Genomic DNA, 144,179 nt, shown 5'->3' on the forward strand with positions numbered 1-144,179 from the left:
GAAAGAGGCGCTGGCTGTCTACTCTATCTATTCCTCTGAATATTTTGTACACCTCTATCATGTCTCCTCTCATCCTCCCTCTCTCCAAAGAGTAAAGCCCTGGCTCCCTTAGTCTGTCCTCATAATGCATACTTTCTAAACCAGGCAGCATCCTGGTAAATCTCCTCTGCACCCTTTCCAACACCTCCACATCCTTCCTATAATGAGGCAACCAGAACTGGACACAGTGCTCCAAGTGTGGTCCAACCAGTGTTTTGTTGAGCTGCATCGCTACCTCATGGCTCTTAAACTCGATCCCACGACTTATGAAAGCTGACACCCCATAAGCTTTCTTAACTACCCTATCCACCTGTGAGGCAACTTTCAGGGATCTGTGGATATGAACCCCCAGATCCCTCTGCTCCTCCACAGTACCAAGAATCCTGCCATTAACTTTGTACTCTGCCTTGTCCTTCCAAAGTGTACCACCTCACACTTCTCCGGATTGAACTCCATCCGCCACTTCTCAGCCCAGCTCTGCATCTACTTTGGTTGCCATCCTGGCATCTCCGGCACAGGAGACGGGCCTTTTGCACTACATCCATCAGGATATTTAGATTACAGTCTGTGAAATGGGGGCATTTTTGCTCCTCCCCAACACTATTTTTGCAGCTATTTAATACCTGACAAAACAGCCCAGGCAGCAAGTTCACTTCCAGCGACACCATAGCTTAGCGGCGGTTCTCTTCAAGGGCTGGAGCCCAGATATTAATTAGTTCAGGAGTGTGCCCAACAGGTGCACCAAACTGAAGTAGTTCCTGTTGGGACCAGAGCAGATGGGAACTCCAAGCACACTTGCATATCAGCACAAAGTTTGCAATCGAGTCTTGTATCCAGGGTACACTGACATGGATACGCCGGAGTTAATCACACAGCACAGGATTAGCTCCCTGAATTAGCAGTAGTCCAATTTCTGGCCACTTGTTTCTCCCGACATCAAGTCAGAAGTAGATGGGATTGACATTGTCTGTACAAATTGGTGATCCTGTGCACCAGAAAACAGAACTTTGGCCAGAAGAATAATTGAAACAATCAAAACATGTATTTGCAAGTTTCAAAGAAACATCACAACTTTGAATTTATTGTCCAGATTATATGTACCTCTCTTGAAAAGAAGCCATTGGGCTTGCTCATCAGCGAGTTCATGAAAATCATTCTTTGTGATTAGGGTAAGCCATTATGGTGGAGGGGAGGGAGAATAAGGTGAGACTGTTAATTTGTGAATGAATAAAGCATTCATTGACGGTTGAATATTAACGTGGAATATCTTAATATTTAGAACCAACTTGACAACAGAGAAAATAATCATAATAGTGGCCGCTGCCATGTGTTCAATAGTGCTGGGACAAACCACAGAGGGTTAATAAGGTATTGGGCCAGTGCGTTGGAGCTAACACAGCATAAATGAGATATCTGCTTCAATTCGTCAAACCTCAACAAATGTCTTATAAAAATGCACTGACCTGTGAAAATGGGGTATTTGAACAGATTAATGAAATCCCACAGTCGATATATGCAAACAAGGTTGGAAAAGAAGAGCAAACGTGGCTTTAACCATGTGCCATTCCCAGGGTCCAAGTCTGTGGGCTTTGCTCCTTTTTTTGTCATAGCTAGAGAAAGCTAAACCACAGTCCTTTTCCCCAGCTCTAATCACTTTAATAAAAAGCCTGTATGCTCTTTTATCAGACTGATATCTTATGAATTCAATACCAGGCAACAGCTTTGTTTCCAACCTGTCTGATATGCACATTAAAACACAGCCTCTCTTTATCCTGCCCATCAGTGTTGACATTTGTGCTACAGTTTCCATGGACAAGGTCAGAGTTCATAAAAACACTGAGGATATGCCAAAAAGGAGACATAAAGACTCTTTTTTTGTCGATAAATCTGTGTAAAGGTTATTTTTTGCAGAGTAAATGTTGTTTAGACTTTAGTTTCTGGCATGGGGAGGATTAGAAATGAAAGAAGCTAGTTTAAGCTGATTTTTGAAAGTCTTTGCATGGGAACGCTTTCCTCCCCATCTGCACATTAGTAATGCCCTTGTGTGTCATGTTTTTTTTCTCAGCAGTACATGCTAATACATTGTCACACAATCTGTAGGCAGTCACAGCTAGCATGAGTGATTACTGGGGAACTTGATGGTTTATAATGGGTGTTTACTGCATTAATACTTACTGCTTAATGAACCTACGTCCATTTTTAACCCTGTAACTAGCCTTTGCAAATAGGAAGGTTGGAGATGCCCCTTGTGGGAGCATCCTTAATGCCATAAACTGCCTGACTGACATACAGGAAACAATCCTCCTCCTCTGGTTTCACCTCTCTTCTAAACAGGTTGACTGTTGCCTGGGATTTGTTTTCACGTGCGCCAGTTCACTTACAGTTACTTACGTTAGTGTAGTTAGACTGAGTGTTAACTGTTTACTCCAGCACGAAGACTATCACAGCAAAGGATGACTCCTATTTCACCTGATATCCACCACTGTTCGCAAGAGTCACTGAGAAGAATTTGCATCTAGAAAGTGCCTTATTCCATCCACAGGATTTCCAGAAATGCTTCGCAGTGCAGCCCTGTTAGTAAATGGATAACGGTGGCAAGCAAGCTCCACCAGTGATCTGATTGTTTGCTGGAACATAGTACAGCACAGGAACAGGCCCTTCGGCCCACCATGTCTGTGCCGACCACAATGCCCATCTAACCCAATCCCATCTGCCTGCACATGGTCCGTATCCCTCCATTCCCGGCCTGATGATGTAAATGTCTAAACACCTCTTGTAGCTGATGTATCTGCCTCTACCACCTCCCCTGGCAGTGTGTTCCAGGCACCCACCACTCTCTGTGTGTATAAAAAACTTGCCTCGCACATCTCCTTTAAACTTTCCTCTTCTCACCTTGAACCTGTGCCTTCTCGTATTTGACATTTCCACCCTGGGAAAAAGGCCCTGACCACCTACCCTATCTGTGCGTCTCATCATTTGATAAAGTTCCGCCAGGTCAGCCCCTACCTCCGATGCTCGAGAGAAAGCAATTCAAGTCTGTCCAACCTCTCCTCATAGCACATGCCCTCTAATCCAGGCAGCATCCTGGTGATGCTCTTCTGCACCCTCCCCAAAGCCTCCACATCCTTCCTGTAATGGGGCGACCTGAACTGCACACAATACCCCATGTGCAGCCTAACCAACAACTTGTACAACTGTTACATGACATCCCAACTCCTGTACCCAACGCCTCGGCTGATGAAGACAAGGATACCACTCTGTTTACCTGTGTTGCTACTTTCAGGGAACTACTTGTACCCCAAGATCCCACTGGTCGATAGCACTCTCCAGCACCCTGCCATTCACTGTCTATGCTCTGGCCTGGTTTAATTTTCCAAAATGCATCACTTTGCACTTGTCTGGATTAAACTCCATCTGCCATTTCCTTGCCCACTTTCCTCTCTTTCTTTTTCAATATTTTTATTAATTCCAAATAAAAAAATACAAAGTACATGAAACAAAGGAAAAAACAAAATGTTACAAAATTCACTGTGTTGAATCACGCAAAATCACAATACTTCATATTAATAAACAAAAATGATAACTAATTAATATTAATAAATTGGAATAAATTGGAATAAGCCCACTTTCCCAGTTGATCTAGATTTTGGCGTCTTCTGCAAACTTACAAATTATGCCACCTAATTCTCTTCCTAATTATTAATATATATGACAAGCAGTAAAGAACCCGTGTTGATTGCTGCTGAACACCACTGGTTGGAGGTCTCCAATCTAAAAAGCAACCTTCCACTACCACCCTCAGCCTCTGACCACCAATTCTTATTCTACCCAATTTGCTATCTCACCCTGGATCCCACGTATTCTAACCTCCTGGACCCACCTACCATGCGTGACCTTGTCAAAGGCCTTGCTAAGGTCCTGGTAGACAATGTCCACCGCCCTGCCCTCATCAATTCTCAGGACAATCTCAGAAAGTGGTGCAGGTAAATGTGTTTCAATGCTCTTTGCACAGTGTTGATCTTCAGTTCTAAATCTTCTAACTAAACACATTTTTTTCTTAGAATCCTAAGATAATTTTGTGAAACTTCTTTAGATATACAGTGATAAAATTGTATCAGCACAGCTAGCTGTACTATATTTAAAATCTTGCATATGCTGTACTCTTCCTCTGTGTCACACCTAAGCCACCACATTTCGGATGTCACACTTCAGCCTCTCCTCTGTGTTTGTCTGAGGTTTCACTGAGCGTCTTCTTGCTTGAACTGTGGCACAATCTAACACAGCTCCTTTGGCTGAGTCTACGAGTGTGCTTAAAGAACTGTCCACCACAAACACGCTGGGGGAGATGGGCTCCAAAATCTGCATGGAGTGCTGAGCAGGCTTGGTGCCAGCCTCCTCCACCCTCCATGACTCTGTCCACAGGCTTTCTGGCAGGGCTGTCAGTGCACAAAATGCTTTGCTGCGTCATTACACCCATCAGTTTTCTTCTTCCGTTGAAGTTCTCAACTCTGTACCCTTCAACAGGGTGAATGTATAGACTTGGCCTCTCGGGGCCAGCAACTGCACCATCTGAACCTGCTGCCTTGCTTGTGGACCACCTGACCTTGTTGCCTTGGCTGTGGACCACTTGTCCTTGTTGCCTTGGTTGTGGACCACCTGACCTTGTTGCCTTGGTTGTGGACCACCTGACCTTGTTGCCTTGATTGTGGAGCACTTGTCCTTGTTGCCTTGGTTGTGGACCACCTGACCTTGTTGCCTTGGTTGTGGACCACCTGACCTTGTTGCCTTGATTGTGGACCACTTGTCCTTGTTGCCTTGGTTGTGGACCACCTGACCTTGTTGCCTTGGCTGTGGACCACTTGACCTTGTTGCCTTGGCTGTGGACCACTTGACCTTGTTGCCTTGGCTGTGGACCACTTGACCTTGTTGCCTTGGCTGTGGACCACCTGACCTTGTTGCCTTGGCTGTGGACCACCTGACCTTGTTGCCTTGATTGTGGACCACTTGTCCTTGTTGCCTTGGTTGTGGACCACCTGACCTTGTTGCCTTGATTGTGGACCACCTGACCTTGTTGCCTTGGCTGTGGACCACCTGACCTTGTTGCCTTGGTTGTGGACCACCTGACCTTGTTGCCTTGGCTGTGGACCACTTGACCTTGTTGCCTTGGCTGTGGACTAACCTCAACATTAGATGCAGTGTCAGTACCTGAACTGGTGGCTGCAGGTACTAGGTTGAGCGACAGTGTTCGTTCTCCCTGTCTTCCATGACTGCCTGACCAATTTCCAGTTTTTAATCACTTGGAAAGTGAGAGGCAGGGGGATGGGGGTGAAGGTGAGGGAAGTAGAGGCTTCCTTTCTCCACTGACACCTCCTGAACCAGAAGAAACTGTGGGTTGAGGGAGAAGTGGGATGTGAGAAGGGGATCAGGGAGCAGATCATTTCAGTCCAGTCTCTGGTAATGGTGACCATGGTGATGTCTGCGTCACCTCCACTAGGGTGAGGTATTGTAGCCACCTGATGCTGCCCTATCCTATAGGAGGGGTGGGACATTGTCATCAAGCAGAGCGCAATGTGTGAGGGTAATGCAAAGCTGGGTGGCAGTGTGGATTGTGAGGAGAATGCAGAGAGACAACAGGGGAGACAGACAGGCTGAGTGACAGGCTGAGAGACAGCTGATGGAGTATAATGTGGAAAAACATCAGGCTCTCTGCCTCAGTAGAGAAAAACGAAAAGCAGAGTGTTTTTTAAATGCTGAGAGATTGAAGGGTGTTCAAAGAGACCTTGTCAAAGACTGACTGACGATTGACATGCAGATACAGCAAGCAATTAGGACGGCAGACAGTGTATTGGCCTTTGTTGCAATAGGATTTAAGTATGACAGTAAATGTCCCTCACTGAAACTAGGTAGGGAGCAGGGCAGTGCCCACCTGGAATGTTATAGACAGGTCTTGTCTGCCAGAGAAACGAAGGACTACGGATGCTGGAATCTAGATGAAAAACACAATGATGCTAGAGGAATGCTGCAGGCCAGGCAGCATCCGTGGAGAAAAGCAGGCGGTCAATGTTCTGGGTCAGGGCCCTTCTTCAGGACTGAAGATAGGAAAAGGGGAAGCCCAATGTATAGGAGGGAAAAGCAGAGCAGTGATAGGTGGACAGAAGAGGGGAGGCGGGGTGGGCACAGGGTGGTGATGGGTAGATGCAGGTAAGAGATGGTGATAGGCAGATGCTGGGGAGGAGGGGAGAGCAGATCCACCGGGGGAGGGGTCACAGGTAAGGAGAGAGAGGAAAAAAAGGTGGAAAAAAAAGAGGCTGGGAAAGGGAAGAGAAGAGGCAAGGTTGTGGGGGGGGGTTGGGGAGGGGTTGGGGGGGAGTGGGTGTGGGGATTACCTAAAGTGGGAGAATTCAATGTTCCTGCCGTCAAGCTGCAAGGTTCCAAGACGGAAAATGAGGAGTGTTCCTCCAGTTTGCGCTTGGAACTCTCCCGGCAGTGGAGGAGGCTTCGTCTGCCAGCCGAAGTTACAGCTGTGAGGGAAGGGCTGCAGTCAAGGTTCCTCGGACTGATTCCTGGGACGGGCAGTGAGGAATCAGTGAGCAGACTGGGCTAATACCGTCCACAGTGTAGATCACATCGGAACGTACAAGGTTCTTCTGGCTTCACAGGTGTGTTGCAGAAGTAACGTTGTCCCAGGCCTGGGGTGTTTGGAACCATGGCAGGAGGCACAGTCTCCAAATAACAGGTCAGCCGTTCAGGACCGAGAAGGGAAAATAATCCTGAGGTCAGTGAATCTTTGGAATTCTCTACCCGAGGAGGTTGCAGAGGCTCGGTCAGTGTGTTCAAGGCGGAGAACAACAGAATATTTCACAGGAAGGGAATCGAGGGCTATGGGCTTGGCATAGCAGGTGGCGCTGAGATAAAGCCTCAGCCGTGGCGTTACCGAGTGGCAGAGCGGACACGGGGTCGACTGCCCTCCTCCCATTTTGTATGCGATGCATTTGCCGTGTTTGAATATCCGTGCAGGCTATCCGAAAGGAGCCTGAGGCTTATTGCGGTGTCGACTGGGTGAGGTGAGCCCTTAAACGTTGGGTCCGATTGCTGGAGCTTTGTTGGTAGTTGAGTGATAGATGTTTGGCTAATGGTGCAGTTGGTGCAATGTATTTATATGAAGGTACGTCCACTGACGATGAGTATCCTGTGAAACCGCTGTACGTCCAGTGACACTGAATTTAGATCCTGGTATTGACTGTCACATCTCATCACTTCTCCAGGACTCGGAGGCCTCTACATGTCCTTCACCAAGCCTTCCGTTGAGACATTGGACGGCTCTGGGGCTTGATTGCTTCTAACATCTCTAACACTTCCCAGGTTGGTACAGTGGTGCAGCTGGTCGAGTTGTGGCCTCCTCACCCCGGTGACCTGGGTGCAATCCCAGTGCTGTCCCTGTGGAGTCTGTACATCTGCCGTGTGACCGCACGGGTGTGGGGAGAAGAAGGTAGAATTGGTGGAGTTGGGTTCCCGATGGTTAGTGCTGACTCAATGAGCAAAGCTCTTGTTTCCAGGCTTTGTGACTAGGTTAATGTTCCAGCATCTTCTCGAGCCAGCATGCTGTTTCTCCTTAAGGGCTGCACATTGGCTTAAAGTAAGAGCTCGGTGTTTAACACCATCATCCCCTCAAAACTTATCGTCAAGCTCCAAGATCTGGGCCTCTGTACCTCCCTCCGCAATTGGATCCTCGATCTCCTCACTGGGAGGCCACAGTCAGTGCGGATCAGAAACCTCATTTCCTCACTGACCATCAACACAGGTGCACCTCAGGGCTGTGTGCTTAGCCCCCTGCTCTACTCTCTCTATACCTACGACTGTGTGGCTAAGCATAGCTCCAACGCCTCCAAATTGCTCATGATGCCAAATTGCTCATGATGCCTCTGTTGTTGGCAGAACCACAGATGGTGACGAGGAGGCAGACAAGAGTGAGATGGGTCGGCTGGTTGAGCGGTGTCACAACAACAACCTTGTGCTCAACGTCAGCAAGACCAAGGAAGTGATTGTGGACTTTAGGAAGGGAAGTCAGGAACGCACACCAGTCCTCGCTGAAGGGTCTGCAGTGGAAAGGGTGAGCAGCTTCAAGTTCATGGGTGCCAATGGCTCAGATGATCTATCCTGGTCCCAGCACATAGATGCAACCATGAAGAAGGTGCGCCAGTGTTTCTGTTTTCTTAGAAGTTTAAGGAGGTTCGGCATGTCATTGAAAACTTTGATAAACTTCTACAGATGTACGGTGGAAAGCATTCTGACTGGTTATATCACGGCCTGGTGTGGGAACTCTGGTGTACAGGAATGTAAGAGGCTACAGAGAGTGGTGGGACTCAGCCAGCTCCATCACAGATACAGCCCTCCCCACTGCCGAGGACATCTATGAGAGGTGATGTCTCAGGGAAGGTGACATCCATCATCAGGGACCCCCACTATCCGGGCCGTGCCCTCTTCTCGATGCTGCTATCAGGCAGGAGGTACAGGATCCTGAAGACCCACACCTCAAGGTTCAACAACAGCTTCTTCCCCACTGCTGTCAGGTTCTTGAACCGACCTGAGGAACCCCAACACCACCTCAAACTAGATTTCTTTCTCTCTCTCTCTCTCTCTCAACTTGCACTGGTGTCATTATGTTTATTTTGTCGTGTAAGTTATGTATAATTCACGTTAATTGATCTTGGACAGTCAGAGACTTTTCCACGGGGTAATGACGGAGGAAGGTATAAGGGGGATGTCAGGGGTAAGTCTTTTACACAGAGAGTGGTGGGTGTGTGGAACGCACTGCCGGCAGAGGTTGTGGGGGCAGATACATTAGGGACATTTAAGAGACTCTTAGATGACACATGAATGATAGAAAAATGGAGGGCTATGTGGGAGGGCAGGGTTAGATAGATCTTAGAGCAGGATAAAATGTCGGCACAGCATCAGGGGAATCTAATTTAGTCCTTAGGGCTCTCCTTCTTATTCCCTGAACTCTCCTAACTTCACTGAGACTCTCACAGCTCAACAGCTTTCCAGCATCACTGAAGTGAGAAATGCCAGCAATGGGGAAGCAGTCCTTTGTATCCGTGTGCACGTCACCCTCAGTAACACTGGAATCCCTCTGTGTCCGTATGATCGTTCCCTGTTAGGAACAGAACAATAGGCTAATGCTTTACCTCAACATGCTCCTGCCTCTAGCCTGGTCCAGGGATTTGTTTGCAAAACTCCAAAAACATTGTTGCTGCAGACTTAACTCAGTGTAGAGCAACTTTGCTCCAATTTTTGGGTGTCAGGAAATTTATCCGTGGGAATTTTGTTTTCACTGCTGTCATTTCTCTGGAATAAGCTCCCCCAGATGATCAGCATTGGTGCCCAGAGCAGTTGTCTGCAGTGAAACTTCCCACCTCACATCTGTAAAATAAACTATTTCTAATTACTCACAGAACAACCAGCTTTTACTAACCCTGCTTCCCCTGAAGGCAGGTGGGTTGGACTGGGGTGGTCTCTGCCCTGCCACTGGCCGTGGATTTGGACAGGATGGATTACTGGGACCACCCATCCTTTGACGGGGAGTAAGATGGTGCAGCTGTTGATGTAAGATGGTTGATGCTGTTGGCAGCAGCTCAGTTCCACCTTGTCTCACAAGGGTGAGAGCCTGTGTTAGTGAGAGCTGCAAATTGTGTTGTACTGTTGTGGTTGAATAGCTTGATTCACAGAGTCATAGAGCCACACAGCACGGAAACAGGCCCTTCGGCCCAACTCGTCCGTGCCGACTGTGTTGCCCAGCGAGCTGGTCCCATCTGCCTGCGTTTGGCCCACAGCCCTCGAAACCTTTCCTATCCATAGACTTATCTAGATGGCTTTTAAATGTTGCTGATGTGCCCGCCTCAACCACTATTTCTGGCAGCTCATTCCAAATACGCACCACCCTTTGTGTGAAGAAGCTGCCCCTGATGGCCCTTTTAAATCTCTCGCCTCCGACCTTAAATCTGTGCCCTCTTGTTTTTAGCTCCCCCTCCCTGGGGGAAAGACTGTGTGCTTTCACTCTGTCTATGCCCCTCATGATCTTATACACCTCTATCAGGTCACCCCTCAATCTCTTACGTTCCAGGCAATAAAGTCCTAGTCTACACAACCTCTCCTTGTAACTCAGGCCCCCAAGTCCAGGCAACATCCTGGTAACTCTTTTCTGCGCTCTTTCTAGTTTAATAACATCTTTCCTATAACAGGAAACTGTACACAGTGCTCCAAGTGTGGCCTCACCAATGTCTTATATAACTGCAACATAACTTCCCAACTCCTACACTCAGTGCCCTGACCAATGATGGCCAGCGTGCCAAATTCTTCACCACCCTGTCTACCTGTGATGATACTTCCAGCGAACTATGCACTTGCACTCTTAGCTGCCTCTGTTCCATAACACTCCCCAGGGCCCGACCATGCACTGTACAAGTTCTACCCTGGTTTGATCTCCCAAAATGCAAAACCTCACATTTATCTGAATTGAAAGCCATTTGCCAATCCTCAGCCCACATCCCCAGCTGATCAGGATCCCCCTGTAATTTTTCATAAACTTCTACACTATCTACAACACCAACTATTTTAGTACCATCTGCAAACTTACTAACCATTGCCTTGTACATTCCCATTCAGATTGTTTATATAAATTACAAACAACAAAGGTCCCAGCACCGACCCCTATGGCACACCACTAGTCACAGGTCTCCAGTCCGAGAAACAACCCTCGACCATCACCCTCTGCTTCCTACCACTGAGACAATAATGCATCCAATCTGCTGGCTCCTCCCCACCCGGATCCCATGCGATCTAACCTTCCAGACTCGCCTGCCATGAGGGACCTTGTCAAAGGCCTTGCTGAAGTCCATGGAGAGAACATCCACTGCCCTACCCTCATTCAACAACTTATTTGTGCTCGAATCATTAAATAGTGATGATCAGATTCCACATATATTGGTGAACAAGGATATATTGTCTAGAAAGCAATGGTTGAATAGACCATACTTCTATACATCCAGGAGGTGGAAGGTGTGTGTGTGTGTGTGTGTGTGTGTGTGTGTGTGTGTGTGTGTGTGTGTGTGTGTGTGTGTGTCTGTCTGTCTGTCTGAATAAGTGAATATTTGGCAGACGTCCTGATTGACAGAGCGTGCTGGTGTGTGGATGGCAGCTCATTCAGCAGTGTGTGAGCCCAGCTGTGCAGTTGTTGGGACCCGGCAGCTGTAGATAGCTCTTCTCTCTGGAGCAGCGGAGACTGAGGGGTGATTTGTTGGAAGTGTATAAAATTATGAGGGGCATAGATAGGGTGGACAAGCAATATCTTCTTCCAATTATTGAGCGATCCAATACCAGAGGGCATGCATTTAAGGTGAGAGGGTGTAGGTTCAGAAGAGACACTGGGGGTACGTTTTTTACTGAGAGAGTGGTGCATGCCTGGAATGTGTTGCCTGATAGGGTGGTGGAGGCAGTTTCATTGGGGGCTTTTAAGGGGGGCTTGGATGGGCACATGAATGAGAGGAAAATGGAGGGATGTGGGCATTCTGTAGGTGGGAGGGAACATCCCTGACATTCCCCACTGTTGCATTAAGGTAATGTAGAGGTTGTCAGCTGGCACTCAGAGCAACAATGAACTTCACAAACTTACCTCTGGATCAAACCGGTGCAGGTTATCACACGGTGCATCCTCCCAGCCCGTTTACTGCTGCCATCTGATCAGGTATCGGAATATTGAAAGGCCTGGATAGAGTGGACGTGGAGAGGATGTTTCCAGTAGTGGGAGAGTCCAGGACCAGAGGGCACAACCTCAGAAAGGACGTTCCTTTACAACAGAGATGAGGAGGAATTTCTTCAGCCAGAGGGTGGTGAATCTGTGGAATTCATTGCCACAGACGGCTGTGGAGGCCAAGTCACTGAGTGTATTTAAAGCGGAGGTTGATAGGTTCTTGATTAGTGAGGGTGTCAAGGATTATGGGGAGAAGGCAGGAGAATGGAGTGAATCAGCCATGATCGAATGGCATAGCAGACTCAATGGGCCAAATGGCCTAATTCTGCTCCATGGTCTTGTGGTCTTATAGGTAATAGCAATTGGCCCGATGTGTCTGGTGGGCCTTTTATGGTAAGAGTATGCTCAGTCTGGTCAACCCTCACCACACTGTGACCAGGGCATCCTACAGAGGTGAATCGTAGAATCCTAGTCAAAAGAAAAAAAAACCTTTAGTGTCACGTTATCACAATAACTTTTATTTGGTTAACATAATCAGCACTCCTCATTACAGAGAACAAAACTAAAGTTTGGAGAAGCTGGATCAATCCTCAGCGACGACATCGAAGGACAGGGTTAAAGAAAGAACTGGAGGGAACCACAGGCCGAGGTATTTGAACATGCAGAAGAGATCAGTGAAATGCAAATACCAGTCAGATTACAATGTTAACACTGATTAAAACCTGCACGGTGCAGATGTGCTCATCAGTTGGGTTTCTGAGCCACGGATTGTCTCGGAATCACGAAAGCTTCCGTTCACACAATCCGAATGTGTGTAATATTGTAATTATCTGTTACACTTAGACACTAAGCTTACCAATGAAGGGAGATTCTGTTTTAGTTGAGCATTGAAAGCAACAGCTTGTATCGGTGTTTGCGACCTGAGAGCCACATTATTAAATCTACTTAACATTTCACAGACTAAATGCTGGTTTCATCAAAACCGGCTTTTGTGTAGTCATAGGAATAATCCAGAGTTGTGGATATAGTTGAGATATTGTGTTTCCCTCTGAATCATACTCATAATTACATGGTGCTCCTAAGAAGGGGAGGATGGGCTGCATTTTTTTTTATCATTTAGGCCTCAAACGTGGTCCGAGATACCCGCTGTTCGTTTCCCTCCACTCACAATATCAGATCAGGTCCAGGAGCATCCGGCCCGCTGTGGAACACAGGTTCCCGCATCTCAGATCTGGTGGCTCACTGCTTTTGTTGTGTTTGAGCAATTAAATGTTATTCTAAGTGTCAACAGGCTTTTGTACGTTAGGCTTACAGACTAATGGTGAGGCAAATGGAAATACTTAGGCTCCTGAATTAGCTAATTCTAGGCCCAATTGTTACGTTATACACACTACTTGGAAATGTATGTTTTTTAAAAAAAGTTTACAGTTTAACTGACTCGGGTCTTTATACTTTTCTAACCTCTTTCCACGTATGATTCTCATCTACCTGCTCTCTTTGGCTTCCATTGAAAATATTTGTCCAGATTTTTGGGGGGGGGGCGGCAGGCGGTTCACCCTTTTCTCTTGCACTGCGTACACAGCAAGAGCCTGCTCTCATCCCCGGAGACAAAGTCCCTCATTAAAAGTTGGGCACACAATGAAAACCGCAGACGCTGGGAATCGGGAGCAGCACACAAAGTGCTGGAGGAACTCAGCGGGTCAGGCAGCATCTGTGGAGGGAGATGGACAGTCGACGGTTCGGGCCGAGACAGAGGGGAGATAGCCGGTGTAACAAGGTGGGGGGAAGGGGGGGAGCAAGAGCTGGGGGGTGACGGGTGGATCCAGGTGAGGGGGGGGTGATAGGCAGGTGGGGGGGGAGAGTGGGAGTGATGTCGGAAGCTGGGAGGTGATCGGTGGAAGTGACAAAGGGCTGAAGATGGAATCTGATAGGAGGGGACAGTGGACCCTGGGATAAAGGGAAGGAGGTGGGGAGGGGAACCGGAGGGAGGGACGTGTGGGTGATGGGCAGGTGGAGGGGGGGAAAACAGAGTTCTTGCTGGAAATTAGAGAAATCGATGTTGGTGCCGTCAGGTTGGAGACTGCCCAGGCAGAATATGAGGTGTTGTTCCTCTGATCTGTGTCTACTTTCAATGTGGCAGTGGAGGAGGCCGTGGACAGACGTGTCGGTGTGGGAATGGGCAGTGGAATTGATGTGGCCGGCTACTGGGACATCCCGGCTGGTGTGGCAGACAGGGCGAAGGTGCCTGATGAAGTGATCCCCCAATCTGTGTCAGGTCTCAGTGATGTAGAGGAGGCTGCATCTGCAGTCTCTCGAGTCACCAGCTGGAGCAGCCTTGCTAAAACTTGAGCTCAACATAAAATAATCCTTGAAGGAACTTTCTTGTTTAAATCAACCTCTTTTCCATCTTAATCAACTGATCAAACTCAGAAAACTTGAAACATGTGTTCAATAGTTTTGACACCTTCACTTTGATCTGTTCTGCCTTGTTATCAGGCCTTGAACACACACCTTTTGCACTTCTCTGCAGCAACAGTTGTACGGTATCAGATGGATAATGTGGTGACCTACTGCACCACCTAGTGGCGCAGAGAGAAGTTTCAGAGAGTTTTTGCCTGAAATTGAGTGAAGTGTCGGCACACAAAATCATGGTGCTGTCTTGATCCAGTTTTGAGGCACTGGGGATTAGGATGGGGATTCCAGAAATTAGGGCCAGCATAATCAAGGACCCCTCCCACCCCGGCCATTCTCTCTTCTCCCCCCTCCCATCGGGCAGAAGATACAAAAGTTTGAAAGCACGTACCACCAGGCTCAAGGACAGCTTCTATCCTGCTGTTATAAGACTGTTGAATGGTCTCCTAGTACGATAAGATGGACTCTACCTCGTTATGACCTTGTACCTTATTGTCTACCTTCACTGCACTTTCTCTGTGACACTTTACTCTGCATTCTGTTATTGTTTTACCCTGTACTACCTCGATGTGCTGTGTAATGAATTGATCTGTATGAACAGTATGCAAGACAGGTTTTTCACTGTACCTTGGTACATGTGACAATAATAAACCAATTTACTTTACTAGCCATTGGCCTGACATTACTGTGAATGAATCAGAGGATCCATTACAACTGGGAATGCTCGCGAGGTGAGAACGTGAGGAGTGGCAATAGCTGGAGATTACAAGCGGAGGACAGAGGAAGTAGAGGGATTTGAAAACAAAGATGGGGATTTTAATTTGAGATGTTTCTTAACCAGGAGTCGGTGAGAATGGGAACAATGGGCAAATTTGAATTTGAGTTTGGAAATGGACAGCGTAGAGATGTTGGAGAAGGGAAGGGAAGATCAGGAATGGAATAGTCAGAGATAAAGGTATAGATCAGATATTAGCTGTAAATGAGTTGGTGTTGGGTGGTCAGACCACTTTAAGGAGACCACAAGTGATGTTCATGGCCATACAGGTAATCAGAAGATCAACTACAGCCAGGATGCAAACAGTCTGGTTCATCTTTGGATGGTGCAGCTCCCCCTCAGTAGTGCAATGAAGTCACAAACTGGATTGTATTCCAAGGGGGAGCTGAGCTTGCGCTGGAAGTGCCTGCAGGTTTTTGGGGCTCCTGCTGACTAAGGCAAGGGACAGAACTACCACCAGAACACCATTTATTGAAGACAGTTAACTCCTAATCCACAGCAGTGGCCAGTACGACAAAGTATCAAACGTGAACCATGAGGTAAAGTTTATTCACATTCAGGTACATCACATCCCCTTAAAATAAATGATAAACCCATTTATATCAACTCTATGTAAACCCTCAGAGAGAGAAATGTGGTGGACTTGAATGTGAATATACCTTTAAGAATAAGTTTTACCTCATGGGTCATTCTTGAGGTATTTAGGATTAAAAAAATAACAGTATACTGTATATTTAATCATTTTAATTTTAGTTATTATAAATTTGGTCAATCTACTGCTCTTAGTTCCCAAGATCTGTTTATCTGCAAAAGGTGCAGGACTCATGTTGGTGTCCTCTCCAGATGCCCCAATCTGATGGATCAGCTCCCGTCTCCTGTTCAGCAATGGCTGCATCAAAGCACTTCAAGTTCATGAAGGCCAGGCCAGGAATGCAGTGGAATAGGCAGAGATAACAGCAGCAAATGAGATCTTTAACGCAAATCCATGCTCATCCTGCATGACCACCATCTTCTTGGGGTTGTGTGCATCTGCCCATTGATCCACATGGACCTTTTCACGTTGACTGGCTATCTTTTCCCTGTTCCTGACTCCCAGTGCTTCCAGAGTCTCCTATTGCTCTCCCTCCACAACCTTCCACAGACTGGTAGTCGAAGTACTCTTTCGTCATAACACAACTCACCCATCGGAGGTTCATTAAACCTTCTCTGAAGTGCTTCCAAAGTATTATCACTAATAAGGAGACCAGTACTGTATGCAGTACTCCAGCTACAGTCTCGGTTGGTTGACCATACAGTATGACCATGTTATTTGTGCAGTCTTTGTTCACAAGCCCAAGTGTGGTTGGCAGGATTGGACCGGAGGTGCACACCAATGTCCTCTAGAACCGAAGCATAACCCCCACTACGTTTGTATTCAATTCCCATAGCTTTAAAATGAGGACATTCACTTAGCTTTCCTAATTACCTGAATGCAAGCTGCAGGGAGTAGTGGACTCTGCCCAGTACATCACAGGCACATCCCTCCCCACCATTGGAAGTATCTATAGGAGGCGCTGCTTCAAGGCGGCAAAATCTGTCAAAGATCCCCACCATCCGGGCCGAGCCGTCTTCTCACAGCTCCCATCGGGCAGGAGGTACAGAAGGCTGAAGTCCCCACACCACCAGGTTCAGGAACAGCTACTTCCCCTCAACCATTCGGTTCTTGAACCAACCAGCACAACCCTAATCACTACAGTTTAGCAACACTATGACCACTTTGCACTAAAATTGACTTTGTTTTTTTGTTCTAATTGTGTTTTCTTGTAAAAATTGTTTTTTTGTTTTCCAAGAGTAAAAGCTTACCTGTGTATTTTTAAAATGCAACTTCTACCAGACCAGAACACACGAGCTGTAATGACCACAGAAATGGTTTCATGGCCTCTCACTTCAGCATTTGTTGGAATGATAACACCAGGAATAAAACTACTTCATGTCAATGTACAAACACCAGTATACTGGTAGCGGAAATGTACACATGGAATCATTTTCTGAAAAAAAACACTGAAAGGGGAGGTCACCCTCATGCAAAATGAATACAGTGTATTAAAAAGAATCATGTTTGAGAAAACAGACAGTAACCAAATCAGAGAGGTAGCAAGTGAGGTAATACACTACTGAGGCAGTCCACATTTGTGAGGCAAGATCAATACTAGGACATCGGGTGAAAAGTGGCAAGCCGCACCTGGAGGGCAGAAGTGGCAGGGAGTGACCATCTCCAATGACAGAATCTAATCACATTCAATGCATTCCCCACCAGACAACACCCATGTTCACCAGTGACCAGAAAGCTACACAAGTACAGTGGCAACAAGCGCAGGTCAGAGATTGTGTATCCTGTGAGCGACTCACCTCCCGACAGCCCAAGGCCTTTGAGCCATCTACATGGGGCATGCCAGCAGTGTAATGGAACATTCTCCATTTGCTTGGATAATTTCAGCTCCAGCAGTTCGACACCAAGCAGGGTAAAGCAGCCTTTGGGACTGCCACGCCATCAACCACCCCGTTCATTTCCTCTGGCATCAGCGTACGGTTACTGCAGCATGCACCATCTACACAATGCTTTGCTGTCACTCACGCAAGTTCTCGGTAAGCACCTCCCAAACCCACAATCTTTACCACACAAAAAAAATGCAAGGAAAGTAGGTGCACAGGAATACTACCAGCCAAATTTTGTTTGATTTCCACACACCATTCTGATTTGGAGATGTTTCCCAGTTCTTCATCGCTGGACCTAAATTTCAGAACTCCCCATCCATCAGCACTGTGGGAGTGCTTTCACCAGACTGCAGCAGCTCAAGGAAGTTCACCACCACTTTGCCAGCGAGACTAGGTCTGAAAGTGAATCGGTGAGTTAACTGTGATAGCTCAGGCCTGTTGCAAAGCAATAAATCCTTTGTATATTACCATAGAAACAGTTTAGGTTTGCAGAATTAGTGCAAGCATCCCTGGGAAACCATGGTTAATGAAATTGCTTTCATCATGCTTGGGGCCAACAATGCCATGTGTTGGGATGTTGACTCCCAAGCACAATGAAAATAATGAAGTGAACGGTATAATAAACTGGGCTGAATGTGATATTATGAAATAATAATTAGCTCTTCCTGAGATGCAAATATAATCCTGAATATAGTCAGCATACTGGTTTTGCTATTCCTTTCTATTCACTTTGGTTTCACCAAAATGGCACAAACTATGGGTCATGTTTCAACAGATAAATTTTTCAGCAGTGTATCTTGTATACAGGGGGGAGAAAAAAAAAGGAATGGCTCTGCTTCAATTACTGCCCCGTTGAAATCAACCAAGTCAGCACCGAGCTGTTTGAAGCTGCCTGTTTATGGCCAATGCACCTTGCAGACTTCCAGAGATCACCCGTGAGGGGCAGTTTCCCCACCACCCCAAGACAAACATTGGATCATGTGACCACATCTGTACAATTACAAGTTCCTGCAAATAAAACAAGAGACAAAATAGCAAAGAACACTTTTGTCCTTTCCATCTTGAAAACGATATCCACATCAGAATAGACTGCTACAATGGCAAGTTCTTTTTAAATTCAGCATCTGTTATATATTAAAATGGAAAACAAGAAGCAATGACAAATAATACAATGATCAAGCAACTGGATTCCTCAACTAGATCTTTGCCTTGTCATTCACCTGCAGGCATTCAATAATCTGTACATAATATTTTTGTATATATTCTTTATACACATACATTAAATACAAGTCATGTATAGATCTGTGTGATTTCTCAAAAAGGTGGAAGCTTGTAATTTTTTTTTTCTTTTAAAAACACACAGGTTCATCGGTCCATCTTAAACATTGTGCTAAACCTTTTAATAAACTTCAAAAAAAAAGATCTGCAGTTCAGGCTTTTTGCAAAGATTTAGTACCAAGTTTACACATTGGTCTAATCATTGACCAATCTGCAAAGGCCCTGTTGATAAGGAAAGGTTGAGGTGGATAGCTGGAAGCAAGGTGTACAAATCAGCTTTTCATTTGTTCACTACATGCAAGAGGTGGTGAGGAGAATTTGAGGAGCAAACCAAGTTATTGATATGAGGCAGTGAAGGGGCAAGTTATTTTTTTGTCTCATCTCCTGGCCTCACTGTCTTCCATCTCTTGCTGGAAAAAAAGTGCTCAAGTCTTCATTTCCTCCTCCTGCATTGCATCAGTCTTCTGAATACGTAATGACCTCAGCGTGAGCCATCTCATACTGTAGCTGCTGGATTTGTTCCTCCGTAGCTTCCGTGGTGTAGATCCCTTGGACCTGAGCCATGGCAGCATCTGCTACAGCTGAGGAGGAAAAGGAACATTTGACAAAAAGTCTTCGGGGAAAAGACAACTTTAAACACTAATTCCAAGTCACCTTATCCTTTTTTAGATGCTGCTATGCAAAGCTGTTAAGATCTAATCTTCAGGACAATTAAAATACAGTTTTGACAGGAGACCTTTGGAAATGCTGTAATAAGTGGATGTACCCAAATCAGCTTGATTTCAAAGAGGCTTACTGTTAGTAATTCTGATGAGGTTTTTTGATGCTTTTAACAAGTTTTTGTAGCTGTAGGTTAGTTACTTGCATATCCTGAACTTGGAGCCATTTAAATATTAATTGTATGTATTATATCTGAGAAAAAAAAGCATCAATGCCTTAAAAATAACCCAGGAAGAAATGCTGAACGAGTATTTTTTTCACTTTGTATTTAAGAGGATCAGAAAGAAAGTCACATCAGGGAGGGGTGAAAAATGAGCTAAAGATGTGAGAATGTTTACCTTCCATCAGTTAATGTGAAGTGTAGCCATTGCTATAGTACAAGACGAGCAGCAATTTCTGAATGGCAAGGTTTCACATGTATCAATGAGATTAATAACCAAGTTATCTGATTTTGGTGATAATGTTATAGGGATAAATATTGGTTAAAAGACTAGAATTCTGTTTTTTAAAAAAATATATACAACACGGAATCTTATTTCTGCTTGGTAGAGCAAATGGAGTCTTGATTTAACATCTTCTTATTTAATAAATGGTGCCTTGGGCAGTGTAATTTTCATTCAGTGCTATCAGCCCAGACTGAATGCTTAAATCCTAGCATGGTTGTACCGAGCCCAGCATTAAAAATGAACAGAACCAGAATACATACTTTATTGCAGGTTTCAATTATTTGCTGGAATGGAATTCTAATGTCAGAAAATCTAGTGAAGATTGATAAAATAGGCCCTCATTAAGGGTTTTTAAGTACCAGGGTGCAGAGAATAAATGTCAAAGAGTTAGTAGTAAATACGAGAGACACAAGAGGTTCTGCAGATACTTGAATCTGGAGCAACACACAAAATGCTGGAGGAACTCAGGAGGTCAGGCAGCATCTGTGGAGGGAAATGAACAGTCGACATTTCAGGTCGAGACCCTTCATCAGGACCAAGAGGGAAGAGGAACAATTGCCAGTGTAGGAGTGTGTATGGAGGGCGGCAGTGGTGGGGGGGGGGGGGCGGGGGGAACAGAAGCTGGAAAGTGATGGGTGGAACCACATGGGGAGGGGAATGATGGAACCAGGTAGGATGGTGGGGGGGGAGACTGGAGGTGAACAAGAAGGGAGAAGAAAACTTGATTGAGTTTTTGAGGAGGCGACAAAGGTGCCTGATGAGGGGAAGGCAGTGGATGTTATCTACAGGACTTTAGTAAGGCGTTTGTTAAGGTCCCTTATGGTTGGTCGATTCAGAAGATAAAGATTCATGGGATCCAGGGTGAATTGCAGGTTTGGATTCAGAACTTGTTTGCCCGTAGACAACAGTAGGGGTGGAAGGTTGTTATTCTGGCTGGAGGTCTGTGACCAGTGGTGTTCCACAAGGATCAGTGTTGATACACAGGAGGACATTTAGAATAAATTGGCATCAAGATCAGTACAGCATCATAGGCCGAATGGCCTGTCCAACGCTGTATTAAGTAAGAATCTATGTAAAACTAGGTGGACAGGCGAGCGTCGGAGGAGAGCACTTGGGAGGGTGGGTTACCTGAACTCAGACCTTCTCCACAAACAATGGGCTCAGGACTGAAGCCAGCAGAAAAAGCGTTAAACATTATGTCGGGTGCAGAATTCATTGCACGGGGGATGAAGGGGTGCGGGCAGCGCGGGAGGGAAGAGAATGCACATGCTCGTTTGTGGGATGAAACGTGGATCTTGGGCACAAATGCTAGAAATACTCAGCAGATCGATGGCCTGCAAACAGAACGGGCCACAACTTTCCCTTCACACCGGGAGGTGAGAAGAAGTTGCTTACCTGTCACTGCTGAGTGTGCAGCAGCCTCCAGCTCTGCTTGTGTCACTACCTGTCGGTCGGTGATCGGCACATACTGGATCTGTCCATCATGGCTCACTGCAATCTTTAACAAAAAGACACCATGTGAAGGTACTGGACTGACCAAGCAAACATAGAAACCATCTGCCTCAACATGAAGGGACTGGGATAAAAGATACAGAAGTGAGGTATGCTCCTCCTGCAGGATGCCGATCAGGGATATTTCTAATGTCCCCGCTAACTACACCAGCAGGGAGTGTGTCCAGCTGCAGCTCCTGGCAGACTAGAGCAGATGGACTCCTTATGGAGTATCTGGGATGCAGATGATCGGGTAGGCGGCATGTTCAGTGAGTTGGTCACTCCACAGACACAGAAAGACGAGATCAATGACTACCAGGAAGGGCAGTCAGTGCAGGAGTCCTGTGGTTACCTCTCTCTCACCATGGAACACCAGTGTGTCAGAGCAATACAGCATGGATACAGGCCATTCAGCCCAACCAGTCCATGCCAACCATGGTGCCCACCCAGCTAGTCCCAATTTCCTGCATTCGGCCCATATCCCTCCAAGCCCCGCCCCTCCATATACCTATCCAAATGCTTCTTAAATGACACTGTTATACTTGCCTCACCCACTTCCTCTGGCAGCTCGTTCCATATACTCACCATCCTCTGCGTGAAAAAGTTGCCCCTCAGGTCCCTTTTAAATCTTCCCCCTCTCACCCTCAAAGCAGTGCAAATGCTGCCTGAGAAAAGCCCAGAATTGTACTGATTGCAAAGCTGGAAATAGAGCCTTGCCTCCTGTCAGAAGGACCAAGCAATTCTCTGCTATTTCGACACATTTTATCACCTTGTGCTGAAAATGGACTTTTTTGTTCATATTGTGTTCTCTCTTGTAAAAATTGTGTACAATTTATGTTTAATTTGGTAAATTAATAAATTGCTTTATTAATGTCACTTGTACTGAGGTACAGTGAAAAAATCTCATCTTCCATACAGATCGAGGTAGTACAAGGGAAAACAATAACAGAATGCAGAATAAAGTGTTAGTTACAGAGAAAGTGCAGTGCAGGCAGACAATAAACTGGAAGGTCATAGTGAGGTAGATTGAGGTCAAAAGTCCATCTTATCGTACTAGGGGACCGTTCAATAGTTTTATAACAGCGGGATAGAAGCTGTCCTTGAGCCTGGTGGTACGTGCTTTCAGGCTTTTGTATCTTCTGCCTGATGGGAGGGGGAGAAGAGAGAATGTCCAGGGTGGGTGGGTGGGTGGGTGGGATCTTTGATTATGTTGGCTGCTTTACCGAGGTAGCAAGAGTGTAGACAGAGTCCATGGAGGGGAGGCTGGTTTCTGTGATGTGCTGAGCTGTGTCCACAACTCTCTGCAGTTTCTTGTGGTCACAGGCAGAGCAGTTGCCGTACCAAGCTGTGATGCATCCAGATAGGATACTTTCTATGGTGCATTGATGAAAATTGGTGAGGGTCAAAGGGGACATGCTGAATTTCTTTAGTCTCCCAAGGAAGTAGAAGTGCTGATGAGCTTTCTTGGCTGTGGCATCTACATGATTGGGCCAGGACAGGCTATTAGTATTGTTCACTCCTAGGAACGTGAAACTTTCAACCTCAGCACTGTTGATGGAAACAGGAGCATATCCACCCCCCCCCCCCCCCCCCCCACCCCCCTTCCTGAAGTCAATGACCAGCTCTTGTGTTTTGCTGACATTGAGGAAAAAGTTGTTCTCATGACACCATGTTACTATGTTCTCATTCTCCTGGTGAACGCTGCTTATCTGACGCTGTGTGCCTGTGATGCTGCTGCAAGTAAGTTTTTCATTGCACCTGTGCATATGACAATAAACTTGACTTTGATCATATTAAATTGATGTAAATAATTTAAAAAATAATTAATGACATTATCACTTAAAGTAAAGTATCGCTGTTCTGTGGGAAAAGCGAATGGGGTCTCTGGTCAGGTGCCAGCTCTGTGTAGGATCAGAGGGACACACATCCAGCAAGGATGAACTTCACTGCTATCTCCACAGGGAGTCCAGCAGTGCCAGAAATATTCCAGGATCTGCTTCGGTGAGAAAGGTAGAATGTTAGTGGTTTCCCTTCTGACTCGCTAGCTACGGTCAACATGATCTGGTCCTTCGGCTACATAGGCAGCAACACCAGGATAGACTTTCACCTTCTCAGTGTGGTGTTGACTAACTGCAGTTAGTGGAGAATTTTTCCTGGAGGTTAGCACTTTCAGTGCATGTTAACCACATCTTACGCTGGACAAGTACTTGGTAACTGCAAGAACTATTACTCATTGAATCACCAATACATGGTTCTGCAACATGATCCTTGACAACAGGCAATGCACTTTCCTGCTGTCAGGAGTAACAAATTATGAACAGTTTAGGCAACCTTTAAATTTAAAATCATTGTAAACACCTTTATACAATAGTTCAATTTCTAAATGTCAGTTGCTTCTCACAACAGAACAGTACCTGCTGTCCCTCTAAGACCTGGTGTATCTGTGGATCCGATTCATATTGTATGTGGTGGATTTGACCATCTTGAACCTGCAGAGAAAGTCAATAAATTAATGAGGTGCTATTTTACCTATAGACTAAAACATTAATATTTACAATGCTCATAGATTAGTAAAATTCTACAAGTCACAGGTTTGAAGAAATGACAAGATAATAGATGGCCAAATGCTAGATCAAAGCAGTAGGCTTTACACAGCACCTTGAAAGGCAAAAGAGACAAAAGTTATAACAATCCAAGATCTTGACTACTGCAGCATGGCTATCAAAAATGTGTAACTTGCCCATAATTAGGGGAGCTCAATAATCTTGTGCTGTGGAGCTAGAGGTGTTGATGAAGTCAAGATGTGATTGTAGCCAAATGTAGAAATACATGATACATTTACATAAGCAAAAGCACTGGTATACAATGATAATACTGCCTGTAGCATCCCCATAGCAAGGACTTGCATTTCCAAAGTATTCTTTCAATGCAACAGGGTTGTCTATGTACTTTACAAGGAGGTATACAAAATCAAATGGAGCTAACAGAAGAAACATGGGGCAAATACACTACTGCAACAGGAGGAGGAGCTGACGAAGGCAGGACTGCAGATGTTGTCGACATAGACTTTAGTTAAAGATTTGACATGGTCTCACATGGTAGGCTGAGACCTTGAGTTAAGGCACATGGGATCCAAGGCGAGCTGCCTGCTGGGATCCAGAATCGGTTTGGTGATAGGAGGTAGAGAATAGAAGGATGCTTTTTTGATTGGCGTTCGCGATATATACTAATGACTTGGATGTGAATGGAGGAGGTATGATTCGCAAGTTTGTGGATGACACGGAAGTTGGCGGTGCTATGGATAGCAAGGAAGGTTGTCTAAGGCTACAGCGGGATATAATTAGGTGGAAAGTTGAGCAGAGTGTCAACAGATGGAATTTAATCCTGGCAAGTGCGAGAAGATGCATTTTGGGAAGTCAAATAGGAGGCAAGACATACACAGTAGTAACTGCTGGGAAGTGAAAGAGTACACATTTACATTCCATTCCTATGGGGAAGGAAAGATATCAGCACAACCACAAAACTGGGAATAATAAATACAACTTTAGTAAAATAAAACTATAACAAATTAATAAAGTTGCGAATGGCATTTATTTAAGTGCTTCACAGCCAATGGATTACTGCTGAAGCGTGGTAAGTATGCCCATGTCCCATTCTTGCATACATTTTGGTGCTCTTCCTGTATGCTAGTTTCTGACAGTTCTGCATTGCAAGTCAGAATAGGTTTCTTTTCCAATCTTTTTATTGAATTTCAAGTTAATTCAAATTAATGTATGTAACATTAATGATTCTACATATGGTACAAAGATCGGGGTAACATTAATAACAGTTAATATTTATACTCAAGTAAAATATGTAATCTGGACCTCCCGCTCTCTAACTATACATGATGGGAAACAATAATTGAAAAGAAATTTAATTATATAAAGAGAAAACCCCCAGATCAAAAAAAAAGTATAATATTAAACAAAAACAAACCAAAAACTTCAAAGAAAAAAAACTGGACTGATATTTCTTTGATTAAAAAAAACATTCTTATGTCGTCAGTCAGAATAGGTTGGCACCCACCTGAATATGGTGACCATCAGGGACAACCACGTACTCCTGTGGAACAAGATGCTGTACACCTTCCTGTGAAATTATGTATTGCACCTTCAGAAAGGAAAAGAACATTAAGAGGTTTAGGAGCAAAGCATATATCAATGAAAACTATATCCCTTTATCTCAGAGAAATATACATTACCCTGAACTTTAATGAATGCAAATTTCAACTCTGAACCCTACTTTTAAATAGAGTTTGTAACGATGAAAATTTGCAGCACAGAATAGCTGAAGGTTACATTTATTTATGACCTTCCCAACAATAAATTTAGGATTTTAATTCCAGAGCTGTTGTAAATGAGTATTTTGAGCATCCAACAGAACTAAAGTAATGCACCAATATCTTCCCTTCTACAGCTGGTTCATGCAGGATTGAGTAGGGGTCATGTTTACAAAACAAGCAGCAATAGTGAGTTTCTATTCCAAATATTTTCTATTCCAAATATAACCCCACTATTTTTAATCACAAAAACACGTTGCAATCTTCCCTCAATTTCCCTTTCTACACCTGTACAGGTCACCCCAGGTTCAACTAATCACCCTCCCAGATCAAATGACTGAATCTCTAATCAGGTTCTCAATAATATCCTTTGCCAGATGAGCAATGCAGGTCATCACTAACCATCTATGAACACACAACTTTTCAGAGAGTGGATCGGCCAGGTTTCCACGGCACACAAGCTACTTCTAAAATCCTGCCCGACACATCACGTGAATGTTCATGGAAAAACTCTGCAGGGATCGATTGAACTTATCACCCCAACATACAGATTAAAGGCCACTCACTCCTCAAGCCTGCTCCACCATTCAATCACATGGCTGATCTGATTGTTACAATTCTGTATTCCTACTACCTGTCAGTATCTTTCACCCCCTTCCCATCAACGTCTACCTCTGCCTTAAAAACATTCAAAAACTCTGCTTCCCTTTGAGAAGACAAACCATAGACACTCCACCCTCAGAATTTTATTTTAAAAAAGCTTATCTGCCTTAAATGAGCCATCCCTTAATTTTAAGGAATGACCCTTTCCTCTAGATTTTCCAACAGTAGAAACATGCTCTCCACAACAACCTGATGAAGAGTTGGGTTTATAGGTTTCATTCAAGTTCTTTTTGTTTTTTTTTTACTTACAGTGTGGTAACAGGCCCTTCCGGCCCAATGAGTCCGCGCCGCCCAATTTTTTTTTTTAAAAACCCAAATTAACCTACCCGTACGTCTTTGGAATGTGGGAGGAAACCGGAGCACCCGGAGGAAACCCACGCAGACACGGGGAGAACGTACAAACTCCTTACAGACAGCGACGGGAATCAAACCCCGATCGCTGGCGCTGTAATAGCATCGCACTAACCGCTAAGCTACCGTGCCGCCCACTCCTTCCAAACTCCAGCCTAGCCTGCCCACCTTTCCCTATGAGGTAACTCAGTCATTCAAGGTAGAAGCCCATTAAACCACTTCTGACCTGCTACTGATGATTTACATTCTTTCTTAGTGAAGAGACCAGTACTGTACACAGTACTCCAGATGCAGTCTCACCAAATCTCCTGTGTAACTGAAACCTTCAATTCCTCCAGCAATAAACAAAAACATTCCGTTAGCTTTCCTAATTACTTGCTCTGGCTGCATTCTTGTCTCACGCAATCCATGCAGCAGGGCACCCATATCACCCTGCCTCTGAGTTCTGCAATCTCTCACCATTTGGTCATAAGCTTCTTGTTTAATTTTCCTGCTAAAATAGATAATTTGGTATTTTCCAACATTGTACATTTGCTAGATCCTTGCCCATTCACTTAACCCATCACCTGTATCCCTCCATAATCCTCATGTCCTTTATAAAACATACATTCCCATCTGTCGTCGTGTCATCAGCAAGACCCAATAATAATGAACAGCAAGTATCATAGAACCATAGAACTATACAGCACAATACAGGCCCTTCGGCCCACCATGTTGTGCCGACCTTTAAACCTTGCCTAAGACCATCTAACCCCTTCCTCCCACATATCCCTCTATTTTAAATTCCTCCATATGCTTATCTAGTAATCTCTCGAATTTGACCAATGTACCTGCCTCCACCACTGACCCAGGCAGCGCATTCCATGCACCAACCACTCTCTGGGTAAAAAACCTCCCTCTGATATCTCCCTTGAACTTCCCACCTATTACTTTAAAGCCATGCCCTCTTGTATTGAGCATTGGTGCCCTGAGAAAGAGGCGCTGGCTGTCCACTCTATCTATTCCTCTTAATATTTTGTACACCTCTATCATGTCTCCTCTCATCCTCCTTCTCTCCAATGAGTAAAGCCCCGGCTCCCTTAGTCTCCCCTCATAATCCATACTCTCTAAACCAGGCAGCGTCCTGGTAAATCTCCTCTGCATCCTTTCCAACACCTCCACATCCTTCCTATAATGAGGCGACCAGAACTGGACACAGTACTCCAAGTGTGGTCTAACCAGAGTTTTGTAAAGCTGCATCATTACCTCGCGGCTCTTAAACTCGATCCCACGACTTATGAAAGCTAACACCCCATAAGCTTTCTTAACTACCCTATCCACCTGTGTGGCAACTTTCAGGGATCTGTGGATAGGAACCCCCAGATCCCTCTGCTCCTCCACACTGCCCAGAATCCTGCTATTAACTTTGTACTCCGCCTTGGAATTTGTCCTTCCAAAGTGTACCACCTCACACTTCTCCGGATTGAAGTAGTATAATTATTTCCAGGACATTAAATGAGACAAATTCCCAGTTTGCTGACCCACACCCTACCATTCATGGAGCATCAGATACACTACCAAAATAAATTCCATTGACATACAAACATATTAAATCCGGATTACAGTCATTTAAGTTTTATTTGTAAAATTAAGATTCTTATTACTGGTCAACATTATTACAATGTTTCAATACCAATATTTAGAGACCCTTTAAGTAGGATTTAATCCAAGCGCAACCAGATGAAAAATTGACAATTACCTGGTTATCTCCCGTTACCAAATGTTGAACAGTCTGTCCGTCAGACGTTATGTGTTGGATGTACGTTGTCTCATCCTAAGTTTGTGGTTGAGAGCAGGGGATGATAGAGGAGGAAAGAAGATAACGATAACAAACGTTGTAGAAAAACCTTGGAGCGGTTCGATGGCGAGTTTACCTCAGCCTGTTCACACAAGCCTCAGAATAATAAACAGCGCAGTACCTACCTGGTCAGAAATGGACTGTTCTTGGGCAACAATGATGTGGTCCTGGGCCAAGGCCTGGAATCGATCAGAGGAAATGACAGCATCGTCTGTCTGCAGAGCTGCACAGTGGACACGAACAATTTTCCTCAGTTAGCAGAGGACACTGAGTCAGCTCAGCCCCTTTAAACAATATCCAAGCTTCTAAAAATCAAAACTGAAAACCCAGAACAATATCTGGAAGAGAGCAGAGCAGGATGGCTCACAGTGAGAAGCAACAACAACATTACATTCAGACATGTGTACGAGGTAGCTGATCTCAGCCAGGTCTGTCAGGATGTGCAGAATTTGACTCTGCTCCCAAGATTAGGAATACATGCCGCAATGTCATCAAAAATCCAACATAGGTCACTTGTATAAGGTACCAGAGGGTTTTTTTTTGCTGTTGCATGAACCACACAATAGAATCAAGAGACTGAGAGGAAGGGAGTTTGAGTTTGATGAATAACCATGATCTTACTGCGTGGCTGAGCAGCCTCTAGGAGCCACCTTCTCCTCTTATGTCCTTATAATAGGAAAAGGTGGAGCGTGATGAGAAAGAACTAAAAGAGAAGCGATTGCTTCAGGTGGATATACACCGTACCAGTGGGTACCTACTCGAATCAGTAAACCACATACAGATACCGACAAATTGCCAGAGGTTTTTTTTCCAGCATTTTGAACTTTTGTCTCTTCCATCTGCCTGTTGCAGATAGTGGTTTGTCACCAGTTAGTTTATCCTCTAGAGAGAATATTAACAGTGAACACAGAAAAAGATTTGGTCTGCACACATATCCCACAGCACTTTTGATGGCATTTTTCCTTCATCTATCAAGTAGCAGGAAAGCCCAAACTGCAGCAGCAGGCACACGGGTGGGCAACCATGCTCAGGGGAAGTAGTCTGGTGGGGTAGAGGTGTGATGTTCTGATGATCTTGGCCTTGGCCACCATGTGCCCAATGACCAGATGATCTAAGATAATGGAGGATGACAGTACATTCATATCCCACCGTCCTCAGAACTTAGCTCCCCTTCATCCCTTGACCTCTTCTCATGTACAAGATCCTAGTGGTTTATAAGTGCCCCCCTTCTGCTTTTCACACTCAACACGGCCACATCCTTGAACTTTTTCCTCATTTCCTTCCGCACAAGCAACACCACGGCATCAGAACCACTCCATTCAGATGAACGAGACAATGATAAGAATGTCACTGCATCTGCCATTAACATCCACCAATGCCGATTCTCGCTCGCCAACCGTAGAGGGCAGCTCAGAGTCAGGTCACGAGTCACGAGCACTGTGCTCAGTAGGTCAATTGACCCTCTTTGCTGCGACTTATTGTCCAAGCAAAACATCTTTGAGTAATTCTGTTCGCCAAGTTCTCAAGGAGGCCGCCCAGCTGCTTTGTTACTCACCGATTGTTTCGTCATCACTGTTCAGGATGACATGCTGCTGCCGAGGCTTCTTCTGATGAGAGTCCGAGCTGTGCAGTCGCTCGATGTGAAACTTCAGGTGGCCATTTCGATTAAACCTTCATTTTTTAAAAATTAAATATAGGGAAATAAGATGGCAACCACTTAATTGAAGACAAATTTTGGGGGTAATTATACAGTGGTATTCAGTAGTATTATATTGGTGTTTTAGAACATTGTATCCATATCCATGTCACTGGATGCTAATCTCTTATCGACTGATTCCCTGACATGAGCATCCTATCAATGCATTAGGGTGCACAGTGCAAAGCAAGAAATGCCTGGACACCCCCAACACCACGTGTGCTGATTGCTCAGGATAAATAGAGTAGAAATCTTAACTGACAGAGAAACAATGCTAGAAGGGGCAAAAGGTAAAGCCTTTGAGGTGGGATGTTAAGGCAAATGAACCAAGATATGAAAGCTAGGGGGGAAAAAATGATTAACGTTGCAAACAAAAGATAAATATCATTTATTAAGTATACCTTACTAGATTACATTAAGTCTGCATTTATCAAGTTCATAAAGAGAAGGAGGGCAGAGATTGGGAATCAAGGACAATTTTTCCCAAGTCATCCACAGGGCAACATCTTAGTCCACAGGAACCTTCTGAGGACCTACCTCACACATGATTGGCCATAATGTTTGAAATAGTGTTGTCCAAAAATAGGAAGTGCAATGGGGAAAGAGGGGAAATGGGGAATACGGTAAAGACGGCAGATTGAAATAGATGGGATACAATACCTATAATTGTGAAATGGTAGATTTTTATATTAAAAGATTATAGTTTAAATGAGAGCAAGTTGGTTAATGGAAGAAAAGGGAATCAGCTAGAAGTTCACATTCACAAGGCATGAGGTGCATCAATCCATGGTTAATCCCTTAAAAAAAAAAGGCAGAAATCCTAGATTTTAAGAACTTTTTGTCAATAATTTTGCAATAAATATTCTGTTGATTTATACCAATAAGCCAAGTGTTCACTATAATGAAAGTCAACTGCATGCCTAACCTCCTATGGAATCTAGACAAAGGCTTACAGACTCTGCAGAAACTTTAAAGAATGAATTCTTGGTTTGAAAGGTGCGAAATTCAAAAATTAAAGGTTTACCTTTGTCCACAAATATCACAGGCGAAAGGCTTCTCATTTGTGTGTGTGAGTAGATGCCGCCGAAGATCCTTCTTGTTCTTGGATGCAAAACTACACTGGTTACATTTGTGAGGTCTTAAGTTGGAATGCTGCAACATATGATCCTGCAGGCAAGACAGGTTCTTATCTTACTGGGGGATACATTCTGAAGATAATCAGTTTACACTGTTGCATGAATAGATCACGGGCAAGTCATCTATACAGTACCACTCACAAACCTTGGGCATGTGTTTAAATGAAGGAGGAAACAAAAAGGTAGAAGCCAGAAAAGGTGCACGTCCTACATGTTGACTTTCCTCATCACTGTACGTTGGTGCACCAGTGGGCAGTGCTACCTCTGATCAGGTCTACAGCTACAGGCACGTTAAAACCATGATTCATTGTCACACAAGTTAGCAAATCATGGTCAGAATAAAGGGATGTCCCTTTAGAACAGATGAGGAGGAATTTCTTCAGCTAGAGGGCAGTGAATCTGTGGAATTCATTGCCATTGATGGCTGTGGAGGCCAGTCATTGGGTGCATTTAAAGCAGAGGTTGATAGGTTCTTGATTAGTAAGGATGTCAAAGGTTACAGGAAGAATGGGGTTGAGAGGGAAAAAATAAATCAGCCATGATCGAATGGCAGAGCAGATTCGATGGGCCGAGTTGCCATGTCTTAACTCCAATGTCTTATGGTCTTATAAAGGGGCCAAGCAAGGTGCTGAAATCATTTACTAACAGTCCCAGAAACAAGCCACTTCAATAATGTGGATTGGATTTGAAAAGCCGGTTGTGCTCTTTAGAGCAGAGGAGATTGAGATGCAGTTTGTTAACGGTACTCAAAATCATGAATGTCAAAGTGAGAGGCATTTCCATTGGTGGAATGGTTCAGAAACAGAGTGTGGAGCATTAAGGCAGTTAGCTAAAGAACCACAAGGAAATCACCTTCATACAAGTTGTCATAATATAGAATTCATGGTCTGAATGGACGGCAAACAGAGGTGCAACTGAGGTTTTCATGAAGCGATTAGAAAAAGTACTTGACAGGCAAAAATAAATGGGGAAAGGGTTAGGGTACGAGGTCAACAGGATTGGTCTTAGAAAAAGCCAGCTGGCATCTTATGCTGCTTTGATTCAATGATTCTGTTTAATTCTGAATTAACAGAAGTTTGAGAAATTTATAAATGAGGCCAAAGCATAAAATAAAAAAAAGTGGTGAAATGCTGACCAAGTGCCATCTTACAGCCAACTGATGAAAGCCCAAGTGCTGATACTAAAAATAATCTGGACGGGGCAGGAATACTTACTCGTACTTCTGGCCATGTGTTGGCTGCAAAGTTGCAATCAAGACATTTGAAGCCGTGTTCACCTGCGTGTGCCCTCTTGTGACTCTCCATCTCTGCTCGGCCATGAAATGACGCAGTACATATCTTGCAGGAGAACTTCTTCATTGACGACTGCAGGCTTGAATCAACTGGCGGAGATGTGATGTCCCCTGCAAACTGGGAAATTAAGGAAAACGAGAACTTTTAAACTTGGTGTCCTCTCAGGCAGGTCCGAGATCACCAGCCTTACTGCAGTGAATGGAACTAGATGAGACGAGACAAGCACTGTGGTAGAAAGTCACTGCAGTAACACAACCAAGTGTAGCAGGTCTCCTTGCCAAATAAATTGTTTCAACAATAAGACTGTCAAGGAATACTTCGCTAAATTTAAAACAAAATTACAAATATTCCTCTCAAACACAACTCACACCATAAAAGGTAGTTTTAGTTAAAAATTATGTTCTTGGGACAGGGACATTACTGAGAAAGCAGTGGTCGGCATTCTTCCTGGAACAGCTACAGTATGTGTTGTGTTGAGATTTTACGTCAGTGGGGCCTGCTCAGATATTCTCAAGAATGTCGATGGCCTGGTCAAGAAAGGACAGCAGATTTCCTTCCCAGGCATCAATGAACAAATTAGGTAGTTATGACAAATTGACAGCTTTAAGGCCCCTTTTAGATGATATTTCAGGTTTGTAGAGCTCATATCCTCGTGTTCATTAGTCCAGTAACATGACCAGTGCACCATCAATTCCTGGAGCAGTGAACACAGGAGAACAGAGAACTTTTTAACCACACTCAACTGACTGTAGACTTCAGGAAGCAGAAGTCGGGGGAACACACACCAGTCCTCATTGAGGGATCAGCGGTGGAAAGGGTGAGCAGCTTCAAGTTCCTGGGAGTCAGCATCTCAGAGGGTCTATCCTGGTGCCAACACACTGATGCAATCACAAAGGCGGCACGCCAGTGGCTCTACTTCGTTAGGAGTTTGAGGAGATTTGGTACATCACCAAAGACTTTTGCAAATTTCTATAGATGTACGGTGGAGAGCATTCTGACTGGTTGCATCACAGCCTGGTATGGAGGCTCCAATGCAGAGGATCACAAGAGGCTGCAGAGGGTTGTAGATTTAGCCAGCTCCATCACGGGCACAACCCTCCCCACCATCAAGGACATCTTCAAGAGGCGGTGGCATCCATCACTAAGGACCCTCACCATCCAGGACATGCCCTCTTCTCGTTACTACCATCAGGGAGGAGGTACAGGAGCCTGAAGACCGACACTGAATGATTCAGGAACAGCTTCTTCCCCTCCACCATCAGATTTCTGAATGGTCTGTGAACACTACTTCATTATTCCTTTCTTTTGCACTATTTATTTTGTAATAGTAATTTTACGTCTTTGCACTGTACTGCAATCACAAAACAACAAATTTTACGACACAAGTCAGTGATAATAAACCTGATTCTGATGTACCTCAATCTGCTGGAACTGGTTCCCCTGCAAGTTTGTCATGATAAAGCGACCCTGGTGTTGCTTTAACTCATCACCACTGACTAACACGGTGTGAGCCACGTCCCCACTGCCACTGGAGCCACTGATGAGAAAATAAATTAGAATAGCTAAGTAGGATTCACAAAGGAAATATACCACAGAAGCATTTCATCACCATTAAATTCACAATAATCATTGAGATTTTGCAGTTTCAACCCCCAGTTTCTAGCACAGGATGAATCACGAAAAGAACTGCTTTACTTTACAGAAAGAAAATTCATCATAGCATCTCCAGTAGGCATTCCACTTATACAGTATAAAATGGGAATCAAGTTACTCACTGTCACCTGAAAAGGATCTTGAACCCACCAGCAAAACCATAATCACTACAGTTTAGCAACACTATGACCAATTTGATCACTTTGCACTAAAATGGATGTTTTTTTTGTTCTAATTGTGTTCTTTCTTGTAAAAAAATTGTGTGTAATATGTTGAATTTGTTTTTCTTGTGAATGCTGCTTATCTGATGCTGTGTGCCTGTGATGCTGCTGCAAGTAAGTTTTTCATTGCACCTGTGCACACATGGACTTGTGCAGATGGCAATAAACCCAACTCTGACTTTGGGATAGCAGGGACAGTGCAAGATGTTATTTTTCAATGAACCCAATTAACTCAAGAAAAGCAGGTCATTAGATGAAATGAAACCAAAGTGTGCTATACTCAGTGGCCTGAAAACATTTAATTTTAAATGAAACATTGAATACAGGATGGTTTCTTTAAAAGAAGGAACACTTACCTGTACACTGTGGCGGTGTGCTGCATCTCCTCACTTCCCGGTGTGACAATATTGTATTCTGTGCCATTGGTGTATGGGCTAATGGTAACCTGGGGGATTCCAGAGCTATCTATGGTGGTAGTTTCATACATCTCCTGGACCACAGTCTCACCGTGTTCACCCACATGAAGTGCAACGATTTTGTGTTGGGGTGACATGGTCAACTGCTCCTCCTCATGGTCTTGAGATTCTTGTGAGGACTGGTCTTGGACTGTACTGTCTGACTTTAGTACTGCTACCTGAGTAAAGCACATGAACAAGAAACAAAGCAAAGGTGCTGTAACTATACCCCAGCATGGCTTGACAACAACATCTTAATTCAGAGCAATGTAATAATTGAACACTCTGGGGCAAAGGATTTCAGGTCCATTAGTAATCAAGCTTCTGCTCCAGTTTCATGTTGAGGGCACACTGGGGCTGAGCAGACAGTGTCACAGGAACTCCTCTCACTCTGATGGAAAGATCTTGAAAAAGTGGTGGAGGCTTATTTCACCATGCAAAAATTAGAGCACTTTACAAAAAAATTTTCAAATCAGACAATCTTTGAAATGGTCCATCTTCCAACATTTTTCTCTTTTGTTGTTTAATTACCAAGTAGAGTAGGCACTTATAATCCCCACAAACAATAAAGAAACCATAAAGGCACGTTAAGATTAATCTGAAGTGATGAAACAGGTGATGGAAGTCCAAGGCTTATGCAGAGATGCACATCTTGGGATGTGAAATTTTTCAATGACCAACACTCAAACAAAAAAAATATTAAAAATAATAACAAATTCTGAAAATACTGGGCAGGTCAGGCAACATCTTTGGAGAGAGAAACAAATGTAACCTTTCACATCAATAACTTTTCATCAGAATGAAATATTTGCCCAGTGCATAGCTACTGCTTGATGTGCCTAAACAAGATAAGTGGAGGAGTAGGGAGCATAGAGGAAATAGAAAGGATGCAGAGGGACCTAGACAGTTTAGGAGAATGGGCAAGGAAATGGCAGATGAGATTCAATGTTGAGAAATGTGCAGTTGTACACTTTGGAAGCAGAAATAAGTGGGTAGATTATTATCTAGAAGGAGAGAAGATTGATAGTGCGGTAGTACAAAGGGACTTGGGGGTACTCGTACAAGATACCTTAAAAGTTAACCACCAGGTTGGATCGGTGGTTAAGAAAGCGAATGCTATGTTGGCATTCATCTCGAGAGGTATAGTGTATAAAAGTAAGGAAGTGTTGATGAGGCTCTACGGGGCACTAGTGAGGCCTCATTTGGAATACTGTGCGCAGTTTTGGGCCCCACATCTTAGGAAGGATGTGCTGACGTTGGAGAGGGTTCAGAGGAGATTTACGAGAATGATTCCGGGAATGAAAGGGCTTAAGTATGATGAGCGTTTGTCGGCTCTTGGACTGTACTCACTGGAGTACAGAAGGATGAGAGGGGACCTCGTAGCGACATTTAAAATGTTGACAGGTAAGGATAGAGTAGATGTGGCTCAGCTGTTTCCCTTGGTGGGCGAGTCCAGGACCAGAGGGCACAATATTAGAATTAGAGGGTACAGTTTCAGGACAGATGAGGAGAAATTTCTTTACCCAGAGGGTGGTGAAATTGTGGAACTCCTTGCCACGCACAGCAGTGGAGGCCAGATCAGTGGGGGTGTTCAAGGAGGAGATAGACAGATATCTAAATAGTCAGGGTATCAAGGGATATGGGGATAAGGCTGGAAAATGGGATTAGAATAGTTTTTTTCCCCACCCCATTTCTTTTTCCCTTTTCCTTGGAGCAGACTCGATGGGCCGAATGGCCTGCTTCTGCTCCCTTGTCTTGTGATCTTGTGATGAATGCTTCTGAATGCCAGAAATATTTTAAAAATGCTTTAAAGTTAAAATGCTAAATTTTAAAGCAGTATTGAAAATAAAACAGCAAAATCTAAACTGACACACATTGTAATCCCTCACTATCATTCCCTTCCACTGGAGTCAACAGAGAACCAACCCTTGTGCCCGATCCAACGTGGCACACAATACTGCACAGACCAGTAATGGTGGAAAACTACTGCAACTTTGTTCTTCTGAACTGGACTCCAAGGTGGGAAAACATGAAAACAACCAACAGCAAGTTCAGGACATTTGCACAGAAATTTCAGTTGCTGACAGCAATATGGGAAAAAGTCTGCAGCTGCACTGGCAAATATAGTATTTCCCCATTGGTCTCATCCACTACCAGCTGACAACAGTGTGGGATCCAGGTAATTCTAGTGCCACATACAAATTTGCCAACAACACCACTGTTGCTGGACAAATCACGGGTGGCAATGAATCAGCGTACAGGAGCGAGACAGGACACCGGGTCAAGTGGTGCTGCAACAACAACCTCTCACTCAACGTCAGTAAAACTAAAGAGCTGATTGTTGACTTCAGGAAGGGGAAGGAGGGTGAACATGTGCCAGTCTACATTGGGGGATCGACAGTGGAAAGAGTCAGCAGCTTTAAATTCCTGGGTGTTAACATATTGGATGACTTGTCCTGTGCCCAGCACATAGATGCAATCGTAAGGAAAGTGTATCAGTGTCTTTACTTTCTTAGGAGATTGAGGAGGTTTGGCTTGTCACTGAACACTATGAATGTACTATTGAAAGCGTTCTGACTGGTTGCATCACGGTCTGGTACAGCAATTCGAATGTGCAGGAACACAAGAAGCTGCAGAGAGCAGTGGACTCTGCCCAATACATCATGGGCACATCCCTCCCCACCATTGGTGGTATCTACAGGAGGCACTGCATATGACATATTGTGCATACTTGAGCATACGACAATAAACTTTACTCTTGACAAATTCAACTGGAGAAAAAGGATCAGTTTAACATAAACGGCGCTTCGGCTGAAGGAAGCATGTGTATACAATCTCTCATGACAGCATTCAATACCACATCACGTTTCCCCATCTAACATCACCCATAGCTGTAGCAGCTTACAATAAGTGAAGTCAACATGAAAGTGTGTTACAATCATGGACTTTTTAAGTATGCTACAAAGTTTCCAATAATACCATAAACATTCACATAAAAACACATAAGCAAAGGCAACTGAATTTAGAAAAAAACATTTTCTGTAATCCTTCTATCAACAGTATTTGATTAAGGATTTAACACTAAAATAAACCAGCAAAACAAAACTTATTTTCGTGATCTACTTTTGCTTGTAATGTCGAGCTCAAGTGAAATATCAAATATAAACTAGAGCTCCATTAACTTTTTCATCACATCAAGTTTTGATTTGTCTCACAATGAAGCAACTGTTCCATCAACAACTGGCTTGGGTTCTTCAAACTCTTGTGAAAGGTACAAGCACAAACAGAACAAAATGAATTTTGGAGAACCAAAGTACCAAAATCACAGTTTGCATTTTACTTAAAGATCCTATTTTGGACAACTTTATTTTGGAACAGATATGCCAGAGTTCTGATACACAGGAATGGTGGAACTACAGGAAATATATAGTCCAGATTGCACACGTGCAGAGAAACTCAAAGTTAATGCTTCAGGTCATTGACCTCTGTTGAGCTAAAGCATTAACCCTCGTTTCTTTCTCCAAGATACTACCCAACATGCAGGGTAGGTCTTGCACTTTCACTTACAGTTTTGAGACAATTCCAAATAAAACTCAAAGCAAATTCTTTCCATGCCTAAGCTCTTCCATGAAATGTATTATTGTATGGTTTTAAATGGCTGACTCATCTTTAGATAAAACAATTTTAAAAGACACACAATTTATTGAAAAGACTATCTCAAAGTTCTATACCTGTAATGAATTTGTAACAAGCTCCCTTGGCGTGCTCATATTTAGCAAGAGGTCCAGGGCATTTTGTGCTGCAATCTCCGATGATTCACTTGTACCTGGCAGAAGATAATATCCAAGTTCATCTACTACACAGTTATCATGCTTCATTAATGACGGGACAAAGATTGGGCAGTTATCAGATAACAAATTGCAAGTAGGAACCTATGAGCTACAAAAAGACATTGAATTGGCACGTAGATTCTAAAAGATCAGATATTTGGATGTTAAATCTCAACAACCAATGAGAGAATTAAGCAGTGAACGCTCAATGATTGAGCCTTATCCATCCAAGCTTTACACACGCATAAAATCAGTTTTAAAGAATGTGTCTGATCAGTTGCGCATCTTTCATTTTCCATTAACCCAAGCCCAGCCAAAATGCAGACACTCTTATAATAATATTTGCTGACACATTTTGGCTCTAGGTCTATTAGAGCAGTTTAAAATCTTATCCTTTTCTACTCCCAGCGTCCTTATTCCATCCCTCCATAACCTCCTCTTCAATTCCTCCAAGAACTCTGCATTCCTTCCACTCCTTTCATGCTCCACTCCAGTATGTTCAGGGTCCACGTGCTGGGGCACACATGCCAAGCCCATCAATCCCTAAGATGCTCCTTGGAAGCCATTTCTTTCTCTTGATACCAATGTTTGAATACTCTGCTGCAAAATGCCTTGGCAAAAGTTACCACATTAAAAACACTATGCCAATTCAAATTATTGTCCTACACATGGTTTAGAGAAGGTTGCTCATTAACAAGATCTTCAGAGTCAAGATTTGCTTTTTACACTTTAAAAATTCTATCTCATTTACCTTGTTCATAAATGATAGTAGCAGTTCCTAAGGAATCCTGATTGACTATTGATGTTGGAACAGTGTGGTACGTCAGGGGCATCTGTCAATACAAATGCACAGATTTTCAGAGAAGTTATATAGAGTTCAGGGGATTAAAAAATTACTCACGTGTGTTAATGAACTCCAGTAGAAGCAAGAGTAAGTCATTTGGCTCCTAGTGCCTGCTCTGCTATTTATGAAGAACAGTGATTACAGGAATAGTTCAAGAGGAGAAAAATAAAGATAATTTACACTAGGAAATCTTACTTGGAATATTGTACAAACTTCTGTAGAATGTCCTTAACCCTAACGCTTCAAAGCCAAAATGTTTACACTGGAGAAAAGGCAGTTCTGTAAAGACCTCACTGAACAAAATCTTACAGGGTATAAACTAAAAGTACACAGTAAAACACTGATAATCCACAATCCGAATTGAACACACTTTGAAAATATTCATCTGCTGAATGAAAATGCCACGTTTTATTTAACTGGTGGCAGGGAATGGGAACATAAATATTACAGTTAGTTTGTCAAGAGATTCCTATTAAGGCAGGGAGAATTGTTGGAACTAACATTAAAAGTATATGGGGAGAGATAGGGAAAGAACTTTGGAACTTTTATGGAATAATCATTTATATTTAGGGTTTACCATAGACTGGTATGGTGATTTACTTCCCATTTTTAATTTAATACATTTCTGGAAAAATGTGTCAGAAAATTGTGAAGTACTGAAGAGTTAATTCAAGAAGTTTTCTATCAACTTTCTAACCAATTATAAGTGGGAAACAAAAGAGTAATATTTACCCAATAAGGAAATAGAAACCTAACCCCCTCCACACATGTACAACAGTCCCGATTCAGACAGGCACGTTTAGAAACATGTGGAAACAATCCCACGTGGGTGTCTGGAGAACTGCACTTACAATGGTATCCCGTATGCTTTCCTGTGTAGACTGCATCTGCTCGTGCTGTTGCTTCAGCTCCTCGATTTGCTGCAGGGTGAAGAACGGCCGTCGCCTGCGCGGTGGCTCTTCAGGATGGATCTTCGCCCAGTCCTCGTAGTATTCCGGGTGGCGGCACTGCACGTGGAGTCGCAGGTTCTTCTTGTGTTTGGTATTGAAATGGCAAAGGTCACAGGAAAATGGCTTCTCGCCTAGAATGCAGAGTTATTACATGCGTAATCCCCACCGGAACAGATTTTTCAGTGTTCCATCAAATTGTCAACATACTATGCAGCTCACTTTACTCAAACAGGAACTTTATTACAGAACATTAAACTATAACCTCCAATATATCACAAACTGAATTCTTTATGTGATACATAGGGTTAGGGAACTTTTCACTTCAGATGCCCGGTTTGAAACATTAATGCAGAGTTTATTTTTAGTTTTGCATAGTTTGGCCAAAATATACAGATGGCTTGGTTAACAGAAAATCTCCACATCAACACCTGTAGCATTTGGCCTGCAGTGCTGCGTAACACATCAACTTCCTGCTTGCAATTTTTAAATAAATTGCAAGTGGGAAAACAAGCTGCAAACGTCAGAAGGGAGTATAGGTTCAGGATAAATTGAGACACAACTGGGCAAGAAGGGGACAGAGTATGAAACTACCCACTTCAGGAAGAACTAAAAGGAGTTGCAAGACTTTGTATACAAATCCCAGAAAATTATTGCGCAGGTGTAGCAGGAAATAAGAAATATATTAACTTTTATTGCCAGTGGATTGGACTGAACAAAATTGCTGCAAATTGTAGCAAAATCATACTTGGAGTACTTTGTACAGTTTTGGTCTCCTTTAGGAAGTATATGCTTGTCTAAGGAGTGCAATAGTGATTAATTCCTGGGAAATGAAGGCTGTCTCAGAGGTTAAGTCACTATTCTCTGGTGTTTTGAATAATGAAAGGTGATCTCATTGAAACAAAGTTCTTTCAGAGTTCAGAGATTATTGGGAGCTAATAACCAGAGGTCAAAAACACACGCGATTGGCTCTTTATGAATATGTGTTAAGGGAAAATTTCTTCAGAGTGCATGTACCTTTCAATTTCTATGTGCTCAAAGCTTTGGGGCAATAGGGAATCAAGGAATGGAGATCAGGTAGGAAAATGCAGTTGCAGAATTTCAGCCGTGGTTTTATTAAATCGTGGAGCAGACCTTGTGAGCCATAGAGACCAATTCTTGTGTTTCTGTCTTTATACTCAAAATTGTTACTTAACAGCTGTCCTGATGAAAGGTTTTCATTTCAGATGAATAGCCTACAAATTGCTTTGCAATTACAGAGCAACACAACATGGAGTGCAATATAGCACCAATTTTGGGTGTCTCAGTGCAATCATGGAATTGTTCTCAAGCTGGAAGTTTCCCTTTGACCCTTCACCCACTCTCCCTCCCCCACAGGATAAAACTCCCCTGAATAAAATATAATGGAGTGCAATGCTCAGAATACTTCATCCTGCTTGACTTTGGATCTCAGTGGTCTGAAAAACAACAGTTCTTATTCACTCGAGAACAATCATGTTTTATTACACATGGTTTCGAGGGAAATGGATATTTAAAAGGCCAGCATTCAATCTGGATTCTTTGTCCTCACTGAGATCCGAGATTTCGAACACTGGCTTCCAAATGTGCCTGCACTGATTTGCCCGTGGAGTTCAAGGTTAGTCTCAGCCTTGGCCTCAGGATCATGCTCAGCTGCTGATCGCCGCAACATCTCACTTTTCAGCTCACTGTTGCATTAGAGAAGTTACCCAAACTCCATTATGAACAAGGGACTTCATCTACACAGGACTGAAAGAGGCTGCAGAGGGTTGTAGACTCAGCCAGGTCCATCACAGACACAACCCTCCCCACCATCGAGGACATCTTCAAGAGGCGGTGCCTCAAGGCAGCATTATCCATCATTAAGGACTCACAGCCCAGGACATGCACTCTTCTCGTTACTACCATCAGGGAGGTGGTACACGAGCCTGAAGACCCACACTCAATGTTTCAGGAACAGCTTCTTCCCCTCCACCATCGGACTTCTGAACAATCCATGAACACTACCTCGTTATTCCTCTTTTGCACTATTTTTGCAACATATTTTTATGTCTTTATGTCTTGCACTGTACTGCTGCCACAAAACAAATTTCACAACATACATCAGTGATAATAAACCTGATTCTGATTAAGCCCACAAGAGAAGGCAGTGCAGACACAGCATCTGCCTACATTGTAGGCTTCTTCAAAATGCAGACATTTATGGGCTGCACATCCCCAGTAACCTCCTGCCTGGCTGTAGTACTGCATAGTCTCTGTGACCCCTTCTCACCAAGAATATGCATTTTAGACACATTTCCAGTATGGTTTCATAGAGCTCATAAACAGACCCTGCAGCCCACTACAGCCATGCTGACCAAACATCCATCTGTACGGACCCCACTTACCACCACTTGATTGCAACCCTCTATACCTTGGCGATTCAAGTGCTTGGCTAGGTAGTTCTTGACTGTTCGGAGCACCTTTGCTTCCATTACCCCCTCAGGCACTAATCTAACTAAATCCCTTGGACCCCCTGTAGTCTTCCTCCCACCTCTAATCACTGGAACATCCATTCATTAAATACCAACATTCCCTTGCGACTGGATGAATTTTACTTGTCTTGTGATAATGTCTCGATAAGGCTAAACTGTGGTAGCTATGAGAACCTGGAGCAGATCAATAGAATACACTACTTGTAACCGATAAGAGTTTGGTGTTAGAGGGAAACCCACAACATTGTTCTGTGAACTTTGCAACTGAAGATGGATCTTTATCAGACTTCCACAAACAATTTTAGGGTGACTCAAAGTTCTTTGTTAACAATGTTCTTAAAAAAAGATAGAAGTGCAATTTCTAGGTCAAAATGTTTCCCCCTCACCTGCTGAGTATTTCCTGCATTTTTTGCCTTTTGTTTTGATAGTTAAAAGTTTAAAACTTGTTAAAGGTTCAATTACCTTGGATATTTAGCACCAAATGCAAAAACATTATTGAAGTGCTCAAAATATTGAAAATGATGCTGTACATCTTAAAGTAATACATTTTGTCACCTTGAATTTCACGGTGTGAAAACTATCTAAATTCATGTAATTGGTCGGTACACAAAACAGTGAAAACAACTAAAAGAAGTTCCTCTCTCATTTCCTTTCCAGATGACTGCCACCAAACTCTATAAAGTCCTGAGGTTTTGGCACCACTTTGTAAGGAACAATAGGGGCAGGTTACAAGGACTTTTCATTTAAAATACCCTTCTGCTTATACTGGAACTTCTTGGTAGAAGGAGAAAAATACTGAAATCGCAATAGGAAATCTCCATCTACAAGCATACCTGTATGTTTAATGGCAACATGAGAAACCAGGAAGTCTTCTTTGATAGTGGAATACTTGCAGAAGTCACATTTAAATGGTTTATCTGTGGTATGTGAAAGCTGGTGATTGAGAAGAAGCTTCTTGTTTTCACAAATGTAGTCACAGAACTCGCATTTAAATCTGTAAAGCGGAACAGAGGTTAAATGCACAAAATTAACACTGCTGTCTACAGTTTGCAAAACATAATTATACCTTTGGTTCACCACTGGCCACACCAACATTTATTGGCCATCCTTTATTGACTCCCGAATGCCTTATTTGGCCACTTCAGATGGCAGTTACAACTCAACACACATTGCTTTGGGACCAAGGTCACATGTGGACCAGACCAGGCAAGGATGGCAGGATTCCTTCTCCAAAGGACATTAATGAATCAGATGGACTTTCATGTCAGTCTGGTAGTTTCAGGGGAACTATCCCTGATACCATCCTCTGGTGCAAGATTTACCTAATTAACCAAATTTAAATTTCCAAGCTGAATTTGAACATTTATGATATGAACATATTTATACCCAGAGTCTATGCCACTGAGTACCAATTCAGCAATTTAACCGCTATGTTATAGCTCCTGGTTTATATCTTTTGTAAACTTGTTTTTTTTTAAAAATACGAGTAGCCCTGACATTTCCATCATTCCTTGATGGCTTAGAGCAAAACTGCTCCCCTCAGCCTTCATATTCCAGAGTCCAACAATCCCCACCTCCTTCCAACTACTGGGCACCAACTTCAGGGACCTCCTACCACTGGCTGGGCTGTCTGTTTAACCAGATGTTGTGTGGGGAACATGAGAGCAAGGCCCCACTGCTAATTTTAACAGGACCACCATAACTCTTACCTTGGCTGAAGTTCGGCAGCTCATTTCCCTAATCAGCTACACAAACAGTACTGATATACCCTGTGACACAAGATTCCCAAGAACTAATGTACAACAACAGAACAAAAAACAATATTTACCAAGTGCATCCATACCTTCTGCTGGCAGATTATATAAAGTTACAAAATCATTTGAAGTAAACAGGTTAATCATTATGGTTAAAATAATTTTTTTTTAAAAAAACTACCATTCACTTCCTTGCCCTGCCACTTTCTCATACTGTTTTTCCATTGTCTTCCCATCCAAACCTCTCTTTACACCTTTGCAAGTCTCCTTCAATGCCTCGGCTTTTTCTCATCCAATGCGTCTCAATTTCAACTACCACTGAAGTCTGAAAGCACTCCAAGTAACTAAAGGAATAAAAATTGGAAAGTGAAGCAGTACAGTCCATCTACCTTATTAATTCTTCTTGATGCTGTCAATTAAATATCCAATAACTTCCAAATTCCAGGAAATCCTACCCTTGATTATATATCATCTTGTAGAGCAACCCCTGGAATTCAGGTATCACTGCTAATTCTATGCTTCATTCTCCCAAAAGCTAATACTTTTATCCCAAGATGTGTTGCTAAAATTGCTGACAATGCTTCAGGCATCGTATAATTGCTGTTAAACATACACAGCCTTGTTGCTGCATCAAAGAGATTCCCTGGTAACTGACTTCTAAAGTTTGTTATTTTTTGTGTATAAAAAGATTTCACCTTATTAGTCCCAGAAAGCCAATGGAACTTTGGAAAGGGGGAAATTAATCAAACCATTATAGATTTTTACTATTGTATAGAAAACCTCCACAATCCATCAGCACAGTTAATCAGCACCACGGTCAGGTATGTGGTATGTTGTATTGCGATGTAATTTTAGACATCAGACCTACCTGCTGTTCCCAACAGACTGAATGTGGGTTAGCAGATGCATTTTGAACGTGTATCTCTTTTTAAATGATTTTCCACACTGCAATAAAAAGGGGTAAAGTGTAAGACAGATTACATGGGCTAAGCCTGCATTCCAATGGATCTGGAGTCGGAATCATAGTCATGCAGTACAGAAACAGGCCCTTTGGCCCATCATATCCATGCCAACGACTGAATCCATACTGGTCCTATTACCCAGCACTTGGCACAGTACTTCTCCTGATACCTAAAATGTTGTGAGAGTCTGTCTCCACCCCTCCCTCAGGCAGTTTCTCAACACTTGTGGAGTTAAAAAAAAAATTTTCCTCAAGATATCACCCAAATATCATCTCTTACCTTAAACCTCTGCCTTCTGGTTTTGGGCACTTGTGCTATGGGGAAGTTTCTAACCATCTATCCCATCTAGTGTTGTATAGCTCAGTCAGGTCCCTTCCTTAGCTTCCACTCCGGGTAACATTCTGCTGAATCCCCTCTGTATCCTCTACAGTGCAATCACATTCTTCCGACTGTGGCTACCAGAAATGTATACACTACTCCAGCTAACGCTTTACAAGTTGCACTATAATCTCTGAGCTCTAGTATTCCATGTCCTAGCTACTGATAGCAGGTATCCTACAAGTTCTCAACCACCTTACCTACCAGTGCTGCCATCTTCAACAACCTTGGACATCTACACCATGGTCGCTGTTCCTCAATACCCCGTGGGGCCCCATCACTTATCGCGTACATCCTAGTTTTATTCGTCCTCTGAAAGTGCTTTAGCAGCATAATGAGAAATTTACAAGTGCAGTGTAATCACATGCAAGAAAGGTATTGCGTCAGGACAGACTAATCTAACAAACAATATTTAGGTACAGTGCTCGAGTAATTTACAAGTAAGAATTTTTTTTTGAGAAGTTGGATCTGCATTTCCTGAGAACAGAAGATTGCTCAAACCTTATCACACATGTGGGGCTTTTCAGCACTGTGTGTTTTCAAGTGCTGCGTTAGTCTCTTCTGCATGGGATAAACCCGGTAGCAAACAGGACAAGGGTAGGAATTCACCTTGGGCACCTGTAGGGGCAGTTCAAAATAAGGAGGAATTGATACCAAGGAAACAACAGGGAGTTGTTACACACAGAATTTGCTACACATTGGATTAACTATATTAAATCATATTAAGATACGATTCTTCAAAACGTACAATTAAAACAAAAATGTACAGGTCAGTCAGGATGTGCAGACAAGGCCAGGTTAGTTTTTCAGGCATGAGCTGTTCTCAAATGGCAAGGGAGCACCCAAATGAAGTCATCATCTGAGAGTTTCCTTCCACAGCCTTACCTGGTAGAGCATTCCACGGTTTAATCATTGCCCGAGTTGCCCTCTGACTTGCCTTTTATTAGTTTGAAACTTTCCTCCTTTGTCCAATGCTCCGTTTACAGCTTACCACCATACTTCTAAATACACTGAGGTCTCTGTGATTAGCTCTCATTAAACTCCTGAACTCGCCATCCCTGTTAATTCAGCTTTTCCTCCATTCCAGTCTACTCATCACCCGTGTGGCGCTACTGATAAAATAATCCTTAAATAGTCACTTTCGGACTTGCTTCTAATGCTACATAATGTTTTGAACCTCAAATACACAAGAACACATCCTCCAGGCTGGGTCTTTATTCCTTGGAACGTAGGAGAATGAGGGGCAATCTTATAGAAATGTTTAAAATTATGAAAGACACAGATAAGGTGGATGGTTAACAGTCTTTTCCCCAGGGTAGGGGAGTCCAAAACTAGGGGGGCATAAGTTTAGGGTGCGAGGGGAAAGATTTAAAAGGGACCTGAGGGGCAACTTTTTCACGCAGAGGGTGGTGAGTATATGGAACGAGCTGCCAGAGGAAGTGGGTGAGGCAGGTACAACAGGGTCATTTAAGCAGCACTTGGATAGGTACATGGAGGGGTGGTGCTCAGAGGGATAAGGGCAGAATGCAGGAAATTGGGACTAGCTGGGTGGGCGCTGTGGTCAGCATGGACTGGTTGGGCCGAAGGGCCTGTATCCATGCTGTATTGCTCTATGACTCTTTCAAGTAAAGTTAGTTGTTAAAAAATGTTCCTTTTAGAACCTGCCTGGAAAACATCAGCCCATGAAAAGTTCCCAAGTATCCCACTCCACAACGTGGCTCTGAACCAAATTGGCTGATTATCCTTGCTACACCAGTGCGACGGGTCCCAACCCACCTGCCATTAGGATACATCTCAGGGAGGGCTGTGTAAAACACAGGAGTTAATTCCCATCCATTCAGAGTGGGTGGTGACTGACAAAACTCATTTTATCCAAGGATCCTTGCAGTCCTGCCACAGAACGTCAGTGGTTTGGTCCAAGCACCAAGCACTGGTGGGCCATGCACATGAAGGACTTGGAAGGAATTTGGCAAACTTTGCAAAAGACATAGTATCCGATTGCTGAACAGAATCAGGTGTTAATTAAATTCACACATCACAATGCTTTTGTGCAGGATGTGACAGAAATCCTGTACTATGTACTGCTTTTGTATTTAGAAGTATGGAATAGAATAGCAAGGAGTTAGATCACAGTTGAAATAGCTTGTGCAGTTTTTGGCATCTCAAATGGTACAAGTATGAAAATAGTGTATGCATGCAGTACACATTCACACAGACGTTACCGGTGTTGAGAAGGTAAAAAACTTCAAATTATTGTTTACCCTGAACAGCCTGTTGCTGTACTGAAACACTATTATTCCTCTACAGGGGAGGAAAGTAACTCATTTTCTTCTGTGCTCCTCAGAGCCTGACGATTCAAATCTGGTAAATGTGGAAATGCACAAAAAGGACCTCTCAAAACCGCAGGGCACCGAATCACAATATTGTACATTTCAGTTAAACTCTTCACATTTCATTCCTTTAGCAGCAAAGGAAAATTTCTCATGTACACACATTGTTTTTAAATCCATTTTTATGGTATCCAAAACATCGGAAAATGAGCCAAGGTGCCTCAAGAAGCACAAACAAAACAAAAATGACATCAAGCCACATTTGACATTAGTGTCGCTGAACAAAACCTTTAAAGAGGACACCTGGATACTGAATTCTACAGCTTCAGGATACCTGCTGCAAGCTACTGTTTATCGTTTTACATAACTACGAGGAAAAACAGTGAATCCAAGAGCTGAACTGTATTTCCTGAGCCCACTGATTGTTCATCAACCAAACCAAGAAAGTGAACTGAAATGTTAAACTGTTTTTCGATAAAAACTACTAGCCCCAGTAAGAAAAATGCTAAATTAATAAGTACCTGATTTTTGATGAGCTGGTTAACAGAAGTTGAAATTTACTATTTACAATGCTCATCACAGAGATAGACGAGGGGTCCAAGAACTAGTATAATCAGTTTTCTGATAATACAAAACTAGGAGGGAAAAGGAGGATTAAGTGGATGTAGACAGGGCAGGTGATTGGGCAAAGTGAAGGAACGGAAAAGCAGAATTTCTTGGAAACTCTGCTGAGAAATGTGGCACAAAAGAATGTGGGTTTCCTTTCAACAAATAACAAGCACAGTAAGCAATGAGGAAAAGCGAGAACCTTTTGCAGAAATCTTGTACTCACTTTGACAGTGCACACCTACAGCAATGCATTCAGTTTTCTCCAAATAATTAAGTTCATTCAAATGATTCCTTGGATGAGAAGGGCAAATAAGATAGAATACAACTATTTACTCTGGAGTTTAGGAGAATGAGACATTAGAATATCTGAGGGTGTTGTTTTGTAGAGCTGGAGGTCAGGTTTCAGGATAGGGTTAGGCAGTTCAGCCCAAAATAAGGAGAAATATCTCACTAAGGATTGTAAATCTTTGGAATTCTTTTCCTCATGGGGCTGAGAATCTTGACTCAATGAACATTCTCAAGAATTAAAGGATACTAAAAGTATGAAGGATATTGGGAGAGGGGGAAAGAGTAGAATTAAGAGGTAAAAGATCAGTCACTTTGAATGGCAGAGCAGGAAAGAAGGGACCTTATGGCCAAGTCCTATTTTTTATACTTTCCAGTACTTGATCAAGGTCTAGGACGAAACTTCAGCAATAAATGGTTAATTCCAAATGAACTTGGAGACAGACTTTATAAGAACCTGCTTAATATGACCACACCAATCAAAAATAGTTAAGGCCGATGTAAAAATTAGATCTCAAGACTTTTGCAGAATAAAACTGTTACATGGGTGGGAAGATTGTTTTGATACTGGGTTCAAAAGTCAAAAATAAACTGATGAAGTAATATCAAGTTCTTTAAGTAAAGGTCTTTTTCAAACTCAATAGGAGGAACAGATTGGGCTTTGCGTAGCATAGTTAGCTTCAGGGACTAAACAGATACTGAACCACGAAGAGAAACTTTTAATGAGTCAGATCCGCTTCGGTGGGGTATCATTCCATGATGACAGTACAGTAACTGGAGAAAGAGCAAGTCCAATGCAAGAGGTAGAAAATGCAAATCTCATTTTGCAAAAGATCCAATTTTTACTAAGTTTAATCCCTCTTAAATTTATGCTTTGGAGCTGTGCCTTTGCTCAAGACTAACATGGGATTTAGTCACGTGCTCCAACTTGCTAATCAGGGTAGTTAAAAGAAATCTGGACACAATTACAATTAATGTAATCATGATTAAATACAACTCAAAATATGACAGAAGTAAATGTTACGCTTACAGGAAGTGCAAGATTTTTTTTTCAGACTAATGATGGAATGAACCTGGCTCCGACTCTATGATTGATGGTGGCCTGTTGTTCCCAACCTTAATTTGGTATTGCCCTGAATAAATTTCTTCCTTTATCCTTCACGAGCTTTGGAGATTCACTTAGCTACACTTCAACATCTACCACATTAACAAAACAGAAGCCTATAAGCTCTAGTGCACATCTTGTGCACTATTTTTGATTCAGTGCCTGAAACTACTTCCCCTTACTACTAACATCTCAAACAAACCTGCAAGATTTCATGCTAGGTTTTTACAACTCTAAATATTCTTCCAAGACCCACTGCGGTTGGAAGGATTTTTTTTAATATATAAAGAATCTTGCAATTACAGACAAAATGAAGGTAGTGGTTTGTTCTTTTTGAATCGTTGCAATCTATTGGGCATGCATCAAATCTCCACAAAGCAATCAGTTACATCAGAAGAGTAATGAATGAATAATTTTGGTGCAAGTTTGGAACTGCAACTACACAAGAGGACAGGGCAAGTAAAAGACAGGGGTCCTTCCTTAAAGGCCAGTAAATAAGGGAATTTTTCCCCACATTCCAATACCTTCAATTCCATTTTTAATTGATCATTCCCTTCATTCCTCGATATATTTAGGAACTAAATTTAGATTCTCATACTGCTGTGGAGACTAACTCTGTCTCTATCCACACCTCTGGATCACTAAGACAGTAGTGGTTACTACTGTAAGGTACCCCTTTCAACATTTAAACACTTCGATTTCCTATCTACTTGGGTCTTAACTATTTTGAGCAGACTACTGTATGTAAAAAATGTAAAAGGACAAAGAAAATGCTTATAATTGTGGGGAAATTAATAGGCACAAGATGAGCACTAATAAATCCAGTACACAGTTCAGAAGACTTACTCCCTCAAGAGTGGTGAGAACATCCCATTCCTAGAAAGGGCAGTGAATAGATTACATGTATTTAAGAAGTAAAGAAGAAAGAAACAGAATGTTGTGCTGGAACAGTTGACTCAAGAGGAGCAGGAGAAGATTAGCACAAACACCATATAAACACCACATGCACCTATTAGAGGCTATTTGTGCTGTTAGGTCTTCAGATGCAAGCCAGACATTCAAATCTACCTCGCATCTCACCCCACCCCACCCCCCCAATGAAATATTTGTCCAAATTAATAGAAGTGATATTGAGTAGCAATGAAGTCACAACCAAATGCTCAGCTTTTCCCAATTTGGATTGAAAGGTACGACAGTTCCAATACCAGTAAGAGAAGACATGGGAATACAAGAAATAAAAAAAGCTCTTGATTACCAAAACTCTACCCAGATCCTGCTAATACTTAATGAACACTTACCAGGTCAGCTTTCTTCTTTCTGGGGAGGAAGAAAAAGAAAACAAAAAAAATTAAATATCCTCTGAGAAAGAGCAAGCAAGCATATCCTGTAAATATCTGCTTATGGAGCTTCTTGCCTTCAAACACATGATCACGTTTATAGATCTTTTATTAGATGGTTTACTCAAGTGGATTGTCACAAAACACTTGCAAGATTGACACTGGACTGTCAGAGCTTGAAAATACAAAATGTCCATAACCTTAAATCAGTCAGTGTGGGCACTGGAGATGAGCTTTCTGATGCAAAGTCATTCAGCTGAAGAATTAATTCCATTACTATCTCTACAGATGCTGCTAATGTGCTATATATTTCCAGCGTTTGCTGGTTTTAATTTCACTTTCAGCCCAATTTGTGTTGTAACAATGCCAGTTGTTTTAGTAAGTGTAACTCATAATAAAGCCGGAGACTAATCAGAAAATGAGTATAATTAATCTCTGGATTTAGATGTAGAACTCCCATATATTTATCCTTAATCCAAACAATTCTCTCTTATATTTAGAACTAACATTAGGAAAGCTCAAACCAATCTGGGACCACAGTTTGCAAGAGACAAGTTTGTGCTTTAGCTTACCGCTCCTTCGTGTGAATTGAAGAGTGTCTGAGAACATCCTTCTTGTAAACACTTGTATAATCACATTCCTCACATTTGTATGGCTTTGTTCCAACATGATTAAACATGTGCTCCTGTTAGACAGTCATAGTAAAACAAAAGGATATATTGACAAACTCCTTCACTTTAAAATGTTTTAGTTTCATTCTCTTTCAATCTATTTCCATTGTCTGCATAACATGCAGTCTAGCTGTGAATTAATATTTATAAATTTCTCCTGCTGCTCCTGATTGAACTACTCAAGCAGAGGTGAGGCACCAACTGGCAGCAAGAACCCTCGAGTCTTGGTTGGGCTTATTTGCCATCTGTGAGAGAAGACTTAATTCAAGTGTTTAATCTACACGATTATTTGAATGAAAATACTTAAACTCAATGTTTCCCCTTTTTAACACTTGCAATCACTCTCTCACCAAGGTGGGATTATTGGGTAGCAAACAGGACAAACTCTGGGTATATTTCACTTCTTTTGCCATCTGTAGTTCAGGTCCCGAATTAGCTACTTCACTACAACCTATAGCTTTGAATACTACAGAAGTCCTGCTAATATTAACGTCAGTCATAAATGCAAAGTTCCAAAGGCACAAGAGTATCGCAGAATGTTACACCATGGAAGGAGACCATTTGGTCCTCTAAATCCATACTGGCTCCCTGCAAGAGCAATCTAGCCACTCTCACTCTCCAAAGCCCTGCAAGCTCTCTTTTCAGGTACTTCCAGCTCCTTTGAATCCTACAATTTAACCTGCCTCTACTACTAGCCCCAACACCCCCTGTTCACTGTAATAAAGTTTTCCCTCATGTTAGTTTTGCCTGCATCCCCTAGTTCTGGAACAGTTTCTCGATATCTGCTCTGCCTACAGCCATTACAATTTTAGGTACCCCAATCAGCTCCCCTCACAACCTCCTCAATTCCAAGCAGAAAAACTTCTCTAATCTGTCTACAACTGAAGTTCCCCATCCCTGGAATCATTTAAATCACCTGCAGCTCTGTAGAGGCAACACATCCCCATTTTCCATTCCTGACATCTTTACTCAAAAGTAACATGGCCAACTAAAGTCAGATTACAGGAAGCTTTGCACAAAAGGCCTGTATTCACTATAAAGCGGTCGGAGCCTTTTAGATGGCATCCTTATAACCAGAAAGGACTTTCACTGGAGAGGGTTGGACTTGAATGCTGATCTCACAGCTGTGCCCAGTCCTCCATGCAATGTCCTGCTTTTACAGCCACAATTCATGAGTGAACTGCACGTTTGTGGAGTTGGATCAGATGTGTGTTGGGGATGGGATCATTGAGCTTAGGAAGGGAATGCTGAATTAAGGAAGTCATACCAAACTTTTAAATAGTTGGTTTGGATTTACCTAGAACAGTACAGCACAATACAGGCCCTTTGGCCCACAATGTTGTGCCGACCTTTAAACCTTGCCTAAGACCATCTAACCCCTTCCTCCCACATATCCCTCTATTTTAAATTCCTCCATATGCTTATCTAGTAATCTCTCGAATTTGACCAATGTACCTGCCTCCACCACCACCCCAGGCAGCACATTCCATGCCCCAACCACTCTCTGGGTGAAAAACCTTCCTCTGATATCTCCCTTGAACTTCCCACCCATTACTTTAAAGCCATGCCCTCTTGTATTGAGCATTGGTGCCCTGGGAAAGAGGCGCTGGCTGTCTATCTATTCCTCTTAATATTTTGTACACCTCTATCATGTCTCCCCTCATCCTCCTTCTGTGCCCAATTCCCTTTTAGGAAGAGATTGGAGTGTGGAGAAGAGATTTCATAGAATGGTACCAGGAACAGACTTCATTTACTAGAGAAACTTGGATTACTCTCATCAAAGCAGTGTAGATCAAGAAGAGATCTATGAAAAGATGTCAAAATTGTGCGATTTTGACAAGGGCGAACAAGTAGAAACCATTTCCACTCTTAGCATAGCTAGTAATCAGAGGACACAAATTTAAGGTTACTGGCAAAGAAAGCAGATTGGAGAAGAATTTTCCCCCCTGCAGTGAAATGTTAAACTCCAGAATGCATCGTTTGAAAGGATACATTAACAGCTTACAAAAAGGAGTATACATATAGTTGAAACAGTAGAAGGGCAGAGTTGTGAGGGGATCACAGTGGGAATAATTACCCAATGTGTCGGTTTAAATGGCTGCCTCCTTTGCCACATTAATTGATGGCTTTGCATGACATATCTTAAAGGCTTACCGACAAAAAAAAAATCATCAACAAAAAATCTGGGAAGAAACAGAGATAACACAGGCAACAGTGTAGCTGAACTGACCAGAAGCCCAACTTATTGTTGTTTCCCAAAACTCCACTAAAAATGTTTTTGGTTATGACTGACCTTGAGTGAGGACCATCGCTTACAACGATAGCTGCACTGCAGGCACTTGAAGCGTTCTGGATCATTGCCTTCATGCGAATCGATGTGAAATCTCAAGTCTTCTTGTGTCAGGAAGCGGGAGCCACAGATCCGACAATGGTGGGGTCTCATCAGGGGCTTGCTTGATCTATAGTAATTGTATCTTTATGTCGACACAAAAAAGTCTTTATTCAGAATTTAAGTAGTTTCTAAATTTATTCCATGTAGACACACTTATTTTATGTCATAATTTCCCAGATTTTACATATAATATAGAATGCAAGGAAGTCTTTGCCATAGCTGACCTCAGAACTTGTACTTCCATTTTCAAGACAAGGAATTTTCCAGATTTTAGTAGAATTAGGGGTTGTGGACTGAATACATTTTGTATTATATTTTTATATAGTTATATTTAGGAGAAGGTGGCTGGTGAAAACAAATCTGTTTCACTAATCATTCAAAAATAACATTATTTGCATCACCATCAATGGTAAAGATATTAAAAAATCCTAGGATTAGTGCAAACGCATACCTAAGTAGCTTTACTCATCTTGGTGGCTTCTCAAAGACTGACCTACTCCCAAAAGGGAGAGATGTCAAATGATGCCCAAAAGTCACCAGCTGGAGTAACTACCAGCCATCTTTGATCTTGTTGAACAGACATTTATTAAAATATTTTTAAGTTGGACACAGATCCTCAATACGAATCAGATAGGTTGGATCTGGCAGATAATTTTCAGGGATAAATGACCTGGCATGATGCAAACTCCCAATTTCCTAAACATTTCAGCTGGTTTAGCAATTAGACGTTTTGGAGCAATTGGACTTCAGGTTCCCTAACCCAACTGCATTCAGATTCACAGCCTGATGGATATTGAACTAAACTGCAAATACCATGATAGTTAGAGTGATGTTCTATACTTCAAACTTTCCATTTGGAGAATTTCAGTATATCCTGGTTATATCGGCAGGATGGAGCTTGGGTGTGGGAATGCTTGCATTTTCAGGCCTCTTAACTCTGGATCAACAATTTCAAGCATCAAATGGTTTACCTGCGGCCCAGGTACCCTCTGTATTTCCTCCTGCCGAACCTTTTGGGTGGGCGACCTCGCCTTCTCAAATGTTTGTAAGACGGCTCACTGGTGTTCGATGATGGATCTTTGTTCTCAGAATCGGACTGGCTAATCCCAGACTCTGCCACCTCACTGGCTGCCGATACATCCCCATTCTCCTGGGCAGTCGAACTGGCTGCTTCAGAGGTCTGGAGATCCATTGGGTTGGACTGAGAAGTAACTAGAGCCTCAACCTCTGCTCCTGTTCAATGAAAAAGACAAGTGGAGTGGAATTCAGTTATTCAGTGGAGCCAGGATTTGAGACTGATAGTCTAAGATGTTGATTTTGAGGTGACTTTTTAAATAGGGTAGGAAGAGATGACACAAGATGGAAGGATTTTTGAAGGAACTTTCAGGATAGAAGGGGCAGTTGCAGACTGTCACTAACAGTGCATCGGAGGCAATGAAAACATTGTTCAGATGTGAGTCAGAAAAGATTCTGATGTATTACCAGAGACACCCAAACGGGAGAGGATTTTGGGAAGAGAATTTTGTAAATCAAGGTTTAGCAGGCCAATGGAGGTCAATAAGCTGGCAAAAGGAGGACAGAATGGACAACTGGAACATTGCAGGTTTAGAACGTTGCAGAGTACTGTACAAGTTGGAGATTGTGCAAGGAATTCAGAAGGCCAACATGAATAGCATTAAACCAGTGTGAACCAAGGCTTCATGATAGCAATTGCATCCATGTCAAAACTCCACTCCAAATACTTAAGCACACAAGTTATACAGATTCAGCTGTGCTGTAAAGCTCCAAATTTCAAAATCTCAAGACTGCTGCAAGAAGGATTGCACACAAGCAAAAATTTCTAAACCTTACATTTTCTGATCAAAGATTTAACATACTAATCGTTTCCTCATGGATCGATTTCATCCCAACAATATACAAAGCCAATTTTCACCAAACCAACACCACAGAAACAGTTTAATTGGTCAACTGTTTCAATGTTGTTTGTAGGGCCTTGCTGCTTCTAAATAGGCTACCATATTTTGCTATATTCCAACAGAGAAGGCACATTAAAAAAAATATTTCACCGACTTGAAAGCATCTTGTATTTGTCAAAGGTGCCACAAAAATACAAGTTGTACCTTGTTTCATTTGAGAAATTCAAAAGCTGCAAATGAGGGTTTCAAAAGAGAAGAATGAATGGAAATGGAGGCGTGTTAGGAACAGAGATGGATAACAGTGATCTTTGTGGATTATACATGAAGACTAAAGCTCACTTCAGGGCCAGACGAATAAAGACTTCAGACCAAAAAATAGGATTGTGAAATGGTGCAGATGAGCGGACTTGTATGTTAAGTTTACAAGTTAATCAGTGTGGCTTTGAATTTATCAATGTTGAATTGCCAGATTTCTGGTTTGACAGGACTTGATGCCCTTGCCAGCTGACATCGCCTCTCCAACAGCTTCTTCACCAAAATCATTGGATGAACTGTTACTTCCCATATCTATTGTCCATCTTTTCCAACTTTGTGTGACCCTCAGCTCTGCTTTCTATTCCTACTACAGCTATGAAGTAGGCCTCATTAGTCAGTCACAAACCAGACCCTTTTTGACTTGAGCCATTTTTTCCTTCTCCACCTTTTGCTTGGTTTTAACATGGTCAACCATTCCCCATCGTGTGGAGCCGAGTGGGACACTCCTCACATAATTCCACCCTTGCACCTCCGGTCACTGAGACATGATCCAAAGATCACACCAGATTCTACATTTGCTCTTGACACTCAAACCTACCTCACCACCATACCGCTTGACTGTGTCCATCCCGCAGAGACATCCAGTCTCGGACAAGTTGGAAACACTGTTTGCAGTCATGGCACCATTTGATGCTGGGGCAAGTCTCCACTCCCCAACTCCTCCCCTCTCGTCGCTCTGCCTCGGCTCAGCCCACCTGCTGGTGCCCTCGTCCATATTTCTAGATTCTCCTTAAATTTCCCTTCATCCATCTGCCAGTAACTTCAACATCTTCCTGCCTAATTCCAAACTTGCCTTAACCCTGTTCACATTAATACCTTTTTTGTCTCCACCCATTCCAAACCTTCAGCCCTAATGCTCCGAGAGAACTCGGACACCACCATCAGCAGTTACAGACACAGCTGCCCAAGATGTGCAATCTTTTCCAAACCTTTGGCCTTGAAGCCCTTCACTCAAAAACATTTCTTAATTCCTCTAGCCAAAACCAAGCTTTTTGTCACCTGGATCAACATCTCATTTACTTCTTCTGTTTGTTTACACTCTTGTGAAGCGTTCTGGAACAATTTGATTTCTTACGTTCATTGCAGTGAATGGTTAAACAGTTGTATTCGCGGAGACATGGATCGCAATGAAGCAAACTGAAATCTTATGTGGAAGTACCCAATGCTTGCATCCTATATCAAATCAACTGAGGGCATGCAGCAAGGAATAGGAAGTTGGAACACCAGGTCATATGGCAAACATGGGAGCAAAGGCAATGAAGGACTTTCTGCTGATACAAATCAAGATTAGAACCATGGATGAATTGTGATAAAGGAGGTAGAGATCCCATCCAAGGCAATGCCTAGTAAATGGAATACTGTACAATGGTCACAGTCTCAGAGGCATCCGTGACAAGCCAGAATGGTCTGGTTGTACCATTCGATAGCTAATCAAGTCAAGAATAATTCAAGTGGAAACGGGGTTTCATTCCACCCAGGACACCAAGAATCTCTTGAATTGTCAGTCATGCCTCCAAGACTGATCACGGTACAGTATTCCACTTAAGCATCATTGGCTTGAATGAGAGTTGCTACTCCATCCCCATGTCACAATCCATTCATGGTTGTATCCTTGATCATCTCAAATTAAACTATGCAACATCTGTAATAAAAAAAAAATTTTTTTAGGAAACAAAGAACTGGCTTCTATCCTTGGAAATAAGAATACTGTGGAAGAATTAGTGCAGTTAGTGCTCTTAAAAGCAAATACGCATCTGCTGTAGGACACCACGTGCATTTCCAGATTTTACTCCACAAGTAAAGTCATGAGGTTGGAGGAACATATTTTACCATCAATCCCAGACACTGCTTCTGTTTGCAAAACCTTGCGCGGCCTCCCCGGACGCCTGCGAGGCCGGTCACTGGTTGAAGTGGTGACGTTGCGGTTGTAATTTGGCTGTCTTCCGCGCGTCTCGTCTTCCGCTGGGTTATAATCGCTGTCAGCTAACAGAAGAGACATTTTCCAGAATGAAAACCTACTCAGGAGGAAGCAATTTATCTAATTGAAGGAGCAAATCAGCAAGTTGTTAGTGAAATCCATAGAATGATACTGTTGCTTGACAAATAATGGGTTATGCAAGTATTAAATAAAAACCAGAAAATACTGAAATACTTGGCAGATCAGGGCACGTGTGGGAAGAGAAACAGAGTTAACATTTCAGGTCAAATCACCTCATCTTCTGTCCAGGCACTTTGCAGCTTTCTGGACTCAGTAGTGAATTCTACAACTTCAGGTCACTTGATTTTTCTGCCTGCATCAGTCACTCATCTGTGACATTGGCTCAGATTCTGTGTTTTCTTTTCTTCCCCTCTGGGGGAGTGGAGTACGTGTCCAGCTTGACCTGCCGGGCACGTCTCCCATTCTGCATTTCGCAACTCCTACATTCTTTTGTCTAGGTTCTCACTCTCTAACTGCTCCTGTTCACTCACCGACCAGATAATCTTATTTACAATTTATTCCCAAAGTCACCCTGGTTTTAATCTGAGGCATCCCCCTGTTCCCCACCCTTCCTGCAGTTTAAAACACTTCTTTTGTCTCCTTCCCAGTTCTGACACAGGGCCTTTAACCTGAACTGCTAACTGCTGCTCTTACTCAGGTTAAGCCACACTTGCGGTATTTCCAGTTTTTATTTTAGATTTGATTTTGATGTACAAATGTTAAATTTCTCCATCCATTCAGGATATATTTTAAGGACATTGCTCTTTATAAAAATTCTGTACATCTAAGCTGTACAAAGCCAAGAGTAAAACTGGTCTCCTAAATTGACTGCCATATGAACTCTGATTTTACAACCAAGGGTTGGAGAGAAAAAAGGTACTCATTACTGGAAGGAGATGGAAAACGTTTGGTTTGCTAGTTTCAGGATGCCAGTGAACCAAGTACATACTCAGGTGCCAATATTTTTTGTTATTCCCTGGGCAGTTTCCATTTAACCACAATAGCTGCCAACTTTTGCTGCATTTCCCGTCCTTTTTTTTGAGTCAGGAGAAATTAAAGAACAAGTCTGTGCCTGCAGTTGTCTCAGGGTGCATTACCTTCTCGGTCATCAATCGCACCAGCATCCACAATATCATCTTCCTCATCTTCTTGCTCTTGCTCCTTGTCCTCCTGAGATTTTACTTCCTCTGGTCTTGGTGACATGTTCTGCTTCCTTGGTCGTCCTCTCCCTCTCTTCTTACACAGAAATCCTCCTAAAGATTTTGAAAAAAGTATGGAAGTCAAGATACAGTGTTTAGCTTTAATTTACAAAGTACCAACTATTGTTCTGCACAATACAATTCTTTACAGCTACTTTCAACACTTAAAAGACCTGCATTCAGAGATGTCAGAAGTCGGCCCAAGAATGAGAAGGTCTAACAATGGCCTTTTTCCTCTTGAAAGGGTGTTAAAGAAAGAGTTTATGAACATTGAAAGAATAGGGGAAAAAAGTTTTCTTTTGGGACAAGAAATTTGTTGCCTGTTGCAACAATATTCCATTAAACAGCCAGCATACTGCAGAAGGTGCAGATTAATTTCTAGTAGAGCCAAGGGCAATCTCAGCAATACTCCAAAATGTGTCAGAGTGGGAGGATCCACATCTGCACTCGCATGTTCAGCACTCGGTCACGACAGCATCCTGCTCTGAAGATGCTGACAGGCAGGCAGCACGTGCGATACAGAGAAAGGGGAGAGAAAGAATCAACTAATGATGATGCAGATGTATTTGTTCTGACCCCAGTGAATTATCCCTTCTGAACTGAACTATTAGGTTTCAATGATCCTAAAGATCATTCCCCTTGTCCAGCTGGGAGGGGCTGCCTCACCTTGATCTATTCGTGTCTATCCTGGCGCAGACAGAATTAACTGCACTGCCTTCTTTCCACTCTTCCATAGAACAGAACAGCACAGCACAGGCCCTGCAACCCACAATGTTGTGCCAACATAGCTAACCCCTTCTACCTGCAGAAATCCCAAATCCCTCCATTTTCCTCTCATTCATAGAACACTACAGCACAGAAAACAGGCCATTCGGCCCTTCTAGTCTGTGCCAAAACAGTATTCCGCTAGTCCCATTTACCTGCACCCAGTCCATAACCCTCCAGACCTCTCCCGTCCATGTATCTATCCAATTTATTCTTAAAACTCAAGAGTGTGCCTCCATTTACATCAGATGGCAGCCCGTTCCATACTCCCACCACTCTGAGTGAAGAAGTTCCCCCTAAACTTTTCCCCTTTCACCCTAAAGCCATGTCCTCTTGTACTTCTCTCTCCTAATCTAGGTAGAAAGAGCCTACTCACATTAACTCTGTCTATACCCCTCAATTTTGTAAACCTCTATCAAATCTCCCCTCATTCTTCTGCGCTCCAAGGAATAAAGTCCTAACCTGTTCAGTCTTTCCCTGTAACTCAACTCCTGAAGACCCAGCAACATTCTAGTAAATCTCCTCTGCACTCTTTCAATCTTACTGACATCCTTCCTATAGTTAGTTGACCAGAACTGCACACAATACTCCAAATTTGGCCTCACCAATGTCTTATACAACCTCACCATAACATCCCAACTCCCATACTCAATACTTTGATTTTATAAATGCCAGGATGCCAAAAGCCTTTTTTACAACCCTGTCTACTTGCGGCACCACTTTCAGGGAATTATGTATCTGAACTCCCAGATCCCTTTGTTCCTCCGCACTCCTCAGTGTCCTACCATTTACAGTCTATGTCCTACCCTGATGTGTCCTTCCAAAGTGCAACACCTCACTTGTCTGCATTAAATCCCATCTGCCATTTTCTGGCCCATTTTCCAGTTGTTTCCATTCTTCATGTGCCCATCCAAGCCCCACTCTTGGACTATTGCCTCCAGAGTCACTGAAGAATCTGTACAAATCCCCTCTCATTTACTAGCTACTCATCTGCAAACGTCAAGTCCCACGTGCAGCCAGCTTTACACAGCCCAGCACATCACAGAAACCAGCCTCCCCTCCACGGACTCTGTCTTTACCTCTCGCTGCCTTGGTGAAGCAGCCGGCATAATCAAAGAGCCCACCCACCCAGGTCATTCTCTCTTCTCCCCCATCAGGCAGAAGATACAGGAGCCTGAGGGCACGTACCACCAGATTTAAGGACAGCTTCTACCCCACTGTGATAAGACTATTGAATGGTTCCCTTATACAATGAGATGGACTATGACCTCATGATCTACCTTGTTGTGACCTTGCACCTTATTGCACTGCACTCTCTCTGTAGCTGTGACACTTTGCTCTGTACTGTTATTGTTTTTACCTGTATTACATCAATGCACTCTGTACTAACCCAATGTAACTGCACTGTGTAATGAATTGACCTGTATGATCGGTATGCAGGACAAGTTTTTCCACTGTACCTCTGTACAAATGATAATAATAAACCAATACTTTCTTGATTCCTTCATTATTCAGATATCCAGAACTAGAGGAGAACAAATGTTCTTCAAGGATATAGTGGACTAACTGAAAACATCAAGCATTGTTCACTACCCATTCACTTGCCTCCATTCCTGGCCACTGCCTGCAGGTGAACCAGGTTATTCACAACTTTGGCATCCTTTTAAAAGGTTCCCTGATCCTACAGTACAGTCCACAAATGGCCACAGTGAAGCGAGAGGTACATCTTCCTCACAAAGAATCAAGGAAATGCAGGCCAGTGAACTGGAATCAGATTGGTGTCCCAGTACCGTCTGAAAGTCTGGATTGACACTCAAAGGCAGCAAGGATGTCAATCAGCCTTCAGCAAGTGGGAGCACCTTGCCAATGTAAAATTAAGTCCAGGTAGCAGCTCCATCCTGGCTTAATATCTGAAACAGAAGCTCTTTCACAAAATGCTCTGAGATCATGATCTGAAATTGACAATTGTAATTAAAATCAGCAATAATATGATAAAAGGCTAAATCAGTGCAAGTTCCTCCTCACACTTTCCAATCAACCCTATCCAATTAGTATTGGTACGTGAAAGCAAAGATCATGGAACAGGGAATTGGGGTGGGTTAGGGAAGAGGTTGAGAAGAAACAAATTCATAAAATTGTGCTAAAATGTTTCTAGATTCAAGAACCAGTGAATGTGAAGGTGCAGGTTGAGCACGGAACTAACACTTACCGATGTTGAGATGTCGATCTTTCATGTGATTGATAAGGTTGTCCTTTGAAATGCTCTTGTATGGGCACATCTTGCACTTGAACTGCTGCACCACCACCACCTCCATCATGTCCTCCAAGTTGGACAGGTCATGCTGCTCAAGATGATCCGTGCAGGTGGATGTAGGTCCTTCTGCCAACCCATCCCCTGACAAGTGGGAAAGCCTGGAGCTGGACATCTCCGAGGTAGACATTTGAGAATCAATGGGACCACCTAGAGGAATACAATACAACAAAGTCAAGGGTAAATGGGCTCTATGTGAACAATATTTATGCAGTATCTGATCTAGTTACACATATTCCAATAGTGCAGCCTTCAAATCATCCCCATACACCACGGTCAGTGAGCAGCAGTTTCAATACGAAACAGAAAACAGTGCATAAAGCAAAGTGCCATTTAATGAATTGTAAGCCTGCAGATTTACTACACACAAGGGCAACTAATAACAAGTCAAACATTGGGTTAAGTAAAATTCAAAACCATACCACCCAAAGAAAATACAAATTATGTTTGCAAGTAAACATACACCTCTAACTTCATTGTTAAAGAGCAGAGCTACAATCTCACCATCATCAGGACCCGGCAATACAAGATACTGAGTGGCTTCGGCTCCCTCATCGCCCGCACTCGTCACAGCGATACAACCTGGGCGGGGAGACATCATTACCGTGATCAACAGAGAGATGGCTTATCAACTGAACATGCCTTAGAAATCTGATAGAACAACCAGAAGCTAAAATACACATCTCAAAAGAGCAAGGTAAATTGCATCTTGGGTGTAATCTTACAACCCTGATAAAGGGTTTCAAATTCAGAACATTGTCACTTCTCCAAGATTTAAATGGAGAATATATGTTGGATGATTTTTATTATTAATTGAAATCATTTAACAAATTACGACACCAACTAACAAGCTTTAAATACACATTGGTCCTGTTGCAGTGTAAATTTCATTAGAGTTTATTCATTCAAGCTATACAGATGTCATTGGCCATGTGAGCACTTGTTATCCACCCTAGCTGCCCCAACTGCAGAGGGAGGAGAAAGTCCACCACATTGATGGGTCTGGTATCACATGAATGCTGGGCTTGGCAAGGATTCCTTCCCCGAAGGACATTAACAACCCAGTTGGATTTTTCAAAATCATAAAATAGCATCATGGCTGCTATTGTTTTTTTTTTAAAAATCCAGATTTATAACATTAATTGAATGTAAACCCCCCAGCGGGATTTGAAGTTGCATCTCTAGATGACTGGTCCAGTATCTCAACCACTGTGCTAGAATAAGTCTTTACATTTCCAGGAAAAGTAACCACCAGCAGAATGCCCTTTAGCTGCCCTGTTCAGCCACTCACTTTGCATGGCCTCGGGTTCAATAATTTTATCGATAGCTGACCCAAGATCAGAGGATGTCGAAGCAGTTGAATCAGACACAATCATGGTTCCATCCGGTGCAACACTGGAGTGGACCAGTACTTGGGCAGATTCAGACACCATGATGGATTGTGTAACCGTGGAGACGCTGGATACGATGGTGGATTGAGCAATAGAGGAGGAGTCCGGGAGGTGAGCAATGGTGATGACATCTGTGCTGGAACTTGTTTCGGGAACTACCTCCTGAAATACCACAGCAAAAGGAAGAACATTTGTATCGATCATTTATAGGTTCATCACATCAGGCATAGTTCAGAGCTCTAAGCAGGACCATTCTTCATTATAAAGCTGATCAGACTGCCTTCCCTTAGTTAGCTACATCACAGAAATACCCCAGTGCACATCATCACCAACAAACTACCCTTTTTGTTCCAAGAACACATTAAAAAAACTCAAATTATATTTTAGAATTCGTAGCAGACATTGATAACTTGCACTTGTAGAAGTGTACCAGCTCCAACACATTTTGCATTTTTAGTTAACGATACAATTTATAGTCAGACATTTTGTCCAACACCTGGCCTTTGATGAAGCGTCTTCACCTCCTGTTACAAACATTCATACCACTGATTCTCCTGCTCTTCCTGGCCACCATCTTGGGTCAAGCTAGTCAGATGATAGTCATGAAACTCTAAACAGCCCACAACTTATCTATTACAGACCATTATTGTCACCTACAAAAAAATAACTAGTTTTTGTCTCAATCCATCTGCTGCTAAAACTTATCCCGTTTTTATTTTGAGATATAATGACACGAAAGACTTGATAATTCCAATCTGCTCTGAGCCAGCCTCTCATCCTCTGCCAAGCTCTGGAATTTCTCTCCCTCCCAAAAAGTGTTTAGATTCACTGGCTGGAACATCCTCCCTTTGACTAAGGGTTTTGGTCACTTTTCCTAAAGGCTGCTTCTTGTAAGAGCCTGCTTTAAAGTGTACTTATTACATTACAACATTACTTTAAAATCAAGCTGTTGTACAACAAAACCAGGCAGGTTAACTGAACATAATAACTACATACAGCAGCAAAACAAGCATAAATCATAGCTATGAAGTGGTAGTTTACAAATGAGATCAGTTACCATATCATTATATGATTGTTTGAAATCAGAAAGTTTTCCTTAATGGAATGAATTAGAGAATAAAATGACATACTACATGTTTTGCCCAGACCTGGAATTTCCTTTTATTAAATTCAATTAAAAATTAAAATGAATAATTAATACTGGGAATTAGGTCCATGTGACTTTGAATCATTTGCTTGCAGCTACTTCAGAAAACCATAAAGGAACGGTGGTTAATTGGATTCAACATTAAAAGAACCCCTGGAATTAACACAAATGTAATAAATAACTGATTAAACCGTCTGAAAAATTCTGACAAGTTCAAATGGCCTTTCCCATCCCATAGAACACTACGACAGAGAAAACAGGCCATTGGGCCCTTCTAGTCTGTGCCGAGACTTTAACAATTAGGAATTGGCTTGCATGTAGAAAGCAGAGGGTTGTGGTGGAAGGAGTGCCCTCGGATTGGAAGGCAGTGACTAGTGGTGTCCCGCAGGGATCAGTTCTGGGACCTCTACTTTTTGTGATATTTATAGATGACTTAGATGAGGGGGTGGAGGGCTGGGTTAGTAAGTTTGCGGATGACACTAAAATAGGCGGTGTTGTGGATAGTGTGGAGGGCTGTCGGAGCTTACAGAGGGATATTGATAGGATGCAGAGCTGGGCTGACAAGTGGCAGATGGAGTTCAATCCGGAGAAGTGTGAGGTGGTACACTTTGGAAGGACAAACTCCAGGGCAGAGTACAGGGTAAACGGCAAGGTACTTGGCAGTGTGGAGGAGCAGAGGGATCTGGGGGTTCATATTCACAGTTTGTTGAAAGTTGCCTCACAGGTGGAAAGAGCAGTTAAGAAGGCCAATGGGATGTTGGCTTTCATAAATCGCGGGATTGAGTTTAAGAGCCGCGAGGTTACGATGCAGCTTTACAAAACTCTAGTTAGGCCACACTTAGAGTACTGTGTTCAGTTCTGGTCGCCTCATTATAGGAAGGATGTGGAGGCATTGGAGAGGGTGCAGAGGAGATTTACCAGGATGCTGCCTGGATTGGAGGGTATTGAATATGAGGAGAGGCTTAAGGTGCTAGGGCTTTATTCACTGGAAAGGAGGAGGATGAGAGGAGACATGATAGAGGTATATAAAATATTGAGAGGAATAGATAGAGTAGACAGTCAGCGCCTCCTTCCCAGGGCACCAATGCTCAAGACGAGAGGTCATGGCTTTAAGGTTATGGGTGGGAGGTTCAGGGGAGATGTCAGAGGGAGGTTTTTCACCCAAAGAGTGGTTGGTGCATGGAATGCACTGCCTGGGGTGGTGGTGGAGGCAGATACATTGAACAGGTTCAAGAGCTTGTTGGATAGGCATATGGAGGAACGTGAGATAGAGGGATATGCGGGAGGAAGGGGTTAGGTAGTGTGAGGGTGGTCTGATGGACGGCACAACACGGTGGGCCGAAGGGCCTGTTTTGTGCTGTATGGTTCTATGGTTTATTCTGCTAGTCCCATTGACCTGCACCCAGTCCATAACCCTCCGGACCTCTCCCATCCATGTATCTATCCAATTTATTCTTAAAACTTAAGATTGAGCCCACATTTACCCGTCAGATGGCAGCTCATTCCACACTCCCACCACTCTCCAAGTGAAGAAGTTCCCCCTAATGTTCCCCCTAAACCTTTCCCCTTTCACGCTAAAGCCATGTCCTCTCGTACTTATCTCTCCTAATCTAGGTGGAAAGAGCCTGCTCGCATTAACTCTGTCTTTACCCCTCAATTTTGTAAACCTCTATCAAATCTCCCCTCATTCTTCTACGCTCCAAGGAATAAAGTCCTAACCTGTTCATTCTTTCCCTGTAACTCAGCTCCTGAAGACCCAGCAACATTCTAGTAAATCTCCTTTGCACTCTTTCAATCTTACTAATATCCTTCCCATAGTTAGGTGACCAGACTACACACAATACTCCAAATACCCAATATCCCAAACTGATCGCATGGAATACGGTGGGCAGAAGGTACAAGTCCATTTTTAAAATCTTATGACTGTTTCATTGCTTCTGTGTTCCTGTTTCCAATTAGGGCGCCATACCATAGATTCCTCCGAGCTCTGGCCCACACCGGAATCGATGCCGGAGCTGTTGTCTGCTTCCGATCCCATGCTGAGAGTGGTCACCGTGTCACTGCTGTCTGCAGATACAGCCTCGGATGTCTCCACTACCATACCACTCTCAGAGGGTTCTTCCTGGCCCGAGGGAGCCGCATCACTGCTGCTCTGCACTGCGTTCTCCTCCAGCTCCATCGTGACCCCTTTCTACTAAAGCCTGCAATAAAAAGAGCAACGCAAATGAGAAACAGACTGTTGCATTAAGTAACATTGCTGCTGTTATTCACAGAATTCACATCCTGTGCAACAAATAACACATTAGAAGCAAAGAGTTTCTCTCAATGCTCAGCTGCCAAGGTGGAGGCTGGTCTGGGGCAATTTGCATCTTCCTTTTGGTTTTGCATATTTGTAGATCAGTAACACTGAGAAGTTTTACAACATTACAAACGGCATCAGGGCATATAAACATTTTCATCCATCTCCCCCTGCACTCTCTTCCAAGCCCATTTCCTCTTTACCAAACGTGTCCAACCTTAAAATCTTCTCTGATCCAGTAAAGTGGTGGCGTCTTTCAGAGGACAGACCTTCTACCGGCTTGGGAATTGTCTTTTTCAGCTAATCACCTGGTCTAACCTGTATCAACATGGCCAATCGGATTCATTGCAATTAGGGATGGTTGACAAATACCACCAAAATCCACAAGCCCACGAAGAAACGAAAACAAGTGGGTGACTTCAATGTGGAATGCAATACGACTGAGCCCAATGTCCATTTGTCTTTATGTCAGACTCCAGAATAGAAGAGAAAGCAGGAAGGGGAACCATTATTGTTCACTGCCTTCAGTCCTGGCTCACAGGGTATCTTCTCCCCCCGCGGCAGCCAACACAGCAGGTAACAGTGAATGAACTTGGGAGATGCACCATCTAAGGCACAGTTTGAATTATGCAATCTATTTGCTGAATACTTTAGAAGAAACTCTTCCACTATTTTTTTTAAATTACAACATAGTAAACAATACGGTGGCCAATTTTCTCAGCCAGTGGTTAGCTTTACAGATATGCCAACTCTGAGAACAAAACATAAATCTTAAATGAAACAGAATTGAAAAAGGCAACATCCAGTGATATTGTCATGTTTTATTTAAAACTTTTCTTTGGAAAATACATTCTTATTCAAATCTGAATCAGTGGATTGACTGGAATTTCAGTCCTAACATCCATTTTCTTCTCCAACTTTGAGAACCTCCCCCTTTTCCAGGCAACCTTGGCTAACACCCATTGCACTTCCCATGCCCCAGATGTACTGTGAGAAATTGCCTACATTAAAAGGTGCTGTGTGTTTGAAATTTGCTGAACAAATGAAACAAGATGATCTGGATTCAAAGTAAAGCCTGCAGGAGTGGAGTCAGGAAAGTTTGGCACTCGCTGCCATCAGTTACTGAGGAAAATGCAACTCACGTACAGAATCAGCACAAGGGAAGACTTTCTCTAATAACACCACCAAATGAAATAGTTTAAACAGGAAAATACATTTCTGAGATGAGACTGATTCCTTTTTTTTAAAAAATCAAGGTTAAGATCTTGCCCAAGTTGCAAAGCAGTTACCACAAATTATGTCAGAGATCATGCACCCAATGAAACCCACTCACCTCACACCTTACCCTCACCTTTCTAAAACTGCGATATATCCATTGAGGGGTATATTCTCAAATGTCCTCTGAAATGTTTAGCAACCACAGAGTTGTACAATTAGAGCTTTGTTCAAACATGGATAGAGTAAAAGTGGACAAATCGGCTGGCATCAACTTGGGAACTGAATTCGAATACAGAAAAGCTGCTCCCAGACAAATTGACCTGGCAAAAAGTCTAACGTGGGACAGAATTCCACCAATGAGTCAAACAACAGCCTTACATAGTCTTCCTCATGGAATCGTACCTTGCAAGCATGGTTCCAACACCTCCATTGCAATCCCTAGTGAAGTCCTGCCCCACAGCAGGATAGACCCATCAGAAGGGTGGTACAGTGGTAGAGACTTGGGTGGGAATAACCCTGGGAATCCTTAACAATGATTCCAGACATCTTAAGATCACATGGCATTGGGTCAAACATGGATGAGGTAACCCTCTCCCTTTTAACCACCTCCCATCTTCTTTCCAGCTGATCAATAAGAGGTCCTGCATTTTGAACAACACCTAAAGTAGCACTAGATGCACCCTGGGTGGAGGAACTTCAATGTCCATCACCACAAAAACTTGGTAGCACCAGCTCCTGTCCAACAGGACCCCACACCAGGCACATCTTCCCCTCCCCACTTTCTGCAGGGATCACTCTCCGAGACTTCCTTGTCCGCTCGTCCCTCCCCATCGATTTCTCCCTCCAGGCACTGAGTCCTGAAGAAGGGTCCTCACGAACATAGTTGTGGCTGATGAATTTGCATATGATAGCACTAGTACACGTGGCCTCCACACAATCCTTATGGAGATAAAGTCCCATTTTTATAGCAAAGACACCATCCAACACACAAAAAGGAGGAACTCAGTGGGTCAGGCAGCTTCTATGGAGGGAAGTCAACATTTCAGATCAAGACTCTTCTTCAGGACTCAGTGCCTGGAGGGGGAGAACAAAAATTGGTGGGGAGGGATGAGCAGACAAGGGAGTCATGGAGAGAATGATCCCTGTAGAAAGCAGAGGGGAAGATGTGCCTGGTGGTGGAGATGGCAGAAGTTATGGAGAATGACCTGTTGGATGCGGAGGTTTGTGGGGTGGTAGGCAAGGACAAGGGGAACTCTATCTCTTGTATGTCTGGGGGGGGGGCGAGGGGACAGACGTGCAGGAAATAGAAGAGATGCGGGTGAGAGCTGCATCAAGCAGTGGGGGAGGAAGGGGAGGGGAGAGGAGAGAAAGAGGGAAGAAAATTACCCCATTTCCTGTGTGTTGCCCCAGATTTCCAGCACCTGCAGTCTTTGTGTCTCCATTTTGCTGAAGCCACTGTCCATGATGTTTTCTGGCATTACTCATGCTAGATGGGATAGATCTAGCAGCTCGAAACAGGGTAACCAAGACATGGTGGGCCACTTGCAGCAGCAGAAGCATACTAAACCATGGTCTGTAACGTCATGGCCCGGCATATCCCTCACTCTGAAGATCAGCCGGAAGCAGAACCAGGAACACCCAATAAGTGAGATGCCAGATAGTGAAGCTACAACACAAGGTGACAAGAGACAGAGGATAGTGATGGAAGGTTGCTTTTCTGATTGGAAGTCTGTGACCAGTGCTATACCACATGGATCAGTGCTGGGGTCCTCACTGGTTGTGATATACATTAATGACTTGGATGTGAAGATGGGAGGAACGATGAGTAAGTTTGGCGATGACACGAAAGTTGGTGTTGTGGATAGCACGGAAGGTTGTCTAAAGCTACATCAGGATATAGATCAGATGGAAAGTTGAGCAGTGTTGACAGATAGAATTTAATCCCAACAAGTGAGAGGTTATGGATATTGAGAAGTCAAACAAGGGTAGGATGCTGTAAATGGTAGGGCACCAAGGAACATTGATAAACAATGGACCCTTGGGGCTCAAGTCCATGGTTCCCACAAAGCAGCAACACAAGTAGATAGGATGGGGAAGGCAGCTTGCCTTCACAGGTTGCAGCATAGAATATAAAAGTTGGGGACATTACGTTGCAACTTTACAAAGCATTGGTTAGACCACACTTGAAGTACTGCGTGCAGTTCTGGTCACATTATACGAATGTGGTTGTGGTGGACAGAGGGCAGAGGAGATTTACCAGGATGCTGCCTGGATTGGAGGACTTTAGGTATGGGGAGAGATTAGATAGGCACGGATTGCTTCCCTTGAAAGAAGGTTGAGGGGTGACCCAGTAGGAGGTACACAAGAGACAGGTAGTGAGAATCTTTTTCCTGTGGTAGGGGTATCAAAAAAAACAAGAGGGCACAGGTTTAAGGCGAGAAGAAGGAGTTTTCAAGGGGATTTGAGGAGCAAGTTTCTCTTTTATACATAGAGTGATCGGTATCTGGCACTCACCAGCAGAGGTGGTGGTGAAGTCAGATACAATCACACCTCAAGAGACATTTAGACAAACACTTAAATACGCAGGGCATAGAAGAATGCAGATCCAGTGCCAGCAAATGGGATTAGCATAGATGGGCAGAAAGATTGGCATGTATGTGGTGGGCCAAAGGGCCTGTTTTTGTGCTGTACAACTACAGCTCCGAGACGACATGCATGGCAAACAGCATGCAATAGATGGAGCTATCTCACAACCAATGGATCAGATGAAGCCCTGCAGTGCTACCACTTCTAATAACAAATGGTGGTGGTCAATTAAACAGTTACTAGAAGGAACAGACTTCAAAAGCATCACCATCCTCAACAATGGAGGAGCTCAGTATGTGAATGCGAAAGGCAAGCGGTGAATTATAATCCATCTTGGCTTCCTCCAGAGGTCCCCATCATCACAAAAGCCATTCTTTAATCACATTTGATAGACAGGGAGCCCTGGATACAGTAAAGGCTACAGGACTTGTCAACACCCAGACAACAGTACCGGAGAACCAGCTATCCATCCAGCGAAGCTTTTCCCATAGTTACAACACTGGCAACCACCTGACGACATTGAAATTTGCCAAGGTAATTCTGTTCACAAGAAAAGGCAAATCTAATCCGGTTAATTACCAACTGATCAGTCTACTTGAATCATCAGCAGAATGATGGAAGGTGTCATCCATAAGTCTATCAGGTCACATTTACCCAATACACTGGGGCTACTCAGCTCTTGACCTTACAGTCTTTGTCCAAATATGAACCAAAAAGCTACATTTCAGGGTTGGGACAAATGTGACTGCCCTTGGCACCGAGACAGCATTTGATCAAGTTTCACCTGGTAAAACTGAAGTCACTGGGCATCCTGAGAACAACAATCCAATAGGTGGAGTTATACCTTGCATGAAAATTGGATGTAGCTGTGGGAGGTCAATCATTCCAGCCCCAAGACACCACCACAGGAGTTCCTTAACAAAGTGTCCTGGATCCAACCATCACCAGCTGCTTCATCAATGACTTTCCTTCCATCGTAAGGTCAGAAGTGGGCATGTTCCTGATGAATGCACACTTCCATTTGCAACTCCTCAGCAAATAAAGCCATCCATACCCACATGTAGCATTGCCTAGACAACATTCAGTGACAAGCAACTTTCATGCCATACGAGTACCACCTACAAGAAGTCCAACCATTTAATGATATCATTATCTAATGATATCATCTAAGTGCTGTCCATCAACATCCTGGCCTAGGGGTAGTCACCAACTCCATTAGCTACACATTGTAAATACAACAACAGGCCAGAGGTTCCGAATCCTGCAACAGCATCTCCCACAACTGTGACCTCTACCACAGAGGACAGGGGCATGAGGTATATAGAACCACCACAACCTGCAGGTTCCCCTCCAGGTAACAAACCTTCCTGACTTGGAAACACATCAGCAGTCCTTTCTCATCTCTGGAATTCCCTCCCCGGGAGCACGGAGTGTCTTCATCCAGGGGATTGCAGTTCCAGGCGGCTGCTCACCAACATCTTTCCAAGGGTAATCAGTAATGGGTGGTACATGCCAACCTTTCAGTGAAGTGCCCATCCTGGATAGTGAGTAAATATAAAACTAATTTCCCAAAAACCGTCCTTTTCATTGTAAACACTGACCCATTAAGAGCATGAGAATCATGTTTATAGTATCAATGGGGGAAATTGTACCCATCCGCTCCTACACTAAGATGACGTATCCTTTCTGGTTACCAGGAACAATGACTAAAATCTCACCACAAAGCACAACTAATTACTCTTGACCTGTTGTAGAAATAAAGTGGGTTTTCTATTCACATCTCCAATGCAGGTACACTGCAAATGGTATGGAGTCCCCACACATCAGCCTCATTTATGCCAACACTGCTGTATAACACAATACTTTCTGCATCCCTTCAGAGATCAATGCCACTGCTAAGAAAGGATCAACACATACAAAATGCTGGAGGAAGTCAGTAGGCCCGGCAGCATCCAGTCCTGATGAAGGGTCTCAACCCGAAACGTCAACTGTTTATTTCCCTCCATAGATACTGCCTGACCTGCTGACTTCCTCCAGCATTTTGTGTGTGGCTCCAGACTGCAGCATCTGCAGAATCTCTTGCATCTCCACTGAGAGAGGATAGTGTATTTGCCACACTGAGAATTATAGAAAATGAACCTCTGCTGTGCTGATAGCATACACTGCTGTACAGCCAATCAAAATTTTACCTTCAAAGGGCACCTCCGCCAAGCAAAATATTAAATTTAGAAAACGCTACAGAAAAAGCAGACTCAATAATTTGTCACACTTGGGACCACTGCCACCAGACTGGCAGGTTCTCTGGACCAACAGGTTATTATTCGCATTAATACTCCAACACACTTCTAATTCAGTTTTTTAAAAAAATTTATTACACAAACATCTTTCCAGTGAATCTGGCGAGTTTAAAAGGAGTGCAGGAAGGTCCCAGTGAGCCAAATGCCAAACCATCAGGATTTCTGAACAACGGAACAGCAAATTATTGAAATGTTCTGCAACTTGTTATACAATGGCGAGGCAGGGTTGCTGCACATCTATTTTGATTAAGGCTTCCAAGCACTTTTAATCAACGTGAGACACAATACTGAGTTTGTCTGTTTTATAAAACTGTAGTTACCTACCCACCTCCCTCCCCACCCTCAGCCCTCGCCCACCTACCCTCCCCCTACTCCTCCCAACCTCTCCCCCTCCCTCTTTCCCATCACCCACCCCCATCCACCCTACCCCCTCACCCACCAACCCCTCACGCAGCCCCCCACTCTGCCCTACCGCACCGCCTCCCCAGCTCTCATCTACCCCCTCCCTCCCCATCCTCACCCCTACTCGTCCCCACCTCTCCCCCTCCCACCCCTCCTCACACTCACCTACCTCACCCTCCGTCGCTCCCACTCACCTAGCACCCTCCTTCCCCACCCTCTCCACCTCACCTACTCCCATCTCCACCTCCTCCTCACCCACCCCTACCCCAGCCCCCACCTTCCCTCCCATCTCCCCAGCCCTCATCTACCCCCTCCCTCCCCCCCACCTACCCTCACCCCTCCTCCCCACCTACCCCTCACCAACCCTCACCCCCTCCCTAACCAACCCTCACCCCCTCCCTACCCTCACCTCCCCATCTCCCAGCCCCATCTACCCCCTTCCTCCTCCCCACCTACCCTCACCCTCTTACCCCTCCTCCCCACCCCCACCTACCCTCACCCTCCTACCCCTCACCAACCCGCACCACCTCCCCCTCCCTCTCACCACCCTCCCCAACCCTCACTCCCTCCCTCTCACCACCCTCCCTACCCCAACCCCCACCTCCCCAGCTGTCATCTACCCCCGTCCCTCCCCCCACCCCCTACCCTCTTACCTCTCCTCCCTCACCCCCACCTACCATCACCCTCCTACCCCTCACTCCCTCCCTACCCCCTCACCACCCCTCCCTCCCCCACCCCCCTCCCCACCTACCCTCCCCAACCCTCACCCCCTCCCTCTCACCCCCTCCCCCACCTCCCCAGCCCTCATCTACCCCCTCCCTCCACCTACCCTCACCCTCTTACCCCTCCTCCCCACCTACCCCTCACCCCTACTTACCCTCACCCCTACCCTCTTACCCCTCCTCCCCTCACCCCCACCTACCATCACCCTCCTACCCCTCACTCCCTCCCCACCCCCCACCCTCCCCTACCCACCCCTCACCCCCTCCCTCCCTCCCCACCCACCCCCACCCTCCCCCCTCCACCCCCTCACCCCCTCCCTCCCTACCCCCCACCCCCTCCCTCCCCCCTCACCCCCTCCTCCCTCCCTCCCCACACCCTACCCCTCCCTCCCCACACCCTACCCCCCTCCCTCCCCCTCCCCACAGCCTACCCCCTCCCTCCCCCCCTCCTTACCCCCTCCCTCCCCTCCTTACCCCCTCCCTCCCCACACCCTACCCCTCCCTCCCTCCCCACCCCCTCCCTCCCCACCCCTCACCCTCCCTCCCCCCCTCCTTACCCCCTCCCTCCCTCCCCTCCTTACCCCCTCCCTCCCTCCCTCCTCCCTCCCTCCTCCCCACCCCCCTCCCTCCCTCACCCCCCTCCCCCCTCCCCACCCCCCTCCCTCCCTCCTCCCTCCCTCCCCCCCTCCCTCCCTCCTCCCCACCCCCCTCCCTCCCCCGCTCCCTACCCCCTCCCTCTCCCTCCCTCCCCCCCCTACCCCCTCCCTCCCTCCTCCCTCCCTCCCTCCTCCCTACCCCCCTCCCTCCCCAGCTCCCTACCCCCTCCCTCTCCCTCCCTCCCCCCCCTACCCCCTCCCTCCCTCCTCCTCCCCCCTCCCTCCCTCCTCCCTACCCCCTCCCTCCCTCCTCCCTACCCCCTCCTCCCCCCCTACCCCCCTCCCCCCTACCTCCCTCCTCCCCCCTACCTCCCTCCTCCCTACCCCCCTCCCCCCCTCCTCCCTACCCCCCTCCCCCCTCCCTCCCTCCCCCCTCCCTCCCCCCTCCCTCCCTCCCCCCTCCCTCCCCCCTCCCTCCCTCCCTCACCCCCTCCCTCCCCCCTCCCTCCCTCCTCCCTCCCCCCCTCCCTCCCCCCCTCCTCCCTCCCCCCTCCCTCCTCCCCACCCCCTCCCTCAGTCCTCCCCACCCCCCTCCCTCCGTCCTCCCTCCCCCCGCCCACCTCCCTCCCCCCTCACCCCTCCCCCTCCCCACCCCCCTCCCCCTCCCTCCTCCCTCCCTCCTCCCTCCTCCCTCCTCCCTCCCTCCCCCCCCCCTCCCACCCCCCTCCCCCCTCCCTCCGTCCTCCCCCACCCCCCTCGCCTACCCCCTCCCTCCACCTACCCTCACCCTCTTACCCCCTCACCCCCCCCCCCCCCCAGGGCCCGGGCTGCCCGCCGCCCGCCTGCCGCCGCACTTCCACTCAGGCAGTGAGCCGGCGCCTATGGAGGGGGGGCGGTGAGCCCGGGCCTCAGGCCCCGCTGCCTCCGTCAGGCCGCCTCGGCCTCGCCTCCCGCGCTCCCACCGCCACCTGCCGCCCGGGCGACCGCCCGACCCTCACCTTCGCCCCGCCGCCGCCGACAGCGGGAAATTACAGAGCGCCGAGGCGGCGCCGCCGCGGCCGAGCCGCCCACCAAACCTACACAAACAACACGGCAATCGGTGAAGACGCCATGGCGCCTCCCCGCCGCAGCACCCCCGGGCCTGCTTTTGTATCCATCAGCGCAAGGACCGGCGCCGGCCGCCAACGGCCACCGACAGGTGGGGCCCGGGGCTCAGCGACCGCCCGCAGACATCCCCCTCCTCGGGGCCGCTCCATCCTGACGGGGTCCCGGCCCAGCTTCGCACCGTCGTGGCCGCCAACCGACATTGAGCGGCGGGACTATTTTCCTTCCCGGGGTTGGCGGATGCGGATGGGTCGGGTGGGCGCGGTGACGCGGCGCAGCAGCCCGCGATGTCAAGGCGCCCTTGCGTCTGACGTCAGCGTCGTGCGTCTGACGTAAGCCGCTCTGGGCTCAGGTGGGCTCAGAGTCGGAGTGTCGTCATCTGCACAACTATATGTGTGCTCAGGTGTAGGGACAGGCTTACCTGCAGCATCATCACAGGCGCACAGCATCAGGTCAGCAGCAATCCACAAGAAAAACATGAATTACACATAAATTATACACTTTTTACAAGAAAGAACACATTTAGATCAAGAAAAAAGTTAATTTTATTTCAAAGTGGTCATAGTGTTGCTAAACTGCGGTGATTAGGGTCGTGCCGTAGAACCGAATGGTTGAAGGGAAGTCGCTGTTCCTGAACCTGGTGGAGTGTCATGGTTCATGCATGTTAATTATTGCATGTGATTAATGTTAGAGCTAATCCGCTTATCCATTTTGTACCTCTTCTCCCTTATCATCTGGAACTGTACAGAGAGATACCGTGACAAGTCATAGAGCACTTGAGGTATAGTTCAATGTTCCTTACAAAAAGTATAATTCGAATAAAATAATCGATATGGAGGTGGGTGTTCCTACAGCACGGTGAAACACTTATCATTGTTTATGTCAGGCAAGGGGTACATTTCAACGTCTCAGCTGCTCTCCTAATCCTTCCAGTCACACAGACGTGATGATTATGTGTGACGTTCCTGCACCATCTGTATGAACAGCTCTGTGACCAAGATGTTATCAAATTCAAAGTCAACGTCGAGCCTATTGTCATCTGCACAAGTCCATGTGTGCACAGGTGCAATGAAAAATTTACTCGCAGCAGCATCACAGGCACAGAGCATCAGATAAGCAGCATTCACAAGAAAAACATAAATTATACACAATTTTTACAAGAAAAGACACAGAAAAGCAAAGACCATTTTAGTGCAAGGTGATCAAAGTGGTATTGTGTTGCTAAACTGTCATGACTAGGGTTGGGGTAGCACAGGGTAAAAACAATAAGAGGATACAGAGCAAAGTGTCACAGTTACAGGGAAGTGCAGTGCAGGTAGACAATAAGGTGATACAATTTTTACAAGAAAGAACACAATTAGAACAAAAGAAAACAAAGTCCATTTCAGTGTCAGGTGATCAAAGTGGTCACAGTGTTGCTAAACTGTAGTGATTAGGGTTGTGCTGGTTGGTTCAGGAACTGAATGGTTGAAGGGAAGTAGCTGTTGCTGAACCTGGTGGTGTGGGACTTCAGGCTTCTGTACCTCCTGCCCGATGGGAGCTGTGAGAAGATGGCACGGCCCGGATGGTGGAGATCTTTGATGATGGATGTTGCCTTCTTGAGGCAGCACCTCCTGTAGATACTCCCGATGGTGGGGAGGGATGTGCCCGTGATGTATTGGGCTGAGTCCACTGCTCTCTACAACTTTTTATGTCCCTGCGCACATGAATTGTCGTACCAGACCGTGATGCAACCAATCACGACACTTTCAACAGTACATCTGTAGAAGTGTGTTAGAGTGTTCGGTGAGCAGGTGGATTTAGGTAGATACCTTGGAATAAAGTTTTTGTAGCCACCTGCTGGGAAACTGAGCCGCCCAGAAAGGCCATCCGTCTATGCAGCCTATATATCAGAGCCTCCAATAGGTACAGGAAAGGATGTGCACCACTGTTCTTCACCAAGAAACAAATAATGGAAAAGGAAAACAGCCAAATTAGAACCCTTGTTGGCAGAGAAAGAAAAATAAAGGAGGGGAAAACAGAAAGAGGAAAAATAGAAACGGAAAGTAACAGGGAAAAAATCAAATCTTCCACAACTATAGGAATGAATTTCCACTTTTTAGTTGTTTGCCTTTCAGGTTTGAAGGGATTGAGAGCTGTCATTTGATGGTTACAGAGCAACATTAACTCACTAACGTTCTACAGCAAGTTTGATTTCAAACATGGAAATGCTTTAAACACATTGAAATTTCCAGTTATTTTCCCAGGAAATGCTGGATCAATGAACTTTTCAGCTCCTGTGACCAATGGCAAGTAAAGTTGGTCAAACTTGAGAATCAAAGTTATTTTGATTGTCAATTTTGGCCAATAGTAAAGTAATACTGAAAACTAAAGATTGACAATCTCTTTGACTTACTGCCTGGTTATATACTTGATGAATGTCTGCACAATCTGTGGTTTAGACTTATGATCCAATAAGCAGAAGCTCCAGAAAGATCTTCTATGGATATAAAGAGTTTGGGGATAGCTAAGATATGTGTGGGGACCCCTCGGAGAGTGAAACTGAGGAATTCATGACAGGAAGTAAGGAAATTGCAGATAATTTAAATATATTCTTTACATCAGTTTTCACAGTTAGAGGACCCTGCAAGTAAACATGGGTTTCCTCCAGGTGCTCCGGTTTCCTCCCACATTCCAAAGATGCACACTTGCGGGCTGGCCCCAGCACATTCTCAGTAACGCAAAAAGATGCATTTCACTGTGTGTTTCGATGTACATATGACTCATAAATAAATATCTAAATATCTATTCCAAAGATAACACATGGGCCAGTTTAAAATAGGAGGGAAGAACTTGTAACACTCCTTGTAATGTGCAACAAAAAATCAGACTAATGGGAATTAAGGCAGATAAATTACCAGGACCTGATGGGATGTATTCACGGGTTTAAAAGAAGTGGCAGCAGAGGCAGTAGGACTATTGGTTGAAGTTTTTCAGACTGTTCCAGGAGAGTACCAGCACATTAGAAAACTGTGAATCTGACACCTTTGTTCAGGAAGGGAGGGAGCAAATTCACAATAGCCATGCCGATTATATCAAGTAAGCAGTAATTATTAAGTAATCAACCTGTAATTAAGGAGGTGATTTTAAGTTTCCAATTAGAAGCTGAGACACACAGCCTGTAATTTTTTTGCTGCTGGAAACGTGAGGTCCCTGTGGTAAGGTGAAAAACAATCGATGATTTCCCTGTTGCATCAGCTACCAATGGCTGGATGTAACTAAAGGGTTAAAAGAAGCATCTTTCTCTGTTCGGACTATTTGTTTTCCCCAGGAGTTACTGAAACCGTGTGAACCAACGAGACATCAATGTGGAAGGCAGCCCCAAGCATGAATCAGGTGCAGTTAAATGGGCAGCTTTGCAAAACAACCAGGGTCTGCTTCCAACGAGCAAGACAGTGGGGAGTGTTAATTTGCTCCATCAGACAAGATCTCAGGGATTTGTCTGACTTCATCACAAACCTTTCTCAGCGACACACTCATGGAGCCACCCGCCCTCCAGAAGATCGGAATTTTTATCTGTTCATTAACAGTGGAATTTTTCTGCACTATTGACTGACGAGGCTCTCAAAAACGACGGGAAGGTTCAGCACAGGTGTGGAATCCTTTGTTACGCTGGGATCAAAGGGGGCACAAAGCCCCCCGTGACTATAAAGACGCGCCCCGCAAGAGAGTCCTTCGCAGCTTCTGCACGGGTAGGTTCGTGGCCAACGCCTGGCAACTATCAAGCCCCTTCACGTCTCGCTGAAGTACCCTGGGGCTCCCCTTCAGCGATAGACTGTGCGGCAGAGAACACAACATTGCTAAGTACTGGATGCCTATAGGTATCACTGAGAACTGCGTGCAAACCTGAGCTCGATTTTACCAGGGAAGCGTTAAGTGAGAGAGTTTGAGTTTTTGGTCTTGTTTCTTTTAATTTGGGTTCAATTAGATTTATGGTTAGAGCTGTAATTTCCTTTGTGTTTAGTTGTTTTTAATTGTGTTAAATAAAGTTACTCAAACTTTTCGTGAGATTGTGGTGTCTTTCAGAACCGATTCTGTCGTTCAAAGGAACCCAAAAGAACCTGAGTCCTGTTGTAATACAGTCACTTTACGCGTCTTTCAGTGGAAGAACCTGAGGTGGTGTGAGGAAAAACATTTTGTACAGCAAGTGGATGGGATTTGGAATTGGTTGCCTGGTGCATACAGTTAGCAGTGGCCTTCAGAAAGGAACTAGATCAGTATATGAAGGAGAAAAATGCATGATTACGAGGCAAAGGTGAGACTAAATGATACGTTAATGACAGGGAATGGGATGAATTGCACTAGATTGATTCCAGGGATGTAGGAGGGAAGCTTTATAAAGAGACAAAGTTTAGAAGAATGAGAGATGATCTCATTAAAATATAAAAAAATATCTTCTACTGGTGATAGGATAGAAGCAGAGATGATGTCTCCCATGCCTGCGATGTCAAAATCAGGGGTCATGGTTTCAACATAAAGGACTGAATTGGGAAGATATTTCTTCAGCCAGTGGGTGGTGATCTTTGGAAATCTCTGCCCATTAAGGCTGTGGAGGAGAAGTCACTGAGATGATCAAAACAGATCAAAAGATTTTTGGATATGGAAGGAGTACGGAGTCAGTGAAGGAAGGAGTCACTGAGGTAAAAGATCAGTCGCAATCTTCAGTGGTGGAGCCGGCACATGGGACCGAGACAACCCCTCTCATCCCTCCCACGACCTATTTGTCCCACTGCCGTCTGGCAAGCGGTACCGGAGCATCCGGGCCAGAACTACTAGACTGTACAACAGTTTCTCCCCCCAGGCTGTCAGGCTCCTGAATACCCTGGAGGCCATCTCAGACAAATGCCGCACCAAAAGCCCTGGTTTGCACAACAGCGTATAAGAACCTTGGCTGCTGCTGAACATGTTTATACACTTAGTGCAACACAACGAGTTCTGGATTTTCTTTGTCCAACTCGGTTTTGCACTAACCCTGCACTAATTTTGTACTCTGTATATACTGTTTCTTGCACTATTTGTACTTGCAAAATTTTTTTGTCTGCGTTTATTGTATGTCTGTTCGATGTACTTCCTCTGTTGTGTGCGTCAGGGGGAAACGACATTTCGTTCCTCCATGAGCTTTACAGCATATGGGTGAATGACAATAGAGTATGACTTGACTTGAACTTGTATAACTTGAACTTGGATCGCCTTCTCCTGCTCCTTCTGTCCTTCTAACTGGATTGCTGTTGGAAAGAGCCCTTGCAAATTGTGTCCTGAGTTCCCTCCTCTCCTGTTGAACCTTGCTAGTACCCTCTGATGCTATGAAGTGGGATTGGAGTTCACATTTTCTGTTTGGATAACTTTGAGAAAGGTCTTCATGGGCACAGCGGCAAAAAGGAAACCATGTCCATTCCATTCCATTTAAGACGCTACAAGCTGTCTTTCTGATTTCAGACATACTGGGAGTGATTCTGACCTTGTTTGGAGTGGAAGTAAAAATCAGAAGATGCGCTGCTAATTTTCAAACAGTTGCCTTGTATCATGCTCACAATGTCACGTGTACTTTACTGGATTGGAAAGCTTCAGAGAGAAAGGAGGAGTCATTGGAGTAGACATAATGGATGCTAAGATGACATGGTCTAAATTTATCATGCCATTACTGGGCGATTTTAGGCATACAAAATGGGAAGTTGGTGGGAAATCATGCTGCTGCATCCCTCAATTTGACGAGGACAGTGTGCCCCCCACAGTTCAGGTAACGGAAATCCGCCCTGATGGAATTCACAAATCACTACCAAAATATTTGAGATATAAATAAAAATTTGCTTTTATGGAAGAGAACCCCCCCCCCCAATAAATAAATACAAAATGCAAAAAAAACCCAACAAATTTTGTCAGTTTTTGTCAAGGGTTCGCATTACAGAAAACCATGATATAGATGGTCTGCTAAGGAATGCAACCCCTCTGTAATGAGGGTCTGTAATGGAGGGTCTGTAATGGAGGGTCTGTAATGTAGGATCTGTAATGTAGTGTCTGTAATGTAGGGGCTGTAATGAGGGGCTGTAATGTAGGGTCTGCTAAGGAATGCAACCCCTCTGTAATGAGGGGCTATAATGGAGGGCAGTAATGTAGGGTCTGCTAAGGAATGCAACCCGTCTGTAATGAGGGGCTGTACTGTATTCCCAGGATTTCCTCCTGGAAGTGGTGGGCCAATCCCAGATAATGAACCTGCAGGATTGGGCCATTCTCCCGTTTCCAATCCTGTGACTTGGGCAATGCCTGTTGCCAGGGGAGTTGATGCGCCATTGGCACCAAGCGTTGCCAAGTGCTGCAGGGCAAGGAGAGCGCTCAACAGCTCTGTTTACTTCATGCTTCACATACTTTAGTCATCAAGGAAAACATGTTCTGAGGTTTAACAAGCTGTTTATTATTTACAAAAAAAAGCATTCAAAATTAAAATAATTTATCTTCAGTTACATAGTTGAAACTTTAAATTAACTAATATTAAAAAGATGGAGTTTTCTTTAAAATACTGGAGATGTTGTGCTCAGTAATGCTGAGTGAAATCCAAATACAACCAACACATCAAACAACTGGCATGACGGATGTACCTCGGTACAAGTGACAATAATAAACCAATACCAATACCAATAAATCATCTTCATGGTCATGAACATTTTGCCAGTTCCATTTCAGTAATGGCAGGCTGCGGTTGAAGCTTCTCAGACTCGTAATTTGCTCAGGAGTTCAGGGGCAGGTGATCCTGCCCACTTACTGTCCTGTCGTCTGTGAGCTGAGCCGAGCTGAGAATCGACATGATAGGGGGACAAATGAAGTTCCACATTTTACAGTCCTGGAGTCAGACGTGATTGGAAGGGTGATGAAATGACTGAGACCTCTTCCCAAGTTATGTGCAGTCAAGGTGTGTCAATGAGTACCATCCCTTTAATAGATGGCCTGCTGTTTGATGGCCTAATTAGTGGCAATAACTTATTACCAGGGAGATGTTGGGCAGCACCACTGAGATACACAAGGAGTTTGGCTGTAACTGCAATGCACCTGTGCTTTGCACCGATCAACGGCTGGATGTTCACATTGCCAAGTGAAATCTCTCAAAACTGTTCCCCAGTAGAAAAAGAAACATGGAAGTAAGAATAAATAATATACAATAATCTGCCTTTTGTAAAATACACTAGTCATAGGGTGTTAGTAGGATACAATTTTCCCCACGATCCATAAAGGAAGACATATTTGAATTCCATGATACATTACGTACCAGCTGATAGCAGAAGTAAGCAGTATATTCCACTGATAATCACATGTACCATTCTTTATACCTTAGACAGAGTCTTTATGAATTTGCACCTGCTTCACAATTAAATCGTACAAGAATGCACGCCACCATGTGACAGAACATTAAGTTCACACGGACTGAGCACTCCAAACCTCATTCCAGATTAGACTGCCCAGTAGGCACATTGACTCAGCCTGAATAAACAGAGTCAATTATTTATCTTTACAAATAATGAGTTAATCCTTTGTTTCAAATGAAATTTCAATTTTACATTTATACTTTCACCTTTGATAAAGTGTTTGTATAAATTTCCCTTCAGCGACAACCCAGTAAAATTGAAACCAAAGGAAACTCAAGGATTATGCTGTGATGCCAAAATATAATATAAACACAATAAATTACAGAATAATTCTTCCTCCAGGGAATGTTGGTCTTGAAGCTCAAACTCGCTTGCAGTTCAGCAGGTGACGCTTAATATATCCCACGTAAGTAATCCGATAGTGAGTGTCCATCTTCCAGAAATACTGGTCACGCAGGAAGTAGAAGCTCACTGAAAGAGAATAGATGATAACGTTCAGTGACTTTGGTCTCTCGTCCAGTAATTTAACCACAATGCTACCACACCCCATGTTCCTCTATGTATTGTGTATAGTTCCTGTCTTGTTAAACAATGTTGGTTAGGCAATAGGATTAGACTATGCATAGTAGTATGATATTCGAAACTGTAATTGTTCTGATGAACTTACTTTGGTGCATGAATACAATATTGGAATCGACAGGCACGTGATGGAAATCGTCGTAAATTTGACTGACTCTGTCGACTTTCTGAGTCTCCATGTTGACCCTGAATGTCAGATATAAAACGCACTGTTAAGTTCAATGCAATTGTAACTCTTCCACTAGCAAGAGGAATTAATTAATTAAGTACGATTTGAAATCTTACTTTAAAAAAACAATTCCAGAAATACATGCATTAGTTTAATTTGACTCAACCCCACATGCTCCTGCTGAAAGCACACGTGACCATCGGCTACTGCTATGAATCTTGCCTGTCACACAGAAGCTTTTTCTAAGGTTTGCACGGCCAGATATCTTGTGTTAATTTCACTATTCACTCCAAACATTCATGGTCCAATTTGGGGAAGGAGGTGAATATTACGGACAGAGCAAATTGTATATTGGATGCTTTAAATTTCTTTTTAGAATCTAGAATGTCACTAACATGGCAGCATTTACTGCCCGTCCTTAATTGTCTTTGAGCAGGTGATGACTGAGCTGCCCTCTTAGAATTCTGCAGTCCTTCTGGTGAAGATTCTGCCACAGTGTTGTTGGGTAGGGCATTCTAGGATGTAGACCCAGAGACAATAGACTACTGCCGATATATTTCCAAGTCAAGATGGTGGGGACTTGGAGGGGAAATCTGCTGGCGGTGTGTTCCCATGTGCCCGCTGGCCTTGTCCTTCCTGAGTTGGGAGGAGCCAGGGTGAGGACCTGGATGGTTGACACTACAGCCTGTGGTGGTGGTCGGAACAAAGTCCTGGTGTGACGCTGCCCTACAGCTCCTGCCGGCTCTGGCAGAGCTCTCACTAGGTTCAGGAGGAGGTGTTGGTCACACCTGAATGTTGAGGAGAGGGTCGGTCCACCTGTCGAACAGTTGGAGGTTGGGTCAGGGGTAGGATCGGTCGACACACAAGCCTGAGGATTTGGGTGAAGGAAGAATATGTGCCGAGAAAACTACTGAAAGAAAATTTACTCATGAGGTATTAAATGCTTTGGGACCCCATGTAAACTTCACCTTATGGTTCAGTGTAAGTGGCCGGAGAGAGTCTTGCATGCCTACAAGGGCTTTATACTAGTGTTGTGAAAAGGGGGCTTTGCACATCATGTGATATCATTTGGACAATCAGTGTGTGTGTGCATCAGAGTTGGGAAGGTGTGTTATGTGCATAGAAGATACCCAGTCACATTGAGTAGTTAGGTTTTAGATGAAATTCTCGCATACAGCATGTAAAAACGTTACTCTGTCTGAGAGGGTTTCTCCCTTCTGATCTCTGCACATCACGCTCACCTCCAAACCTTCTGCCCACCGAACAGCTGCACGTTCCTCCGATTTATCATGATGCCACCGACTATCCGTTCCACTTGGTCATCGATGCCCAGTTTGCTGATATCTTTGGGATAGCCCTGCAGCAGCCTGGTGTCAGAGAATGCCCAGTACCATCTCCCTGTACAAAAGGTAAAGAAACAGCTTAATTTGAGTTTACTCCAATAAAGGAAACATTAACAGAACTTCATCAGCTCAGAAGGACACTTGCAGAGAAGGAAGATCACACACTAAGGTAACATGTCCCTGTCTGGTCTTTATGGTATGAACCACTTAAAATAATTAAGTACCACCACGGCAAAGTCTTGCGATGCATTAAATATTCATTTGCCAGAACTGTCAACAATTTAGGCTAATGCATTTTCAAGTGAATTCTCTTCAGGTATAAAATGGTGATCAATAGGTTAAATAGACCAGAGCTGGGGTTTACATTTAAGCACAGCTTCGGTTTGCAATAGTGAGACAAGCCAGTTATTCCTAGTTAAAATGAAAGCAATTTATGCTCAAAGTAAAGAGCAGTGAATCTAAATTTAAGAAGGGCGTACAATCCATAATTGGCTGTGATAATATTGTGTGACAATAAGTAAGATGCTTGTTATTACTTCTGTCTTAATCTGTTGTCTCTCTTTGACAATGTTTCCTGATCAATAGTTACCAAAGATTCGGTTTCTCTGTTACATTCCAGCTCAAACACATTCACACTGATTTATGAAAAACCAAACTGATCCATTCCATAGGTTAAATTAATATTAAAAAAGATTTTTTTTTACAGAAGATTGCATTATCCATGCTTTTAATGTATGTTGCCCCATTATCTTGATTTGCTGTTAGTGTGGCCCAGTACTTTTCAAAAACAATTCTTCATCAATAATTCAAGCAAACCTGAGAAAATGTAAACGTTCTGGCTAATTGGATCTTCAAAGGCAGCATCGATTTTGGAAGGAGCTTTTGGCCACAGTTTTGCAATTGGAATCGGTCCTTTGACAACTTTCTTCGTTGTTGCAAGTTTCCAAACATTTCTAGAAGAAGTGAAAATAAGTTCATGATAACTATTTATTCAACGCACCACGGATATCACCGGCAAGGCCAGCACTTGCCCATCCTAACAAGAGGGGGCAGTAAAGAATTAACTGCAGTGCTGGATAAGGAGTTACCTAAAGTCTAGAGTAGGGGAAGGTCAGTGGAGTTCCTTCCCTGAAGGACATCGTGAACTAGATTTTGAAAACACTTGTGTAATTTCATCACTCATCATTACTGAGATCAGCTTTTTGTTGTAAATTCCAGATTTATTTATTGATTTGAATTTAAATTCCCTCTCAGTTGTGATGAGATTTAAACCCATTTCCCTGGATCAATGATCAAGGTCACTAGATCCGAGTTCAGTAATTTAACCATTATACTACAATACACCACTGTTACCCCAATCTGAATCTCTTTGTTTCTTTTTGCAATTCTAACATTGTTGAGAACAGGTACAGGCCAGTTGGAGACACAAGAGAGGCCGCAGACGCTGGGAATCTGGAGCAGCACACAAAGTGCTGGAGGAACTCAGCGGGTCAGGCAGCATCTGCTGAGGGAGATGGACAGTTGGCGTTTTGGGCCGAGACAGAGGGGAGATAGCCGGTGTAACAAGGTGGGGGGAAGGGGGGGGAAAGAGCTGGGGGGTGACGGGTGGGTCCAGGTGAGGGGGGGGTGATAGGCAGGTGGGGGGGGGAGAGTGGGAGTGATGTCGGAAGCTGGGAGGTGATCGGTGGAAGTGACAAAGGGCTGAAGATGGAATCTGATAGGAGGGGACAGTGGACCCTGGGATAAAGGGAAGGAGGTGGGGAGGGGAACCGGAGGGAGGGACGTGTTGGTGATGGGCAGGTGGAGGGGGGGAGGGACGGGAGAGAGAAGGGGTGACGGGGGCCGGTGGGATAAGGAAAAGAAAACAGTTAATTTGTCCAGTTGTCCCTGCCGCTACTGAAGCTTCTCCCCTCATTAATCACCTCGGCCCATCAGCAGAATGGCCTCAATTAGTCCTTGTATTAGCAGACTTTAAATATCAGGCATTGCATAAAGCATATGCTACAGTTGGCAATGGAAGGTGCAGTGATAAAACTTCTGTATTATGTGTCCTTCCACATCTTGCCGCGACCTTGAGCAGGGTACCTGGGCAGTTGTCGGAAGAGGGGTAGCGGTGTGTTTGGGGAAGAGGGGTGATGAATAGAAATCCCCCGTGTAACATAAAACGCATTAAGACAAGTTCATAACTGTGCACGTGTATGATGTGCTCCTGTTTCAACTGCCCTCTCCAAACTCTGTCAAATTTAATGAGCTATTCACGTTCCTGTTCCTATGAATCCTTTATCCTCACAACTACCCAATGGAAAATAGTCTCATTCTTCAGAAAATATCGATGCAGCAAAGGAATACAGTCCCATGAAGACAGGAAGATTGGTGGCAAATGGAGTAAAATCTCATAAGGTAAGATAAGATCAGATATCTTTATTAGTCACATGTACATCGAAACACACAGTGAAATGTATCTTTTACGTAGAGTGTTCTGGGGGCAGCCCGCAAGTGTCGCCACGCTTCCGGCGCCAACATAGCATGCCCACAACTTCCTAACCTGTACGTCTTTGGAATGTGGGAGGAAACCAGAGCACCCGGAGGAAACCCACGCAGACACGGGGAGAACGTACAAACTCCTTACAGACAGCAGCCGGAATTGAACCCAGGTCACTGGTGCTGTAATAGCGTTACGCTAACCGCTACACTACTGTGCTTGCCCTCATCTAAGATTTCTGAATGGTCCATGAACCCATGAACACTGCCTCATTACTCCCTCTTTGCACTACTTATTTATTTCTGTAACTTCTAGTAATTTTTCTGCCTTGCACTGTACTGCTGCCGCAAAACAACGCATTTCACGACATATGTCAGTGATAATAAACCTGATTCTGATTCTGACTCCTAAGGTATTAGTTTCCGAGGAAGTGCAGCACAACTTCAACAGAATGTCACCGTGGTTTGAAGTGTTAAACTATGATGCTAGATCATGTAAATTAGAGTAGTATTCCCAGGAATGTGGAAGACCAAAGGATCGATTTGATCATTTGGGGATCTGGGAACCACATGATTGAAAAGCAGAGTGTGGGACAAGAGGAATTTTGGAGCCCTACAACTAAGAAAACAAATTAGGGAAACATTCTTTCATACAATGTTTTGTTGAAGTGCAAAGCCATCCCACAATAAAACAGCAGGTTAGTCAATTACTGAGGATATAAAGGGATTATAGAGACAACTCAGGTGGATGTCATTGGAACACAGTTCTGTCGTATAACAACAGGATTGAAGGCCAAACAGCACATTTATATTCCTGTGTGTTTCCCCAGCTGAAAAGGTTTTTGCTTTGTTTCCACAACCTTAACTAATCAACGGATTAAAGTAATGATTGCTTACCCGTTCTTGAAGAAATGAAGTGTTTTCTTTATACTTGCAACAGCATCGTAGTTGTCAACTTTGCAGATGTCTGCAGGTGGCTCAGCAGTAGTTGTTGAAACTGGTGCTGCTGTTGTTGAAGCTGATTCAGTAGTTGTTGAATCTACTAACGTTGTAAAGCTGGGTGTAGAACTTGATTTTGGTCCTGTGAACACAACAAAATAATGCAAGTGTGTCGAAAATAACCATCTTAATATTTAGGTAGAAGACTTTGTGCTTTTGTCTATTAGCATGGAATACTAGAGTTGATCGTACCATATAGATGCTGTATTCCAGCAATGTCATCATTGGATAACTTGAAGTTCTCTGTGTAGCTGTACATTGGGTACATTAGGGCATCCTTGATGGATGAATGATCCAATCCCAGAGAATGTCCAAATTCATGGGCTGCCACTAAAAATAGGCTGTATCCTACACAAACAACAGATAGATTTCAGTTGCTAAGATAAGATTTCTTTATTAGTCACATGTACATCGAAACACACAGTGAAGTGCATCTTTTGCGTAGAGTGTTCTGGGGGCAGCCCGCAAGTGTCGCCACATTTCCGGCGCCAACATAGCATGCCCACAACTTCCTAACCCGTACATCTTTGGAATGTGGGAGGAAACTGGAGCACCCAGAGGAAACCCACGCAGGCAGGGGGAGAACATACAAACTCTTTACAGACAGCGGTCGGAATTGAACCCGGGTCGCTGGCACTGTAAAGCGTTATGCTAACCACTACACTTTCTTCATCTCACGCCATCCCTGTCCTCCTAAAAGCATCCTCCCTGAAGCAGAAAGCCCAGAATAGCCCACCTTGGTTCATCTTGCTGAGCATAGTGTAAATAATGAATGTTGGGTCATTGTTCAAAGGATGTATCTATTGTTTGAGTAATTCATCCAAACGAGCAACTCACAAAACTTAGCTCAGTCATGGAGTGTTGGGAAACCATTTGGCGTTGGCTTAGCAACAACAACACTGATTGTAAAACTGCTCCTGTACTCTTTCAACATCACTTTCCAGTAGTTAGAGACTAAACTTAGGGTCATTTTCCTGCTTCCTATAGCAAAGCAATCGAAGTCCATTGCAGCTTCCTCATTGCCCAAGTTGAGCTAACTTGGCTATCACTGGAATTTGAAACTAGCAGTTTGTTAAACTTTGTGTCTGAATATCCTATTAGACAATGGGCTGCAAGGGAACTATTTTGGAATATTAAATAATTTGACAGTTTAAATGAACCGTCGTTTAACATCAGAGTAATTCTAAATTAAGAAACTCAGGAAAGTATGGAAGACCCTGGAAGACATCTCTTTTTCTCATAAACATACACATGGACACATTATCTGACAGAGAGAGAGAGAAAGAGAGTGAGAGAGAGAGAGTGAGTGTGAGAGAGATAGAGAGAGAGAGATAGAGAGTGAGAGATAGATCAAAAGAGGGAAAGAAAGAGTGAGTGTGACAGAGATAGAGAGATATAGAGAGAGAGCGAGGGGGGAGAGAGAGAGAGAAAGAGTGAGGGAGAGAGAGAGAGTGGGGTGACAGGGAGAGAGGGGAGTGAGAGAGAGAGGGAGAGAGATAGAGAGGGGGAGAGAAAGAGAAAAAATCATTTATCATAAATTACTTGCTCCACATTGTGACTTCTGCTGCCGATGGATACCTTACATTACTCAGGAGAGCGGACCAGAACATTTTTGAAAGAATACGTAAGGGACCTGCAGATAATGTGTCCTGGAGCAAAAAAAAACAGACAGCTGGAGGAACTAAGTGTGTCAAGCAGTATCTGTGTGTGTGTGGGGGGGGGGGGGGGAGGGGGTAGGAATTGTTGATGCTTTGCAAAAGCCTGCATCAGGTTTTGACCCAAAACGTCAACAATTCCTTCTCCCCCCACAGAGGCTGCTCGACTGCTGAGTTCCTCCAGCAGATTGTGTGTTGCTCCAGATTCCACCCTTTGCCGTCTCTGGTGTCTCCAAGTGATTTTAACAGTTTGGTGTAAGGAATAGTTCACTGGGCTGATGTTTTACATTTTGTATCGTGGAAGAATGGTATCAGAAAATAAGCAACAGCGGAGAGTTGAACTGATACTTACCAACATCAGGGCAGAAGCCCCACTTTTTGTCTTCATCAAAGTTACTGGTGGTGGCACACCAGGGCTTCCCATCTGATCGTCCAGCCGTGGTGCACTCACTGTACATTTTGCCATAGAATTTGAAAGGAAATGTACACGTATCGCCATCAGAATTTCCACCCACCACAGCATCAGCTGCAAGATAAATGTTACACGCAATAAGGTAAGATCAGAGGAAGGAGACGCATCAAGAGCTCAGTCTAAAATAAAGCTTCAAGGTTTGTCAGACTAGTAGAACGTGAGTGAAATGGTTGAAACATGAATTTAAAGACAGTCTGCAGAAAGAATTCTTTACTCAAAGGGCCATAAGCATTTGTAACTCTCGAGTAGGGAGAACAATGGGGTGAAAAGAGGAGGGGAATTCAGATTTAGTTGGACGTAAGCTGGGTGAGGCGGAGGTTTGGTGGCCTTGCTGCATTTTCTTATCCCTGACCTTCTGTTCAGCTCTGTTACAGTCTGCCAGGAAAATAAAACACGGAAGAGAAATCTGAAATTGATAATCCATGTTGTGCATTAATTTCCTCTGCAATTTGCCTCAATTTGACCTTCACTGAGAAACCATTCTGCGACCAACAGCAGCCCCCAGTGCTCTTGGCCTGTAACACTTCTTCACGTACAAGTGTTGCAGACTATTTTACTACAGTGAGCTACACATCTAGTCTCCAGAAGAAATACATGCTAAATAAAAACTGCCATGTGTGCTTCTTGACATCCAAGGCAGTAGATCTGGTTTGGCAAAACATAATGCAATTACTGAAGAGATCTTTCCAAATATGAATAATTACCTGGACTGGGACAGAAGCCATACTTTTTATCCACGTCATAGTTGCTGGTGGTTGAACACCATTTGAGGCCATCACTACGACCCTCTGATGTGCACTGATCGTAACTCTTGCCATCAAATACAAAGGGGAACACACAGGGTGAACTGTCACTATTTCCACCAAAGGTATAGAGCACTAAACAAAAAATGAATGGAAAGTAAAATAATTAAAACAAACTGTAATGAAGCAACATAACAACTTTATGGAAATCTCAGTTGAAATAGTACTAGAAGCTACTTCATGTATCAGTGGTGATAATTTAGTTGATTAAATAACGTTACAAGTTTTAAGATGGTCCTGGACTTCAAGTCCATCCTGTTCACTTTTGAAACCAATGACACATTTGTCCGGCATCTACACCTTTTATTGGCCATCTGTATTGGTTGGTTGGCTATGAGTTAATAAAATCCAAGTTCAATCATCTCCCCTCGTTCTACATCCCCACCCATGGGTGCTACAGCACATGTCATAGGGCAGTGACCATTAATGGTTTTTTGGTACTTCTTACTCTTCAGGTGATCTCAAAACCGTTCAGCTCTGTTACAGTTACCCAGGCTTAGATAATGTGTTCAACATTGCTGGGTGTTGAAATAGGAATACTGGCAACTTAAGGCAACCTGAAAGTCGTAAGCTTTCATTTTCGCTATGATAAATCATTAAGTTTGATTCAGTTATTAATGATTTAATTGCATGTTATTAGGGTCAATGTTTTTATTTCTGCTGGCAACTTGGTTAAAATCCATAAGATAGAATCAGTATATTTTTTTAATCTTTTGAAATATCTGTAACAGTTCAACAACGATGATAACACTGCAGTAAACTAATGCAGAAACGTAAGGTGATACCAATTCAAACTGCTTCATGTCCTATCAGCTTGTCAGCAGCTGGAATGAAACACTGAAGTGAAACCTGAGGAAAGCCACAGTAAAACTGTAAGCATTAACATGGAGTTCATCAGAATGAATGGACAGCAACTTACGTCCATGTGGGCAGAATCCATACTTCTGGTCTCTATCGAAGTCCGGGGTGGTGGCGCACCAGACATACCCGTCAGATCTTCCATCTGCAGTACACGCCTTATATGTCTTCCCGCCAAATGTAAACGGGAAGTGGCAGAAATCGCCATTGGCATTTCCAAAATGAGTCTTAACCACTGCCAGAAGGAAAGGAAAGCATTAGGGTTGGATGGGCTCCCCTCGGAAGCACGTTCTACCAGTGATTGTTTCTTGGAGATGCAAAGATGAATGACACAGGATGTGCTCCTTAAGGAGTGTGACAGGGTAGATGTTGAGATATTTCGGCCAGTGGGAGAAACTTGGGTGAGGGGTTGCAAAACTTGGGGGCAGTCAGTTACAACTGAGTCGCAAAGGAATTTCTTCTTGCAGAGGTTGGCGAACCTCTAGAATTCTCTACACCCGAGAGTTATGGAGGTGGGATCATTAGGGTATTTAACGAAGAAGTTGATACATTTTTGAAAGATGAGGGACTTAAAGGCTGTGGGAACTGGCACAGAGGAGGAGGCCTGGGGCAGATCAGCCAAGAACGTATTGAATGGGGAGTCAGGCTTTGGGGGGCTGAATGGCCAACTCCTGCTCTCATGTCCTTTAGTAGTCTGCCGTTTGGTGACTATCATAAATCTTTGGGAAAACAGTGAGAGATTCACCGCGTTCAAGGTTAGTTACCTGCTCCCGTTCCCAAGGTCCAGAACTCATCATCATCAAAATGGGCATCACCATGCAGACTGCCATATATGTCCTTTCCGGGTGGGTAGGCGTGTGCCAACAGACCATCTTTTCCATCAAATGGATATTGGTCTCCATGCCCTTCAAGAAATATAATTGAAAGAGATTCACTATATAAATCTAGAAGCAGAGATCTAGAAATCTACAAGTCCCGAAGACAGGCATTGAAAGACAATACGAGAGCCCAGCCAGTGAACGTTGGTGGAATGTTGAGCTGGGGTAAGAGCATAGAGTTAAAGCTAAGTCCCTCTTCATCCTAGATTCTCCCACACTTTCCAGAAAGATGTATCGGCATGGGATTAGGGCCTCGTTAGATCTGGAGATGCCATTGTCCAGAATGTTCTTTGGAAGTCAAGGATGAAGCGCGAGTCTTATGGTTACAGCTGTTTCATTAGTTGTTCATCGTAGTGCAGGTCAGACAGGGTCAGCCTGCACCAGCAAGTAAAGAAGTAACAAAGAAACTTGACCACCTACTCTCCCTTTATACTGCAAACTGGTCTGAGCCAGTTTAGATAGGGAAACCCGTGAACAGGTACTGACTGAGTCACACTTCAGCTTTGCAAAGAAACTAAATATATAACCATTGCATATTTATAAACCTATACTAAGTATATAACCAAATATAATACAAGATACAGAAAAACAGGAGATTATACAAACATCTGAGCAAGCATAAAGACTGCTAAAACTACAAGGAAAAATTCCAATCAAAACAACAACCTGGGCCCTAATCCAACAGGCTGGTCACTTTGCTCCCACAATCACAGGTAATTGAAGTGTTTATCACTGAGGTTAGCCCAGCTGTATTTACAAATGGATCATTCAATATACTTTTGAGAAGCTGCCAAATATCTTCAACTTGTCTCCAGCAAAATCCACCTTCCATAGTTGGGCTGACATAGAAAACTCACCACTTAGTTCATTCATAAACAAAAAAATGCTGTAGAAATCAATGAAAGTGAAGAGAGAAACCAAACGGAACTATTGAGAAACACAAAGGCTGGCCACTCACATCTTCTGCCGAACTGAATCATGATGTCTGCTTCCCCACTGTAGATTCTAGTGAACGTTATTGGAGTGATATCACTCCACAGCTTAAACGCACGAGCGATCGCATCGTCGACGACTGCTGGATCCAAGTCAGGTGTATAGGTTACTATTCTGTTTGGGGGGGAAAAGAAAATCATCACAATGATGCTCCAGATTTCAGGTCACATGTTTTCAGTGTCATGGAAGATGTAAACTGTGCTTAGTTTATTCTTGTAAATCACCAAAACACTGTCATTTCGGCCCTGTCATTTTGCTTTGAAATGGAATTCATGTTGGTACAGATCGAAATAGCAAGAGTAAATAACATTCCATAATTAAGACAACTCAGCAATAACGTTGTGGCTGGTATAGCCCTGGTTAATTAACTGTGGCCTCTTTTACTGTGGCCACTGAACCTTCCTGAAGAGATGTGGTACCAGTGCCATCCTAGCTGATGCAACCCAGTGGAGTCACTGTGGTTGTTATCTGGTCTACAAGGATCTCCATTTTACTTACCGCTGCCTTGCTGAACAGTTAATATCTCTAAACTTTACTCAGTGTTTTTACTGCCAGTTGCTCAATGTATCTCTCCATCCCAACCATTATGAATTCCCTGGAAGCTCAAGAAGTCACTCAAATCATGAGCCTTGTTTAACTCCCATGAATTACTTATTGGAAATTGGTTTGTACGTCTACACTTGTTGACAGATTTCATGGTTTTCTACTAAAAATGGATCACCTTTACACCTCACGTCTACTTTTCTTAAATGTAAGCCATTTTCTTCATGTACTCACCTGTAGGTTAAGTCAGTGTGATCCCATTTTTCGTCATCAAACGTCTTGTAGCTAAGAACATCAGGCACCCCACAGCGCGGCCGTCTCATGGCACTGAGTGTGGTTGTATCAAGTTCCCCTGTTTCGGGCAGACCTAGGTTCCTTTGCACCTTTGTGATGGCAGATTTTAGGCTAATCATGGAATTGCCTGTCCCTTTTAAATTCACATAGCCAAATCTCTGCAGGTAGTTCTGTGGACAACAAGACGAAGAGAGCATTTCTGATGTGATTGCCTGGACAACTGAATGTTTGGGAAAGCACCTGGTAATGAACATTAGTGCTATATATCATGCTTTATCTCTGTATACACACACACAAACACAGACAGACAGACAGACACACACACACACACACACACACACACACAAATATTTTTTAAATCAGATAACAGGGTCAAAATGGAAACATTTGCTGATTTTCCTCCTTGTCTATTTTCGGGAATATGGACCAATCGTAGTAACTCGGATTGCCAGCCCAGCATGTGACCTACTTAATGTGCCTGCTGCGCTCTTGGGAGGACCTTACACGCAATCTTCCTTGATACCACGTGAGACCTGTGGTCCCCGACGCAAGATAACAGCTAGCCTTTGCAAATCCAAGCAGGTTAGCCTCAGAGTTAGAGCTGACTGTGCAGGATCCATGAGTATGAAAACTCTGCTGCTCACATAAGACTCAGAATAGATAAAAAATCCACATTCTTATACCTCTCACGTGACCTTCTCAGTTACAGTTCAGAACTAAGCTGTCCTGCTCAGTTTTTTGCTGCTGTAAGTGTTCTGTGTACTGTGCCTAATTACATCTGAAGCATGTTACCACTGAAACCCGAGGGAAAATATAAGAAGATTTATCACCGGTTGGGCCAAAGGACTTGTATTCATGCTGTATTTGTGGACACAGCCCAGCGCGTCAAGGAAACCACCTTCCCCTCCAGGGACTCTGTCTTTACCTCTCGCTGCCTTGGTGAAGCAGCCAGCATAATCAAAGACCCCACCCACCCGGGTCATTCTCTCTTCTCTCCTCTCCCATAAGGCAGAAGATACAGGCGCCTGAGGGCACGTACCACCGGGCTCAAGGACAGCTTCTATCCCACTGTGATAAGACTATTGAACGGTTCCCTTATATGATGAGATGGACTCTGACCTCACGATCTACCTTGTTGTGACCTTGCACCTTATTGCACTGCACTTTCTCTGTAGCTGTGACACTTTGTACTGTTATTGTTTTTACCTGTACTACCTCAATGCACTCTGTACTACCTCAATATAACTGCACTGTGTAATGAATTGACCTATACGATCGATATGCAAGACAAGTCTTCCACTGTACCTTGGTACAAGTGACAATAATAAACCAATACCAATACCATTAAACCATTCAACCAGCAGGGAAAAAACTATCCTCTCTGGAACCCAAACATTAACATGAAAAATAATGTAAGGAATTATAAGATTACTACATTAATTAGGTTCATAATTAGGTTGGAAGAATTCAAATTTTATTTTTTTTAATTATTCAACAGTTATTAATGTTTATTTTTAGGCATTTATTTTGATTTATTTTTGGTTTAAATTTTCTAGATTGCTCACAATCAGTATTTGCAATAACAAAAAAAATTACTGCAGTTTTTTGAAAAGTAAAAATCTGCAGATGTTGTAAATCTGAACTGAAAACAGAAAATTACTTTTTTTTGGCATGAAACGTTTAACTCTGTTTCTCTCTCCATAGATGCTGTCTGACCTGCTGAGTATTTTCTGTTTTTATTTCTGCTGTTTAATAAAATTGTGTAGGATAAACTTTCTTAAATTTAACTCCAACGACTAAAGAATGCATGCAATAAATAATTTACAGTTCTGCCCTGGGGAAGGAAATTCTAGCCAGAGAAGCAAATACCTTTCCAACTTATTGCAGTTAACACACATTAATTAACTGATTATGATCAACAGAAATACCTTCTTAGCAATTGATGCATGCAAGTTAAAATTAATACTTAACAGTGTTTACTGATAAAATAGAAAGATCCTGACAAGCCCGTGCACATTATAATTCCTGGGGCTTGTGCAATCCTACGTTGGGAAACCACATTTGAACTGTTGTGGCTTTAACAATGAAAGCCAATAACTGCAGCCAAATGTAGTGCACTCCTCACGATTCTCCAGACCAATTTATGCTTCTTCCACATTTCCCCTCCCTCTCGACAAGCTCCTTATTTACACCGACAGTTTGATTAAAGATAAAGCTGCCAGTGACCTTCAAGACTGTGAGGGGAAACAATAACCCCGATCATGTCCATTCTAAAACCACACACTTGGGGTCCTTCCAACTTGGTGACAATCAGAACCTGGATCCTCTACCCGGTTTAGTGATTCTGAGACCAACCGCAGGACCCAAAATCGTTACCTTGCTGAGGTCAGCTGTTGCGTTCAGGGACATGAATCAACCCCAAGCGCTTTTGGGCTGACCAGCTCCAGGCGATTACGTAACCACTCTACTCGTATGATTTATCTCTGCTAAGCTGTCTTCAAAATTTCCATACTGTCACTGGGTTCTGAAATTCTGAATGAAGGAATGCTGATGGATTGAGGAGGGAGAACGTAGAACATAGAACACTACAGCACAGTACAGGTCCTTCAGCCCACAATGTTGTGCCGACATTTTATCCTACTCTAAGATCGATCTAACCTTTCCCTCCCACATAGCTCCCCATTTCTCTATCATTCATGTGTCTACCTAAGAGTCTCTTAAATGTATCTGCCCCACCACCTCTACAGGCAGTGCATTCCACGCACCCACCACTCTCTGTGTAAGAAACTTACCCCTGACCTCCCAGGAGATGGCTTGAATGGAGTATAAACACTGGCAGAGAGCACCGGAACCAAGGCTCAATGCTTTTGGGTTGTAGATTTTAGGTAACTCTATGAAATTAAAAGTATCCTGCAGGTTAAAAACCTGAAGGATATAATTTTTCCAACTAAATAAAACCATTTCAACTTGATCTTCTATTGGGTACTCTTCAAGGTTCTTGGTAAATTAACTCCCGTAACTTCAGGTACTTGTTGTGCAAGTGTCCTTGCTGGGTTTCTCGTTCAGGTTCTTTATATTCTCGTTCCATTTTGGAGCAAGGACTCACCCTCCCTTTGCCAATCCAATACCTTGCGACATGTCAGGTAGAATCACCTTCACACAGCTCACGGCATATTTAACATTTCAAAAATCCGTGAGAGGCAATTAAAGTCACTCACTGCCTCATTTATCTTCATCTGTGGTTACTCCCTCCGCACCATGGCCAGTCTGGTGGTATAACTGATGAAGTTGCCACTTGGGATATGAACCCACATTTCCTTTCTGAACTATTATTTAAACCTTTTACTTATTTTAACAAAGAGCATGCAACTACATTCCTCAAAGTGTCAACTAAAGATAGAATCACAAGAAGTTCAAAGCCGCTTTTTATCTTACCATTGCCATCTCAATGTCAGTCATGTTCTGCTCCCCGGGAAATGTCATGACCAGGGGAGTTGTCGGTGCACTGAAGGAACTGTGTGCAAACAGAGCTAGGCTCAACATCACCTCTATCAGCTTCATTTTGTGAGCAAGAGGAAGATCAGCTGGAGTTCCTGGCTCTTCGGATGCTTCTGTTGCTCTGAGCTGGGGAATAGATTGTATATATACACACAGAGCTACTGACATCAGAGACCAGTGACTCAGTTATGTCAAAACAGCATGATTCATTACCTCCAATGAGGAAACCTGGCTCTGTTCCAAGGGGAAAGAAATGTTTGTCAGCATCATTCTTGCAACATATCAATTATTTGAATCCTTGCCACAATTAAAACTGATCATCACTTATGTCAATTAAATGCTGACCACCAATTACATTTGTAATAATTACTATTTTAAAATTACTTGTTGGTGTTTCAAGTGTTTCATATATCTTGGTCAAAGGCACCACTGCAAACTAACCCAAGGGTGATAAGCTGATGCCCATTTTCTGAAAATATTTGAATGCTTAACAAAAATAATCCTCACAGCTGAAATCTAATGCCTCTATGCCGTTTGAACTGTTTTCTTCAGCAGTTTCCTGGTCAACTATTTTGGTTTGCCTAGATCAGAAGCTGCTGGAAACATTCAGGTTGAAGACCTTCAGGACCTATAACGATATCTCCATAGAACCATAGAACCATACAGCACAAAACAGGCCCTTTGGCCCACCGTGTCGTGCCGTCCATCAGACCACCCTCACACTACCTAACCCCTTCCTCCCGCATATCCCTCTATCTCACGTTCCTCCATATGCCTATCCAACAAGCTCTTGAACCTGTTCAATGTATCTGCCTCCACCACCACCCCAGGCAGTGCATTCCATGCACCAACCACTCTTTGGGTGAAAAACCTCCCTCTGACATCTCCCCTGAACCTCCCACCCATAACCTTAAAGCCATGACCTCTCGTCTTGAGCATTGGTGCCCTGGGAAGGAGGCGCTGACTGTCTACTCTATCTATTCCTCTCAATATTTTATATACCTCTATCATGTCTCCTCTCATCCTCCTCCTTTCCAGTGAATAAAGCCCTAGCACCTTAAGCCTCTCCTCATATTCAATACCCTCCAATCCAGGCAGCATCCTGGTAAATCTCCTCTGCACCCTCTCCAATGCCTCCACATCCTTCCTATAATGAGGCGACCAGAACTGAACACAGTACTCTAAATGTGGCCTAACTAGAGTTTTGTAAAGCTGCATCATAACCTCGTGGCTCTTAAACTCAATCCCGTGACTTATGAAAGCCAACATCGCATTGGCCTTCTTAACTGCTCTTTCCACCTGTGAGGCAACTTTCAACAAACTGTGAATATGAACCCCCAGATCCCTCTGCTCCTCCACACTGCCAAGTACCTTGCCGTTTACCCAGTACTCTGCCCTGGAGTTTGTCCTTCCAAAGTGTACCACCTCACACTTCTCCGGATTGAACTCCATCTGCCACTTGTCAGCCCAGCTCTGCATCCTATCAATATCCCTCTGTAAGCTCCGACAGCCCTCCACACTATCCACAACACTGCCTATCTTAGTGTCGTCCGCAAACTTACTAACCCAGGGTCCGGGATCTCCATTTCTCTTTCCACGGATGCTGCCTGACCAACTGCGTGGTTCCAGCACTGTCTGTTCTTATTTCAGATTTCCAGCATCTGCAGTGTTTTACCTTGTCATGGGCTGTTTAAGTGGTCCTCCAGTAAATTGATCCTGCAGCCTAGTCACAGGTTGATTGGTACAATGGGTCATAGCAATAAGCTTTGCTCAGTTCCCGGACCGGGTCCCTGTAGATTCTCATTACTGTTTTGTTATGTTAAAGGCACTGTACAACTGCAAACTTTTGATGAACAATTGCATTCCTCTGTACTCTAATCCAAGGAGGGTCTTTATGTGCAATGGAGGTGTGAGCTTGGCTCTGATGTAAAGGAATACCTCCAAGGCAGGATCTACCCGAGGAAAGTCGCCAACTGCGAACATGTAGAGTGGAAAACATTACCACTGGTTTATGATTTGTCTAACAACAGTCTTCTAACCAACTGAAAAAAAGCATGGCAATTTCTTTCTCACGAACACAATCACCGATAGAACTAAGTAGATGTTCGATATTTATTCAGTTTAAGTCGAGAGGCATTGCAGCACTGATAGGGCAGGAAATTATGTGAATGGATGTGGTAATGGATCAGAATGGTTTGTTATTAAGAGTGATGTTGTATTCTGTAAGGTATTGCACCATGCTTGCGGCAATTTTCTCAAGAAAACTGCCTCGAAACCCTTGCATTTCAGCCTTGATATAATCCAGAATATAGACCCCAAACTGCAAGTTGTGTCAAGTTACAGTCAGAGCTTCTCCCAGTTTCAGTGCCTCCACAGACGTTGCCTGACCCATTCATTTCCTCCTGCAGCTTGTTTTGGCCATGATCCCGGTATCTAATGTCTTTGGTGTCTCCAGTTTCATTAGAACTTGCATGAACTTAAAAATCAATGTCATCAATCAGAAGCTATGGAAACACTGAAGCCCCTTCATTTATTTCTCCTTTGGGTCTTAAATGTTAAGCTCCTCCCAACTGATCCATTGTTCATGTGAGTTTCATACAGCACTTTGAAGAATATGCAATCTGATGTGTACCTTGACACAAAAATCTGTTCAAAGGAACAGAAATTGCAGAGCAAGTCAAGAATACATCTTTTAAAATGCCAGTTATATTATGATTGAAGACCAGAACAATGATTTCGTTCTTCCTTCCTCTGAATATCTGGACTGAATATTAAGAGACCCCTTTGAACAAGCACAAGAAGAGGGCAAACACGATGATGCTGGAGAAACTCAGCAGGCCAGGCAGCATCCGTGGAGAAAAGCAGGCGGTCAACATTTCGGGTCAGGACCCTTCTTCAGGACTGAAGATGTTGACCGCCTGCTTTTCTCCACGGATGCTGCCTGGCCTGCTGAGTTCCTCCAGCATCATCGTGTTTTTCATCTGGATTCCAGCATCTGCAGTCCTTAGTTTCTCTTCAGAAGAAGAGGCCACTCGTATTTAAGAGATGAGGCATGACAGAAATTCAATTGAATAATACGTCTGATGAAGAGATGGAAGAGACTGAGGAGGATTAGATATTATAGCTAAATGCACAACCCAAATTCAATTAAATGGCTCCTTCACCTTCCCACCATTGCTAAAGCTTTAGATGAACAAATAGATGGGCCAAGTAAGGGAAGAGTCAAATAGTCTGGTTCTATGAATGCTTGATACAGCTATTTTAATGCTAAAAATTTCCTCTCTGCTTCAGTAATGCCCTGACAGCCGTAATACTGCAAGTGATAATTCATTGTACCGACTGGTAAATTGGTTTATGATTGTCACATGTACTGAGGTACTGTGAAAAATTGTCTTACATACTATTCATACAGATCAATACATTACACAGTGCATTGAGGTAGTACAAGGGAAAACAGTAACAGAATGCAGAATAAAGTGTTACAGTTACAGAGAAAGTGCAGAGCAGGCAGACAATAAGGTGCAAGGTCATAGCGAGGTAGATTGTGAGGTCAAGCATCCATCTTATCGTACTAGGGGGCCATTCAATAGTCTTATAACAGCGGGATAGAAGCTGTCCTTGAGCCTGGTGGTACGTGCTTTCAGGCTTTTGTATCTTCTGCCCGATGGGAGGGGGGAGAAGAGAGAATGTCCGAGGTGGGCGGGGTCTTTGATTATGCTGGCTGCTTTACCGAGGAAGCAAGAAGTGTAGACAGAGTCCATGGAGGGGAGGCTGGTTTCCGTGATGTGCTGGGCTGCGTCCACAACTCTCTGCAGTTTCTTGCAGTCCCGGGCAGAGCAGTTGCCGTACCAAGCCGTGATGCATCCGGATAGGATACTTTCTATGGTGCAGCGATAAAAATTGGTGAGGGTCAAAGGGGACATGCTGAATTTCTTTAGCCTCCTGAGGAAGTAGAGGTGCTGGTGAGCTTTCTTGGCTGTGGCGTCAACGTGGTTGGACCAGGTCAGGCTATTGGTGATGTTCACTCCTAGGAAGCTCTCAATCCTCTCAACCTCAGCACCATTGATGTAAATATGAGCATGTACACCACCCCCCCCTTCCTGAAATCAATGACCAGCTCTTTTGTTTTGCTGACATTGAGGGAAAAGTTGTTTATCATGACACCATGTCACTAGGCTCTCTATCTCTCTCCAGTGCTCTGACTCATCATTATTTGAGATATGGCCCACTATCATCTGCAAACTTGTAGATGGAGTTAGAGCAGAATCTGGCCACACAGTCATGAGTGTATAGGGAGTAGAGTAGAGGGCTGAAGACGCAGCCTTGTGGGGCACCAGTGTTGAGAATAATCGTGCCGGAGATTGGAACATTGGATTAGAAGACAGCATTGTGCAGTTGGGTTACAATCTCTGTCTTAGAGAGGAGAAAAATCAGTTTGTGAACATTACCCATTAACCTATATTGGATGCTGGATCAAAAAGTCCAAACCATTTAAGCAGGAAACTGCTTAATCAACAGTGGCACATCTGACAAAAGCAGCACAGGTTTAAATAATAAGATACTTTGCTATTGTTGACTAGTTATTCAAATAAATTTCCCCAGGTGAATGCACTCCAGCTTTTCAAGATATTGACCTCTGCTTTCCAAGTAGGGAATAAAAAATAAAGTCATTGCAATACAGGATTTTGGATCAGTGAGCAGAAACTCAATATGGACACATCTAACTGACACTGAATCCATAAATATATTGATTGAATTGCAAAGCTATAATTTAATTGAGAAGGTTGGACGATCTCAGGAGCTACTCAAGTGTGAAGTAAGTGAGATTGATTTGTGGTCTTACACTCACCCTGTTACTGTTTTATGTTGTGATTGTTTGAAAGATTGGATACAGAAACAGGTCATCAGAAAATCAGAAATGGTTTACAACACTGAAAAGGTATTACCGGCAGTGTCACCTTGGTTCAGCTGGCAGCACTTTAGCTGCTCAATCAAGGTATTTTGGTTCAAGTCTTAGCTCAAGGTTTTAACACATCATCTGACACGTGCAGTTCTGAGGTTATACAACAGTGATGAAAGTCTGTATTAAACAACAGTAGTTAAATTTATGGAGAAAAGATCACGTCGGCTTGGTTAAGTGGATTAAAAGACTTATCATTTTATAAAGAGCAGACAATTCTTTAAGTATCTTGGCAATATTCTCCATTCAGTTAACACGACAAACAAAAAATTTCGGGGGCCATTCACTTAATTGTTTCCATAAGCGAGTACAGTACCCACTGCTTAATAACACTGAGCCCGGTATCAAAAGCATGTCTAATCCTGCTTTGGCAACAAGCATCAAATACTCAAAGCTTTAAGCTGCCTCAGTTTCTGTGAAGGTTTCTATTTTCAACAAAATCACTCCCTTGTGTGCGCGGGATCGACTGTCTGGGTGCACGGTGCTGACCTCACAGTAGTCGAGCTCAGATATCTGGCCTATTGAGCCCAAGTGAAAAGAACGGAAAGCATACTGAGATTCACCTGGTCCTATATTTGGGAACTCCATCCCAACTTTCCTTCAACATTCATATTCAGCGTTCAGCTTTAAGGAACACCTCTTGTCCTCACCTGCAACCTGACCCTACGTTTGAACTCAGGCTTTCCTTTGTTATCTGACAGAAGTAAATGGTGATTCTTATCACAGGGTCTCTCATATTCTTCTTGCAAAAAAAAACACCCTAACCATGTAAATACTGAAACTATTCAAATTACTGCCAGTCAGAAAATGCTTCATTTTTAAAAAGGAAGCAATAGCCTTAAATGTGATAACTCGTCCAAAAGACAACAATTTCAACAAATGCAGGCTTTTCCCTCAGTGTGTCAGTTTAGAGTTAATGTGTTCAAACTCTGGAGAAGGATCTGAACTGGTAACCCACGTACCAATGTAAAAAAGTTGCCTCCAGTAAGACAAGCTGATGCTATGTTAAGGTTACACTGGTGCTCATTATTTGAATTCGCATTTCAGATACGCCGTGCTTTCATATGTGATGATTTCAACCTTCTATTGTGGCTACATTCTTTTTTATGCACAGGTACCCTGCAAGGTTCCCTGGAACCTCACACCGAGTGTGTTTTGTAATTACACACCAGTTTCAGGTGAGGGCAGCACTTGACAGCAGAGCTGACTGAGGCAATTCACTGATCTAAGGCAGTGGCACCCAACTTTTTAGGGGGAGGGGGGGAAATCAGATTAGCAGTCTGGATTACTTTTAAGGGCAACTCACATGTTTCCTTTTAGCCTTACAGACCCAAATGCTGATAGTCACATGCAGGAAGGTACTATTTCAAGAGTTTAGCAGACCAAATTCAGTCCAAAAAATTAAACTGCTGGACCGACTCTATGGGTCAAGCAGCATCTGTGGAGGGAAATGGACAGTTGACGTTTTGAGTCGAGACCCTTCTTTTTTGCTCCAGGTTCCAGCATCCGCAGTCTCTTGTGCCTCCAGTTTCAGCTCAGATTACTACCCAACACAAGAAGCCAATAATGGTTTCCTCAGTTAAAAATTCAGGCAATTAGGACATTCTGTGCGTGACAACATAATTCATTAGGGTTTGTGTAATTGTTTTCCAAATTGGGAATAAGGTCCAGAATTCCAGCAATCTGTCGCCTTAGGCCATAAAGCAAACCCTCATAATTTTGTACACCTCTGTAAATTTAAAGGAACAAGAGCTTCAGGATAACTGAAACCCCTAACACTTAGTTCTGTTTTAAGAACTTGTACCACCTTCAATGCTTTGAAGTCCTTTCTGAAGTGCCAGGAACTGGGTGCCACAGCTGAGGTCCAACTTGTGTCTTATAAAGACTTACCATAACTTCCTTGCTTTCGTGAGTTATATCCATGTCCTTAAAGTCAAGAATCAAACCTGGTTTTCAAATAGAGGCATTGGGAGAAGTTCTGGCTTGTGAGCAAGTCAAAGGGAGAGTCAAGGGAGGAAGTTTTCTGGTTATTCTCCCTCATTTGAGATGCGAAACATACTTGAGCTGCTGGTGCTGGTTAAATATGAGGGTGGGTGTGGGAGGAGAGACATGTTTAGGCTCTGTTGGTTGCACGGTAAAGGAATCTGCTGCTTATCTTCTGGAGGGAAAAATTACAGGTTAAATGGTATTAAAGGATTAACATGAGATGTGCATTTACTTCAGGACGCATTCCTGATAACTGAGATTAAGGTGAGAGTTTCAGAAGGAATAAGTAGATTCCAGTTGGTGAGGAAAGTAGGAGATGGTTCACTGTAAAAGTCAAAGTAAGCTTGTAACAATGTCCTGGTGAAAGTTGTTCAGCTGCCTGAAAATGTTGCGTATGACCTGAACCTTGCCCATTAATAGGCTGTGCGCGGGGAAAATCTACTTCTTCATAAAGTGTAACGTCAAATCTGTACTTGTGAAGCATTGCAGCAAGAAGGATTGAGAGAAGTGATGGAGCAATGAAACTACCTTGTTAGATCGTAGTCTGCAGTGAGATTGGATTTGCCATTGCTCCATCCTGGACCTTATGCCAATGACAGACTGAATCCTATCCTTCATCATAATGTGGGATCAGTGCAGGATATGAGCCTATGTGCGCGCCAGGTTGAGTTGTGTTTGTACTGCCAGGTGTCACCATCTTCTAGTGCCTTTGGCATCTAAACTTGATAGTCTGGAGTATCTAATGTATCTCACATTATTTGAGGTTTATATACTTTCTGAAGTTCTCCCTTTGGTGTAAACATGGACTGAGACAAGTCTGTCTCGTAATAAATGTACTATGAGATGTGATGAGTCTCAAGACAAAAGATTGCCACCATGTTGTTTTCTCCTGCATGATAGACTTGAACACATAATCTACTCAAAGGTCATTGACCTGCAGTGCTAGCTCTAATTCCCTCTTCACCATTGTCACGATGGAGTACTCAGTGTGCTTTGTTTTCTGTTCAGATGTTAAATTGAGCCCTGTTTGCTGCAATGGATATGCGTTGAGAAAGGGTAAGGGAGGGAATTTGAGGGCAGCTGAAGCCATGGATACCACTGGAGGGGTAATCAACTCAGGGGTAATCAGGAGACCAGAACTAGATGAATGCAGATACCCAGAAAGGTTGCAGTGCTAGAAGAAGTTACAGAGACAGAGAGGGTCGAAAGTCATGAAGGGATTTGGAAACAATGCCAAGAATTTTGAAGTAAATGCCCTGCTTAACCGGGCTAATGTCAGGCAACAAAACGGTGTTGAATGCAGCTGAAAAGTGTGTAGCTGTCTGTGTGGCACTTGGATCTCTGTAGAGAAGATAGTTAACTGCTTTGGAGAAGAATTAAGCAAAATAATTTCCTTACGTCCAATAATACATCTTGGAAACTAAAACAAAACAATTAATTTATTCAGCTGGAGTTAGGTAATTGTATTATAATTTGTACAGGAAATTGGTGAGGGTAAAAATAACCCCCATCATTTTCCAATGAATTGTAGAGCTGTCCACAGTCAAGAATACTAGGAATCTGAGACCAGGGGATTCCTGGAAATACATAACGAGATGATCCAACTTTGCACAGAAGGCACATGGAAGTTTGATCACATCACCACCACAACTTAAGGTTATACAACTGGTGTCGTAATAAGTGAGATGGCACAGCGGGGAGTGTTGCCATCTCACAGATCAACAGCTCCCGCATCCTGGATTCAATCCCAGCCTCTATTCCGAACTGGGTGGAGCCTGAATGTTCTCCTCCTGTGACCACATGTGGTTCAACCCCTCACCCCACCCCCACACCCTGCTCTGGTTTCCTTCCCTCCCCAAACACATACTGGTTAGTCGGTTAATTGGTCACTGCAACTTAACCCAAGTGAATGTGGGTGACTGAAACACAAGGGCAGATTTGATGAGAGGGGATGAGTTACGTTCTCTCTCATCAAATTACAGGCATGGTAGTGTAGCGGATAGCGTAAGGCTTTACAGTGTCAGAGACCCGGGTTCAAATCCGGCCGCTGTCTCTAAGGAGTTTGTACGTTCTCCCCGTATCTGCGTGGGTTTCCTTCGGGTGCTCTGGTTTCCTCCCACATTCCAAAGATGTACGGTATAGGAAGTTGTGGGCGTGCTATGTTGGTGCCGGAAGCGTGGCGACACTTGTGGGCTGCCCCCAGAACACTCTACGCAAAAGATGCGTTTCACTGTGTGTTTCGATGTGACTAATAAAGAAATCTATCTATCTACATGGCAGTAAGGGGGGGAATGTGATTACGGGACAGCTGCATAGACGTTTGCTTCCTAACTCTTCTGATGGGAGATGCTAGCTTTAATTCTCTCGCCGCGGATGCTGAGTTTCTTTCCAGCATTTTCTGTTTTTACAACGGTATTGGTAGTTCAGCTGACTCAGATGGTGCACAGTCAGCTTGGTCTTGCCACTGAAGATAGATCGCTGAAGGAGATTTGTGAAGCAGGAGCCAGGGTACACACACTTCACAATGAAGGAGTTGCATAACAATCACTTCTTTCATGGTCGTCAATGTGGCTGAGTTATCTCTGTAGATCTTGTGATATGTTTATGATACCTTTGGACTCGAGGACTTATCAGATGGGAAGTTAAGGACAACCAGATAATAACCATATGCTATCTCACCGGCAACCTGAGAGTAAAAGTGCAGCATTCACATCTTGTGTGTCTTGCTGCTGTTTGATTTTGGAATTTGCATCAATGGTGACAAACGTGGCAGAGGTTAAGGTTAAATACAGCTGGTTGTAATCAGTGCTCATCGTATCTTGGGGCAATCAATAATTTTCAAAGATCCCATTGAGGAGGATCTGCCAACATCTGCATCGGAGCGTGACGACACATTGCAAGCTACTCTCTACAGATCTACTCATTACCTTTACTATAGTCGTTCTACACTTTAAAAATTAAACTCTATGTCACTAACAATTACTAATAATGTTCCTTCAAATCTTCTTAAAGGACTGGCACTACCTTGTTGTGACCTTGCACCTTATTGCCCTGCACTTTCTCTGTAGCTGTGACATTTTACTCTGTACTGTTATTGTTTTTACCTGTACTACCTCAATGCACTCTGTACTAACTCAATGTAACTGCACTGTGTAATGAATTGAGCTGTATGATCGGTATGCAAGACAAGTCTTCCACTGTACCTCCGTACGAGTGACAATATTAAACTAATACCAATACCAATACAACTGGCAGTCCAATTCTTTCTCAGAGGGATTTGTAAACCTTTGAATGAATTAAATCTTTCCACTGATTGGTCACTGCACACTTTGAGGTCACTTATTTGTATTTTATTGATGAAAAGTCGTATTTAAGCAATATTTTTCTTACATTGGGAATTAGATTTGCTGAATCCCTAAGATAGGAGTCCAAAGTCATAGTCAAGGTCAAAGTCGAGTTTATCGTCATCTGCACAAGTCCATGTGTGCACAGGTATAATGAAAAACTTACTTGCAGCAGCATCACAGGCACGGTAGTGTAGCAGTTAGCGTAATGCTATTACAGCGCTAGCGAACTGGGTTCAATTCCCACCGCTGTCTGTAAGGAGTTTGTACGTTCTCCCCGTGTCTGCGTGGGTTTCCTCCAGGTGCTCCGGTTTCCTCCCACATGCCAAAGATGTATGGGTTAGGAAGTTGTGGACATGCTATGTTGGCGCCAGAAGCGTGGCGACACTTGCGGGCTGCCCCCAGAACACTCTACGCAAGAGATGCATCTCACTGTGTGTTTCGATAGCACCATTTTGCAACAATGCTTTATGTTAATTTTTATGGGTTAACCACTTAATGTTGACCAATTAAACTGTTTAACTCAATGTTCACAATTAGTACACGACCAACAATTTCCTGGAGAACTGCGGATTGGGTGACAAAAGAACGATTCATAATGAGGGTACTCTTCTGCAGTTGGTCTGAGGTTTAGGATTAGTACAATTGGCAAAACTCAATGCTTAAGGTGGGAAGATTCGCATAGACTGCTTCTTCTTGTCTTTGTTTTTCAGTGTTAAATTAGCAATTAACTCATCGTTTCCATATACCAAAGAATACACAACAGCTAATTCCAGTCAACATTCACAAAAGGACATTATAATTTCCTTCTGAATATTTTCTAGTAACCACTATGGAAACATCGGGAGAGTTGTGTCTCAGCTTGCACCTTCTCCCTATTCTCAGACATTCAAACCTGGGCTCAGTTTTCTTGCATCATTTGAGTTCAGCAAGAGCAGATCAGCCAACTAAAGCAAATCCAAATATTGTTTTGTTACACAAGCTAATTTAACATGCCTAAGCCTGAAAAATTGCTTTACAGCCGACAAGTGCTGAAGCTCTCATTTCAAATTTCAATCAAGCATTGTTCAAAGTCAAGCATTAAACACTTAATCATGCGATGCAGAAGGCAGCTGTTTGCTCCATTGGTCCCATTGTTCATTACTGAACAATTTTAATTGTTCATTAAAACACAAGTAAATAAAATTCATCTCCTGCCCTAATCTATAGCCCTCCAGTTTAGTACGTATCAACTTTTCTTTGTAAGTTACAATCGAATTTGTGTTCTGACCCTTTCCATGTTCAAGTACTGAAAATCCCTTGTGGAAGATTCATTGCATAAGTTCATTTTTGAATTTGTTTCCAGTGGAGTCCACATCATTGGTTGCAGGTCTGTTGGCAATAATGACACATTGGAGTTTGGGAACTAAGGGTGTATCCATGTTTCCAGTAGTGTGTGTCATCCTGCATCGGAGTTAGTCCTCAGTGACACAGCTAGTGCCGCTGCTGCACAGCTCCAGTGACCCGGGGTTGATCTTGGCCCCTGGTGCTGTCTGCGTGGAGCTTGCACGCTCTCCCTGAGACTGCAGGGTTTCCTCCGGGTGTTGTAGGCCACACCCCAGAGGTGTGCAGGTCGGTAGGCTAACTGGCCACTGCAACTCGCCCTGGTGCGTAGGGTGAGGGGTAGAATCTGTGGGGGGAGTTGATGGAAATGTGAAAGGTTATAGATTACAGGGGAATAGGTAAGGAAATTAGAAGATTAGATAAGATATTTATTTATTAGTCACATGTACATTGAAACATACAGTGAAATACATCTTTGCGTAGAGTGTTCTGGGGGCAGCCCGCAGTGTCGCCACGTTTCCAGCGCCAACATAGCACGCCCACGACTTCCTAACCTGTACGTCTTGGACATGGGAGGAAACCGGAGCACCAGAGGAAACCCACGCAGACACACGGGGAGAACGTACAAACTCCTTACAGACAGAGGCCAGAATTGAACCCATGTCACTGGCGCTGTAATAGCGTTACGCTAACCGCTCCACTACTGTGCTCTGAGATTGGAAATGGCTTGGTGGGATGGATAACCTTTTTCTATGTCATAAGAAAATAAGAGATGTCTAAAGTGATGGGATTTGCAGCATTTATTGAAATTTAGGAATCGATTCCACTGGGTCCTCTTTAGTATATTGTTTTACCACAGATTTTTGGTCACAGCACTGACAGACTGTGATACAAAAGCCCTTTATTTGTATTCTTGGTATTGAATTGCTAGTTCTAATATGTGCTTGTTAAACAGAATGCAAAAGGTATACCACTAGAAATTCAATTGCATAATGCTGATTTCTCAGCATGATAGGATGCAATATTACTCTTGAGGTTGTGGGGGTAGATACATTAGGGACATTTAAGAGACTCTTAGATAAACACATGAATGATAGAGAAATTGAGGGCTGTGTGGGGGAGGGAACGGTTAGATAGATCCTAGAGCAGGATCAAATGTCGGCACAACATTGTGGGCTGAAGGGCCTGTACTGTGCTGTAATGTTCTATGTTCTATGTTTTATGTTTATTCTGCATTCTGTTATGGCTTTCCCATGTGCTACCTCAATGCACTGTGTAATGAATTGATCTGTATGACTGAAACGTAACGGTGACTGTTGATTGGTTATTTTGCAACACATGGGAAATTCAACCAGGTACTTCCTACTCTTAGCTCCCCTGTGGCCCAAAGTGATATCACAGCAGGACTGGACTGGATGGGACCTTTCCTCATATAAGGTCCTCCTGGGAAATTGGACCACTTTGTCCTGTGAATGCCTGTTGTTGGAAACTCCCGGGACAATTAGGCCTTACACCAGAGTACCTGAAGGTAAATGAACAACTTGCCTTAATCCTGAGACCCCCTGTTAAATGTGCCCCCTGTCACACCCCCCCCCAAGGCTCAAAGAGACCATCCAATTCCTATCAAAGTGAGTCACCCCTGAACCTGCAATTGTTCCCTGGGCCGCTGTCTCTATCCCAGGACATGTCGATCGCTTCCTTTCCCAACCCTTTCCTCTTACCGTCCCTCAAGTGGTCATGAAGATCTAATGTCCTGTCTCCATGGCGCATTGCCCCAGTCCACCCACCAGAAGAATGCCAGGTCCAAGGTCCGATATCCCCGAGCTCGCCAGGGGCTCGGTCATGAGGGGGAGGATCGGATGGGCATGTTATCTTGTAGCTGCAGCCTCTGGCCTCCTTGGTGACCGAGTTTTGACGGTGTGGGCTACCACCAAAGCAGTCATTGTCTCTCTATACGGACGCCATTCCGGCCCACATTTGGGGCGTAGTACAATTTCTGGGAAGTATGGTGGTGCAGAAGGTGGTTAATTCATAAGCTGCGCAAACAGTTTGGGCCAAAGAACTCATCATCAATAAAAATGAAAGCACAGCGTGAGTCCTCCAATGTGTTTTTTTTGGTATTGGTAGAATGTTGGTTTGTGGCTGTGAATTTCTGCTTATCATAAGGAGACAGGTTATGTGGAATCGACTGATTCCTTATGACTGAGGGCACAGGACTGAAAAAAGACCATAGGAGTCAAAAGTCCCACTGCAGGGCATTCTCACCTCCCCCCCCCCACCCCACCCCCAACCATCATCACGTACCCCTAAGATGTTCTGACACCCTCAGTGTTGGAGCTTGGAGCTTGCATATTCAATATGCTGCGGTGTAATTTTGACTTGAGACCTGTTTAGAAGCAATGTACCTGCCAGGAACAAAGCCAACAATATTGGGCATTGTCTGGACGTTACGGGTGCCTCATACAAATGCTTAACGCAACGCATGCCTTCTGCCAAAGTAGTGTGGTAAAGTGTGCAGTGCATGTGTACTCCAGATGTGCACAGGGTCGTCAGACTGTAACTCCAGTTCTCTTGTAACACTGAGTCGATGCTGTGTCATTAACTGCTAAAACCACGGGCTGAGCAAGGGTGACAAGTTCAGCACTCAGCAGCAGGAAGACCGTCCCCACTTAAGCCCATAACCCGTCTATTGCAAGGCATCCTCAGTGGGCTGCAGCTTTTGTGGATGTCGGAAGGAAAGTTGGTGAAGCTGACTTCACTGGAGTTTGATGTGGGATAACTTTATTTGGGAAGGCGTGACAGAATGCTGAGACCAGAGCTGAGGTTTCACTTGGGACTTGGACCAGATGCAACCAGATGTGGGGGATTTGTTGGCCCTTCCTCTCAGTGTAAGGAGAGGGCCCACAGGGGAACGGACGGCACTTTGAATGAAGGGAAGCCTGGACTACTCAATGAATGTCCCAGCCAGTGCACTCAGGGAGGGAGCGCATTCTAATCTGAGCCGATAAGTGAGAAGTAAACAAACGCTCAGCTGTGGCGTCAACTTGCAGGGCAGCCGGGATCCCTGGATGAATCATTACCTGCTCGGATCGCCGATCTCTGTCAAAGTCTAAAACAACCTTGCGGTTGAAATCATCTCCTATCTGTGCAGTGTATTTCTGAGTATCGAGTTGTTGCTGGCTTGCAGTTATCAGCAGACAGCAACATTCAGCTTCAGGTTTTGTTTTCTGGACGTCACGAGTTGTTGGTGTCTTGGGTCAGAACCCTGGATGAGCTGTCGCTATGTTTCTCCCGCTCATACCTTGGAACACATACACCTTCTTTTCCTACAGAGCAACAAACAAAACTACAAAACTGTGCGTTAGGCTAAACACCCAGCCTCCACAAATGGGACTAGATAGAGGGATTCAGGACCAGCAGGGAACTAATCCTGCTGATAATCTCATGGTGAACACAGGTACATTCAACATGTCTAAAATGGATTTGTGTCCACTGTCAGTTCCTAACACCAGTAGCATCTGAACAGACATTATTATTTAACTGGGAATTATAATCCATTACATTATGTAGAAATAAGATCCACACATTTTTTTAAGTGTCAACTGAGCCCTTAGGAAATTTTCTTCGTCACTTAACGTTGGAATTCTAAGTTTGTTTTACAAGGAGGGGACATTTCTTTCAAGTACTTGCACTGAAACTTTTGTTTCATCGTGCTGTCAGCACTTGCACTGGTGATTCGGTGCCAGAATCTACTCAGACTCCAGGAGAAAATCTCTTGAAGTGCAACAGAGAGCTTGTCTCAAACTGATTGGTTTCGATATCGTGCGGAGTGCATTTTCAATTTGCATGCCTTACTTAAACCCACGAATGGGCTTTAATCAATAAAAGCAGAATATACTGCAAACACTCAGCAGGTCAGGCAGCATCTGTGGAGAAAGAAACAGGGTTAACGGTCCATCGGCTCTGGGAAAGTGAGAAAACAGGTTAGGTTCAAATTGCAGGGAGAGTGAATAGGGCACAAGGAGCACCTCTGATGACGTTCTTCCCCACTGCCCTCAGGTATTGAACCAACCTGAAAAACTCTGAGTCTACCTCAGACTATATTTCCCTCAACTTGCATTCATGTCATTATGTTATTTTTGTTTATTTTGTCATCTACGTTCTGCATAATTTATGTCAGTTTATGTGGTTCATGTTTGTCATGTTTGCGCTGTACCGGCTGCTGCTGCAAGGAGCTGATTTCCGTGGCATTGATATCCTGGGCAGGTGTGCCCACGACAGTGAACTTGAACTTGAACATGAGGCCAGAGTTGCTGGGATGATGCTGACGTTTACAGAACCATCTGGTTAATGATCTAATGAAGGAAAACTTAGAGAGAGAGCGAGCAATGATGGGAAGTGGTGAGATGCAGCTCAGAGTTGTCGGTGAAGCCGGAAACCAAAAGGCAGGAAGTGTCCAGCACCTCAGTCAGCGTCTACATGGGGAGAAACACTGGGCTGGTTACCGATGGGTAACTGTGTTGCCCAGCTGCTCGGATCTAAACAACCAGGAAAAGCAAAGTACCCCGACATTTTTGGATTGTGCATTGAGTCCTGAAGACTGCAATGTGCCCGGACAGAAGGTGAGGTGATTATCCACAGGCTTATGTTGGGCCCAGCTGGAATCTCAGGGAGGCACAGACACATGGCTCAGAGTGGGAGAGAGACAGGGAATTAAAGTGACCGGCAACTGGACATCCAGGGTCACCTCCATGGACCCGGTGGAAGGTCTCTGCAAAGTGGTCACTTGGTCTGCATTTGATTTTCAGTTACTGGTGGGCCTGAACCATGTGGGTGTGGAGATCCTCTCACACACTATGTGGAGGAATTTTATCAGTGTGCTGATGCGATTATCAATTCTTATTCAGGTACCACTTCCTCTGGTAGCTCGTTCCAGATACCCACCAACCTCTGTGTGGAAAATGTTGCCCCTCAGGTCACTTTAAATCTTTGCCCTCTCACTCTAAACATGCCCTCTAGTTTTAGACTCCCCGACCTTAGGAAAATGATTATGACCATTCACCTTATCTAATCACCTCATGTTGTTATAAACCTCTAGAAGGTCACCCCTCCTATGCTCCACGGAATCAAATATCCCAGCCTCTCCAGCCTCTCCTTATAACCCAAGCTCTCCAGTCCTGGGTACACCCTTGTAAATCTCTTCTGCACCTTCTTCAGTTTAATGACATCCTTCCTGTAGCAGGGCATCCAGAACTGTACATTGTACTCCAAGCGTAGCCTTACCAACGTCTTGTACAGATGTAACGTATAACAGGAACTCAGCAGGTCAGGCAGCATCTATGGAAGGAAATAAACAGTTGACGTTTTGGGTCGAGACCCTTCATTGGTCTGATAGTTCGGCTGGCTGAGTGGTGTCGCAACAACAACCTCGCACTCAATGTCAGCAAGTCCAAGGAACTGATTTTAAATTTCAGGAAGGGGAAGTCAGGAGAACACACACCAGTCCTCATTGAGGGGTCAGCGGTGGAAAGGGGGAGCAGCTTCAAGTTCCTGGGTTTCAACATCTCAGACGATCTGTCCTGGGCCCAACACATTGATGCAATCATGAAGAAGGCAAGCCAGAGGATTGAGGAGTTTGAGGAGATTTGTTACATCACCAAAGACTCTTACAAATTTCTGTAGATGTACAGTGGAGAGCATTCTGACTGGTTGCATCACCGCCTGGTATGGAGGCTCCAATGCACAGGATCACAAGAGGCTGCAGAGGGTTGTAGACTCAGCCAGCTCCATCATGGGCACAACCTTCCCCACTGAGGACATCTTCAAGAGGCGGTGCCTCAAGAAGGCGGCATCCATCATTAAGGACTCTCACTACCTGGGACATGCCCTCTTCTCATTACTACCATCGGGGAGGAGGTACAGGAGCCTGAAGATCCACACTCAATGATTCAGGAACAGCTCCTTCCCCTCTGCCATCAGATTTCTGAACGGTCCATGAACCCATGAGCACTACCTTGTTATTCCTCTTTTGCACTATTTATTTATTTCTGTATCTTATAGTAATTTTCATTGCAGCTGCAAAACAACAAATATCATGACACATGTCAGTGATAATAACCCTGATTCTGACTGTATGACTCCGCCAACAGCACCAGCAGATTGAGTCAGTGACCATGGAAATGACCAGAGTCTCCCTCAGGCAGAGACTGTCCACAGCTCAGCAGTCCACTGAGCCAAACAGAAGGTGGAGGATCTGGTGGGGGTCTCGCACCGATTCAAAGGTCGGGAGATCTTAGCTCCCAATGGCCTGGTGAGGGGTCGGTCTCGCCGTGAATGGGCAGTCAGAAGCTGAGCTGTCTTGGTGACTGACAAAGCTCTCCGACGATCCGGCCACCTTCAATCCGATGTGAAGATCAGTGATGGCAGTTGGCACCACAACTGTTCCTCAGCGTTTCAGACAGTTTTGAGCTTGCACTGAAGCTGATTCCACACCGCTGTGAGATGAGGAGGACTGGAGATTTGGCCCCCTGATGATGAGAGAGCAGTAGGGGGTCTGACTTAGAGGGGATCAGGAACGTGTGACCAGGTGGACTATTGTTGGTGAGAGGCTGCAGCGCATTTTGCAGACGGGCTCCCCTGCAAGAAGAGTGCTCCAGAGCTGGAGGGAATGAGGGTTTCAGTCACAGCTGGGGTGTGAACTAAGGGGACTCCTTCATAGATAGTATGGATCTTCTGGAGGGTCGTTCCTACAATAACTCCCAGTCTCTACCCAACTCCGAAAACAACAGCATTTATAAAGAGTCATAGAGCACTACAGCATAGAAACAGGCCCTTCGGCCCATCCAGTCCATGCCGGCCTGATCTTCTGCCTAGTTCCGTCTACCTACAGCTGGACCATAGCCCTCCAAACCCCTCCCATCCACGTACCTATCTAAACTTCTCTTAAACGTTACAATTGCACCCACATCCACCACTTCTGCTGGCAGCTCGTTCCACACTCGCACCACCCTCTGAGTGAAGAAGGTCCCCCTCAGATTCCCCTTAAATATTTCACCTTTCACCCTCAACCTATGACCTCTAGTTCTAGTCTTTCCCAACCTGAGGGGAAAAAGCCTGCATGCATTCACCCTATCTATACCCCTCATCATTTTGTATACCTCTAGAAGATCTCCCCTCATTCTCCTACTCTCCAGGGAATAAAATCCTAACCTATTCAACCTTTCCCTATAACCCTCAAGTCCTGGCAATATCCTTGTAAATGTTCTCTGAACCCTTTCAAGCTTATTAATATCTTTCCTGTAGGTAGGCGACCAGAACTGCACACAATACTCCAAATTCAGCCTCACCGATATCTTGTACAACTTCAGCATAACGTCCCGACTCCTGTATTCAGTGCCCCGATCTATGAAGGCCAAAGTCCCAAAAGCTCTCTTTATGACCCTATCTACCCGTGACACCACTTTCAAGGAATTATGGATCAGTATTCCCGGGTCCCTTTGTTCTACCACACGCCTCAGTGCCCTACCATTCACTGTGTAAGTCTTACCCTGGTTTGTCCTCCCAAAGTGCAACACCTCACACTTGTCTGCATTAAATTCTATCTGCTATTTTTCAGCCCATTTTCCTATCTAGATGACAGGTCCAATTAGCTTCCTGGTCAATGGTTGATGATGAAGGATTCAAGGTGTAATGCCAGAGAATATCAACAGAAGGTTGTTGCAATCTTACAAGCCTGGAGGTTGCCCAGGTCTTGGTGTACATGCCAGCTTTGCTTTCTGAGGAATTGAGATTGTAGCTGAACCCCATGTAACCATCATATGTGACAACACTTCTGGTCTCAAGATGGAGGGAAAGTCATTGATGAAGCAGCTGAAGTTGGTTGGGACATCACCTCAAGAACCTTATTCAATGAGGTATTCACTCTTCTTTGTTTCCTGGGTAACGTTCTGCTGTAAAACAACCCCTGTTGATGAGATCAAATATCCAGAAGAGATCCTTTATAACATCATCTGCAGTAACAGAAGAGATGGTGCCGTAAGTCACGGCACACAGCCTCAACATGCTGATTCTATTCCAGTGTTGCAATTCACTCTCTTGTTTTAATTAAAACAATGCTGTTGGGTCTAATTACTGCATCTGGTCCAGAGCTCTATTTACGTTGGTATATCCTCTGACTTCTCTCAGTACAAGTTGGACATTGCCAAATCCAGGTTCTAGTCGAGCACAAAGTGGGACACTTCCTCAGGTTGTACGCCCCTCCAGTGAGGCACAAGTGATGCTGAAATGTCCTTGGCACCATAGAGTGCAGACTAGATGATGGTTAGGTGATGTCTCCAGTGAAATACCACAACATGGAAAGGCTGCACCAGTCACTGTGATAATATTACCTGCTGCCTCGGTAAGGCAGCCAACGTAATCAGGGACTCCTCCCACACCGGACATTCTCTCTTCTCCCCTCTCCCATCAGGCAGAAGATACAAAAACCTGAAAGCATGTACCACCAGGCTCAAGGACAGCTTCTATCCCCCTGTTATACAAGTATTGAACGGTCCCCTGGTATGATAAAATGGACTCTTGACCTCACAATCTACCTCGTTATGGCCTTGTACCATATTGTCCGCCTGCACTGCACTCTCTCTGTAACTGTAACACTTAATTCTGCATTCTGTTATTGTTTTCCCCTGTACTACCTCAATGCACTGTTGTGATGAAATGATCTGTGTGAACGGTATGCAAAACAAGTTTTTCACTGTACCTCGATACATGTGACAATAATAAACCAATTTACCAATTTTACCAATTTTTGTCAGATATTGATTGACGATAAAAGTCAAAGTTACTGACCACACCACTGAAAGGGACTTGGAAGTTAAAGGTGCAGACTGGATACTCCCACTAACTTCAAAGCAGAAGTGAAAGTCAAAAAAAAATGCAGATACTGGACATTTGAAACAATCTGAGAAAGTTGTAGAATTTGATTTTGAGTCTCCGCTTTCTCTGCCTGTATCATTTCTGCTTTAAATCATCCATCTGCGACATTGGTTTAGCTTTTTTCTCTCTTCATCAACTGGAAACACTTGTGTTACATATAGTCACCAGGGAAAGTCCCTGATCTCCCACATCCTGTAGGGGGAGCATACCACTGGTCCCAGCTTCCATATTCTTTATTCCCAGTCCCTTCTCTTAAGAAGGAAAGAGAAGAAAAAGCAACTAATCTAATCACCGCTGACCCTGCTTTCCAAAGCCCATTGCCTTTCTCCTGGTATTAGTTTAGGAGGATTAGGGTCATAGAGTCATACAGCTTGGAAGTAGTTCATTTGACCCACCAGACACATGCTGACCAGTGGAGATCTATTCATTCCATCTTTGGCACCTGGCCCAGAGCCTTTCATACTTGGGCGATTCAAGTGCTCGTTTAGACTCTTTTAAATGCAGTCAGTGGCCCTGCTCCCACCACTCTGTCCGGCAGCGCATTCTAGATGTTCACCATTCTCTGGGTGAACAAAGTCCCCCTCAGATCCCCTTAAACCTATTGCTCTTTACTCTAAATCTATGTCCAATAGTTCTCTTTACCTTTGATATGCGAAACGTTTCCTACACTCTACCACTCGTAACTTTACATACCTCAATCACGTCCTCTCTTAATCTCCTCTGCTCCGGGGAAAACAGATCTAGTGTCTACAGTCTTGAGGGAAAGTCTAACTACAGAACTGTGGAGGGCAGGTTTACAGACTACTCCTCCATTGTCAGCTGGATGCAATTTCTCTCTCTTACTAGTGCACATTCTAGAGGTGCTTAACCCACAATTATAGAGGATCCAACTGTTTGTCCCGAAGTGTTAGAAGTTTGGTAGATTTGGATGTTCTAGGAGTGCTCTGCCTCTGAAGGATATCCAACAGGCTGGAGTAGATGGGGTAACAGTGGCTTCCAGATAAAAGTTAATGGGCATGTAACAACTTTAAATTCTGTCTTGATGCTGGAAGATATCCTTTTCTATATCCAGTATTATAATTGTCACAATACAAGGTCAAATTCAGAAAAGCTTGCTAGTTGCTTTTATGCAACTATGCCAGAATTATTCCAGTATGTTTAATATACTCCCTGTTAAGTAAACAGTTCATAGACAGCTGACATAACAGAGCTAAATTAAGAATTTTGACTTGCTAACATTTTAGATTTATTCTTTCCCAAATTAGCCCTTGCAAATTCAGAAAAAAATTGTTTAAGCACTAAAATGCACAGCAGCCCACACTCTGGCAGGTCCTGTCCTAGACTTCCACCCACTCACAGACAGAAAACTCCTCTGGACTTGCAGTCACTTACCAGAATAAACATACATTCGAGCGTGTTCAAGCACCTTGCACAGGCTCACAGCTTTTGCAACCTCAAACCTAAGACAATTTTAAGGTGGATTTTATCAAGAGTAATTCATTTGGAAAATATTCCTTCTTTGCAACTACAAGCCCGGGTTACCTGTTATTAAAGCAGTTCCTCTGCAGGAAAGAAAGTGTAAGTCTTTTTATTCAAGTAACTACAGACTTTAGAATTCATATTTCCTGAAAAATTGCCAGTAGAAATTCGTTTCTCGAGAGTTCACCATGCCACCTTCTCACAGCTACCATCGGGCAGGAGGTACAGAAGCCTGAAGTCCCCACACCACCAGGTTCAGGAACAGCGACTTCCCTTCGACCATTTGGTTCTTGAACTAACTGGCACAATCCTAATCACTACAGGTTAGCAATAACTGTGACCACTTTGATCTCTTTGCATTAAAATAGACTTTGTTATTTTTTGTTGTAATTGTGCTCTTTCTTGTAAATTTACGTTTAATTTGTGCTTTTCTTGTGAATGCTGCTTATCTGATGCTATGTGCCTGTGATGCTGCTGCAAGTTTTACATTGCACCTGTGCGAACATGTACTTGTGCAGATGGCAATAGACTCAACTTTGACTTTGAATATCCATCTTCTGTAGAGAGGTTCATGAAAATGTGTTTTTATTAGTGAGAATTATGTCAGTGAGTAATTTTTTCACAGCACTTTCATTCCAATGTACACTTGAGCAAATCAGGAAACACATGGAGAGACGTCAATCCTCATGTAATGTTTGTTCTTTAAAGCGTTTTCACTTCAGAGAAATCATCAGCCACTCACAAATGAAGCACATTTTCATAGAATTCCATTCACACAATTTACACTAACATCTGACGTCTGCTGCAGAGCACTCTGAAGACAGGCTCATTATCTTGAAGCCTGCTATCACTGACTGAAAAGACCTTAGGTGAGTTGCAATGCGCCTGCAGCAGTTAACCTCAGTATCAATTGAAAACTGGTTGCCAGATAGAAAGCAGTTGGAATCAATGTGTGTTTTTCAGGCTAGGAGGATATAACTCATGGAGGCTCCTCAGCAACTAGTTCTTAACCCAGAGGAGGAGATAGTATGTAAGTTTGCCAATGATGTGAAAATAGGTGAAAGGGTAATTTACAGTGAGGACATCGTGACTCTGCAATAGGATGTTGATATCAGAATCAGGTTTATTATCACAAACATATGACGTGAAATGTGTTGTTTTGCAGCAGGAGTACAGTGCAAGACATAAAAATTACTAGAAGTTACGAAAAAGTAAATAAATAGTGCAGAAGAGGAATAACGAGGTCGTGTTCATGGTTTCATGGACCGTTCAGAAATCTGATGGCGGAGGGGAAGAAGCTGTTCCTGAATCATTGAGTGTGGGTCTTCAGGCTCCTGTACCTCCTCCCCAATGGTAATACCGAGAAGAGGGCATGTCCCGGGCGATGAAAGTCCTTAGTGATGGATGTCGCCTTCTTGAGGCACTGACTTTTGAAGATGTCCCCGATGGTGGGGGAGGGTGGGTTGTGCCCGTGATGGAACTGGCTGAGTCTACAACCCTCTGCAGCCTCTTGTGACCCTCTTTCGTTGATAAGTTGGATGAGTGTGTGAAAACTTGGCAAATGGGGTTTAATGTGGAAAAACAGTGCGGTCATGCACTTCCATGAGAGGAATCTATGGGCAGATTGTAAGTTAAGTGGAAAGAGACTGACAATGAGTGAAGTACCGAGGGATCTTGATGTTCCTGTGTGTGAATCACAAAACGTCAGCAGGCAGGTCCAACAGGTAGTAAAGGGGACACACAGAATATTGGCCTTTACTCCTTATTGTCTGCCTGCACTGCATTTTCTCTGTAGCTGTAACACTTTATTCTGCATTCTGTATTGTTTTACCCTGTACTACTTCAATGCACTGTGTAATGAGTTGACCTGTACGATCGGTATGCAAGACAAGTTTTTCACTGCACCTCGGTACATGTGACAATAATAAACCAATTTACCAATTTAAGAAAGAGTATCGTCGCATTGGAGTCAGTCCAAAGGAAATTCCTCAGGCTGGTTGTTGGGGCGAGAGGGTTGTCCTATCCAGAGTGGCTGGACAGTTTGGGTCTGTATTCTTTGGAGGTTAGAAGAACGAGGGCTTACTTTGTCGTAACATGGAAGATTCTGAGGGGGCATGGTCGGGCAGATGTTGAGATGTTTTCACCAGTGGGAGTCTCGCATAAGGGGACACAGCTCAAAGACAAGGGGCTGGTCACTTAAAGCTGAGGAACGTGGAAACCACCTCTCAGAGGGTAGGGAATCCCTGGAATTCTCGACCTCAGAGTGTTGTGGAGGCTGGATCAACAGAAGGACTTATGGGGGCAGATAAGTTTTGAAAAATGGAGGAATTGGGGGTTGAGGAGAACTGTTATAGAGGAGGAGTTGGGGCCTGTGACACATCAGCCATGATCTCACTGAATGGTGGGAATGGCTTGAGGGCCAGGTGTCCTACATCTGCCCTTATGTTCTCATGTCCTGGTGTTTTGTGGTGGCCCCGCTGAGTATGCTGAATGAGTGGGAGGTATACAGTAGGCGAGGGAGGCCAGGGGCCTTGAGGCAAGCGGGAAGCAAATGGATAACATAAGCTAGAACCACAAGATGTGCAGAGCACCTCACTCCAAGCTGAACCTCTCGAAGAGCACGTCTCCGGACACTGTGGGTTTCTAAGTCAGCCATGACAGAAACTTTCAAATGTCTGCAGGAGTGACTGAACTTCTTTTGTAAGAAACTAGCAGCTTCTTGCAGTGTCAAAGGTCAAAGATTCCATACAATAAGGAATCAGGCCCTTCGGCCCGTCGAGTTCCAATGACCATCAACCACCCATCTACACCAATCCAGCATTACTCCCATTGCTTTATCCTCTCCAGATTCTCATCTGCTCCCCCAGATCTCATCACTCATCTACACACTGGGGACAACTTACAGCGGCCAATTCACTCACCAACCGGCACGTCGTTGGAATGTGGGAGAAAACCGGGGAACTCTGAGGAAACCCACGTGGTCACAGGGAGAATGCTCAAACTCCACACTGGTAGCGCCCAGGGTCAGGGTTGAACCCAGGTCTCAGGCTCGATGAGGAAGCGACTCCACTAGATCCACCCCTGCGCCACCCCTAGCGAACCCACCGCGATGAAGCAGCATCAGTCAGCCAGGGGCGCAGTGAGAGGGCACTGAAGGGAGATGATCTTCATCCGATTCCAAGCGCTGCACCCCATTGGCTGGGACCTTTTTCAGGCAGGACAATTGCTGAAGTGGGTCTCAAAATTACTGCTGCCACCTGGGCCACGTGTGCATGGGTTAACTTCTGGGAAGTGGAATCACGGTGTGCATCGTGCATCGTGCATTGCCCCGCTGGGTGCATCTGTTGCTTTAGTGTGATGTACAGTCATAGAATCACAGAGCAATACAGCATGGATACAGGCCCTTCAGCCCAACCAGTCCATGCTGACCATGGTGCCCACCCAGCTAGTCCCAACTTCAGCCCATATCCCTCCAAGCCCCGCCCCTCCATGTACCCATCCAAGTGCTTCTTAAATGACCCTGTTGTACCTGCCTCACCCACTTCCTCTGGCAGCTCGTTCCGTATACTCACCGCCCTCTGCGTGAAAAAGTTACCCCTCAGGTCCCTTTTAAATCTTTCCCCTCTGACCTAAACCCATGCCCCTTAGTTTTGGACTCCCCTACCCTGGGGAAAAGACTGTTACCTTCCACCTTCTCTGTGCCTCTCATAATTTTAACTGTTTCTGCAAGGTCGTCCCTCATTCTCCTACGTTCCAAGGAATAAAGACCCAGCCTGGCCAACTTCTCCCTATAACTCAGGCCCTCGAGTCCTGGCAACATTCTCGTAGATCTTCTCTGCACTCTTTCCAGTTTAACCACGTCTTTCCTATAACAGGGTGACCAGAACTGTCCACAGTTCTCCAAGTGCGGCCTCATGTGGATGGCGAACCCAGAAGAAATTTCAAAAACGATTAATAATTGCATCAGCACACTGATAAAATTCCTCCACATAGTGTGTGAGAGGATCTCCACACCCACATGGTTCAGGCCCACCAGTAACTGAAAATCAAATGCAGACCAAGTGACCACTTTGCAGAGACCTTCCACCGGGTCCATGGAGGTGACCCTGGATGTCCAGTTGCCGGTCACTTTAATTCCCTGTCTCTCTCCCACTCTGAGCCATGTGTCTGTGCCTCCCTGAGATTCCAGCTGGGCCCAACATAAGCCTGTGGATAATCACCTCACCTTCTGTCCGGGCACATTGCAGTCTTCAGGACTCAATGCACAATCCAAAAATGTCGGGGTACTTTGCTTTTCCTGGTTGTTTAGATCCGAGCAGCTGGGCAACACAGTTACCCATCGGTAACCAGCCCAGTGTTTCTCCCCATGTAGACGCTGACTGAGGTGCTGGACACTTCCTGCCTTTTGGTTTCCGGCTTCACCGACAACTCTGAGCTGCATCTCACCACTTCCCATCATTGCTCGCTCTCTCTCTAAGTTTTCCTTCATTAGATCATTAACCAGATGGTTCTGTAAACGTCAGCATCATCCCAGCAACTCTGGCCTCATGTTCAAGTTCAAGTTCACTGTCGTGGGCACACCTGCCCAGGATATCAATGCCACGGAAATCAGCTCCTTGCAGCAGCAGCCGGTACAGCGCAAACAGGGAAATATAGTCTGAGGTAGACTCAGAGTTTTTCAGGTTGGTTCAATACCTGAGGGCAGTGGGGAAGAACGTCATCAGAGGTGCTCCTTGTGCCCTATTCACTCTCCCTGCAATTTGAACCTAACCTGTTTTCTCACTTTCCCAGAGCCGATGGACCGTTAACCCTGTTTCTTTCTCCACAGATGCTGCCTGACCTGCTGAGTGTTTGCAGTATATTCTGCTTTTATTGATTAAAGCCCATTCGTGGGTTTAAGTAAGGCATGCAAATTGAAAATGCACTCCGCACGATATCGAAACCAATCAGTTTGAGACAAGCTCTCTGTTGCACTTCAAGAGATTTTCTCCTGGAGTCTGAGTAGATTCTGGCACCGAATCACCAGTGCAAGTGCTGACAGCACGATGAAACAAAAGTTTCAGTGCAAGTACTTGAAAGAAATGTCCCCTCCTTGTAAAACAAACTTAGAATTCCAACGTTAAGGAGGTTTACGAGAATGATTTAAGGGATGAAAGGGTTAACGTATGAGGAGGGTTTGATGGCTCTGGGCCTGTACTCGCTGGAGATTAGAAGGATGAGGGAGGATCTCATTGAAACCTACTGAATATTGAAAGGCCTGGATAGAGTGGATGTGGAGAGGATGTTTCCAGTGGTGGGAGGGTCCAGGACCGGAGGGCACAGCCTTAGAATAGAAGGACATCCCTTTAGAACAGAGATGAGGGGAATTTCTTCAGCCAGAAGGTGGTGAATCTGTGGAATTCATTGCCACAGACGGCTGTGGAGGCCAAGTCATTGGGTGTATTTAAAGCAGAGGTTGATAGGTTCTTGATTGGTGAGGGTGTCAAAGGTTACGGGGAGAAGGCAGGAGAATGGGGTTGAGAGGGAAAAATAAATCAGCCACGATTGAATGCTGGAGCAGACTTGATGGGCCAAATGGCCTAATTCTGCTCCTATGTCTTATGGTCTTATGGGATGATACTATGCTTAAGAAGGGGATGGTAAAAGTGCTGGCCGGGGTATCTTCAGTGCAAATACAATAAAGTGGAATGTTTGTTGGAGAATATTGCCCGTGTCTACCCCAGGTGGACAGAGGTACTGCTTCATGAATCTCTGCACAGTGAAACCAGTGAAGGTAACAGTATAAGCAAACAGGGACCACATGATCAGCAAGTTGAGGGTTGAGAGTTTCAAGTTCCTCGGAGTTAACATCACCAACCGCCTGACCTCGTCCAACCACATAGACGCCACGGCCAAGAAAGCTCACCGGCACCTCTACTTCCTCAGGAATTAAGAAAATTGGCACAGGGTAAAACCAAAGGGAACTTTGACTGTCACCAGTTTTATCAATGCACTACAGAAAGCATCCTATCCTGATGCATCACGGCTTTGTACGGCAACTGCTCTGCCTGGGACCACAAGAAACTGCGGAGAGTTGTGGACACAGCCCAACGCATCATGGAAACCAGCCTCCCCTCCACAGACTCTGTCTACACTTCTCACTGCCTCGGTAAAGCAGTCAACATAATCAAAGACCCCACCCACCCCGGACATTCTCTCTTCTCCTCCCTCCCATTGGGCAGAAGGTACAAAAGCCTGAAAGCACGTACCACCAGGCTCAAGGACAGCTTCTATCCTGCTGTTAAAAGACTATTGAACGGTTCCCTAGTAGAACAAGACAGTCTTCTGTCCTCACAATCTCCCTCGTTTTGACCTTGCATTTTTTTGTCTGCCTGCACTGCACTTTCTCTGTATTCTGCATTCTATTGTTGTTTTCCCCTGTACTACCTCAATGCACTGTGTAATGAATTGATCCGTATGGATGGTATGCAAGTTTTTCACTGTACCTCAGTACAAGTGACAATAATAAACCAATTTACCAATTTATTTCCCAAGTTGTGGATCAGGCCCCACATATTGTTTTCAGGATTCTATTCCCAACTTCTGCAGAGTCTGCCAATCCTGCAAGCCATCTTTGGAGCCACAGATAAAATATTCCTCAAAAGGAGGTCACCATTGTGTACCTGGGGGAGGGTGTGGTGGAAGGTAGGGGCAGTGAGCTACTGTTTGCAGCTCAGAGAATAGGTCTTGGATAAGTGAAAGGTCACTGGCCACCCCTCTCAAATTGGATGGAAATCTACAGCTTTCTGCCTCACAGACTGCTGCCCCTGAGGTTGTCACCTTCAAGGTTTTCTCTTTCCTTTTAACCCTCCTTTCATCCTTTATTCCACACCCATAATTCCAAGTGAATAAGACACGACTTGATGATTTACTGATTGGCCACTGTGTACATTACACCAAAACTATTCCTGTGAGGGTTAGCTCCACGATGCACAACAGAGGGGAGTGGGCTCTATCCAGCCCACAGACCAGTTCCACACGCCATCGGACCCCTCCCCCTGCCTTATGGCCCTCCCCCCACCTGCGCTGAGGTGGCCGCTGTGCCAAGTTGACAGGATCTGTTCCTTCCTCCTTCTTAAGCAGTCCCTCGGCATTGGGAATAATTTACCCCCACCTCTGGTTATATGGGTCCTGAGGTGGCCAATGAAGACAGTGTGGGAGCCACAGACTCTTCTACAGAAGCATCTGGGGCGGGTTGGTAGGTCAGTGCTCTCTCTCTGTCAACGGCACCCCTCTGTGCTCCTGATGCATGCCTCGAGGATCTCAATGTACAAAAGAAAACATGGCTGAGACTAATCCTACACAGTGAACCATTATGATTTGGAATGAACTGCCTTAATGGTAGGTGAAAGCAGATTCAATGCTTTCAACAGTACTTTTCATATGTTTATAAAATGCAATGGAATGTCTATCCAGTTTGCGCTGGAATAATTTTAAATCACACCTGCTTCTGCAACTGTGCAAGGAGAATAATATTTCTGAAACACTTCAAATAAAGAATTCCTTTTTAATTTTTCACAGATTTGCCTTCATTATACCGAAAATTTCGTTTTGTCCCAAGTGTAAAAGAAGTGGGTGGAGGAAGTCATATTGGTGAATCTTTTTTTTCTGGTGACTCTCAGGGTCCAAATTTTATCTGTCTCAGTGAGGTTTAATGTATTAGAGTCATCGAGTTGTAGAGTTATATAACACGGAAACCAGCCTTTCGGCCCAACTGGTCCATGCCAAACAAGACATCCATCAAAGCTAGTCCCATCTGCCCGTGTTTGGCCTATATCCCTCTGAACCTTTCCTATCCGTGTACCCGTCCAAGTGTCTTTTAAATGTTGTTAATGTACCTGCCTCAACCACTTCCTCTGGCAGCTCGTTCCATAGACGGATCACCCTCTGGGTGAAAAAGTTGCTCCTCAGGTTCCTATTAAATCTCTCCCATTTCACCCTGAATTATGCCCTCTAGTTCTTGACTTGCCAACCCTGGGAAAAAGACTGAGTGCATTCACCCTATCCATGTCATGATTCATCTATTTATTCGATTAGCCAGGGAGCAGGTTTACCCTAGCTGGTATTTTCCGCTTGTATTAGTCTATCCCCAGTGCAAGATGTTTACCCAGGGTGGGGCTGAGAATTGAAATGAGACTACATCCAACTGGGTTGGGCAGTCTGCAAAGAGGGAAAGCAAGTGAATATTCGTAGATAACTTGCATCAGAGTTCGTTGACTATAGCCTCAGGCCAGCTCTTTGCTGCCTGCTTTAGTATACAATGACTGTTCCTCAGAATTTTGTGACATACTTGGATTTGAATCATAATAAGTGGTATAACAAGGAGGTCTCTCTATTCTGAGCTGGTGATAACTGAGCACATAATCACAAACAAGCCATAGCATGTAAAGGTGGCTCATTCTCTGTTTCCTGTTATTATGTTGGTTTCATCTTCATTTCCAAGTAAAAGACATTTTAAAAAAGTGAGAAAAAATTGCTAAAATATTTACTTTTCTTAAAGTTTTTTCTTTGCAATGCCTGGGGTCATATCCTATTGTTGGAAGTTAGACAGACTTCTTTTGCTGCTTCTGTAACACGTTGGAAAGCCAAATGTATATTGATAAGCCAGGGACATCCTTTACATCTTCTTAGCATTTGTGTTCACCATCCTGAGAAAGATGAAGATTCCATTGGTGACTTTTCCGCAGACTAATTTTGATTTGGAAGCAGAGTAAAAGCTAAGAAAGAATGGACAGTGATCCAGTAATGTTGTCTCTGACCTCTGGTTTCTATTTCCTATCCCTGTAATTCTTTTAAATGTGTGAACTAGTTGCATTCAATTTTCCTCGCGTGCTCTCAGTTTAGCCAACAATAAAGATGCAATGTAAAATCTCTTATTATCAAAGTTTCTAACAGCTGACTATACTGAGCAATGTAAAACAACAAAACATATCAGCATTCTTAGCACCTGTTTTGTTTCTCTCCAGCTGAGGCTAAATACAGACACTGATATTAAAATATCCAGTGTATTTTCTAAATACTAGTCCAGTATATGTAGTGTAATTATACACTAATGTATATTACTAATGTACAAGCTTCATGCTCCAAAGGCTACACTGGAGAAGTTTACACATTATTTCCAGAAGGTTTATTTAATGAACAGGATTGGTGATTTCAGTAATCACTGCCACTGTTGTTGAGACCCCAATTGGCAAAAACAGTAGGGTAACTATTATAGAAAAGTTATCAAATTATCAATTTCTAAAAATTTATTGCCATAGACATTCGTCAAATCATTACAAACTTATGACACAGAAGACCACTTGATCCATGGTGTCTATTATGGTCAAGTCAGGAGCTACCAGCCAAATCCCACCGTCCAGCACTTTGTCCATGGTCCTGTGGATCACAGCCCTTCAAGTACCTGTCGAAGGAGTGTTTCAATGTAAAGAGGGTTTCAGGAGGTGAAGTCCAGACCCCCCAGCAGTCTTTGAGGTGAAAAAGGATTTTCCTATCTTCCCTCTAATCCTTCTGTTAGTTACATCAAATCTTTGCTGCCTGGTTTTTTTGACCTTCCTGGTAAAGTAAATAGTTCCTTCATGTTTAAATCCATCCAAGCACCTCATAACTTTATAGATCTCAGTTAAGTTTCCCCTCATCCTACTTTGTCCCAAGAATTTCAGTTGATCCAATCTTTCACCATTGCTAAAATTTCCCATTCTTGGAAACATGATCACAAATCGACACCCTCTCCAGTGCAAACCCAGCCTTCCTGTACAACGCTTATGCTCTGCTTCTCCTGACATCGGCATCAGGCCTCTCTTCTGTGAAGGCAGCCACAAGTATTCATTGGCACCTTACAAACATCCTGCTGCCTCACTCACAGGTTACTGAATGGTCCTTTCCTTAGTTATCCTTTTGTTCTCTATCTACATATAAAATATCTTTTCTTTTAAATTTAGCATGGCTGTAATTTTATGACCTCTTTTTGCTTTTCCAGTTTCTCCTTCCATCTACCCAGCTTCATTCGCTAAAACTAAATCCAGAATTACTTCACCCACGTCTTTAGTAGGCTTACCTTAAACTGGCTATAATCATCTTCTCGGAGGTTCAGTTTAGGAGCTTAATGCTCTTGGGCTGTTTTGCACAAGTTGCATCCCAGTGCCAACACTTTGTGGACCTGCCTACAAGGCTGTTGGACCTGGTCCTGTTGATAAGATCTCTTTATTAGTCGCATGCACATCAAAGCACACAGTGAAATGCATCTTTTGCGTAGAGTGTTCTGGGGGCAGCCCGCAAGTGTTGCCACGCTTCCGGCGCCAAGGTAGCGTGCCCACAACTTCCTAACCTGTACGTCTTTGGAATGCGGGAGGAAACCGGAGCACCCGGAGGAAACCCACGCAGACACGGGGAGAACGTACAAACTCCTCACAGACAGCGGCCGGAATTGAACCCGGGTCGCTGGCGCTGTAATAGTGTTACGCTAACCGCTACACTGCCGTTGAGTGCAGCCTGCTGGCCATTTCTGTCCCTCCTCCCTCCCAACTGGTCCCACTCCCCCAGGAGGCCAAAGCCCTTGCTCCTGCACTATCCCTCCAGCGTGTCTGTTCTTAACTGCTCCACTCCTGTGCTCAGTCATTCGCACTCTCTCTCTGAACACCCTGAGCAGCCCTTCCATCCATGCACTGAATTCTCTCACCCACCAAGAGACACAAGAGAGACTGCGGATGCTGGAAACCTGGAGCAACAGCCACAAAGTGCTGGAGGAACTCAGCGGGTCAGCAGTGTAGTTGTCTGTAGGCACAGCACTCGGCAGAACTGGGCTCCACGTTAGTAATACACAAAAAGTGCTGGAGGAACTCAGCAGCTCAGGCAGCATCCACGGAGGGAAATAAACAGTCGAGGTTTCGGGCCGAGACCCTTCATCAGGACTGGAAAGGAAGAGGGCAGAAGCCGGAATAAGAACAACACCTCGTATTCCACCTTGGGAGTCTGCAACCTGACAGCCTCAGCGTCGGTTTCTCTAACTTCCAGTAACCCGACCCCTTCTTTTTCTTGCCCCCCCCCTTTTGTCTTCCTTTATTCCTGAGGCTCCCTTCCCCCACCTCAATGACCTGCCCATCTCCTCGCCTCCCCTCCCCCATCCTTTATTCCACGGTCCACTGCCCTCTCCTGCCGGATTCCTTCTTCTTCAGTCCTTTGCCTCTTCTACCTCCCACCTCTCAGCTTCTTACATCTTCTCCCCCTCCCACCTACCTTCCCCCTCTCACCTGGACTCACCTGTCCCCTGCCTGCGTGCGCTCCTCCCCCTCCCCCGCCTTCTTATTCTAGCTTCTGCCCTCTTCCTTCCCAGTCTTGATGAAGGGTCTCAGCCCAAAACGTTGACTGTCCGTTCCCCTCCGTGGATGCTGCCTGACCTGCTGAGTTCCTCCAGCACTTTTTGTGTGTTGCTCCAGATTCCAGCATCTGCAGAATTTTCTGTGTCTCCACACTAGTAACCCCTGTATGGAGGTCACTTAAACTTTCAAGGATCTTATTCATTGTAATTGTGTTAAACCTGTTCTAAAGAAGACCCCCAAAACCATCAAGGCCAGTAAGACCCATTATTTCAGTAGGGATGGGTCACTGCATATCTCATGATGCTGAGATGGTTGCATGTGTTGGGATTGGTAACTCCCAACAAACGCATGCATTTAAATGTCATCTAAAATGTCCAAAAGCATTGGAAGTGTGGAAACTATCCCCACGGACCTTATGGAGGAGCCAAGCTACTCACTCATTAGCTTTGTCCTCCTGGTATATCTTTGCCACCGGTAGTACACCGTTATAACATACCAAGTGCTGCTGGAAGATCATCAGCTTGGTGAAGGGTACTCTTTGGTCTTGCCGACACGTTGGTATTCCAGTACAACGCGATATCCGTAAGGGAATGCTGGCGACTGGCACATTCCAGGCTGCAGGAGTACGTGCTGAGGGACGCACCGAAGCTGGGTGCAGCCACGCAAACACTTTGTGGGGAAGGATGGCAGACTGGCCTCCTTCTGCCACTGCACATTGAGGTATAGAATTTTGTGTCATCCGAGGAGACTACGAGTGGCAGTGGTGCTCTGTCCACAAGATCTGAGGACACGAATATATAGAACCAATAACACTATGAATGTAGACACTGAATGACACAACACATGGAAGGAGAGCCACATACTCTTTGTTTGTATCTCTTGTATATGTATTCTGAGTGTGCATCTCTGCAGTGTTCAATGACTGGATGGTTACTGGTCTCTCTAACAGCCACTGCTCTTTGACTTCCAACAATTTGAGGGACTGAACCTTCAGTTATTTAGCAGGAGAGGTACAAGTTTAATTCACAAGCTCTAGATTTAAGCATAGTCTTTAGAGTGACATCAATGAAATAGCACCACCAATTTCATGGCTGAAACCATGTCTCCGGGATCATATCCATACCAAAGTGACAATGTGTCGGCCTGTTTTAGAGAATGTTGGTGCTCACTCGGGAGTCTGAATACTTAAAGTCACCACTTACAGAGTGTTGGGGAGGCCCATTATTTCTGTAACCACACACTGGGTGACTGAAAGCGTGGCCTGCCTCCAACTTTCCCTTATTATTTGCTTCAATTTGGCTCATGTGTTTTCCTTCAACATGCCAGCGTTGAACCAGTTGAAAATAACGCTCCCCTGTGCTTTGGCCCATGTGATGCAAATAGTGTGTTGGGACATGTGCCACAGTGTGAGGGCACGGGGCCAACACTTTCCCAGGGATGGCAAGGGATCACTCGCTTCCACTTATGCAGTTCTGCTAGTCATAAACACAGAAGGAGCTCATTCAACTCTGTTCCTGTGCCAGCTTTGAAAGAAGAATCTAATTACTTTCTTTTTATTGTGTCATTCCACAAGGCCCTACAGATTCCATTTTTAATTATATTTAATTTTCTTAGGAACTATTATTATTGAAGCTGATGACATTGATGGCAGTGCTCAGCTGAATAAAGATCTGTCAAGGAACCTTGCTGTAGGATGGAAGTGGCCTTGGCCTGAGTAAACAACTAAATTATTGGATCAGCCTTCCAATGCTCAGCCTATCCCAGGTAATTGATATGCCTGCACTGCCGGTTGCCAGCCCTACCCCTCCTATCCATTGACGGGTCAGCTGTTCACCCTGGTAATTGAGAGAGAGAGAGAGAGTCATAGTTCCTCCCGCTGTTTACCCTCGCTCCATTGAATTTCTTCACTTTGACATCCAGCACACTGGGCAGATATCGCATCATGTCAACACTGCCCTCTCCGATGAGTTTTCAGATAAATCTAGATTTTAGCAAACATTCCCAAGTTAGATAATCTTATCTTACTGGAGTTTCATCTCTTACCATCCCTTGCCTCAACATTTATGTTTTATGGACATAGTCATATGGTAATAACTGTTGTGGCGTCAAGCATTATAACACATTGTCTGTGATAATTTCCTATGTTTGCTATTTATGGGATGTGTTTACAGTTTGGTCACTTGGAAATCATAACCAAAACATTTGCTGCACATAATGATCAGAAGAAAATGTGATGACTGTATCATCTTCAGAACCATTCTTGCTTTATTCTGCTGGGAGCTTGTTTATACACACAAAGTAATCAAACACTCGACCACACACTGCAACAGATGGATATTTCTCAATCTGAGCATCACTCACTGCTCCCCAACCAACTTCCTCCATTGACGAGAAATGCAGATGCAGTCCGAGATTATACATTTTCTTCAGGGTGAAATTATTTTCTCTTGCAATGTGCACAGTGACAATGTGAGAGGCAAAAATAAATCCATGGTTCTGAGTTCAAGTCACAGCTGACTTGAAGCCAATATACTGCCATGTCCTGGTGTGGTTCGTATAGCCTGAGAGACCCAGATAAGAGTATGTTTTACCTGCATTTGCCCTGTTTCTTTTGCGTATTTTTTCTCCCAAGAGAATAACAGTTCAAGGAGGGGTGAGGGGTGCGAGAATGGAAAAGAGAGGTTGATGTATTTTGTCATATTGGAACCGAGTTAGGGAGAGGTTGGACAGGCTGGGAGTTTTTTCCTTGGAGCGTCAGAGACCGAGAGGAGATCTTATACAGGTGTATAAAATCATAAGGGGCATAGATAGGGTGAATGCACTCAGTCTTTTTTCCAGGGTTGAGGAATTAAGAACTAGAGGGCGTAAGTTTAAAGTGAGAGGAGAGGTTTAATAGGAGCTTGAAGTGCAACCATTTCACACAAAGGTGCTATGTATGCGGAATGAGCTGCCAGAGGAAGTGGTCGAGGCAGGTACAATAATAACTTTTAAAAGACAGTTGGACAGGTACATGGATTGGAAAGGTTTAGAAGGCCAAACGCTGGCAGATGGAACCATCTTGGTCAGCATGGAGCAGTTGGGCCGAAGGGCCTGTTTCGATGCTGTATGACCCTATGACTTTATCCATGGTCTTGTCATAGCGGAATGAGGCAAGCTTCATTGACCAGATGGTCGTCCCTTTTCATTTAATTTCTTTCAACTGCTCAGGTAAATTTTGCGAAACCTTTCACCAACTGCATTCATCTTCCATTCACTCAGTTGCCTCGACCTGGAGTCTCCCTTGCTTCCCCGCCCACGGCCTCCTTCCTCTGCCTGGCATACCGTCCACCCATCACCTAAGTTCTCACCTGGACAACACCCCCCCTTATGCTTTCTTGATCTTCTCACTGCAAACCAGCTTGTGCCTCTGGCCGCCACAGGCTTTCTACCCCTCTCCGTTCTCTCAGCTCCAACCCCATCATTGCCATAAAAACTGCAGGCAAAAGGGGCTCTACTATACCTTGTAAAATGAAGGCTCCTAACTCCTCCTCGACCATGACTCACCATGGTCTGTCATTCCTTTATTCCCCAGACTAGATTCCTCTGGCAGACCTGTCATCTTCATCTGTTCTTGCCTCATGGAACTGAAACCTTGCCACCTCAGTTGTTTCTCTCGCTTTCTCCACTCTCTTCCCACCTGTGTCCTTGTATCTCCTGACGCCTGCTGCCACTAAATCAGTTTCCTAGCTCTGAGCGAGTTGAACATGCTGTCACAGACACGGACAATAAAACGGGCCACGCCATCCTCTCGCAGCTCCCATCGGGCAGGAGGTACAGAAGCCTGAAGTCCCCACACCACCAGGTTCAGGAACAGCTACTCCCCTTCAACCATTCGGTTCTTGAACCAACCGGCACAACCCTAATCACTACTATAAGCACTTTGATCACTCTGCACTAAAATGGACTTTGTTATTTTGTTCTAATTGTGTCCTTTCATGTAAAAATTGTGTTTAACTTATGTTTAATTTATGTTTTTCTTGTGAATGCGGCTTATCTGATGCTCTGTGCCTGTGATGCTGCTGCAAGTAAGTTGTTCATTGCACCTGTGCACACATGGACTTGTGCAGATGACAATAAACTCCACTTTGACTTTGAACCAAAAACACATATAAATTGAACACAGAGAAATAATCTGACATTGAGCCATAGCTTGAACTTGGGCCGATGTTCTGTAAGTTCCAGGGCTGGTTTTTGCCACAGTCCATCACTGCTTCAGGTGAATTTACTTTTAAGATAAGATATCTTTATTAGTCACGTGTACATCAAAACATACAGTGAAATGCATCTTTTGCGTAGAGTGTTCTGGGGGCAGCCCTCAAGTGTCGCCACGCTTCCGGCGCCAACATAGTATGCCCATAACTCCATAACCTGTATGTCTTTGGAATGTAGGAGGAAACCCATGCAGACTTGGGGAGAACGTACAAACTCCTCACAGACAGCGGCGGGAATTGAACCCAGGTTGCTGATGTCGTAATAGCGTTACGCTAACCGCTACACTTTAGGGCAGCATGGCAGAGCAGCTGGTGGAGCCTCTGCCTCACATCTCCAACTTCTGACCTCCGGAACTGTCTGTGTGGAGTTTGCACGTTCTCCCTGAGACCACAAGGGTTTCCCCTGGGTGCTTCAATTTCTCCTATGTCCCAAAGACATCAGGATTTATATGTTAAGTGGCTGCTGTGAATTGTGCCCAGTGTTAAGGTGAGGGTAGAATCTGGTGGGGGTTTATGAGGGGAAGTAGCTGTACCTCGATGCACCGTGTAATGAATTGACCTGTACGAACAGTATGCAAGACAAGTTTTTCACTGTACCTCGGTACATGTGACAATAATAAACCAACTTACCAATTTCTGCATGTGCTGATTGGGCAATGTAACCAAAATTATGGGCAGGAAATTAATAAAACATTAGGCAATGCAATTATTTTGAAATAGACATATAACTTTGATGGGGTGGAGTTACGGAACCATAGAGTAAAAAGAAATATTTCAGAATGACTCAAGTTTTCCAGGAGAAATTACTCTTTGTAATCAAACCATTTTGCAGATCATTACTTACAAATAAGCAATACCACAAACATGAATCTTCTCAATTGCTAACAAATTATTCTCAAATTGACAAATTAACACAAACCTTAATGTGGAAAAGATTCGATTTGTGTTGAAGCTTGAACTTGTGTTGAAGCTAGTTCCACTGGAAACAGGAAAAAAAGAAAGAGAGACAAAGAGATGGAGATCTTTGTTGGTTAAGGGTCTACTGAAGGTTGTGGTCTGCAAAACAGGTGAATAGATCACCAGTGTTAGATCTGGAGATGATGTTGTCCAGAAGCTCTTTGGAAGTCAAGAATGAGGTGCAAATCTTATGGTTACAGCCGCTTTATTGGATGTTCATCAAAGTATAGGTCAGACAGTGTCAGCTTGTAACAGCAAACAAGTGAAGTAAAACGAAGTAACAAAGGACTTGTCCTCATGCTCTCCCTTTACACTGCAAACCGGTCTAACTGGTTAGATAACGGAATCTTCTGATAACAGTCGGTGAACAGGTACCGTCTGAGTCACACTTCAGCTTTGCAGACAAAGAAACTACAAGTTACTAAAAGTTTACAGACAAACAGGTGACTATACAAACATATAAGCAAGCGTAAAGAAAGCTAAAACTACATAAAAAACACAATAAAAACCCTAATCCAACACCAAAAAACTGAATGAGTGCTGATACAGACTCAATGAACTGACAGACTGCAGTTTCTGTGTTTCAATGACAGCTTTTCTAAAGTAAACTTTATTCATAATAACACCGTAGTGTAACGGTTAGCATAACACTATTGCAGCGCCAGTGACTCGGGTCCAATTCTGGCCGCTGTCTGTAAGGAGTTTGTACGTTCTCCCCATGTGTCTGCGTGTGTTTCCTCCAGGTGCTCTGGTTCCCTCCCACACTCCAAAGATGTCCGGGTTAGGAAGTTGTGGGCGTGCTAGGTTGGTGCCGGAAGCGTGGCGACTCTTGCGGGCTGCCCCCCAGAACACTCTACACAAAAGATGCATCTCACTGTGTGTTTCAATGTACATGTGACTAATAAAGATATCTTATCTTATCTAAAAAACAGATAATTTACATTCATGCTCATTACATTCAGTAGTGTTAACTTATTTTTAAACCCACAGCACCACTGCCACTCACTTGGCCCCCGGGGAGATCCCCCTTTCATTGTTCGAGGGGCTTCCCCACCCGACTCAGCCCCTCCATGTGCGATAGTGGAAGGAGCCCAGACTGTGGACCTTCCCCACAGAGCCTTTGCATTGGCTGCACCGAGCTTCAGTGCGTCCCTCAGCACGGACTCCTGCAGCCGGGACTGTGCCAGCCGGCAGCGTTCCCTTACGGACATCTCTCTGTGCTGGGAGACCAACAAGTTTCGGGCAGACCAAAGGGCGTCCTTCACCGAGTTGATGACCCTCCAGCAGCACTTGATGCTGTCTCAGTGTGTGTCCCCAGGAACTGCCCGGAGATCAGAGAGTCCTCTGTCACGCAGCTGCTGGGGATGAACCAGGACATGGACCCTCGCATCCGTCTCCACGCCCTCTCCGCAAATCCACAGTCTGCAAAGTGGTGGGTGACCGTCTCCTCCCCACCACAGCCGTCCCGAGGGCAGCGTGCGTTGGGGGTGATGTGTCATCTGTACAGGAAAGGTCTGACTGGGAGGGCACCTCTCACCGCCAACCAAGCCAGGTCTTGGTGCTTGTTTTAATGACATAGAGAAGAAGTCCTTTCATCAGTGCAGTGAGTATGCAAGCAAAGAGTTTAGTTCTCCCCTCTTCCCGACCATCACCTCAACACTTTTTATTTAGTACACATGGATCAACGTGTGGCTTTACTTTACTTCCTTTCTTTGAACTTACATGCAATGTTATTTATTTATAATTGAGCAATTTGATCCAAATATAACTGCCACTGAATCATTCACTAACAATCAAAGTACATTTACAACTCATGTAACCCGCACGCGCACATTTGAGTACGTGTGCTGAAGTAAGCAGAAGCTAAAAGTCAGCCTGCTGTTCAAGGCTCGCTTCTCACTTAGTGGATAGCGTATTGTAAGGGTAAGATGCTTTGTATAGACAGAGATACAACATCTGGGTGGCACGGTAGCGTAGCGGTTAGCGTGACGCTATTACAACGCCAGCGATCGGGGTTCGATTCCCGTCGCTGTCTGTAAGGAGTTTGTACGTTCTCCCGTGTCTGCGTGGGTTTCCTCCGGGTGCTCCGGTTTCCTCCCACATTCCAAAGACATACAGGTAGGTTAACATGGGTTTAAAAATGGGCGGCGCGGACTCATTGGGCCGGAAGGGCCTGTTACCATGCTGTAAATAAAATTTTAAAAAATTTAAAAAAAACATTGTTCCAGCAAGTATAGAGGGAACAGAATGATTAAATGAAGAGAGTTATCCAACAACTGTCAGAATGTGCAGTAGGTAATTGATTTAAAACAAAATCCTTAATTTATTAATGAGAATGACCATTGTTTTGACTTGCACTGTAAATAAGGATGTTCCTGCCAATTATATTAGATGACTGATTCGGAAGACCGAGGATGTCGGTCAGGGTTACCTGTACTGTGATACTGAACTACATTCCTGACATGAATTATCCACAAGCTATGAGGTAGGCATCTTACTGTCTGGCTCCCCATTCATATTCATTAAGCAAGACAAAATTCCTGTATCTGTATGGTAGATTCATTGTAACCTCAAAATAGAAAGATGAAATTTGAAGATTAAATCCTCCTAATGACATGTTACTGAATGCTGGTGTTATGAGAAAGGTTCTTTTGGTATCTTAAAGATAAAGTTATCTGGACACACAGTCTTTGTGCTTTAAAAGGAGGATTTTATTCACAAAGACTGACGCGGGAACAGAATGTGAAGGAACAAATGCACCCTCGCACTCTCGCACTAGGGTGGCCGCGAAACGTGGGGGGGGGGGTGGATGTCGCAAGGGGGGTGAAGTGCACACTCTCACACACACACACACACACACACACACACACACACACACACACACACACACACACACACACACACACACACACACACACGAACTAGTACAAACTATCAGGGAATGAACCAATACGTTGTCTGGACCCCCTGAATTGGGACAAACAATGGCTCTACGCTACTGGGAATCTACTCAGGACGCTCCTAGACCCCTGTGGAAGTGCACCCTCTCACCTGTGGTCTCGACCCCAGCAGCAATCAGAAAAGAGAAGGAGAGCCCACGTGCACCCTCTTTTAGAGGGCTGGAGCGGGGTGGAGCCGCTCAGGTGAAACGAGCCAGTGATTCGGGGTCAAGAACAAAGTTGGGTTATGAGCCAGTCCTCAGGTGTGCTCTTAATGGGTGGGGCGGAGCCGGACCCCTGATTGACAGTGGTGTAGCTTCCGACCTGATAGGCAATGCTATCATCCGACCATGGGGGTCAGTAGTGTTGTCACGGTCATCTGACCCCTGGCCTTCATACTACAGCTGGTTAAGTTGTAACTATTGCAAGCATAGCGTCTTATTCCTTCAGATTTTAATTGTTGTTGGAGAATACCAGAAATATGAGAACTTTGTGGATGAGCTTCAGGGTTTTTGAACCATTGCCTTTAACATACACCGTGGCCCTGAAATTTCTTTTGCTGTTGTTGCTGGAGCTACTTCCAAGTTGATTTTCATTGTGTAGTGCCTCGGTTACAATAGGAGGGAACACATTTTAAATAACTGATTAGCATTAGGATGCATCATTACAAGGCTGAGATTTCCTCCTGGTATTATGGTGTTCCATTGCTGACCAGTTAATGAACTAGTTACTAGAAAGGCAACCAACAGATGTCTCTATTTTTTTCATATGTTGTAATTTGTTGTTTGCTTTTCGGTGCAGAACTTTGCAGTAGGAATTGGAATTGGTTTATTATTGTCACATGTACTGAGATACAGTGAAAAATGTAGTTTTGCAATCTATCCATACAGATCATTTCAAAACATAAATACATCGAGGTAGTACAAGGAAAAAGCAATAACAGAATGCAGAATAAAGTGTTACAGTTTCAGAGAAAGTGCAGCGCAGTCAGACAATAAGGTGCAAGGGCCATGATGAGGTAGATTGCGAGGTCAAGAATCCACCTTTATCATACAAGAGGTCCATTCAGGACTCTTATAACAGCGGGACAGAAGCTGTCCTTGAGCCTGGTGGTACGTGCTTTCAGGCTTTTGTATCTTCTGCCCGATGGGAGGGGGGAGAAGAGAGAATGTCCGGGGTGGGTGGGGTCTTTGATTATGCTGGCTGCTTCACTGAGGCAGCAAGAAGTGTAGACAGAGCCCATGGAGAGGAGGCTGGTTTCTTTCATATGCTGAGCTGTGTCCACAACTCACTAATGTTATTTTCATCCAGTATGTAGGAACCGGTGTATTGACAAGGGATCATTTTTAAAGACTCTGTTAAAATTGTACTTTTGGTTGGGTGTAAAAGATAGCAGAGTTATGTATCCTCTCTACACCTTTGTGGGAGGAAGGGGGAAGGGAACACTGAGGGTACTGAGGAACAAAAGTAGAGGATTTTGATTTGCCACATCTTCCCTAACCCTTGGTTCTTTTCAACAATCTTCCATTCAGGAGAGAATAGGATATTCCTTTTAAAGCCAGGTGTATAAGTTCTGCTGTGTTTGTCCACTGATGCTCATTCTTGTATGGATTTTTCTATGGAAGCTTAAAACAAAATTCAGCTGTGTGGCAGAAGTGATTTCTGTGAACAAAAACAGCTATGTAAATAATCAAGTTCATGCATCATGTCCTTGGGGAATAAACGTTTTTTTAGTATGTGTGGCATATAAACTTGAAACAGCGTGGTTTAACTGTCTGAAATTATGGTGCCTGAGAAACAAGGTGGACTTTGTTCATTTGGCCTAAAAGCTGCTCATTTATCCTTCTGGCAAAATAAAGAGATAGAGAAACGACATAAATTAGTGATTAAAATGAGAACTGCAATGGAATTCCAAAGCTTCAAAGATATTGCAGCTTTTTTATAGTTCTCTACAGCACAGTTCATAACAGAGCACATGTCCAACAAGAAACGTTTAAACAAGAAAGACACCACACACATTCCCTGTAATGTCTAGCCCACATAAAGGTATAGTGGCGATGGAACTGCCTGCCGTGATATCTGCCTCTTACCTGTGATCTGAGCTGGCTCTAGAAGAAGACAAACTGTCTTCTTCTGAACTGATTTCAAAGCCACCAGCAACAGGCTGTTTGCCAGGTCATGGCTCACTTTTCAACAATTTGATCACTTGCATGGGCAGGTAGACTTTGCACCTTCTGTTATGTGCTCAATGTTTCATGTAGCTCGGCCCCAGCTGCTTGTGTGTTTGCCATAACAACGAATCCAGAATCTCTACCATCTTCTGAAAAGCAAAACTGGTTTTACTAATCTGGGCATTAGGGATAATGTGGTGGTAACCTATACACATGTCATGAGACTGAGTTGTGCCAAATAATCTAGACTTAATGATGAAAGACTGTTTACAATTTTATCCAATAATCACTTGGAGCTATAATACTGATGTTGGGGTCTTGTCCTTTCCAG

The 144,179-nt window shown here is 44.2% G+C and overlaps 2 protein-coding genes and 1 long non-coding RNA gene across 7 annotated transcripts; 1 reads left to right on the forward strand and 2 right to left on the reverse strand.

The window, feature by feature from the left end:
- Positions 1 to 18,833: 18,833 nt before the first annotated feature.
- On the reverse strand, positions 18,834 to 77,238 carry znf335 (zinc finger protein 335). 5 transcript variants are annotated; one of them, XM_052031185.1, is made up of 28 exons: positions 77,087 to 77,238; positions 67,938 to 68,169; positions 64,722 to 64,983; positions 63,935 to 64,012; positions 63,329 to 63,580; positions 60,253 to 60,408; positions 59,008 to 59,160; positions 55,918 to 56,179; positions 54,848 to 55,028; positions 52,456 to 52,568; positions 51,845 to 51,863; positions 46,719 to 46,835; positions 45,746 to 45,822; positions 43,957 to 44,117; positions 40,536 to 40,765; positions 39,592 to 39,673; positions 38,742 to 38,836; positions 34,912 to 35,189; positions 34,098 to 34,218; positions 32,604 to 32,798; positions 31,278 to 31,420; positions 30,113 to 30,228; positions 28,683 to 28,780; positions 28,459 to 28,533; positions 25,454 to 25,537; positions 23,800 to 23,874; positions 21,290 to 21,392; positions 18,834 to 19,309 (listed from the first exon to the last, which is right to left on the reverse strand). In XM_052031185.1, the coding sequence occupies exons 2-28, from the start codon at positions 68,145 to 68,147 to the stop codon at positions 19,185 to 19,187; spliced, it is 3,861 nt and encodes a 1,286-aa protein (XP_051887145.1). In that variant the 5' UTR covers positions 68,148 to 68,169; positions 77,087 to 77,238; the 3' UTR covers positions 18,834 to 19,184. The 5 variants fall into 5 exon arrangements, with proteins under 5 accessions (XP_051887145.1, XP_051887148.1, XP_051887147.1 ...); XM_052031188.1 differs by lacking the exon at positions 77,087 to 77,238 and adding an exon at positions 74,453 to 74,658; XM_052031187.1 differs by lacking the exon at positions 77,087 to 77,238 and adding an exon at positions 74,447 to 74,658.
- Positions 77,239 to 83,622: 6,384 nt separating this feature from the next.
- Positions 83,623 to 100,273, reverse strand: mmp9 (matrix metallopeptidase 9). The gene is made up of 13 exons (XM_052031053.1): positions 100,089 to 100,273; positions 96,594 to 96,823; positions 95,782 to 95,930; positions 94,710 to 94,850; positions 94,007 to 94,180; positions 92,989 to 93,162; positions 92,165 to 92,338; positions 90,350 to 90,505; positions 90,056 to 90,239; positions 87,494 to 87,630; positions 86,576 to 86,732; positions 85,254 to 85,351; positions 83,623 to 85,057 (listed from the first exon to the last, which is right to left on the reverse strand). The coding sequence occupies exons 1-13, from the start codon at positions 100,212 to 100,214 to the stop codon at positions 84,948 to 84,950; spliced, it is 2,010 nt and encodes a 669-aa protein (XP_051887013.1). The 5' UTR covers positions 100,215 to 100,273; the 3' UTR covers positions 83,623 to 84,947.
- Positions 100,274 to 122,229: 21,956 nt separating this feature from the next.
- On the forward strand, positions 122,230 to 123,532 carry LOC127578853 (uncharacterized). Its single transcript, XR_007957582.1, has 3 exons — positions 122,230 to 122,273; positions 122,380 to 122,497; positions 123,340 to 123,532. It is a non-coding gene; the product is annotated as an uncharacterized LOC127578853 (long non-coding RNA).
- The last annotated feature ends 20,647 nt before the right edge of the window (positions 123,533 to 144,179 follow it).

Source organism: Pristis pectinata, chromosome 16, assembly GCF_009764475.1.
Source record: "Pristis pectinata isolate sPriPec2 chromosome 16, sPriPec2.1.pri, whole genome shotgun sequence".
In the NCBI taxonomy this organism is placed as follows: Eukaryota; Metazoa; Chordata; class Chondrichthyes; order Rhinopristiformes; family Pristidae; genus Pristis; species Pristis pectinata.

What these genes read in the sequence shown, in the direction of transcription:
- znf335 (XM_052031185.1), bottom strand. Translation starts at nt 68,147, where the DNA reads ATGGAGCTGGAGGAGAACGCAGTGCAGAGCAGCAGTGATGCGGCTCCC. An exon ending in ATTGCCGGGTCCTGATGATG is followed by an intron (nt 63,581 to 63,934) that starts GTGAGATTGTAG and finishes GTATTCCTCTAG; the next exon opens with GTGGTCCCATTGATTCTCAA. An exon ending in TTGTTACAAATTCATTACAG is followed by an intron (nt 35,190 to 38,741) that starts GTATAGAACTTT and finishes TGCTTTACTCAG; the next exon opens with GTAGCAGTACTAAAGTCAGA.
- mmp9 (XM_052031053.1), bottom strand. Translation starts at nt 100,214, where the DNA reads ATGAAGCTGATAGAGGTGATGTTGAGCCTAGCTCTGTTTGCACACAGT. An exon ending in GACCTTGGGAACGGGAGCAG is followed by an intron (nt 94,181 to 94,709) that starts GTAACTAACCTT and finishes TCCTTCTGGCAG; the next exon opens with TGGTTAAGACTCATTTTGGA. An exon ending in TGGATTCTGCCCACATGGAC is followed by an intron (nt 93,163 to 94,006) that starts GTAAGTTGCTGT and finishes TTTTTTGTTTAG; the next exon opens with TGCTCTATACCTTTGGTGGA.